Genomic DNA, 144,179 nt, shown 5'->3' on the forward strand with positions numbered 1-144,179 from the left:
ATTTTTGTGTGTTAATTTTATAACCTGAAACTTTACCAAACTCTCTTATGAGTTCCAACAGTCTTTCAGTGGAATTAGTTCTTTCAAAGTCTGGTAGAATTCGGCAGTGAAGCTATCCAGTCCTAGGCTTTTGTTTCTTGGGAGGATCTTTATTACTGATTCAGTGTCTGTCCTGGTTATTGTTCTATTTAGCTTTTGTATGTATTCACAACTTGGTTTTGGTAGATTGTATGTGTCTAGGAATCTATCCATTTTTTCTGGATTTTCTAATTTGTTGGCATATATCTGTTTGTAGCAATTTCTGATGATTCTTTTTATTTCTGTGGTATCCATGATTAAATCTTCTTTTTTCAGTTCTGATTTTATTGATTTAGGTTTTCCCCCTCTTTCTTTGTTAGTTGGGCCAATGCTTTATCAATTTTGTTTATTTTTTCAAAAAATCAGATCTTCATTTCACTAATCTTTCATATTTTTGTTTAAAGTTTGTTTATTTCTCCTCTAATTTTAGTTATTTCTTTTCCTCTACTAATTTTAAGTTTGGTTTGTTGTTGTTTTTCTAGGTCCTTGAGATGCATTGATAGGTCATTTATTTGGTGCAATTTCAATTTCTTGATGTAGGCACCAATTGCCCTAAACTTCCCTCTTAACACTGCTTTGGCTGTATCCCATAAGTTTTGATATGTTGTATTTTCACTTTCAACAGTTTCCAGGAATTGTTTGATTTCTCTTTTGATTTCTTCTATGACTCACTGTTCTTTCAGGAGGGTGTTGTTCATCTCCACGTGTTTGCATAATTCTAGAGATTCTTAAATTGTTCATCTCCATTTGTGGTCAGAAAAGATGCATGGAATGATTTCAATTTTCTCTGAATTTGCTGAGACATGCTTTATGGACTAGCATATGGTATATCCTAGAGAAAGTTCCATGTATTAATGGAAAGATTATGTGTTCTTCAACTGTGGGAAGACATGTTCTGTAGGTATCAGTTAGGTCCATTTTGTCCATAGTGTCACTTAGCTCTGTTGTTTCTCATCTTGCTCTCAGATGCAGGTGCCTCCTCGAGTACTCTGCTGTGGAAGTTGTGGGTGGTGTCCCTGCTTGCTGCTGTACATCCACACCTTCCATGCTGCTCCACAGTGTTTGTCTTCCTTCTGTAGAGTTTCCACTGCAAACTTTTCTCCAACTCTGCACTGGGAATGCACTTCCTATGCTTTTTAAAGTGGCATATCTTTTCCCTATTCAGCCATCTTGGAATCTTGTTTTATTTATTTGAAAGGCAGAGTGACACAGAGAGAGGGAGAGAGAGATGAAGAGATAGTGTTATAAATTTTGCTATAACTGTGAAACATAATTGAGAAAACTCAGAATCAGAAGGAAAGTCTTGTATTTATCCATACATTTTTTGTTTCCACTGTTCTTTCTTCCTCATGTTCTAAAATTTCCTATTATCTTTTTTTTCTATTGTGTGAAATTTCTGTTACTTTAGGATAAGTTTACTGGTGACGAATTTTCTTATTTTCCTTTACCCAGGAATGGCTTGATTTCCTCTTCACTCCTGAAGGACAGTTCCTCTGTCTGCAGAATTCTGCGTTGACAGCTCTTTTCTTTTATTCTTGGAAAATACATGGTTTCTGGTGAGTAATCCATTGTCATTCAAAATTTGTATCCCTATTAGAAAGGTGTCATTTCTCTCTTGCTGTTTCCAAGGTTTCTTTTTTTCCTTTTATTGTTAATTTTCAAAGGTTTGATTATGGTGAGGTTTTGTGGAAATTTCTTTAGGCTTGTCCTGTTTGGGGTTTCTTGAATCTAAGGTTTATTACTATCCCAAATTTGAAAACTTCAAGGTATATTTCTTCTAGTGAGTATTTGCTTTTCTTTTTTTAAAAAGGTATTTATTTATTTGAAAGGCAGAGTGCCACAGAGGGAGAGACAAAGGGGGTGCAGAGAGAGAGAGAGAGAGAGAGAGAGAGAGAGAGAGAAATACCTTCCATATGCTGGTTCATTCCCCAAATAGCCACAATGGCTGAGGCTGGGCCAGGCTGAACTCCATCCAAGAGTACTTATTCCAGGAGCCTGGAACTCCATCTGGGTCTCCCATGTGGGTGACTGGGGCCCAAGCACTCTGGCCATTTTCTGCTACTTTCCCAGGCACATTAGCAGGGAACTGCAGGGAAGTGGAACAGCCAGGACTTGAAGTGTTGCTCATACTGGATGCTGGTGTACTGCACCACAATGTTGGCTCCTGGAATAAGTATTCTCATAGGAAAGAGGATTAAAATTTGAATCTGGGGGTAAAAATGTTCAGACAGTTAAAATCAAGTGATATTTTCTTTTATTTTTAAGATTCATTTATTTTACTTGAAAGTCACAGTTACACACAGAAAGAGGAGAGAGAGAGAGAGAGTGAGTGAGTCAGTGTTCCATCCGCTGGTTCACTCCCCAGGTGGCCACAATGGCCAGAGCTGTGCCAGGAGCCAGGAGCTTCTTCTGGGTCTCCCATGCAGAGGCCCAAGGCCTTGGGCCATCCTCCACTGCTTTCCCAGGCCATAACAGAGAGCTGAATCGGAAGTGGAGCAGCCGGTTCTTGAACCAGTGTCTATATGGGATGCTGGTACTGCAGGTGGTGGCTTTACCTGCTACGTCACAGCAGTGGCCCCAAATTCAGTGATATTTTCAAATAACTCTCCCAAAGTTTATGGCAATTTTTATTCACTTCAACAATGAATAAAAGTTCCCGTTTGCCCACCTCTTCACCATCAGAAGTTATTATTACTCTATTATTAAATATTTGTCAATGTCCTAAACAAAAGTAATCCATAGCTATTTTGATATGCATTTAGTTTTTAGTGAAAAGAAACATGTTTCCATGTTTATTGACTATTTGGGTTTCTTGTTTAATGTTCATTTTCTTGTCAACTTTTGTGAGAGTAGTTCCTCTTTTTCTTATTGATCTTAAAGTTTTCATTGTACATTTAAGAAATAATTCTTTTGTCATTTGTATTGATAGTGCCTTTGCCAGTTTGTTGTTCGATATTTTTAACCTTGTTTTTTGTTTTGCTAAACAGAAATTTAGAACTTTTTTAGCTAATAAGATTTTTTTTGGTTCTGTTTAGAAAGCTTTTTTCTTCTTTATGCAAGATTATAAAAATGACCAGCATCGTGGTGCAGCAGATTAAGTCAGCACTTTCAATGCAGACATACTATATCAGAGTATCAGAGCATTAGGTCTAGTCCTGACTGCTCCACTTCTGATCTAGCTCCCTGCTAATATGCCTAGGAAAGCATTGGAAGATGCCTCAAGTTCTTAGGACCCTGCCATCCATGTAGGAGACCTGGATAGAGTTACGGGCTCCTGGATCTTGCCTGGACCAGTTCCCAGCTTTTGTGGCCATTTGGGGGAGTGAACCAACAGATGGAATATTCATTCTCTCTCTCTCTCTCTCTCTCTCACACACACACACACACACACACACACCACTCTGCTTTTCAAATCCATAAATCATTTAAGAAAAGATTATAAAATATTATTTTATATTTTGCCTAGTATTTCCATCATTTCATTCTCACATTTAAGTTTTAGAATATATTAAATATAGAATATATTTTTATGTAGAAGCTAGGAAAATGATAACTAATCTTTTCTATCAGGTTAAAAAGTTTTGTTTTATTTCTGATTGACATAATGATACATATTTATAGGATACAATATAATGTTTGGATACAAGTACACATTGAGTAATGCTACAGAGAAAATAAACAGCATTTCTGCCACCTCAGTTATTATTTCTTTGTGATGAAATCTTTAAAAATCCTCTCTTGTAGCTGTTTTGAAATATATGATACATTATCGTTAACTGTAGCTCAAGTGCTTGGGCCCCTGCCACCTATGTGGGAGACCTGCAAGAAACTCCTGGCTTTGTCCTGGCCTAGTGGAAGCCTGTCCCAGCTCCAGCCAATGCTGTTGTTTAGGGAGTGAACCAGCAGACAGATTCTCCTTCCCTCCCTCCCTCTCTACTCTTTCAAAATAAATGGATTTTTAAAAAGAAAAGAACCTATCTTTTTGAGTAATAAAAATGTTGCAGCAAGTAACCCAGAGCTAGTGCTAAGTTAATGCGTAGTGCTCATTCATAAAATAGGGAGAATAACTTCTGCCCTGCTCCCTCACGAGGCCATTTGTGAAGACTGTAGGAGTTAATGGTTGATTCTATGAGGGCTTATTAATACTAATGTTAACATTGGTGTTAAACTACACTATACAGCTGCTTCTACCCTCGCCCTCCACACTCTCTTGCCATCCTTCAGCAGGCATATTTAAATGAAAACCTGTCTTTAGAAAGACCTAGTATTCCCCTTTTGTCAGCCCAGCCTGGTCCAGGTAATTTTGCTCAAAATTACGCCCCAATGAGAAGTCCATTAGCCGCAGAGTTCACTTTAAAACTACCCAGCCCCAGCTCCTTGCTAGGCTGGCGCCCATCTCATTTCTGCACGCTGATTGGTCCCTCGCTGGCCAATCACCACTATGCTTCCTCCTGAGGCTGAAGGTTTCAAAAGCTCCTACGGGGCTAATTGGACTGAGCACTGGCCAGGTTGAGCCAGACTTAGCTCGCTCACTACGACACAGAGCTCCGTTCATTTGCCTGGTCTCTCCTGGTGTAGGGCTGCGTCTATGGTTTTTCCTGTTCTGTTCTCAGTCTCGGTGTGAGGTAGGCGCCTTTGGGCTTGTGCTGCCTGCTTGAGTGTCCAGCTGTGTTCAGTATCCCTCGAGTCCCTTGATACTTGCTGTCTTCTCTTGCAGGGATGCATGGCATCCCTGTGGCAGAAGTTCTGTCTCATTCTCCCGTCGGCGGTCCGCAGAGTGAGCTCTGTGTGAAGTGGGGCAGAGAGCGTGAATTAGGGAGTGAGAAGTCAGAGCAAACAAGACTAGGTCCCAGCTTTTAGAACAGCCAGTAAATGTGTCTGAACCAGAGGACTTGTACTGAATGTCTTTCACAAACGAAAAGTGTGCGGCATAAATTTCATTCCCAAGTGCTGTAGGACCAGATGAATTAGAGAATGCTACTTGAAGGATGTCTTCTGAACCACTGATTGAAGGTTATGGAGGATGCAAACGTGTCCTTATTCCTTTTTTTATCCCCTTTGGCTTTCCCACCGCCCTGTGTTATGGTCCGCTTAAAAGGGACCCTGGCAAAGCGCCTCTTAAAGTGCATATCTAAGGATGTTGTTAATTTGCAGATTCCAATTTGGTAGGCCTAGCTTGGGGCCGGAGTTTTTAAATTGCTCACAAGCTCCCAGGTGATGCTAATGTTGCTTGTCCTTTGGCCTCATATTGAATATTGAGAAGACTCTGTGCCCATTGCCTCATTTTATTAGGTAAAGAAACCAAGGCACAGGCTGCCCTGTGTCACCCAGCCAGCTTGTGGCAGGGCCAGAACTAGACCCCAAGGCATCATTCCCTGCCCAGTGCTGCTTTCATTGATACCATTTGGCATTCTCTCCCTGTTCCTTTTTGTCTGCAACCTGCTTTTTTATATATAAAATAGCTACTCCTTCCTAGAGGCTGTTTTGATAATCAACTCTGCTGCCCCTGTGTGGGTTTCAGCACCAGCGCTGGGATGTCCACTGGTGTCTCCAACATTTAGTGTGTGTGTAGGGGAGGTGGAGAATCTGAAAAGGCAAAGGCTTCCTAATTTTCTTGTCCAATTAAAGTTCAGGGTTCTGTAGGAGGTAGAACATGAATGTTCTGTGGAGTGTGTCCTTTTAAGGCTGCTTTTGGTGGTGTCAGTCCCCTCCCATCTCTATTCCCAGAGGCAACAGAATTAGTTTTCCTAAGTGTGGGTCCTCCAAAGCAAGTGATGAGTGTTTAGGATAATGAATGTTGTATATAACTATCATCTGCCTAATCTTACATTCTCGGAGGTTTAGTTAACCTGTAATGCTGTCAGCTAAAGTTCCTAGCCTGTTCAATGTTCTTTCCCTTTGAAACGTAAAGGTTTCAGAGCGTGAGTCTTTGGATATCTATAAGGGATTGTAGGAAGCATAAATAATAAAAGGGGAGTAAGTGGTTTTCACGTGGTGAAGTTGAGTGGGTGCACTCAATTTAGTTTTATTGCTGCTTGGCTGAGTTTTGAAGGATGAGAGAGAAAATAGGTTTGGATTTGAAGAATAAGAAGGCAAGTAAGACTTACCATTTATTGCCTACCATGCTCCAGGCTTTGTATATCCAAGTTAACATTGAGCCACCTGACTCTTGTGTAAGTCATTGTGGTTATAGCTGTTTTGCAGATGAGGAAACTGAGGCGCAGAGATGTTAAGAGAACTGGTTTAGAAGCCCAGTTGCTCATAGTCCAAAACCTGTGTTCATTTGACCTCCTTTCACTTTTTTGGAATGCTTTTCCATGTGATCTGAGAAACTTAATGGTATTTTAGGAGTCCTAGAAAAGGTGATCCGGCTGCTTGATGGTTAGTTTATCCCAGGTAGTAAGTAACTTAACTAAGCTGGTACTGTAAAATGAAGTGAATTGTACCTGCATTGCTTACCGCCTGAGTTTCATTGTAAGAATCAACTGAGATAATAAATGTGAAGGCATGTAGTTGCACTGGCCTTTCTTTACTTAAAAAAATGTTTAATACTTCTTTGTCCAAAGCAAAACCCAAATCAGCTTTGCCAGGCCATTAATAGGGAGCCAGATCAGAAGTGAGGCAGCCAGGACATACACTGGTGCCCATATGGGATGCTGGCATTGTAGGCGGTGGCTTTACCCAATATGGCAAAACACCGGCCCCAGCTCATCTCTTTTGCAAAAATCAATCAATTGATCAATCAATCAATTATAATGCAGAGTTAGAGAGATATCAATCTTCCATCTACTGATTCACTCCCCAAATGGCTGCAATGCCTGGGACTGGGCCAGACCAGAGCCAGGAACCTGGAACTCTATCTGGGTCTCCCATATGTGTGTCAGAGACACAAGTATTTGGACCATCTCCTGCTGCCTTCCCAGGTATATTAGCAGAAAGCTGGATTAGAAGTGGAGCAGACAGGACTCAAACCTGCACTCTGCTATGGGATGCCTGCATTGCAGGTGGCAGCTTAACCCACTGTGCCACAATGCTGGCCCCATGTTATCTTTTGAATTTTCTTTCCTACCAGGCATCTGGAACTGGATTACAGTCTCATCTGACTGAATGAAGCTTAAAAATGCTTACTCAGACTGTCATGTGTGCATATGTGCATGCGTGCATGCACACACGTGTGCAGGGCATGCAATAATTATATCTTTTCTGTAGGATTGTTATAATTGTTGTGGCTGGGACCTCATGTCTTTTCAAGAAAACTGACTTTACCAGCAATCCTCTGGACTATATAAGCTGCCATGTTCTTCACTGTTTACATTGCAAAACTTTCATGGAATTTATCTCCAGTATTCTGAAGTCTAAACTGGGGGCTAGGCCATAGTCCTAGTGGCTCCAGAGGATGGCAAGGCATTGTGCTGGGCTTTTTACATGGAATGTCTCATTTAATTTGAATAACACTCTGATACTGTGTGTATACTTATCTCCATTTCACATTGAAGTCACTTGCCCATGGTTGATTGTGATAGAACCAAGATTTGAACTTATATCTGCCTAACTTCAATGTCTGGTTTTCCTCTGGGATTACTATAGAGATAGTGGGTTTTCTCAAGAATCTGAAGATAATTCCGTGATGCTTTTGGTGAATGATGTTTTAAAAATGTCCCTTTCTGATTGCAGCCCTGTCTTGGATAACGCATAGCTAAATCTGTAAGAGATGTCATTGCCAAAATCACCTCCAGTCTTCAAACCTAACATTAAGAGACCTCAGTACCGTAAAATTCCATTCAGGGATCGTGGCCATCATGAAAAGGTTAGTGCAAGCTGTCTTTCCTAAGTGTCACAAGTAATCTTTTCTGTTGGCTCTGTATCTATCCTCGCTCCTGAATCGTTCAGAGTATATTCGATTTAATTTGATAAAATGAGGAGAGGTGGCAGTCCTTAAAGTTGGAGAATACCAGAAAATGAGAAGTTTCAAAGTGTGAAGTCTTCTTTCCCATAAATGCATGGGCTGATTGAAGGCCACTCTCTATAAGTTTCAAAGCCAAACGATACTGAACCCTCGTTAATGATCACATCTATATTCTTATTTTGCTTGAGAAGCTAAGAAGGCTTGCCAGAGGCTGTCTAGTGCATTCTGGGAAGAGTATGAAGATTATGCTAGCAAATGTATTATCATTGATTTTTTAAAGATTTATTTATTTGAAAGGCAAAATCTTCCATCTGCTAGTTCATTCGCTGAATCGCCGCAATGGCTGGGAGCTGTGCCAATCCAAAGCCAGGAACTTGAAGCTTCTTCCAGGTCTCCCATGCGGTTACAGGGGCCCAAGCACTTGGACCACCTTCCACTGTTTTCCCAGCCAAAGCAGAGAGCTGGATAGGAAGTGGAGCAGCCAGGACTCGAACTGCCGCCCATATGGGATGCCGGCGCTGCAGGCAACAACTTTACCCACTACACCATGGCACCGGCCCCTATACACATTTTCTAATAATTTTCCTTCTTGTTTTACTAAAATGATTTTCATGGAAGAGCCAAATTTTTCCCATGTAAATTTTTTAGGAAATATTTGATATATTGATCTGGTTTCTGTTCATATTTATTTTTTTTTTTTTTGTGACAGGCAGAGTGGACAGTGAGAGAGAGAGACAGAGAGAAAGGTCTTCCTTTGTCATTGGTTCACCCTCCAATGGCCGCCGCGGCCGGCGCGCTGCGGCCGGTGCGCTGCGGCCGGCGCACCGCGCTGATCCGATGGCAGGAGCCAGGAGCCAGGTGCTTTTCCTGGTCTCCCATGGGGTGCAGGGCCCAAGCACCTGGGCCATCCTCCACTGCACTCCCTGGCCACAGCAGAGGGCTGGCCTGGAAGAGGGGCAACCGGGACAGAATCCGGCGCCCCGACCGGGACTAGAACCCGGTGTGCCGGCGCCGCTAGGTGGAGGATTAGCCTAGTGAGCCACGGCGCCGGCCCCATATTTAATTTTCTGACTAGAGTTCTGCCCCTGCAGTTTTCTTTTGTGTCAATTATGTTTCCAAATCCAACTTTCCTGGAGCATATTTTGCAAGCCTAGGTTTTATTGAGTTCCGTTTCAGTTGCTGGTTTTACATTAGGCTGATTATTTCTACCTGTAGTATTAAATAGGAATTGGATAATAGACTACAGTTCATTTCGTGGCTACTTGATGAGAAAATAATATTTTACTTTTTGATAATTATTCATACTAGGATTATTTTTCATGAACTAGACAAGAGACTAATCGTTTACTTACTTGTTAGCTTAATCAATTAGAAAATGGAAGGAATTCTTCTCAGCCCTACCAGGTACTCTGTTGAATTGGATTGAACTATTGTTATCATGAATCCATTTTCTAAACTTCTGATTACTTACTGTGCCGTGTACCAACTGTTAATTGAGGAACTGGAAAATAAAGCAAATGGTGTGATCCCAGAGTTCTGCTTCACATTATTACAGCTCTCTGACGTTGGTAAAAAGCAAGATTTATTCTCAGAATTTTGTAAGGAAAATCAGAGACTTAGGAGACTTTCACCAAATAAAAGCTGTTGGGGATAGAGGAGCACTACAGCATCATTTTCCCTAACCTCTAACTCCTGATAACCCTACTCACTTGGGACTTGAGTAAGGCGTGCATATATCCACAGTACCTAGAAAGCAAACCTCCTCTGCATCAAAGTATTCCCCTTTCCTCCTTTCTCCCATCCTTCTTGTATATACGCTAGCAATTGAAGGTTACTCTGGATTACCAAACTCCTTTGTTAAAATACAAAATTTCCCTTGAGAGGTTTATAATCATATCAAACTACATACTTTTAAGTACTATTTCTCTCCATTTATAGTTTATGCACTTTAAAAAAGCATGCATTCTATCATTTAATCCTCAAAGGCTCTGTGAGGTAGGTGTCATTCCAGCTGAAGCTCAGAGATTAAGTGACTTGTCCAAGGTCAAGAGGTAGTAAAGGGGCTGGCGCCATGGCACAGCAGGTTAAAGCCCTGGCCTGAAGTGCTGGCATCCCATATGGGTGCCAGTTCTAGTCCCAGCTGCTCCTCTTCTGATCCAGCTCTCTGCTATGGCCTGGGAAAGCAGTAGAAGATGGCCTAAGTGATTGGGCTCCTGTACCTGTGTGGGAGCTCCTGGCTCCTGGCTTTGGATCAGTGCAGCTCCGGCCATTGTGGCCATCTGGTTAGTGAACCAGAGGATGGAAGACCTCTCTCTCTCTGTGTCTCTACCTCTCTCTGTAACTGTGTCTTTCAAATAAATAAAATAAATCTTTAAAAAAAAAGAGGTAGTAAAGAGCTGATCCTGGAAGACACTATCGAGGTATGCATGCTACTGTCCCTCTTAGAAATGTCTTAAATCTGCTACTTTAACATAAGAGATCCCTATGTTAGATATCCTATCTTAGATAGGATAACCCTAAGCATGAAAGGAGAAAGAAGAAAAATTAGCTTCACCAAAATTTTCTCATTCTGAGAGTTAAACTGAAGGTCATCTTCTCTCTTAAAAGCCTTGTCCCTGTCATCAGTGAGTACCTTCCTCAGAGACTCTCTAAGTGGCTCTGAGTGTCAAAATTTCCTTATTATAGTAAATTGGGGTTTATTATATGTATCTTAAGTTATCTGGAGATTCAATTCTGAAGTTTCCCCAGAACCCTGAATAAGACCCATAGTTCATGAAGAGAATGTTCACAATTGGATATATTCATTAACCTCTTTTTACTTTTTCAGAGAGCGGAGACATCTTGTTCTTCACTGCAGGGACTATTCACAATGAGATCAGCTTTTGAAGATCTCACCAATGTGAGTATGCCAGTCCAATCTTCTTCTGTCATTTTGCATAAGGGTTAGATAGCTTCTTCTTTGGGGAACCTTTCCAGTTTACCATACCCCCTGAGCCTCTCAGAAATACTGAGAGCAGATTTTATTTGGAATGAGTGACTCAACTTCAGAAATTCCAGGGGCTCTTCTACTGGCACACACCATCTGGGTCAATTGGTAGAGTTCTCTGGAAGTAGTAGACAGAGTGAATAACAGATATGAAATTATAGATAAGGGATATGGCATTGAGATAAAGTCCAGATGTGGCTCAGCTGGCTGCCTATGTCTTAGAAACAAGTACTTTGTAGAATCATAGTAGACTAGGGCAGTGTTTATCAGTTTAAGCACCATGGGCATTTTGGGCAGCACAATTTTTCTGTTGCGTAGGACTAATTTCAACTAGCATCAGTTCAGTCACAGTGACAATAAAAAAAAAACTTATGTGCAGAACCATTGAGAACTGTAGTTCTGTGATCCAATATTCAACTATGAAGAGCTGGATACTCAATCTTGACTAGACTTTTTGAGTTTGCCTCTAAGTCACCTCCCTTATGGTATTATTAAAGGACCAGCAAACATAAAAAGTAAGTAAAAAAAAGTAAGAGAATTTGCTAATAGAGTATAAAATCAGGCTGAAGGTAACTGCTGGTCTTAGAAAATAATAACTAAAGAATACTGAGTACTTACCATGTGTTAGGTACTATTCTAAGCACTTTTTAAGGTATAAACTCAGGTTATTTTCATGTAACCTTATTAGGCAGATACTGCAATCATCTGTATTTTACAGATGAGGACAATGTTGGTTTTGAAGTCTTATTTCATCCAGGCTGCAGAGAAACCTGGTGAACAATTCCTGCCCAATAGACTAGTGTGTTTCTGTGGCTACCAGAAAGCCTGTATCTGCTAGATAATGTTGTACTGTCTTGGGAAGAATTGGATAAGAATTGGCAAAATTCTCTCCTTTGGATTCCTGTTGTGAAAATGATGTATGATCATCCTTCTAATGCATTCACATTCTGATGCAAATTAAAATGTATGTGGTTAACTTACGGCTTTCTGCATAATGTTAGACTTACTAATAATTGGTAAAAAGAACTCCCTCCTATACACACCCCACTAAGATTAGATTTACTTCCTGATTTACTGAGCCATGGGTCTAAGAGCTTGGTTGAAATAAGGTAACCACACAAATCATGAGCTCTACAGCTAGTCTTAGTGTAACTCCATTGGCCCTCAGAGTCCCTGAGGGGAGTACAGTGACACTTTTCAAAGGTGTTTTAGTCTGTTGGGGATGCTGTAGCAAAACAGACTAGGTAAGGTTATAAATGGCAGAAATGTATTGCTGGAAATCCAAGATCAAGGTGCTGGTATCTACAGAGGGCCCATTCCTCATAAATGGTATCTTCTAGCTGTGTTTTTACATGGTGAAAGGGGAAATCAAGCTCCCTTTGACCTCTTTTATAAGTGCACTAATCCCATTTCTACAATCTCTACTCCTTATGACTTAATCACCTCCCAGCAGAACCCATCTCTTAATACAGTCACATTGAGGATTAGATTTTGACATGAATTTTGGGCAGACACAAATATTCAGACCACAGTAATAAGGCTCCACAGCATATGAGAAACTTTCTTACTATGTTTCAGTCCTTTCTTTCATGAGTGTTTTTTTTTTTCACCATTAAGAAAGAACAGACACAAATAAACTATTTCAATCCTAGGAAATCTGTGCCGGTATATATAACCTTCTTGGTTCTTCAAACAAACTATTGGCCACATCCTTATTGACAGTATGGGGCAGGGTGCAAGGCATCCCTGAGTAGTATTTCTGCCTCTAGCTTTCCAGCTGCTCAGAAAGCCCATTTCTCTTCTGCATTCAAATTCTGCAGATTGACTTTGGTTGCCTTGAATGTTCTTTGGTGTGTTCCAGGAAAGGTTACATAATTGCAATATACCTAAACCATTCCCAGGGTCTAGGTTATACAGATGTCTGAGCTCATCTGATTGAGGGTTGAGGGGCTCCTTTCGCTCTGAATTTTGGGGATTCCTTATATGATGATTTGCTTCTTCCTGTTAGTATTACTAGGTCTCTGTGTCCCCATCTTTGGCTTTTCAACATTTGTGACAGTGAGATCCTGGCTTGTTAAAAAGAGTTGATATGTTTTAATAAGCTGATCTTCTATGAATTTTTCACCCTTCCTTTTATCATTTGTGGAATGGGAAGGGCATTTGTTATGACAAAGCAGATGCTAAGATAAGGAGATAGGGCCTACATCCCTGTTTACCTACATAGTTTCATGTTCAGATTTTCACCTCTATTCTATTTTGTGGTGAAAGAATTCTGGAGAAAAATGCATAATTGTCCCTTGAGCTTAGATCTGAAAGTATCAGTGCGTTGAAACTGCATATATGGCAAGCAGAGAGGTTAACTTTGGAGGTTAGGATCTCTACCTCTCTTTTGTCCAGAAATGCACCGGTTTTCCCATTCTGAATCTTGATTGCATATACAGTGAGTTTGTAAAACTAAAATGAAAGTGGTGCCAAGCTCTTTGAAGAGTAGAGGTAGATGATTTGAGGTCCCAAGAAATAATTACCTATTAAGTTACACTTGCTTGTTATGATCTGATGATACAGAGACATACTTTTTGTTCCACATTTCATTTGGAAATCACTTCAAATTTGCAAAGCATTGCAAAAATAAAGAATGCCCTTATAACTTTTACTATATTTGCTTTATCATTTGCTTACATATACCATGGCTTTTAGTTCCCCTGAGTACTTCAGTGTGTCTTTCCAAAGAATAAGGAAATTGTCTCATATAACCACAGTACAGTTTCCAGCTATAGATTTATACTGATGAAACACTTTTATGTGATTAGCCATTTTCCAGTGTTCTCATTTGACGTCATAATACTCTTTAAATGATTTTTCCCCTCCAGTAAATGACTCTAATCTCACTCTGGCCATTTACTTGCCTTATCTTTTTAGCCTCTTAGCCTGGAACATTTCCATAGCCTTTGTATTTTTGTATTTTTTTAAAATTTATTTTGTTTAAGGAATACAACTTCATGCATTTAATATATACACAATTGGGAAGATGGTGCTTCTTCCCCCCACCTCCCTCCCTCCCATACTCCTGCCTTTCTTCCTCTTTCCTCTTTCTTTCTCATTCTTATTTTTTACAGAAATCAATTTTCAGTTAATTTTTATACTCATAAGATTAACCCTATACCAAGTAGGGAATTCACAGCATTTTTTAAAATATTTATTTATTTATTTATTTATTGAGATTTATTTATTTATTTGAAAGAGTTACACAGAGAGAAGGAGAGGCAGAGAGAGAGAAGCCTTAATCTGCTGGTTCACTCCCCCACTGGCTGCAATGGCTGGAGCTGCGGTGATCCGAAGCCAGGAGCCAGGAGCTTCCTCCAGGCCTCCCACATGGGTGCAGGGGCCCAAGGACTTGGGCCACTTTCTACTGCTGTCCCAGGCCATAGCAGAGAGCCAGATCAGAAGTGGAACAGCTGGGACTCAAACCAGTGCCCATATGGGATGCCAGCACTGCAGATGGTGGCTTTACCAGCTACACCACACTGCCAGCCCCCTAAATATTTATTCTATTTACTTGAAAGACAGAGTTACACACACACACACAGGATTGGGAGAGGGTGAAGGAGAGGGAGAGAGAGAAATATCTTCCATCTGCTGGTTCACTCCCCAGGTGGCTGCACCAGACAGGATTAGGCCAGGCTAAAGTCAGGAGTCAGGAGCTTCTTCCAGGCCTCTCACATGGGTAGCAGGGGCCCAAGGACTTGGGCCATCTTCTGCTGCTTTACCCAAGCCATTAGCAGGGAGCTGGATTGGAAGTGGAGCAGCCAGGACACAGATGTGCACCCATATGGAATGCTGGCATTGCAGATGGCAGCTTTACTTGTTATGCCACAATACTGGCCCTAACTTTGTATGTTTTTTTTTTAAATTTTCATAACATTGTTATTTTTGAGTGATGGAGTCCCACCCAAATCCCTTCAAGTATTTTAAATTATTAACTTTTTGTTTATTTGAAAGGAGGTGGGGGAGAGAGCTGGTTCACTCCCCAAATGCTGACAACAGCTGAAGCTGGGCCATGCTGAAGCTAGAGGCCCAGAACAAAATCTGGCTCTTCAATGAGGGTGGCAGGAACCCAAGTACTTGAGCCATCACCTGCTGCTTCCCAAGGTGCACATTAGCAGGAAGCTAGAATCAAAATTGGAGCTGGGACTTGAACCCAAGAACTCTCATATGGGTTGCAGGCATCCAAATGCCTTCTCCTCAACTGCCCTTTAACGGTCCTCTTTGTGTGTCTAGGTGATGTTTCCTTGTAATTGGATCAATATTATAGATTGTGAACTGGAATACTAGTATAGGTGTAGGTGATGCTCAGTCCTTCTCAATGTATCATCTCTGGGAGCACATGTTTATCTGTCCCTCACTGTTGATGTTAATTTTGATCACCTGGTCAAAATGTGACCTGGTTTCTCTACTATATAGTTCCTCTATTTTTACTCTTAAAACTCATAAGCAGTCTGTAGGACATACTCTTTATAAAAATTTATTTATTTATTTGAAAGTCAGAATTACATAGAGGAAGAGACAGAGAGTCAGGGATCTTCCATCTGTTGGTTCACTCCCCAAATGGCTGCAGTGGGCATGGCTGGGCCAGGTCAAAGCTGGGAGCTCAGAGCTTCATCTGAATCTCCCATGTGGGTGTCAGGGCCCCAAACACTTGGGCCATCCTTTGCTGCTTTTCCCAGGCCCTCATCAGGGATCTGGATCAGAAGTGGAGCAGCTAGGACACACACCGACACTCATATAGGATACAGGCGGCAGCTTTACCCACTAGTCCACAACACTGGCCACTAGGACATACTCTTAAGAGCCTGTAAATAACTTGCTGTTCATCAAAAATGTTCCCTAGATTTAGCATCCATTGATTTTTTGTCTAAATCTATCTTTATTATGATTTTTCCAACTCCAGAACTTCCCCACTTAGCAGTCTTCCCTTGGCATTCTACAAGCCTGAGCTTTTCCTTCTCCCCTGTTTGTTTATTATTGATATGGACTCATGCATTGCTATTTTTTTCAGTGGTTTATTGTTTTTATTGTACTTTATTTTGGTACTTGAAATGTCTCAGATATGGTCAGTAGGAGTCACTTCAATATGGGATGCTCTTATAATTTTTTTTGAGCATTTTCTTTCCAGCACAAAAAGATGTTCCTGTTCAATGTCATAGCTACTTTGTCCTGGCACTGGAGTCAACCATTTCTCCAAAGAGTTCTGATTCCTTTTAATGGGGAACAGTATTATATATCAAGATCTCAGTGGTAGCTGTGCTACTAGTGTCTGCCTTTTCTGCCCTTTCAGCAGAGAGAGCTAGGAAAATCTGTTTCCCACACTTGTACATATACACATAAACACATCTGTATTCACATATACAGACAAAAATACACACACACACAAACACATACTGTTTAAGAAATCATGGATTTACAAAGCTCCACTTTCCATAACAAGTTTCTTTCTTGCATTCCCCTGTCTGTCTGTCTATCTATCTCTGTATGTTCCTTTTTCTGCAATGAGAACCCTGGTTCTCAAGAACATGGACACATTTTCTCAGTACTGTAATACTTCTAAAATAGTTTCAAAGTTACTTCCAGCTGTACTATTGTAACAAATCTACTAAAAAGAGTTCCAGATTTATTTGTAGTCTCTACCTCCCACAAACCTATCCTGATCAAGAATGTATATATCAGGGCCGGTGCCGCGGCTCACTAGGCTAATCCTCCGCCTAGCGGCGCCGGCACACCGGGTTCTAGTCCCGGTCGGGGCGCCGGATTCTGTCCCGGTTGCCCCTCTTCCAGGCCAGCCCTCTGCTGTGGCCAGGGAGTGCAGTGGAGGATGGCCCAGGTGCTTGGGCCCTGCACCCCATGGGAGACCAGGAAAAGCACCTGGCTCCTGGCTCCTGCCATCGGATCAGCGCGGTGCGCCGGCCGCAGCGCGCCGGCCGCGGCGGCCATTGGAGGGTGAACCAACGGCAAAGGAAGACCTTTCTCTCTGTCTCTCTCTCTCACTGTCCACTCTGCCTGTCAAAAAAAAAAAAAAAGAATGTATATATCAGAGTATATAGTTATATATTATAAGTTATATGGATTGGTTATTTCTTGTTTTCTTTAGTTTCCCTCTTTTCCCTTTAATGTGGACATGATACTTAGTTGAAATGTAAATAGATTCATGTTTCATTTGAAAAGTATAACTTAAATTTGTTTTTACTGACATTATTCACAGTCCCGGGGTCTCTCCTACTATTTAATAAAGGCAGTCATGATTAGAGTCTGTTGTGGAACTCCCCAGAGCCCAACATTAATTAAATACCATAACTCAATGACATGGGACACTTGTATCACAGATAGCATTGTGTTAGAAATCTACTCTGAAAAACTAGTTGCTTTTAGCATGCTCAGGTGACAAAGCCAGTCATACCACCATTATCCCCTCTGTACATCTTTAAAAGGAGTGGAATGTTACGTTAAGAAAGCTAGCCAGTATGCCCAGCATGGAGATCAGAACGGCATTCTGTATTCCTTGGAAGCACTTAAGGCTGCTACTTGGCCCGTATGTACTGTGCTACTATAGGACTTGTTTGCTGCTAGCTTCTACTGTGGTTGGTTGACCCAGTGCTGTACTGGTTATGAGATATTTAGATTCTCACTCCTGTGAACACCCAAAGAAGATGGGGATGTGGGTCAGGACCTGTAAGAGCCATCTACTGGAACATTTGTTCTCTTCATTTGACTGCCTCCTTCTCCCTTATTTTCCATAGGCTTGTCAAATTCAACCTGCCCAGCCCAAGAAGGGAGATAATGAGTTTGTAAAAGATGTTTCCAAGAAGACAAAGGGGAATATAGCTCTAAGCTTGACCAAAACCAGCAAGATGAATTCTGACAGGTGAGTACGAGGATGTTGAGGTGGATTTGTTCTGAGAGGAGTGTGGTGGGGGCAAGAGGCACAGAGTCACCACACAGACCCCGGGAGCCGGATAAAAGCAGGCCAGAGGCAAGCAGCCTGCAGACTAGTTTATTTCAGTTGGTACAGCAGCTTAAATAGCCAAGGCAGCCAATCTGGTCAAGGGGCGGTCTATGCCCTAACCAATCAGAGCCTGTTGCCAGGCAGTTTCTGAAGCCATCCAATCACAGCCTGTTGCCAGGCAGGCTCTGTTGTCATGTGGTTTCCGAAGCCATCCAATCACAGCCTGTTGCCAGTGGCCATCTTGGCATGGCCTTCTCATTCCACTACAGGAGGACGCTCAGCTGACATTGTTTTAGATGATAAAGGCGAGTGTGTGTCATCCTTTTGATCCCCTTCTGTCCTTGTTGAGACTATATTTCATGAGTCACATTGGTAACTACTATATTAACCCTGAGTTCTGAAGTAGGCACAGCTGTGGATGCTGCAGAGTTACAAACTTTTTCTCTTTTTCATAGTGTGTGTGCACATATTCAAAGAGCTGTTCTCATCGAGCAATTTATCAAAAGACCTTAGCTTTCTCTCTTTTAGTAATTCAGTCACTGTTTGAGTAGGTCTGGAGACAACTTAACTTTTCTGGGACTCTCAGGAGCTGGCTGATAGCTTATCAGTCTGCTTCTCCCGTTAGAAGATTTAAGGGAGGTTTGTCCCTCATGACCATGGAGACATTACTATCTCCCTGTGATAGGTATAATAATAAAAGCCAGATCATATATGAAAGCATAATATGGATTTCAGGAGAAAACATGTAGTGACCTAGGCATAGAAACTCTATAGTATGGTAGTTACTTGATTTATCAAGGTTCCTATTCATTGATATTTTACCTTGTAATCTGTCTCTTGAAGTGAAAGCCTTTTTCCCTTACATAGCTTTGATAAATATAGCAACAAAGAAGGTATGGTAGATGAGTACCCTTGGAACTATGTTTTTCTTACCAAGGCATTATTTTCTTTAACAGATATAAGCCAAAACCAGTAGTAGCCTCTTCCACACTGGTACTAAATAAGGAGAAACTGCCCCCTGTGGAGAAATCTACCGTCTCTAAAGCACTGACTACCGAGGAGGCATCCGCCCTCAAAAAACCGCAAGTTTCAGAAGATGAAGAAAGTTGTGACCATATAACCATCGTCAGGAAATTATCATCTTTAAGGAGGCGATTTATGAGGTGTGAGATGTCCTTACCGAAGAAGACACTTGCTTTTCAGAAAGAAAATGACAGTGACAATGACTTTTTCCTAGAATCAGTGGCAGTTAAAAAGAGAAGTAAAATGGAGGAAGCCACCACCAAGAAGACATTGCCCTCCGAGCAGAAGACAAGTGCACGTAAGGAATATAAGTTCAGCTTGAAAGATTTCCTTTCCACTGACGATAGCAGTGATGATGACAATCCCTTCGGTGTGTGGTTTTTGAAGAATAAGAAGAGACTTAAAACTGAAAAGCCAACCACGAAGCCCTTAGCTTTAAATATGTGTACTCCTCAAAGGAAGAGTTCCCACATGAAGCCCCTGGCATTGCAGTGGGTCAGCTCTAAAGACAAGCCACTCACTAAGGAGCCATTGTCCTTTAATAGAAAGCCTGCCATGGAGAAGGAGTCCCTTTGCCAGGAGCCATCTGCACTGCAAGAGAAGCATGCCAGTGAGGAGAAGTCGCTTTCTAGGGAGACTTTGGCTCTTAAGAAGAAGCGTGCCATTGAAGAGGCACCCTGGTCCAGCACTATATTTCCAAAGAAGCGGGCCATTGGATGGGCCGTGTTCCCTTCTATGTCACCAGTATTGCAGAAGGGCTGCCCTGCAACTGAGGAGAAAATCCTCCCCAAGATACCATTGTTCTCAAATAAGGAGCAAGTCACTAAGAGACCGGTGACCCCCTTACAGAAGCCCCTGGTCTTGCAGAAGAACACCTTTCAAGAGGACTCAGTGAATAAGAAGCTGCTGTCCTCTAAGAAGCAGCCTATCAATGCAGGGGAGGTCCTTTTGAAGGACCCATCAGCACTGACAGAGAAGCGCACTGCTCCTCAGGAGGTGTCCTTCTCAAAGAAGAAGAGCACCATGGAAAAACGATCACCTATTAAGAGATCCCTGACCTCGAAGGCAAAGCCTACAGGTGACGAGATATTTTTCTCTCCAGAGCTCTTTTCACCTGCTGTGACACATGACATTGCTAAGTCCCCCTCCCAGGTGTCTTTGGTCTTGCTAGCAAAGCCTGATTCCAAAGAGGACTCTTTCAATGAGCTGTTGGCCTTGAAAGACAAAAGCATCACTGAAAGGGCGTCCCTTGGCAGTAAGAAGTTGCGTTTGAACCAGTCCTCCACTGAGGCAGCAACAAGCAGAGAGAGCCAATTATCTTCAGAGAAGGAACCCACTGCTCAGGGAAAGAGAGGCCTCTTGCAAAAGCAGTTGGCTCTGCGGAAGAATATCACCAAGGATGAGGAGCCTTTTACTAAGCAGCCACTGGCCTTGCAGGAGAAGTCCCACTCCAAGAAGGGGACTCTGTGCCAGCAGCGGTTTTCTTTTAAGAGGAGTCTCACATTTGATGAGGAGTGCTACTCTCAGGGGCCTGTAATATTTCAGGAGAGGGCAAGAATGAAGGGGATCATCCTGCAGAAGCAGCCCAGCCCCAGGAAAGAGGAGGCTCCATGCAAGCAGCAGCTGTCCTGTCAGAAAAAGCTGTCCCTTGAAAAGGATAGCCTCTCTGAGGTGCCCTTAATATTTCGTGAGATGGCAAGAACCAATGACACTAAGCTGAGGGAGCCCTGTGCTTCACAGGAGAAGCCCAGCCCTGAAAAGGGGACTCTGAACAAGCAGTGCTTGTCCTGTAAGAAGACTCTTACATTTGATGAGGAGTGCTACTCTCAGGGACCCGTAATATTACAGGACAGGGCAAGAGTCAGGGGGATTAACCTGAATGAGCACTGGGCCTTTCAGAAGAAATCAAGCCCTAAGAAGAAGAAGCCCATAATCAAAGAAGCATTAGCCTCAGAGGCAAAGACTGTCATCAATGGGCCATTCGTTCTCAAGGAAGTATTGATCTTGAATAATAACCCCACCACTGGGAAGGGGTTGTTCTTTGAAGAAACAATGGCTTTGGGAGAAAATTCTTTCCCCAAAGGAGCTACCTTTCTCAAGACATTCTTAATGGTCCCCCTAGTTAATACCAGCTCAGACATGTCCAGCACTGCCCTTGGATCCAGATTGGTGACCCCCAGAACTCCCACCACGTTTGGTGTGCACAAGTCCAGTTCTGACAGCAACTCCAGTATATGCGAATTTTCTTGCAACAAATTTTCCACACCTAATGGCAAGGGAGAACAGGTATAGGTATTAATCTCTTCTTAAATTAGCTGAAGTGTTTTTGTTGCCCTGGGGTTGGCTGCTAGCAAAGAGATTTTTTTTTCTGTCTTCCTAAGCAATGAACTGTGTATAAGTAGTGGGAGGTCCATGTATAAAGCAAGCAAGCATTTCTTGGATCTGCTTTGAGTTTTATTGAATGATACATGATCTTCTCACATTTTGCAGCCTAAGATTACCCCATGATATGCAATAAATTTATCAGACTTTTTGGTGTTTTTCTCTTAAGTTAAGTTGGTCTTGTAGAGTCTCTTGACTTCCTGATTGGTATAGTGATAGATCTAAGCAATCAGAAACTTTTTTTTATTCCAAGAATACATACAAGAATATGGAATATTGTGCTATATACTTGAGCTTTGCAATAGTGGTTAGACCATTTCATTCAGGAAATTATCTTATTCATTTCAGTCTACAACATAGTAGGCTTTAGTCAAAGATAAAGTTCACTGGGGCATCCCTCCTGGCAGGTGGTATTTAAGTTGTAAATTAAAAGAGTGATGGGTGAGATTTAGCAAGCAGGAGGAAAATGTCCTTTTTCAGATTTATTTTTTATTTATTTGAAATGCAGAATTATGGAGAGAGGAGAGAGAGTGAGAGTGAGAGAGATATCTTAGATCTGCTGGTTCATTCCCGAAATGGCTGCAACAGCTGGGGTTGGGCCAGACCAAATCCAGGAGCCAGGAGCTTTTGACAGGTTTCCCACGTGGGTGCAGAGGCCCAAGCACTTGGGCCATCTTTCCCTGGTTTTCCAGGTGCATTAGCAGGCAGCTGGATTGGAAGTGGAGTAGCTGGGTCTCAAACTGGTGCCCATATGGGATGCTGGCATCGCAGGCAGATACTTTGCCTGCTACGCCACAATGCTGGCCCTGAAAATGTCCTTGTCAACAAATCAACCTCAGTGAGGAATGGAGGAAGAGACTCTCAGGGGGATGAATTGGGCCAAAACCAAGAGACGAAGAAGACAAGTGATGCAGCTGAAATATAATAAGAATGTCTTATTTTTTGGAAGTTTTGAGCCTATCTGAAAAAAGGATGCTTTATTAATAGAGCATAACGGATATATACAAGGGAGACTAGACATTTATTGTCACTGGATATGGGAATTGCAGGGCCAGGGCATGGTCTGATATGGCCTAGGACATATGAGACTTGAGGAATTGTAACATATGACAATGGGGAGAAGAGATCCATGTTCAATGTGTATGTACTAAGCCCTCCTTGGATTCTTTTCCTAACATGTCTTTCTGATGATTTCCAAGGTGAATCATGAACTGGAAGATATTAACAGGTACTACAATGATCCATATGTCAACTCAGCATATGCCAAGGATATCTTCAGTTATATGAAGGAGAGAGAGGTATGTAGGTAGCTATGGGTGTGCAATGATTTCTAGTTCTCATTTCTTCATCATTCCATCTTTCACCATACAGGTCGAAATGGAATGATGAAAATAACAATAACAACAACCAGTATCCATTGGTAGCTTACTGTGGGTCATACATTGTGCTAAGAGATTTATGGACATTATTCTTGTTTAATTCTCCCAATAACTTTATGATGGTAGGTATTATTACCTCCCTTTTACAGGCAGGGAAAATGATGCAGTAAAGCTAGGCTATTAACTAAAGTCTTGTCACTCTGAAAACTGTAATCCTGCTGTCTAATTGCTGAGGAGATTGTTTCAGACACAAAAATGGTCATCTGTGTTTGAGTGACTACTCTTGTAGACTTTCCTTTTGTATGTATGTTTCTGGCACTGGATGTAAAATCACATCCCATGTTTAAGTGTTCCAATGTGGAGAAGTTTTTTTTTTTTCCTTTGAATTCTGACAGTCTCTCTCTTTTTTTTTTTTACCACTAATATTATTCAATTCCACATTTTCTTCTGTCTTTCTCAATGAAACAGGATCAAGTTTGTCTACTAACTAGAATGTTTAGCAGCCCATGTATAACAAGGCAATAATATCTCTTTCTGTGGAGAGTGATTAACTGCATGACTTTAAATTCTATGCTTTTTCTTTTAAAAATATTTTTAATTTTTATTTGAAAGACAGAAAAAGAGATATTGAGAGATAGATATCTTCTATCCACTGCTTCACTCCCTACATGCCCACAACAGCTAGGTCTGGACCAGGCTATACAGGAGCCCAAACTTAGTCTGAGTCTCTCATGTGGGTAGCAGGGACCCAAGTACTTGAGCCATCATCTGCTGCTTTACAGGGCATGTACTAGCCATGGATCGGAAGTAGAGTGGCCACTACTCAAAGCAGGCATTCTGATGTGGGATGTGAACATTCTGAGCAGTAATTTAACCTCTGTGTCAAATGCTCACCCTGGTGCCTTTTCTAATCTGTAGATATCCCTCAACTTATGATGGGGTTACATCCTGATGTGCCCATCGTAAGTCAAACATATTATAAATCAAAAATACACTAATACACTTCACCTAATTCATATCATAGCTCAGTAACACAGTACACTGCAGAGAATTGGATGTTTACCTTCATGATCACGTGGGTGACTGGGAGCTGCACTTGCTGCTGCTGCCCAGAATCACAAAAGAATATCACATCACAAATTGCTAGCCTAGTGTAAGATGAAAATTTGAGGTATAGTGTCTGCAAAATGTGCATCACTTTTGCACCATCATTAAGTCACAGAATTCCAAGTCAAATTAGGAACCTTCTGTACCTTTAAGAGACAATTTAAGTATGAGCCTTGGATTAAATAGTATTAGTTTCACTTGTGATCTTGTTAGAGGTGCAAAAGCCTCTCCCTACCCCAGGCCTTCTAAGTCAGAATCTGAAGTTTTATAAAATCCCCCATGTGGTGTATTTGCATGTTAAATATTGAAAAAAACTATTCAACATATCATATTATTGTGCTTTAAACTGAATTGCAAAGAAGGGGCTTAACCATTTTGGTATTCCCCTTTAGCCATAGGCATATTTCTGCCCACTGGACTCCTCAATATCCACTTTGACACCTGAATATCACTTGTGTCTGTTTCCCAAGGCTAACTGGAACTGGTCTGGATAAAGGATACTTTGATCTGCTTCTATCAGACAGCAAATGAAAATGATGAGAGAGAGCCATGAGGGAAAAGTTAATTGTTAAGTTACAATTTTGAACTACAAGAAGAGTTTATATGTTAATTTTTTTCTCATTGCTGCTAGAAAATGTTCATACTTACAAAATATATGAGCTGGCAGGTTGAGATCAGCAGTGATATGAGAGCCATTCTTGTGGACTGGTTGGTGGAGGTACAGGTAAGCCTGACAACTACTGCCGTAAGGTGCTGCTATTCTTTCTTGACTAGTCATTCAGCATCAATTTGGTGGGTCTATTTTCTTATTTTGTTTCATTGATCTCTGCATTTAACCCCTTGTCAATATCACCTGGTCTTTATTTCTATAGTCTTAAAACTGGGTAAAGTTATATTTCCAACTGTATTCTTTTTTTTTTTCAAAATCGTTTTAGTTACTCTAGTTCCTTTGCCTTTTTACATAAATTTTAGGATCAATTTATATCTACAAAAGATCTTGCTAGAAGTTTGATTGGAATTGAATTATGTCTTATTCATGAAAGTTAATATAATGGTCCCATTACTGCTATCCTTAAAAAAGCCTGTTTGCAAGGTTGGCCATTGGCTGATAGCTCCATACTTGGCTGGTAAATAGTTCCCGACTTTGATATAAAACTCCAGCTAAATGATCACTGTGACTCACTGTGCCTGAAATCTTTGTACAAACAAACAATGTGATTTATACTGATAACCTGCTTTCTTCCCAGGAGTCTGAGATTTGGGAACATGCTAGACAGAGTGTTTATGCGACCAGTGCCCAGTGATGTCTTGGACATTGAGTGATTAGCTTTCCTGGTAGACAATGCTTCGTATGTCTTTTCACAGAATGAGGAATTAAGTTCATTCTGAAATGATTCTATTGGGGTAGAACTCTAGGGTTTCTCTAGACTTTTTCCCATGTTCCTCCTGTTCCCTTAGCTGTTTTAGCTTTTTATTCTTTTGTTATAACAAATCAGCTGTGAATGTATGCTGAGTCCTGTGAGTCCCTCTGGAAAATCATTGTGTGTTAAGGACCTCTGACACACATCTGTAGGTGAATTTCGATAGAACTTACAATGTACTATGTTCACTTTTCCAACCCAAAAGCATGGGATATGCTTCCATTTATTTGGGTTTCCCTTGATTTATTTTTACCACCATTGCTAATCATATACATATTTTGTTAGATTTATACCAAAATATTTTCTTTTTGGAGCCATTGTAGATAATGTTTCTTTTTAAATTTTCTTTTCTGTTTGTACATTGCCAATATGAAACATGATTGATATTTGTGTGTTGACTTAACATTCTAGGACATTGGTCAAATCACTAATTAATTAAAGAGTTCCCATATATATCACATCCAACTTCCCCTATTATTAACATCTTATCTTAGTATGATATATTTGTTACAGTTGAGAAACCACACCCAGCTTCTCCTATAATTAATAGTCATACTGGTGAGAGAAAGTCATTTAGTGTTTCCAAGTCTCAACCTCACTGTGGGTAAGATGGGGAAATTAAAACTTGCACAAAACACTTCATAAGGTAAACAAATGTGATTTAATATAAGAAGGTTCATTTTCAACTGCAAAACAGCAAGTGGTATAGAGGAGGGTGTTCTGTTTAGAGACATGGTACTCATGGGGGAGAGAAAAGCTATCTGCCTAAAAGGTAAGATTTCTTAGTCTGTCTCTTTCCTTTGGCAACTCCACTTCTCCTTTGCAGACTAAAGTCAAACAAGTTGAAAAATTCTTTACCAAGCATCTGTCGGGATGTAGCAGTGAGAGTGAGGTAGGCAGAAGGTGCTAATAAAGGGGGCACTTCAGAGATGCCAATATTTGGGGCCAGTGTTGTGGTGCAGCAGGTCAAGCAGCCACGTGTGGTGCTGCATCCCCTAGCAGGGGGCTGGTTCGAGTCCTGGCTGCTCTGCTTAGAAATACAGTCTTTATTCCATCAACTCTTTGGATGGACTTGATCTGTTAATTTCCTCAGAAGTAAGATGAGATAATTTGTGTCATTTTTAACTCATTTCTTTTTTTTTGTTTGTGTTTAGTTAAAATACTCTAGGCTTTTAGATCCAAATTCTTATCTTCCCCATGAACAAATGTTTCTGAAATTTCTAGATGTGGACTTGTTGTTGTCAATGTTATCTGGTATATGGTGATGCCTTGCTTCATTTTTTTAAAAAAAGAGATTTATTTATTTTTATTTATTTAAAAGGCAGAGTTACAGAGAGAGGAGGAGAGACAGAGATATCTTCCATCTACTGGTTCATTCCCCAAATGGTCACAATGGCTGGGGCTAGGCCAGGCTGAAGTCAGGAGCCTGGAGCCTCCTCCGGGTCTCCCACATGGGTGCAGGAGCTCAAGCACTTGGGCCATCTTCTGCAGCTTTCCCAGGTGCATTAGCTGGGAGTTGGATTGGAAGTGGAGCAGCTGTGTCGAATTGTCACCCATATGGGATGCCAGTGTTGCAGGCAGAGGCTTAACTTGCTACACCAAACGCCAGCCCCATATTGTGAGTCTTTTCAGTTTAAAAGTTCAGTTTTCCTTTGGCTCAGAGAAAATTTTCTATTACTTCTGTGATATTATTACCCTTCTGCCTTTTTTTCTCTTTTTTATTGTATGTTTGTAACATCAGGATCTATTGTCTGTGTCTCTCAGGTTTTTATTCATTATCTTCATCTTCCTTTTATCTCTCAGTTCTGGGAGAATTTCTTAAAGTTGCCTTTTTTTGGCAGTATCTAATATGCTATTTGTTGCCTCGGTTATGTTTAAAAAATAATTACTTTTTCATTAGAAACCAGTCTTTATGGACCCCAGAGAGGTTCTCTGTTTATATATTCAGTGTCACCTTGGAGCTTGCTAAGAGTATACTTTAAAAATTTTCATTCCAGTTCTTTGGGCTGAAAAATTTTCTTAAGTTAGACACTTGATTTGATTCCTAATACTATTCATGTTTTTAATAATTATCCTTTTTCATATGTCTGATGTATTTTTTGTTTATTCATCTTTGTAGAAGGTAGTCTTTGAGTTTTAGAATTTGAGATGGCTTTTGTCATAATTGTTTCTTAGTTCAAGACTAAGAGTAATTGTTATATCTTCTATAGATTTGATTGATCACTTTCTTTTGGTTTCTTCTCACCTGTTTCTTTTGGGAGTTCATGGTATAGATTAGCAGCAAGTGGGAAAAGTAAGAATCTAAGTATTAGATATCAAAGGGAGAGGGTGTGTCCACTCAAGGTGCCCACAGAGAAGGCAGAACATCTCTCTCTGGTTTGGAGAGGACTGGTTGCCTCCCCAAATGTATAAGGATAGATAATGTTAGGAAAGGCACAGAGATATGCACAGGCACTTAGCTGAAGCAGTTTCTGCATTTCTAGCAGAGTTCCAACTGTGTGGATTGTGCTTGAAGCCACAGTCTTGGTAGCTAGATCTATCTGGAGGTGGCTGTGGCTCGGCCCTGTTGCTTTCTTCCAGATGGGTTTTGAGATGAGTCACGAGACCTTGTACCTGGCAGTGAAGCTGGTGGATCACTACTTGAATGAGACATTATGCAAGAAGGAAAAGCTACAGCTCCTTGGTTGTGCTGCCTTTCTGATTGCAGCAAAATTTGAGGTAAGCCAAAGTTCCAAAGGCCTGGAGAGAAATAACCAAGTTTATATCCAGACCAGTGATATATACAAATATAAGTATATATGTATGTATTTATACAAGCATAAATATATATATGCATATATGTACATATAAGCATGTAAACATATGAGTATGCATTTGTGGATGTATATTGTATGTATAAAATCACATACTTCCATACAAATATTTTTTCCTGCTAAATTGTTTTCTGTCTCCCCAAAGCAGGGAAGCTGGTGTTGGTTGGCAGAGGTGGTGTATTTGCTTCTGGCTTCATCCAAGGTTTTTCCGTTTCTTCTTTGAAGACGTATTGTATGAGCATTTGCCTAATGAAATGAATAGTTTTTTTAAAAGCTTCCTTCTACTCCATGGTTTCCTGACCCCTAGGCTTTTCTTGTTGTACCAACTCCACTCCCATCTAGTGGGATCCTGATTTTCAAATATAATAAAGCATCTGGAAACCAGAGTGCTGGAGACATTTATGAGCAAATGACTTGTGTAGATGTTAGTGAGTGTATCTAGCCCAGGTAAAAGTTATTTTTGAAGTAGCAGTGTAAAATCAAGTAGTTAGCTTTTTCTTCATGACCATAAAACAGGAAGTGGGGAACCTTTTTTTTTTTTTTCCTGCTAAGGGCCATTTGGATATCTATAGCATCATTCATGGACCATACAAAATTATCAACTTAAAAATTAGCCTGTTATAGATGTATTGAATTATTTAAGTCCCATCTGAGATTGCTTTAGCAGGCCTTATACTGCTCTGGGGCTGGATGTTCTTGACCGCTAAAACAACTAGCTAACCTCTCTGGTTCTTTCTCCCTAGATGGGAACTGATCTCTTTCAAGTCTCCCTTTTCCTTCACCTAAGCTAATTGTGTGAATCCTTAGGGCTAGGTAGTCCAGAGGTAGCAACTTTTGCTAAAGGATTCAAATAATCTTGTGGGCGTGTACATGTGCTGACTCCTTCCTTCCATCAATCTCAGGTTTACTGCCCCCCTCACTCCTTCTCTAGCCTGACTGATCCCCTCCTTCTGCCTGTTCCCTCTTTTCCTCCCTGTCTTCTTCTCTTTCCACTTCTTCCTCCATTGTTCCTGTGCTCACCTCCCCCTCCCTGCTCCTGCACTTCCCTACCCCATGCCCCACTGTGCTGCAGGGGCTCACTGTGCTTCCCTGTTCTTTCTCTGCTCTTTGGCTCTCCACACTCCTCTTCCACCCCCTTCATGATCTCCCTACTCTCTCCTTCACATTCTTCACTTTTCTGCTCTCCTCTCTTCGCATCCCCTCACCCTGCCCCATGCCAACCCCTAGCACTGACCGTCTTTGCCCTCTCCCTGCTGTTTCCCCGCTGTGTGTGCTGCTCAGCTCACCACACCTCTGCTCACACTCCATACCGGCTCCCCTCTCCCCTGCTTCCACCTGCACTGGCACTCCCAGCTCTGCAGGGCTCTCCTTGCACTCTGTACTCTCCTCCTGCACCAGCTGGGCTCCTGCTTTCTGGGTTCCTGTCCCCCCTCCCACACCCTCCCCCTTTCCTTATGCTCTCCCTCGCTCCTTGTACTGCCTGTGCTCCATGCTTACTCCACCTCTATTCATGCCATCCCCTCTTATGTGATCGTCCTCCCCCAACACAGACACACACACACACACGTACACGCCCCTGTTCCCCTGGGCATGCTCACTTCTGTTCCTCCTACTCTCCTGGTGCCATCCCTTTCTCTCCTTTTTTCTCACACCCTTTTCTCCTTTTCTCACACCCTCCTTGTGTGCATTTGCTCTTTCCCTCTCCCTGTGCTCTCTCTGCCCCCCCCCCACTCTACTCTCTGCAGGACATCTCAGAATCTTCCCCCCTTCCTGCCTTCTCTCCCAGTGTTCTCTCTGGGCTGTCCCCTGCCCTTCTCACAGGTTCCCCATCTTGTATTCTCCTGCTCTTAACTTTCCCTACTACTCAGCACTCCCCTTCTTGCTTGGTCTCACCATGCTCCTTTTCTCTCCTGATGCTCCTCAGCTCTCTCCTTGTTCCTCCTGGATCACTCCCACCCCACCCCTGTGCGCCCTGTTCCAGAACTGTTCTGTGCTCTGGCAGTCTCCCCTCCCCTTGCACTGGCACTCCCCTACTCATCCAGGTTGCCCAGCTCTCCCTCTCCTGCTCTCCCCTGCTGTAGGTCTCCTGGAGCTCCTCTGCTTTCCCTGCTCTTTCCACACTTGTGATTGCCTTGGTTCCTGTGCCCTTGCCTCCTAACACTCACATCGCTCAGCACTCTGTCCACCTCACCTCCTGGGCCCTTCTTCCATCACCTGTTCTCTCATTTCCTCCCTGCCTTGCTTCCTCCCTTCTTCCAGACTCCCTAGGAATGACTCTCCCAGTGGAATGAGAAGATACTCTAGGGCTTAGCCTCAGGGGATGTTAAGAACATAGCTGGGAGTCCCTTGCCAACCAAAAGTGGGACAGGAAGGCAGAGGAAGAAGAGAAAAGGGGGATACTTAGCAAATCTTAGAACAGAACCCCTTCTCATAGCCAGGACAGGGGGATACAATACTGTATCCCCTTACAGTATTGACAAGTACAGAAAGGCTTTGGTAAGGAGAGGTATGGGTATAGAATGAGAAGCAACAAAAGGAAGGAGGAGCTGGCAAGCAGAGTGGTGGAAGGGAGAGATTCTTGCCCTGTGGTTGCCATTAGTTTGCTGTGCAAATCTGAGCAATTCACTTTCCTTCTCTGGGCCTCCAACTCGTTGTTGCAAAACCAGATGGTTCATCCCATGTGTAATATGAAAATGGAGAGGGGAGGGGAAGAAAGAGGGCTTGGATGAGCAGTGGGCTGCAGTAAAGAGTCAGGGATCTTCTGCCTTCTCATAATCTCCCCCAAAGGCAAGGTTCAGTCTCCGGAGGACAGAGCATGGGCAGGTTCTCCCAGGACATTGGCTCTTCTTGGCCACATCTTTCCCTGCCACCTACCCCTCTCATTCACATACTGTCCCCAGCAGCAGACCTTTGTCCCCTCCAGGCTCCCTCTGTGCCTGTCTGCTTCTCCCCACTCTTTCCTTGTCTGGTGCCTTCCCCAAATATCCTTTCTTATTCCTTAAAGGAGAACACAGAGTGCAGGCTTCTCTTCTATCCAAGCTCCCCTTGCCATGGCCTCCTTCCCTTTCCCCCAAGAGCAGAACTCCCCTTAGAGTGTTCCCATTCCTGGTGCTCACTCATCAGGGAGTGAATTGAATTCTTGTGGATGTGTAACATGCAATCTAAGTAGAAAGAGTGTTCTCTAAAGAGGAAGGCCTGCAAGGCCTCCTACCCCATCCACATAATACCACATTTGATTCTTTTCTCAATTTTATGAAAAAACTGTACAGAAGCCAGTTCGAGGACTTGGAATTCTTGGTGATATGGAACATGCATTGCAAGTAGAGTGCCTTAGCAAATGCAGCTCCCCCTGCCCAACCACTCCTTAACTCGCTGCCTACAGGTTCCATGCCCTGCTATTGTATCCCATCTGGCACTGTGAAAATCCACTCCAAGAGGCCTTATCCCCTCTGTGGCAGTGGTGAAGTTTCAGGGCAGACCTCTCCTCTACTTTGCTTCCTGTTATTTTTCTAACAAGTTACTCATCAGACCAAAAGATGGCCCTCAGGGGTTTATGCCAGGCAATTTGGTTGCCTCTCATCCTTCCTTTGCTCTTTTCCCCCTCTGCTAGGGATCTCTAAGCAGAGAGGAGACAGCTCTCCAGCTCATTGTGATTGCTTTCCCTTTCTACTCATAGGAGTCCTCCCCACCTTGTGTGAGGGACTTACTGTACATCTGTGACAATATTTACTTGCGACATGAAATGCTTGCCATGGAAATGAGTATCCTGACAACCCTCAATTTTGACATCAACATTCCTAGCGCCTATCATTACCTGCGGAGATATGCTAAGGTAAGAGGGAGGAGGTGCGTCTTCATCCCCCACCTCTGACTTAGTCCACTCTTTTAGAAAGGTCTTCCTTTTCCATTGGTTCACCCCCCAGTGGCCGCTGCGGCCGGCACACTGCACCGATCCGAAGCCAGGAGCCAGGTGCTTCTCCTGGTCTCCCATGTGGGTGCAGGACCCAAAGACCTGGGCCATCCTCCACTGCACTCCCCGGCCACAGCAGAGAGCTGGACAGGAAGAGGAGCGACCGGGACAGAATCTGGCGCCCCGACTGGGACTAGAACCCGGGGTGCCGGTGCCGCAGGTGGAGGATTAGCCTATTGAACCGTGGCGACAGCCAAGGGTTGGCAATCTTTATAAAGTAGTGGGGTGCAGTGGGCAAGTTGTGGATTTCCAAGATATGCTTAATAAGGTGTTGAGGTGAGGGCAGAGTAGGGGAGTGGAAAAAGGTGCTTTGACTCAGAAAGGCCACGTGGGAAGGTTTTGGGGGATGCTGGCAATGTTCTGTTTGTCATTGCCTGAGTGTTAGTTAATGGGGAGTTCACTTTACAGTTATCCATTGTATCTTATAAGTGTGTTGTGGACCTTTTTGTATGTGTGTGTTATAGTTAATTATTTTTTTGAAGTTTAAACAAGAAAAGGTGGGTTGTTTTAGAGCATCTCCTAGGGGCCTTTGGCTCTTCAAAAGCCAGCTGCACAGAAGGGGAGGGAGCTAACATACTTGGTGATAATTTGGTTAGCAAGACTAACGGTAGTGAACCCCCTGTTGATTTTAGAATCTCACCCCCCACCGCACCCCTGCTGCACAAGAGTCTGTACTTCTACAGGGAAGGACCTTAGAGTGAATCATGGCAGCAGGAGAGCATGCTAGCTCTCTCAAACAGAGAACCATTAGGTCTGGGAGTGGGATAAATGGACAGGCAGTCTTCTGCTGGGTGCCGGTTTTCTGAATTAATTTTTGAACCAGTCTTCTTGCTGCCTTTAGTGTGTCCATGCCAGCATGACGACACTGACCTTGTCCCGCTTCATCTGTGAGATGACCCTGCAGAAGTATGACTACATCGAGGAGAAGGCTTCCAAGCTGGCAGCAGGTGCCTTCCTCCTCGCCCTCTACATGAAGAATCTCAGAGACCGGGTAAATGTGTGTGTGTGGGTGGGTGTGTGTGGGGGGGGGTGTGAGGAGGAGCAGGGTGGGTTTAAAAGCACAGGGTCAGCTCAGAAGGAAGGAGCAGGTATCAGTTATAGTTGTGGGGAGCTCTGACATGTCCACAGTTACGAATTGTTATATTTGGACACCTTAGGGGTATGGGTTTCTACAGCAATGATTTGAAATATATTATTTTGGTTTTCTTAGTCACAGGGTCCTTTGTTGCAAACAATAACAACAACAAAAACTACTTGAAAATCCAAGGTTACCAAACAGACTAATATGAAGTGATTCTGGCTGACACAGAGGTTGGGTAGCCCCACTTCTTATCCCTGGTACCCTGTGCCCTTATGCCTTGTAGACTCCTAGACAGATTGGCCCCTGAAGGAGCTCATTGCAACAGGGTTTGAACAGCTCTGACCTGGGTAATAGTGAAGCAGCTGTGTGCGTTCATCACAGAGCACTCAGGGTATGGACTATAGTGTTCTCTAAAGACAAAGGCCTGTATAGCCTTCTACCCAATACAAATAAAAGTCATATTCAATTCTTTTCTCAATTTTATGAAAATAGAAACCACTTGGAGGACTTTGAATTCTTTCTTTCTTTCTTTATTTGAAAGGCAGAGTTAGAGAGGCAGAGGAAGAGAGAGATGGAGGGAGGGAGGGAGAAAGAGGAGAGAGAGAGAGAAAGAGAAAGAGAGAAAGAGAAAGAGAGAGAAAGTGTCTTCTGTCCACTGGTTCATTCCCCAAATGGCCACAATGGCTAGCCAGAGCTTCGCTGACCTGAAGCCAGGAGCCTGGAGCTTCTTCCGGGTCTCCCATGTGAGTGCAGAGGCCCAAGAACTTGGGCCATCTTCTACTGCTTTCGCAGGCCATAGCAGAGAGCTGGATCGGAAGTGGAGCAACCAAGACTCAAACCGGTGCCCACATGGAATTCCAGTGCTGCAGGTGGCAGCTTTATCTTCTATGCCACAGTGCCAGCCCCTGAATTCTTGTTCATATGTACCATGCAATCCAAATAGAAGAAAGAAAGAACGCAGTAGCAAACACAGCTCCCTCTGCCCAACCACTCCTCAACTCCTCCTCCCTAGAAATCCTGGGGCCACTACTGCTGGGCAAACCTCTGTGTGCTGAAGGAAAAATATCACCTTGGATGAGTCATACTGAAATTTCTCGGAACAAAGGAAATGTCCCATAAATGGCAGTACTGATCATGAAAAAGAATAAAGAGCAAAGGGCTTCTATTTATCTAGTGCTTAGCAAGTGATCTGAGCATTAAATGTGTTAACTTGTTTAACCTTCACAGCAACTCCACAAAATTAAAATGATGAGGGTACCTCCAAAAGTTTGTGGAAATTGGAAGGTAAATATGTATATTTTGATACAGTACCTGTTTGAAATCCATGCATCGTGTCTTCATAACATATATTTTCCACAAACTTTTTTGAAGACTCTTATCCCAGTTATATAGATGAAATAGTTCCCATGTTTACATAGCTGATGAGAGGTGGGGTTAGGCTGTGGAAACTAGAAAGTTTTCAGAAACCTAACCTTGTTGTATAATCAGAGTGAGCGTGCCTATGGCACTGGAGCTATGGTCCTGGAGGTTCCACGCTGAGCTGAGGAAGTTCCACTCCCTGCAGAAGTCTGTAAGTCTTGTGGGTCTTAAGGGAAACAGCTGAGCTGGTCAGGGCAGCAAAGTGTGTGTCATCCAGGATAGAAATATTTCAGTATTCACACCTGGTGGTTAAGCCAGTGAGTATCAGCTAAAATGTCAGCTCTAATCTGCTCTATAGTCCTCTGTGTCATGTATCCCGCCTCTTCTAGAAGGGGGAACTTTGGAGCTGGATCTCAGAAAGACGATTAGGAACTTGAGAGAGGAGAAGCCCTAGGGAGAGGGAGCAGTAACTGCAAAGATGTGGAAGCCCTAAGGAAAGGAGCGAGATGTCTCCTGGGGCTCAAGCATGAGCCCCATGCTCATGAGCCTCATGCTCATCATGAAGTGGTAAGACATGAAGCCAGAATGGTAGGTTGTGCTCAGACTGGGAAGGCCTCATATGGCGCACCAAGAGATCCACTTTAGACTACGGTATGGATGGGCTTTTAGGCTGGGGAACTGACATACCCGGATTGTGTGTATGGGAAACAGTACTGGTTTTGCAGCAGAGCTGACACAGGCCTTCTTCAAAAAGTTCATGGAAAATGGAATGAAAAGATAAAGCTGTTTTTATGCAGAAGATTTTTGAAATCCATGCATATTTTTTATGATATGCCTTTTCCATGTGTTTTGTGGGAAAGTCTCATATCTTTGAGAGAGTATAAGGATAGTGGCATCAGTGAGCACTGAAGGCCCGAATGAATACAGTGGCAGTGGGGCCATTTGATCTTAAGCTAACACACCCAGTGGACTGTGCTAGCAACTGACTGCCCTGCCCTTTGTCCATGATGGTGGTCTCCAAACCCCATTCAGGGGAACCCTGGGTTTCCTATGGATGTGTCTCAGATACCACGTAAAAGGTAAAGGGACTCAAATTGTTAGACTTCTTAGCCCCCAGCCCCACTTCCAGGCAAGCTACTTGGGGGGAAAATGTGGTTCAGGAGAAAATAGTTTAAGGCATTTTTAGAAAGTTCCTGACTTATAGGATAAATACCCTTCTTTTTTTCTCTCCCACTTCACTTTCAACACCCAATAGCCCTTTCTCTGTGGTGAAGCGTTCTGTGACTCTCACAGATGCGTGGGTTCTGTGCTGTCTTCCTCTAGTGTCCATGCTCATTATCCATCATGCATATTTTGTAACTCTCATTTGCATGTCTGTCTCCTCCACTATGCTACAGACTCCTCCAGGGCAAGCGCTTTAGTCATCATTTGTCCCCAGCATCCTACACAGTAATATTACTCCTAGATATCATGTTAAGGGGCTATTGTTAGACTGTGTTCTATGTGTTCTATATAGACAGTTGGCCTTCTGTACCTGTGGGTTCCACATGTATGGTTTCTATCAGTCATGGATGGATAATATTTAGAAAAAAATTACATCTGTACTAAACATGTACAGATTTTTTCTTGTCATTACTCCATAAACAATACAGTATGACAACTATTTATATAACATTTACATTGTATTCAGTATTATAAGTAAGCAAGAGGTGATTTAAAGTATATAGCAGGATGGAGGTAGGTTATCGGCAAATGCTACACTATTTTATCTAAGGGGCTTGAATGTGGATTTTCGTATCCACAGGAAGTCCTGGAACCAATCCCTCATGGATGCTGGGGGATGACTGTAGATTAAGTTCTTTAATCTGATGGTGTAACTACTAAAAGGATCCCCATTTGGCAGATTGGGGAAACTGAGGCACCAGGAGGTTAAATAACTGGTTCAAGTCCATGCTGTTAGTAGAGCTGGAATTTGAACTGAAGCAGTCTGCAGAACCTCTGCTCTTAAGCATTATCCCATTGCTTCTGCTACATAATAGCATTCTGATAGTTGAGTGAGAAAATGAATGTATGGAATGATACCTGTTAGATCCTGAGAGAGAAGCAGTCTTAAGTTTCTGTTGGCTGTTGAGCTGGGACTACAGGTTTGTTCAGGGGTTTGTCTGGTTGTTGGACATGAACCTGAGCATAAGTAAATGACAGTTACTCCTGTTCTTTAGGCCGTTGGTGGATATTAGCTTACAGGAATACCTGTACCCAGGGATAATATCTAATTGGTACATATGAATATAGCCATCCCAGTGGTTTGGCTGGAATCCACTCTTCTACATAGTACTCTATAATCATTGATCACTGTACTGTTATGATTCTGAAATGTTTAGAATATTATCCTTGCCTAAGCCATGGATAGGAAGTTTAGACTTGGGAGAGCAGAGCTGGAGAAAAGGGTCTGCTTCCTATAGAAGTCACTGTTGATATTGCTTATTCCAGGTTCCTTCCTTAGAATTTTACAGTGGCTACACTATCTCTGAGCTGTACCCTTTGGTCAAGCAACTGAATGGCACTCTGACTCTCCATTTTCGCGACAAGCTCCGGACTGTGTATTCCAAGTATTCTCAGAGGTAAGTACCAAGGCTCGGTTTGGAGGTTGAGTTCATGTTCATCCATGAGAGAGCTTTCAAACACTAGGCCCAGGCTAGCCTCACTTAAGAGAGAAGGAGTCAGGGAATTTTCACCTTTCTTTCTATTCCATGGTAAAAGGGAGATAGGGAACCAAGGGTTCCATCTCCCACTTGTCCCCTGGAGCCGGTTTGGCTTTGGCCTGCTTTACACTGAGTGGACCTCTCTCCTTCCTTTTGCAGTGACTTCTTCAAAGTCTCCACAATCCCTCCCTTGGAAATATCGAAGCTGGAGGAGATTTTTAAAGGCTAATTGTGAGGTGGAGGGCCTGGTTTTCTGGCAGTAGCCACCAGGGCTGGACAGACACGTAACCAGGCTATATTTATTCTATCTGAATTTGTTTCTTAATCAGTTTTCCTTGTTTTCCCTCTATGTTTGTCTTCTCCTGAAGTTAAAAAAAAGTTATAAATATTTTATTAAATAGAAGAAATTATTGTTATATTTTATGAGCATAAAAAATAATAAAAAAAGAATGGTTACTGTTAACATGGCTCATTCCCTTTCTTGTGGCTCAGGAGCTCCACTCACAATCCAAGAAACTTCCTCCTGCCTTAGGAAAGGCTGTACCTTGGGGTCTAGCTTATCTAACTTTCTCCCATGTCCCGAGACCTCCTCCTCAAGGGGAGAAGAATTGAGATGAGTGGGAACTGATGGGTGCATCTGTAGGAGGTCCCTGAGAGTGGAAAAAAAAAAAACAAGGCAAAAAACCCCTACCTCTGAGGCAGGCCTCAGTGCTTAGGGCTGGTACAACTGGTAGTGTAGGCTAATACCCTTGGGTCCCAATCTCAGGTTGTTTGCTTCTTCCCAGGTGATGGTAAGGTAGGAATCAGGACTTTAACCCAAACACAGCTCTACTTTCATAGTTAGGTAGCGTTGTGGAGTCTAAATATTGTTAAAAATTGCTTGGAGTGATGTGCTGGCACTCTTTGTCTACCAAGAGAAGACCCTGCTGCCCAGGAAATCAGCAAGATGTCCCATGAATACAAGTACCAACCACTTGACCAATTTTAATTCCTAAAGCCTTAGGAGGTTCTGGCGTGATGTGCCTGGGACAGTTAGTGCAGATGCTAGTAGAGGAGTTGAACATCCTCTGTGCAAGTTGTTCAAGAGCTACTGCCTCAATCCTACCTCCACAGCCTACCCACAATTCAGCAAGTAATGTCTGCTACAGCAGAAAACACCCATTACTTTATTCTTTTTAAGATTTATTTATTTATTTGAGAGGCAGGGTTACGGACAGAAAGAGAGACAGAGAGGTCTTCCACCTGCTGGTTCACTCCCTAAATGGCTGCAATGACCGGAGCTGAGCTGATCCAAAGCCAGGAGCCAGGAGCTTCTTCTGGGTCTCCCCCATGGGTGCAGGGGCCCAAGCACTTGGGCCATCTTCTACTGCTTTCCCAGGCCATAAGCAGAGAGCTGGATCAGAAGTGGAGCAGCTGGACTCAAACCAGCACTCTGATATGGGATGCCCACATCATAGACCTCAGCTTCCTTAACCTGTTGTACCACAGCATTGGCCATCAATCTTCAGCCAAAACCTGTGGCTCTGGGCTCAGGCATTTGTCTACTTTCTGTTGACCATAGCTACCTGGATGTCACACAATTACCTCAAACTAAACATGTCCAAAGCTAAAATTTTCCTCCTGGTAGCCTAGTTTTATATTTTATATTTGTTATCTTGATCACCATCCACCTAGTTACCAAAACCAGACATTAGGGAGATTGTCTGGGCTCCCTTTACCCTCTACAACAACTGATCAGTCAGTCATATGACTTTTTTTAACCTCCCATCCCTAACTTTAAGCTTGACCACTCATATACTAGACTTAAATTTTCAATTATGGCCTTAGAGTGACTTCATTAAATTTTCCCTCCCAAATACTTGTTGAATTGATTTGTCATCATATCCTCTCCTACCACTGCCCAGGTTTGCTATCTAATCTATTGCCTGGGTTACTACAGTAGTTTCCTAAGTGATCTCCCTGTCGTTAATCTTGTTCCCTTCAAATTCCCCTTCCACATAACTACCAGATTGACTTATTTGTAATTCAACTTTAGGATTACAGTTCTGGGTAAGACAGTTAAGCATCTGTCACCATTTGTTTCCTATTAAACACTATCATTAAAATGATAGAATGCCTGGCGCAGCTATTTGAGAATTCTAAAAAGTAAATAACCAAGCAGATGGGATAAGATTACCAGAAGCTGAAGAAGTAACAAACGATGGTGGGTTTTCCACAGTTTTCCCCCTCTCTGAGGTTCACCAGGTTGAACTTAATCCAGTCATAAATCTCAAAGTAAACATTCTGGTATGATGGAAAGCTCCAGGAGATGCCCTCTAGGTACGGCTCGATCGAGATGTGGGAGGGAATTCCTAAAGCTCAGAGAAAGTAGGAGAATCTCTATTTTTTAACTTTCTTCTTTCACACCTCATCCTCCAGGAAGTCATGCAATAATGAAAGTGTTGGGAACCTTCAGGAACCAGGATTCTCAGGGCAGGGCTCCATAATGTCTGTTTGATAGAACTGTGACTGTGAGAGAGCAGAGAGCAAAGAACTGCACTGTTTTTTTTTTAATCTCTCTTTTGTCCTAACATTTGTCTGGAGATGTGGTGTAATTGCAGACGTGAACATTTCTGACTAGAGGACTGGAAGGGAAGCATCACGAACCAAGCAGTCCCAGGGAGGATGTACAAAGGTGAAAGCTCAGACAAATGGCCACATAGTGTCGTCATCTTTTTTTTTTAAGACTTATTTATTTATTTGAAAGTCAGAAATACACATAGAGAGAGGAGAGGCAGAGAGAGAGAGGTCTTCCATCCGCTGGTTCATTCCCCAATTGGCTGCAACGGCCGGAGCTGCACTGATCCAAAGCCAGGAGCCAGGAACTTCCTCCGGGTCTCCCACGGGGGTGCAGGGGCCCAAAGACTTGAGCCATCTTCTACTTCTCTCCCAGGCCACAGCAGAGAGCTGTATTGGAATAGGAGCAGCTGGAACTTGAACCGGCACCCATATGTGATGCCAACGCTTCAGGCCAGGACGTTAACCCACTGTGCCACAACACCGGCCCCCATTGTGTCTTCTTTAAAAAAAAAAAAAGTACTCCTGGGTACACATCCCCAACTGGTTTGTGTGTTGATCAGATAATAGATTAGCTTATCTAAAAATTGGAGAACTGAAATAACAGACATCCATCTAGGTTCCAGGCTGACAGCTTAGTGACACACATATACTCAACAGATCTAAATAATAAGGAAAAGACATTTTTTTTTTGGCAAAGACTTTAAAAACTGATCTGATGTTGAACCTCCAGGCCAGAGAAAGCATGTGGGAATTTTTGGCTTGAATGTAGTCAGATTGACTACTAAAATGAAACTATCAACATTTTAAATAAAATTTTAAGTAGGCTTAGGATCTTACAATGTCATATTGAAAACATCAATGATATACTCCAGAATTAATAGACATATGAAGAACTACAAGCATCTCAAACTTGTATTGTAAAAGACAATGAATAGGGGCCAGCACTGTGACACAGAGGGTTAACGCCCTGGCCTAAAGCGCTGGCATCCCATATGGGCACTGGTTTGAGACCCGGCTACTCCACTTCCAATCCAGCTCTCTGCTATGGCCTGGGAAAGAAGTGGAAGATGGCCCAAGTACTTGGGCCTCTGTACCCATGTGGGAGACCTAGAAGAAGCTCCTGGCTCCTGGCTTCAGATCGGTACAGCTCTGGCCATTGTGGCCAATTGGGGAGTGAACCAGCGGATGGAAGACCTCTCTCTCTCTGCCTCTCCCCTCTCTAACTCTGACTTTCAAATAAATAAATCTTAAAAATAGAAAAAAGACAATGAACAGGGGTGGGGATTTGGCCTAGCAGTTGAGCCATTGGTTGGGACAACTACAACCCATGTTTGGAGTGCCTGAGTTCAAGTTCCAGCTCTGCTCCTGATTCCAGCTTCCTGCTAATGCAGACACTGGGAGAGGGCAGATGATAGATCAAGTGGTTGGGTCTCTGAAACACACTTGGAGGTCTGTATTGAATTCTGGCTCCTGACTTTGGCTTGGCACATCCCCAGCCATTGTGGACATTTGGGGCATAAACCAGCATATGGGAGTTTTCTGTCTGTCTCTCAAATATATACACATATTTTTAAGGCAATTAACAGATATTAGGAGCAAGAGAACACAGGTTTTGGAATTATCCGACAAAGACATTAAATACACCTACCATAAAAACTCAGATGAATAAGGGCAGACACGCTTGGAACAAAAGTTAAAATATGAAGTCCCACTAAATGAATAGAAGATATTCAGAACCAAAAGGAAATTTTGGAATTGAAAACTACATAACTGAAATTAGAAACTCATTGGATGGACTCAATAGCAGAAGGGGATGACGGAGGAAAGGTTCAGTCAACTTGAAGGGACATAAATAGAAATTATGCAACATGAAAGAGGAAAAACTGGCAAAAATAAACAGTGCTTCATCAATTCATCTGATAATAACAAAACGTCTGTCAGTTGTTCTATTGGAGTTCTAGAAGCAGAGGAGGAAAAGAACAACTGAAAAAAATCTGAAGAAATGTATAAGTTTGATGAGAGATGTCATCCTATAGTTTAAAGAAAATGGGTGAACTTAGGATAAACTAAAATAAACCCACAGACAGATAAATCATAGTCAACTTGCTGCAAAAGAAGGAAAAAAATACCTTAAAAGCATGGGGTGGGCAATGCATTAAATAAAGGTGAATCACGACTTGAATGACTAGAGATTTCTTATCAGAAAATCTGATGAAGAAATAAAAGAACAAGGCCAGCGCCGTGGCTCACTTGGCTACCCGGGTTCTAGTCCTGGTTTGGGCGCCGATTCTGTCCAGGTTGCTCCTCTTCCAGTCCAGCTCTCTGCTGTGGCCTGGGAAGGCAGTGGAGGATGGCCCAAGTGCTTGGGCCCTGCACCCGCATGGGAGACCAGGAAGAAGCACCTGGCTCCTGGCTTCAGAGCAGCACAGTGTGCTGGCTGTGGCAGCCATTTTGGGGGGTGAACCAACGGAAGGAAGACCTTTCTCTCTGTCTCTCTCTCACTGTCTAACTCTGCCTGTCAAAAAAAAAAAAAATTGATTCTAAGTAGACTGTGGAAAGATTGTATTTTGTAATTTCTAAGGCAACTATTAAAAATTTTACAAAGGTATGTCAAAACCACAATGTGTAAATTATAATAGGAAAATAAAAAAATGTTCAAATAATTCAAAAGAAGACAAAGAAAAGGGACACAGAGGAATAAAAAAAGACCAACTTGAAAAAAATCATAAAATGGCAAACCTAAATCCATTCATATCAATAATTATATGAAATGGTATAAATATACCAATGAGAAGATAGATATTATCAGAACGGACTTTTATTTTTTTGACAGGCAGAGTTAGAGACAGAGAGGAAGGTCTTCCTTCCATTGGTTCACCCCCCAAATGGCCGCTATGGCTGGCGCTGTGCAGATCTGAAGCCAGGAGCTGGGTGCTTCCTCCTGGTCTCCCATGCGGGTGCAGGGCCCAGGCATTTGGGCCATCCTCCACTGCCTTCCCGGGCCACAGCAGAGAGCTGGACTGGAAGAGGAGCAACCAGGACAGAATCCGGCGCCCCAACCGGGACTAGAACCCCGTTGTGCGAGAGCCGCAGGCGAAGGATTAGCCAAGTGAGCCATGGCGCCAGCCCACACAACAGACTTTTAAAAAATGACCTAGCCATATGTTGTCTATAGAATTGCACTTTAAGTGTGATGATGAAGGTAGATTAAAAGTAAAAGACTGGGGCCAGTGTCGTGACGTAGTGGGTTAAGCTGCCGCCTGTGACACCTGCATCTCATTGTGGGCACAGATTGGAAACTCGGATGATCTACTTCTGATCCAGCTTCCTGCTAACAGCCCTGGAAAAACAGTTGAAGATGACTCAAATACGTGGGTGCTCGCACTCACATGGGAGACTGGAAAGAAAATCCTGGCTCCTGGCTTCAGCCTGGTCTAGCCTTGGCCTTTGCAGCCATTTGGGGAGTGAAGCAGTAGATGCAAGTTCTCTCCCTTTCTCTCTGTCTCTTGCTCTCTCTCTAACTCTGCCTTTCAAATAAATAAAAGAATCTTTTTTTAAAAAAATAGGACAACATATTTACTCAGTGTGCGTGGTCTGTGTCAGAATAAAAATGCCCTTGAAAACTTTTCAGTGCTTTAGAAAAGCAAAAGGCACTGGGTTGCCCTTAAAAAATAAAATCAAAGACTGAAAACATTGATTCAAAAAATGAATCAAAAGAAAGCTGGAGTGGCTAAATTAACATAAGACAACGTGCACTTTAAAGCAAAGAAACTGCCAAGGATAGAGATACATTGTTGTGGATAAAAGTTTCAATTCACCAAGAAGACATAAAATCCTAGATGTTGTTTGTTCCTAATAATAAAGGTTTCAAAATACAAGCAAAAACTGATATTATTCAAGGAAGAAATTAATGCAGCCACACTTAGAGTTTTGGTAATTGGTGCAGAAGCTAGCAGGCAGGAAATCAGAAAGGACATTGAAGAAATAAACACCACCATCAAACAATTGAATCCAACAGGCATTTCTAGACTATCCTACAAAACAATAGCAGAATCCACCTTCTCAAGTACACATGGGACATCCACCAAGACAGACCCTAATCTAGGTCATGAACAAGCCTTAATCAATTTAAAAGAATTGAACTAATATAAAATGCATTCTTTTTAAAAGAAATTTTTTTTAACAGGCAGAGTTAGTGAGAGAGAGAGAGGAAGGTCTTCCTTTTTCTGTTGGTTCACCCCCAAGTGGCTGCTACAGCCGGCGCTGAGAGGCAGAAATACAGACACACACACACACACACACACACACACACGCACACAGGTACTCCATCCATTGGTTCATTCCCCAAATGGCTTCAACAGCTGGGGCTGGGTCAGGCCAAAGCCAGGAGCCAGGAACTCCATCCAGGTCTCCCATGTGTGTGGCAGGGTCCAAGCACCTGGACCATCTTATGTTACTTTCCCAGGTGCCTTAGCAGAGCTAGATGGGAAAGCTGAGCAGCTGGGACTTGAACCAGCACTCATATGAGACACTGGTGTTGCAGGCTACAGCTTAACCTCCTACACCACGGCACCTAGAATGTGTTCTTTGACCACAGTGGGAAAACTAGAAATCAGTAACAGAAAAATAGTGAAATCTTCAAACACTTGAAAATGAAATAACACATTTTGAAATAATTCATGAATCAAAGAACCTGGAAATGACCTAAAGATCCTTCCATGGGTGAATGGAGGAACAAACTGATGGACGCATGTAATAGAATACCATTAGAAAAAGCAATACATTTAATTCACATAACAACTTATAAGATGCTGAAAGGCATTATTCTGGCTAATGATGCCTGTTTTAGGGACTGGCACCAGGCCTTGCAGGTAAAGCCATCACCTACAATGCTAACATCCCATATGGGTGCCGGTTCAAGTCTCAGCTGCTTTACTTTTAATCCTGCTCTCTGCTAACGGCCTGAGCAAAGCAGCTGAAGATGGCCCAAGTGTTTGGCTGCTGCCATACACGTGGGAGACCCAGATGAAGCTCCTGGCTCCTGGCTTTGGTTTGGCCCAGCCCTGACCATTGCGGCCATCTGGGGAGTGAATGAATGGATGGAAGATCTCTCTCTCTCTCTTTCTCCCTGTCTCTTTGTAACTCTGACTTTCAAACAAATAATAAAAAATAAATAAATCTTTAAAAAAGGAAGGCTGTTTCAAAAGGTTACATAGTATGTGACATTCTTGAAAGGACAAAACTGCCGTGGTAAGGGGGAAAGGTTAAGGAATGATTTACAGGAACAGTATGTGTGGGGAGCAACTGGGAGCAACTCGGACTAGACTAAGTTACTGGAATTAAGACTTATTCTATGCATCTGCTCTCCCACAATATGGCGCTGGGAGAGGAGGAAACAGCTTCTACACAGCTGCCTCCAGTTCAACCAATAAACTGTAGGACCTGCTCCTGATTGGAGGAGAGCAGCGTACTCGGCGTGTGGGTAGCAGAGTTGGGATTGGTGGAAGAGGACTATAAAGGAGGAGAGAGACAACATGCACCAGGAACATCTATCTGAAGGAACACCTGTGCAGCCCCTGAGAGAGCCGGCCGGCGGTGTGCCGCTCCCCCGCGGAAGTGGGGAAAGTGGCAGGGGGAACCGCCCTTCCACGGAGGTGGAAGGGACGGTAGCCAACCCGGGAAGAACCAGCAGCAAACCCGGGGAGGGCCGAGCAGACAAAAGAACAACACAGGGTCCTGTGTCGTTCCTCCACGAAGAGGGGGAGCGACATAATGGTGCCATGACTCGGATAGGAAACCTAGGCAGGGTCCTGTGTTGTTCCTCCACGAAGAGGGGGAGCGACATAATGGTGCCGTGACTCGGATATGAAGCCTAGGCAGGGTTTAGTGTTGTTCCTCCATGAAGAGGGGGAGCGACATAATGGTGCTGTGACTCGGATAGGAAACCTAGGAGGGAAGAAGCGGGAAGAAGTGGGAAAATACCGGAGAGAGAGACTAGCAAAGAGCCTAGGGGAAAGCCGGACGGAAAAGGTGCCGGAAGAAGCTATCGAAAGCCTAGGCATAGACTCGGATACAGACTGTGGGAAAGAAGTTAGGATTGGACGTTAGGGTTGAAAGCGAAAGTGAAACCTAGAAGAAACTTAGACTTGGATACGGACTGTGGGGAGAAGCCAGGAGAAATGAGGGAGGAATATTGTTGGAAGAAAAGTTAGGAAACATTCCGGGTAGAGAAAAATGTTAGGGAAATTGAAGCCGCGGGGGCAGGCTGAGGCGGAGACGTAAGCTATATTGGGATTCGTCAAGTCAGCCTGGGGAACAAGGGGCGAAAATCTGGAACCAGAGGCGGAGACATGGGCCAGGTTGGAATCCGTCAGATTAGCCCGGGGAGCAAAAGACGGGAAGCCAAACCGAAAGGCGCAGACGTGAGCTAGGTTGAATTCACCAGGTTAGCCCGGGGAACTTAGACTGAATAGCGGTGGCAGAAACGTGAGCTAGGCTGTGTGATTCGCGGAAGCCGCCGCGTGCAGAGAGAGCGCACGGGGCGCAAGCAAATAGGGAACGTGGGGCTGGCGCTAAGGCCGTGGTGTGGGCTCAAAGGGCGCGGAGACTGCGGAGCGCACAAAGCCGGGAAGCCGCCGCGGGGCGAGGCGCCGAGAAAGGCGGGAAGCCGCGGGGATAAGAGAAACAGAAGTTTAGAAGTAAAATGAGAGAAATAGGAATGCTGGCAGATAGAAGTAAAATAGGAGAGATAGGAATGCCCGGAGGTAGAGAAATAGAAAAATAAGGCCTCCCCACAACATGGCAATGAGAGAGCTTGGATTCGGTCTGCCTGATTAGTAAGATGATAAGCACCTGTGGGCGGCTGCAGGTCACCGAAGACAGGCACGTTATCAACACCAATAAGTCTCCCCACAAGACGGCAATGAGAAGGCTTGGATTCGGTTTGCCTGATTGATAGGGCTTGTAAGCACCTGCAGGCAGTTCTAGCAGAGCAGAGCATGCGCTGCAGGGCACCGAACACAGGCACGCATCAGCGCCTAAAAACCTCCACAACATGGCGAAGAGAGGACCCAGATTCGGTTTGCCTGATTGATAGGACTTGTAAGCACCTGTGGGCAACTCTAGCAAGCAGAGCAGAGTGTGTGCCGTGGGGCACCGAAGACAGGCGCGTATCAACGCCAAAAATAAAAAGAAAGGGGGATCTGTGGGGAGCAACTCAGACTAGACTAAGTTACTGGAATTAAGACTTATTCTATGCATCTGCTCTCCCACAATATGGCGCTGGGAGAGGAGGAAACAGCTTCTACACAGCTGCCTCCAGTTCAACCAATAAACTGTAGGACCTGCTCCTGATTGGAGGAGAGCAGCATACTCGGCGTGTGGGTAGCAGAGTTGGGATTGGTGGAAGAGGACTATAAAGGAGGAGAGAGACAACATGCACCAGGAACATCTATCTGAAGGAACACCTGTGCAGCCCCCGAGAGAGCCGGCCGGCGGTGTGCCGCTCCCCCGCGGAAGTGGGGAAAGTGGCAGGGGGAACCGCCCTTCCACGGAGGTGGAAGGGACGGTAGCCAACCCGGGAAGAACCAGCAGCAAACCCGGGGAGGGCCGAGCAGACAAAAGAACAACGCAGGATCCTGTGTCGTTCCTCCACGAAGAGGGGGAGCGACAAGTATGAAGGAGATTTATGGGGCCAGTGGCAATTGTTCAGGATCCTGACAGTAGTGGTAGTTACTAAGTCTTCACACATGAATGCTACACCAAGAAGAACAAGGGTACTGTTATTGTATGATAATTGTGAAAGCAGCTTTGAAAGTTGAATGTGGAAGTTTCTTCCCTAGCCTCCAGGATGTAGTATGGACTTGTTAGTGGGGTCACAAGGAGGGCCCAGCCTGGTGGTTGCTCCTTGGCCATAGGGCTATTTCTCCACATAAAGTGTAAGGATGTCATTTCGTTGCAGTAGACTAAAATGTGTTCCTGGGCCAGCGCTGTGGCTCACTTGGCTAATCCTCTGCCTGCGGCACCAGCACCCCAGGTTCTAGTCCCAGTTGGGGTGCCGGGTACTAGTCCCAGTTGCTCCTCTTCCAGTCCAGCTCTCTGCTGTGGCCTGGGAGGGCAGCAGAGGATAGCCCAAGTGCTTGGGTCCCTGCACCCACATGGGAGACTGGGAGGAGGCACCCAGCACCTTGCTTCGCATTGGCACAGCGCCGGCCGTGGTGGCCATTAGGGGAGTGACCAATGGAAGGAAGACCTTTCTCTCTGTCTCTCTCTCACTGTCTATAACTCTGTCAAATAAAATAAAATGTGCTCCTGAAAGTCACAAGGATTTTTGTCTCTAAAGAAGAGACACTTTTGAGTCCTGGAAAGTCAAGGATTTAGAAGGGCTGAGTCCTTACCCTGGCATAGTGTGTTGTGAAATCCTGCCCTGGTACAGCCTCAGTTGCCCACCTATTCAATGTAGCTAATATCTGGCTTGCCTGGGGTCACTGCTCATAAGGCAGGAATTCAAACATTTCGGTTGTCAGGCCTACTCAGTTTTGCATGGAAACGGAAGGCTTCTCCCACAAGCCCTTCTGGAGGGGAGGACTGTTATGTGAGGTATGTGTTGGAGAAACCAGATTGTGCTGACCAAGTTTTTCAAGGTGCCTCACACGCGTATTTAGTAGTAGTCTGGGCTCTACTCCATCATCCCATTTCATCTTCCCAGTAACCAAATCACTTCCTTGAGATCTGTATCCTGCAGACACCTGGCTTCTAAACCAATTACAGTGGCAGTAATTTCCCCATGGGGTTGTGGGGAGTTGCAGCTAGCCATCGGAATTCTTGGTGGCAGCACTTTTAGTATTACGGTCAACCCTAGTGGATATTCTTGGCATGTGCTGCTGCCACCAGCCCTATGTGCATGTGGCTTACTGAGAGAGTCTGGGTGACCACCCAAGCCTCCCCCTCCCATTTCTGCCACCATCCATTGCCCTCCCCCCACCATTCTGAGGTAAATAATGCAGCACTGGTGTTAACTATATTTATCCATTTATTAAAATACTTTAAGAAGCAATACTTTATTAACTTTGAGGACTGGTGATCCATTTGGGGGGGGGAGAGGAATAGGCACACTTTGTGGACCTTTTCTTTCTTTCTTTTTTTTCTGTTAACCTTTCACTACCCCACTTCCTGTCCTCACCAGCCCCTGGCCCTGCTGCTTATTTGCAGTGGCCTCTGAGGGAACAAAAACCGCACAACAGAAAACAACAGAGGATTACAGATTAGCCATCAAACAGACAAAAGCAATTCCCTTAATCCACACAGCCAGTCAAGGTCCCTTACAGGATGGAATGGTGTGAATTGGTTTGGTTGCTTTGGTATTAGTTTCTACCTCTTGTAAAAAACATTTTTTCCCACTTGTATCCCCAGGGAAGGGGATGCTGACCCTGTTGATTTTTCTGGTTAATATTTATTAAGTTGACATTTTTTTCTGTACTCTTCCCCTGTTGTATTCAACATAGCACAGGGCCTTTAGGATAAGGGGACTAATCTCTTATAGTGTTGACACCAAAGGACTTGATGCCAGTTTAAAGCTAGCTGGCTTTTTTCTTCTCCACTATTCTTCGGGCCTGGAATTGCCCACTCTATCAATTCCTCAGAAACTTCTACCAAAGATGCAACCAAACCCCAGAGCTTTGGCTGTTAATGGTGTCTGTGAACAAAATTGAGATGGATATTTGGTGTCTGGTCCCACCACCATAGCAATTGGATCTCTGCAGGTAGTTAGCAGTGAAGTCCTGAAAAGAGTTTATGCTCCCAGGGGCTAAGGCAACTCCCTTGAGAGAGGAATCATTTCTTGCTTCATTTCTAAGCGAGTATGTGCACGAACAGATGCTCAGGAGGTTGTCTTCCTTTTCAGGATACAACTGCCATTTTGCAGGTAACTGAGCGATTTAACAAGCCACACCTGCTCCCGGGCCTTGTCATCTGTCAACTCTGCTCCATATTGGACTCAAGCCCCAAATCTTAGTGGTTCTGAACATTCAATATTGTTCTGACTCAGGGTGGGAAGATAGGGTGAGTGGAAGGGAATCCACATGGTATTAACAGAGCAACAGCAGCATTACAATGTACCAAGACCTATAGTACTTCAGCCAAGCAAGCACAAGATATGAAGTCCTATTACAGTTTACTATCATCACTGGCAAAAAATAATTACAAGACATAGCCCCACTTGGAATACAGTCAAGATAAGGCTATCCTTTCTCAAGACTTCCTTCTGTTCCCTTAGCTTTTCTCATGTGAAAATTTTCCCTTTTGGAAAAGTTTCTTCTGAGAAAAATGCAACTTGGTTTCCAATCTATGAGTGTGTGTGCAGGCATTAAGGCGTGCTGCCATGGAGGACCCAAGTTGAGCTGTGATGGTGACCTTGCTGATGTGATCCAATACCTCCTCTTGGAAAGAAAGAGCTATCCAGAGAAAGCCAAAAACACAGCAACAGCACACTCCCCACTCAGATATACACAATAAGTTAACACATCCTGGTGCTTTGTAAATGTTTCCTCTTGGCATTTTCCTTCGACTTTCTTCTCTTCTTGTAGCGCCAGGACTTTTGTTTGGCAGAGCAGTCAGACATTTGGGGATTATCCCCTTGTTAGTAGTTTTCTCCTCACCCCTGCAGAGGTGGAATACAGGAGGCTGGTTTAAGTGGATTAGGCTGGTGGAGTTCCAGAGTTGAGAACCAGTGCTTAGAGTCTGGATTGTGCACCTCGATGAACCAGCCATTGGACTGAGTCAGGAAATTGAGCACACTGAGTTTGAAGAGTGGGGAGAGGTCAGGTTTTTGGCTTTCTCTTGATAAAGGGGAAGGGAAGCTTACCCAAAGGTTCTGAGTTGAGCATAGGGTGAGGATGCAAGGCAGACCAGAGAGAAACTCCCTGGGCATAGGTGTTTGATTAGATTTGCCTGACTGGGAGTAGAAATTCAAAAACACAAATTGGGATTCGGAGCAGTTTAGGCCTGTTTGTAGTCCTTAGAAATTTGGAAGAAAAAAACTGTGGGGAAGCAGGGGCTTTTAGCCTCCGTTTCCCCAAATCCAAGTTCTCTTCTGGTCATGTAGAATGCCTCTCTGCACTCCAGGGAAAAAGGCAAGATGGAAGATCTGAAGGTGATTTCGGGACTGTCCTAATAGCCTGTGACTCAAGGCCTGGTTGCTCCGTAATGGTTGTTTTATTGGGGAAGGGGCCAGCACAGGTCAGGGTAGTTGCTGATGTAGAGTCCAGGACAAATTGAACAAAAAAGGGCAGCATGCCAGCATAGCCCCCTTCTCAGAGGCATTGGTATTTTTTGTTCTCAATTCTACGGCCTGGCTCAGAATTTTCAAGGGGTGTCAGAATTGACTGGACTAAAGGTAGAGCCCAGCCATTTCTAAGACGCTGAAAATGCACCAAAAGATTAGAAGCTCCACCAAGATCTAGGGCAGTTGGTAGAGGTGTATATGTGTGTAGGGCAATGGAGATAGGGAGGGAGTCCTGGGTTAGCACAATAAATTATACGGTCACTTAGAGGTTGAGTTGTATTTTCAGTTCTTTAAAAATATCTCTATATATTTACATCTTTATGTCTCTGCATATAATCTATACTGCAGCACAGTGGCAAAACGTTTACTTAAAAAACCCAGCAAGAATGCAGGCAAACACTCCATGGAGGCATGCAGGCTAGGATTAAGGCAGTAGGAGGGGGCCTTAATGGTTGCTATGAGGGGTGAGCGCCAACCAATGGACCCACCCAGCCACCAGAGCACCACCTGGACATGTGCAAAGACATTACAAGCACACATGGAGAAACACAAAGGCTTTGCAGAAAAGGAGGGTTTCCCATATCTCCAAGAAATGATTTCACATGGTCATATAAACAGGCAAGTGGACAAGCCTCCAGCTCCCAGGATCTAGAACTCAGCTTAGTGAGCCAACCAGCAGAGATCTCAAGAAACTGTGAATTGTGTTTGGCAGGAATTGAGGGGAGACACAACCAAACCTGGCTGTCCTGCCCCCTCTCTTCATCTCCCTGAAAGTCTTTCTTGCATTCATTCATTTCCTTAGCATCAGCAGTCTTGCTGCAAGAGTTGAATTCCATTGAATCTTTTGTAGATCCCAGGCTGTTCATAAAGCACTCATCCCAGGAAATACTACGATTGCTCAATATGTACAAAGAGAAGGAGAACTGAACAAGACAACTCAGAACAAGAATCTTTGGCCAATGAGAAAATGTAAACCTCTAAGGAGACCTGATTCAGTCCAGGAAGAGTGTGTTAGTGTAAAGAATTGGAGGGTCTTCCTTGGTGGTGCACATGCTTGTTCTGAAACAATGTGGTGTAGGCTCGATTGAGGTTTCAAGAGTTTTTTTTTTAAAGAAGAATTTGTATATGAGTTCACCCTCCAGCTTTTAAGGGCTACAACAGAGATCTTGATGGTGCTGGAGGCTCATCATCAGTTGCTTGATCTTCGCGATTTCGGCGATGCCATAAACTGCCTTCAGAGAAAAAATAAGTGCAGAAATCATAAGGTTAGTACATTGCAAGATGGCCAAATACATGAACTCTAAAGATGGCAAACAGTCTGTTCGTAGAGACTGGATTGTACCCACTACAACAACCATCTCTGAATCACCAGAGAAAACCAGCTGATATCATGGGAGCCAAACACAAATGGGATGGATCCTCAGCACCTGATAATTTATAGAATTGCTACTGACTCCATCAACATCTTTAGAAATACTCTCAAACACCATGCATGGTCTCCCAGTTGGCAGATTAGTAGGGGCTCAAACCAGGTGAAGTATAGTTGAGAAAATCCAGATCTCTTGGTTCAAGAGATTCTCTCTTGGGGCCAGCGCTGTGGCATAGAAGATCAAGCCTCTGTCTGCAGTGCTGTCATCCCATATGGGCATTGGTTTGAGTCCTGACTGCTCCACTTTCTATCAAGCACTCTGCTAATGTGCCTGAGAAGGCAGTGGAAGATGGCCCAAGTCCTTGGCCCCTGCAGCTATGTGGGAGACCCAGAAGAAGCTCCCAGCTCCTGGCTTCGGATCATCCCAGTTCTGGCTGATGCAGCCATTTGGGGAGTGAACCAGTGGATGGAAGACCTCTTTTTCTCTCTCTGTCTCTCCCTCCCTCTCTCTCTGTAATTGTGCCCTTCAAATAGATAAAAAAGAAAGGGATTCTCTCTTGACATCTATGCAAACTTTATTACTCCCCCGAACCCAGGAAAAAAAAACTCCCTTTTTTCCCATGTCCTCTACTGCTATATGGGTCAAACTTCCAGGTTGTCTTGGCCCCGGATATAAGATAACCTATCGACATCAGAACTGGAATAATGGATGACTCTAAGAAAACCTTCTTTTGAGTCCTACTGACATACAAGTAGTGCTTAGGAGCAATTCTGAAGAAGGAAGGAATGGGTGCCAAATTCAAGTGATGAAATGTATAGACATTTCGTATCTTCAGGGACTTCTTATGACAGATGGGGAAAAATGTTTAGATAGGCTGTGGAACTTGTTCCTGACTTTCAGGAATGGGTCAAGCAGAAAAATAACTGCTGGCTTCTGACTGTGTTTCCAGCTGTACACATCATTAAGGCCACACAGCGATATTCCTTTTCTGGTTCCACCCCAACCCCACCGCCTGCCCTGATCACAGTGTCCCAATCACTTTTGAATTCACATCTTTTCCAAGCGATTGCTTGGCATTACCAAGCTGTTGGCTCTCAGCTGGCTTCCCTTTTCATCGCCATCATGCCTATGAGCATTTCTGCTTGGAGCTACGTGTCCCTGTGGTGGAGACTTACCGAAAAATCCCTGGATTCCTCGGCCTGACTTATGCCTGTCTTCCTCTTCTAGTTTTTTCTTCCCCAATTTGGGGAACTGACCTTTCAACCTCAGGCTCCTACTGTCCATGTCTGAAGACTTTTCCTGGGAAACCAGAGCAAGAGGAAGGTAAAAATGTTAGTTACTTAGCATTCATAAGTAATTTCTGGATGCCTGGCAAGGATGGCTGCAGGAAGCAGGCAGATCTCTCTGTGCAGGCATGAGAGACGGTTCTATTCACTGCTCACTAGGAAAACAACTGATTTTTTTTTTTACCAAGATGCTAGGGAGAATAGATACCCTCATAGTAAATGCACTCACAGAAGTCTCATGATAACCTTGTAAAATGACTATTATCAATCGCATATTAAAGATAAAAATGCAGGGGTAGCTGTTGTAATACAGGGGGTTAAGCTGCTGCTCAAGATACCGATATCCCATATTGGAGTTCTTGCAATCAAGTCTCACAATCATTTTTTTAAAAAGATTTATTTATTTGAAAGTTTTCTCCTCAAATGGCTGCAATGACTAGCACTAGATCAATACGAAGCCAGGAACCTAGAGTTCCATCAGAGTCTCCACTGTGGGTGGCAGAGGCCCAAGTACTTGGGCCATCTTCTGCTTCTTTTCTAGGTGCATTAGCAAGGAGCTGGTTTAGAAACAGAGTGGCTAGCCCTCATATGGGATGCTGGTGGCAACTTAACTTGCTGTGCCACAATGCCACCATACTCCACTTCCAATTTCAATGCAGCTTCCTATGCTCAACTCAGAACCTTTGGGTAAACATTCTACATGACCAAAAGAGAACCTGGGGAGGATTACAAACAGGCCTAAACTGCTCCAGATCCTTATTTTTGAATGCTACTCCCAGTCAGGAAAATCTAATCAAACACCTATGCCCAGAGTTTCTCTCTGGTCTGCCTTGCTAATGCACCTGGGAAGATGATGGCTCAAGTACTTGGGTCCCTGCCACCCATGTGAGAGACCTGAATGGATTTCCTGGCTCCTGGCTTTTGCCTAGCCCAGCCTTGCTTCTCTCATTCTGACTTTCAAATAAATGAGAAGAACTTTTTTAAAAATTTATTTGACAGACTTAGACAGTGAGAGAGAGACAGAGAGAGAGGTCTTCCTTCTGTTGGTTCACTTCCCAAATGGCCATCATGGCCGGCGCTGCGCCGATCCAAAGCCAGGAGCCAAGTGCTTCCTCCTGGTCTCTCACACGGGGTGCAGGCGCCCAAGCACTTGGGCCATCCTCCACTGCCTTCCCGGGCCACAGCAGAGAGTTGGACTGGAAGAGGAGCAGCCAGTACTAGAACCCGGCACCCATATGGGATGCCAACACCGCAGGCGAGGATTAACCAAGTGAGCCACGGTGCCGGCCCAGAGAAGAACTTTTTAAAAATGAGAAAGCAGAGGCTCAGAGAGGTCAAACAAGGCCCCTACTGTCTCATCTGGCAGCTCTTCATGAACTAGGGGGAAAAAAAGCACTCCTTCCTTCAGACACGGGCTCCAGTATTATGAATATCAGTTCTCTGCTGTGCATGATTTTGTGAGCCCTTACTTACCGCTTTGGCTAAATACCTTCCTATGGAAAGAGATTCTGTCCTAGGCCAGGCATACTTACAGACAAATTGGGACCTCAAGGAATGGACTGTGTTTGCTTCATTTCTCTCAAGATCTAGCTCATTTACGTAGCTGGAAAGGTTGGTGAGGGAGAACTGAACTGGGTAATAATGGAAGCAACATGAATTTCTTTCTTTCTCTGCTTAACAATGTCTTCCTTGAGTGCTACTGATTAAGAGTCCTGGAAAGTACTCAGGTCGTCAACAAAGGCATGCAAGAAAGCTGGGGACTCCTCGAAAACCTGAATTTGTATATAGCTTTTTCTCAGAAATTGTAACCTGGTTGTTGGATTCATCCAAACATACCTGTTTGGCAGGCTCACTTGCATGTAAGTGGTCTATTGAATCAGAACTTGGGTAGAATGAGTGGAGGGACTAGGGATTTCAACAGGTTGACAGGAATGGTTTTATGGTAGGGAATTTTCAAGAAAAACCCTTTCAGACCACAAAGAGAGTAATTTCTTAGTGATAGGTAGACTTCTTTGGGTTATTTGATTTATGAAGTGGGACTGTTTTTCAATGTTAGGAAAGCACTTATGGTTATCCATAACAGACAACATCCCTACAGCTATCTTGTAGCAACTTCTCCCTTGCTTGCTTTTCTTTTCAACCGTGCACTTGCTAGGAGGAACAACTGAAAAAAAAACTCGTTAAGCTCCATCAAGAAGCAGGGAAAGGCGATATTTGGAAGATTTAACCACCAGTATGGCTTGGGCACCAACCATTTAGAACAGATGTGTGTGTTTCAGATGAAGTTCAGTCCTGGCAGCAGGTCCTGAGCAGAGATGGGGAATTTGAAGCCAGGAAAACACAGGAAAAAGAAACCAATCTTGCTTACTATTCCTTGATTATCTTTGGCTACAAAATGGGTCTTATTTCCCTATGATCCCCTAAGTTTTCAATGTGTTTTGTTACTTTCCCTGTCCACTTATGATGAAGAGATGGATGTGGACTCTCCATTAAGCTGAAAGCCACCTCTAGGCTCCCTCTGCTACATGAATCATTATGTTCTGGAACATATTGGAAGGTAAGACACCACATAAGAATCCACCTCCACCTTTACTTCCCAATCTCTGGGTTAAGTACCTCTGGAGCAAGAATTGGACACATCCAGTCGATCTCAGAAAGCTTTTCAAACTGTTCATTCATGGCATCCAGGGCGGCTTGTAATGTGGCCTTGTCTTCAGCATTTCTCAGCTGGTACAGACAGAAAAAAAATGAGTGTCTAATGCTTAACACCTTACCTCTACAGTCTATTTCCTTCTCCCCCACTGTCAGCACTCCTAGTAGCTAAGAGACTGCAGGGTGCCTGCTTGCATCTTCATTGGTTGTAGCCAGCTCTCTTCTTTCTCAACAGGGAGATCCAGGAAATGACCAAATGGTAGGGTCCCCAGGGGGCTGGCCACACTCACACACAGTTTGGCAAGTGGAGAGGTCTTTTGACCAGTATCAATTAACATTGAGTTTTACCCCTATAGCTTAGGGTCCAGGACAAGGGTCCTACTCTTTAACCTCAAGTCCTTGGAGATATCACCTTAAATAATAGCTATTAAGTTTTGAGCACACAATGTATGTCAGGTAGGCAGTATGCATACGTAATTTCATTCCAAGGCATATTGTTCTCATTTCATAGGTCAGAAAAAGGACTTGAAGAAGTTTAGTGCTCAAAATCACATGACTAGACAGAACGTAGATCTGTTTAACTCTATGGTTTATCCTCAACACAATACTGTTCCAGAAAGGACATGTGGAGTGACAAGATGCTGGGAGAATCTTTGTTACACACTTATTGTAATGTAAAGGTCACTTTATGAAGCAAGGAGAGAGGGCTAGAGAAAGACTGGCTCCAATTTTCACTTCATAGTAAAGAGGGTTTGCCCTGCCAGGCTAAGTTTTAGCTCCCAGCTGTTCATTCTTAGTAAAGAAGAAACTAATTCCAGGTGCTTGTCCCACAGGCTTGGGAAACAAAGCTTAAGTGCTCCCTGATAACACCCTGCACACTCTGAACTCTGTAAGTTCATGGGAAACCTATTATGGATTCTTTTGGGACTAATCCTAACTCAGAAGAACTGAGTTCTAGACCAGTAACATAGGTGAGATAGTTCATGTTCCATTAAGTAAGGAGTTGGGAGCTCACATGCACATTGATATCAATTCTGTCATGCTTGCAGCTTGCCTAATCTGGCCTCCTTTTCTCTCCACCATGAATTCTAATTTCTATATGGCACTTAATTGGCTTCTTGCTGTGCATGGATCACTCGCTGCTCCAGGCTGATGTTAGAGCCTCACCAGCTGGCATAAAAGGGTGGCAGTGACTGTGTGGAGGAAAGGATGGGAAGTAATGGCCAGTTAGGATGAGAGATGATGGAGAAGCAAGTCAAGAGTGACAATAAGCTTTTTTTGTTTTACAACAAATGACTTAGGACAATATAGACTGGCCCAGCTGCATGACCCATGTGTATGGCAGATAAAGGCAATGGGAGTTGCTGGGTGAGATCCACTTCATCCCATTGCTGACACTGAGCTTGTCACAGCTCTCCTTCCTCAAGGGGATAAACAACACCCAACAGAAACAAATCTTATCTATATCCCATCTCTATGACAGCCCTTCTGGAGATGCAATGCCATTCTTATATTGCTACTGTCTGCCTCCTGGCCTCATTATGGATTGTGTGCGTGTGTGTGTGTGTGTGTGTGTCAGGGGGTCCTCACCAGGTCTCATAGCGGGAGCCTTCTCAAGTGTGGCATAAGCTCAAGTTAGGTTGTTAGCTGGCACAAACCCATTTTCAGCCAACAGGCCCTAAGAAAGCATGAGTGGCAACAAGAGGCTAAACTCTCATATTTCCCGCTGCCCCAAACTGGCAAGAACATTGTGTTATGCCTATATATAGAAGGTACTTCTGATGCTGTTGTCTAAGGCTGAAAGACTCTAGCTTGGGGCTCAGATACTGGGACAGCCTGGCCTGATTGTCTTAGCCACTCTGCCTCTTGTGCAATGTTGCAATTAGATGAGCAAATGAAAAGGGGAAGTGGATACACTTCTTTCAATATCGACTCAGAATCCTCTCTTCAAATAAACTTTAATTAAATGAGAGGCAAAGCACAGCACCTGCCTCGGGGCCTCAGCAGCCAACCCCAACGTGGAGTGGTCATGATCAGTTGCCTCATCAGAACACACTTACCAAGTGTGCCATGGGCTTTGCATTGTGAGAAACATGCTAGTCTTAGCCTGAAAATGAAGACTCCGTCCATTCTCTTTAGCACTAATAAAAGCTACCATCTATCAAGCTGCTACTACGTGCCAGACAGTGTTAGGCATTTACTACACAATAGTTCATTTTAACGTCCCACAATAACCTTGAGAGATAGGGATTTCAACTCCTATTTTATAGATATGGAAACCAAGACCCAGGAGGTGAAGTTACTTCACACAGCTAGTGTTAAGGGGTTCTTTATCCCCAGTGCCTCAGAATGGGATCTTATTTGGAAACAGGGTCATGGCAGACATAATGAATTGTAAAGCTGGGGTCATGCCATGACTGTAATAAAGATAGAGACACACAGGTGAAGATGGAGGCAGAGACTGGAGTGATGCATACTAGCCAAGGAGCACCTAAGACGATTAGCAAACCACCAGCAGCCAGATCGATTCCCCTGTGGGCTTCAGAGGGAAACCCTGTCTATACCTTGAGTTTGGACTTCTAGCATCTGGAACTGTTGTGCTTTGAAGTCACCCAGTTCTTGGCACTTTGATATGGCAGACTTTGGAAACAAACACAGCAAGTAAGTGGCAGATTTGGGATTTGAACCCCAAGTTCCCCCAGTTTTCCCACTGTATCTATTGCCTTCCCATATGGTGAGAAAGCTATGTAGAAACTTGGAAAATATGAGCAATTCAGAAGAGTTCACTGGGCATGATGAGAACACTCTGCTTTGGATTGGTGTAGTCTGGACCCAGGAGCCATTTCCCAAAGGCAAAGGAGACATTTCTTTCCAGGGTATAGTAGTCTCTATGGATTAAAATAACCTATGAACTGAGACGGTCAATGACAGTCCTGAGTGACACAACAGAGACAGCTGGGCAAGCCGTTGATCAAAATGTTCCCACGTCTCCAGTGCCCTGGAACCAAGCACAGACCAACTTCAGATGGGATACTCAGCCTGTCCATGCTCCCATCCCCTGCACTCACCAAATTTTCATCCAGGAAAGCTTTGGTGTCATTGTAGAGCCCTTTAAGACTAAATGTAACATCTACCGCGTCGTTTCTGCTTAGAGTCTGAGAGGAGAAGAAGGGAAGGGAAAGGACAAAGAGGAGTTGTTGGTTAGTAAGCATGCATCTGGCTTCTCTGTGAGAAGGTGGAAGCAGACTGATAGGACATGACTGTAGGTGACAAAGTACTATTCGATATATAGGACAACTAGTACAGCACAGGCTCCAACTAGTCGAAACTGATGCCAGCTGTCAAATACTGGTACAGTTGCTCTGGTGTGCCCTAAGAAGTGACACAGCACAGTCTGGCTTTTGGCATCATTCCTTGGGTACAGTGGGTACACAAAAACAGGAAATATGCAAACCAGAGAGTAAATCAAGGCCACTTGTTAGCCCTAGGCAAAAAAAACACTTTTCCCATGGCAGGTGGAGTTGAGCCCAGGTGTCTCTCTTCTCAAAACCCCAGGCCCTGAGCTGCAAGTCTCCTCAAACTAAGATTTGACCTGAAGTAGTTAATCCACATCTTAGCAGACCATAACCCTACTGTATCTTTAGCCTAGCATTTAAGTTACTTTTAAAAAAGAATCACATCTTCTGGCAGTGGGTAAAGCCATGGGATTGCATATCTAACATTAAGTGTCCTGATTTAGACCTTGTCCTCAAAAGGGAAACCAAGGCACCCTGGGACTTTGGTTCTGATAGTGTCTACTTGGGATGAGGAAGGGCCAGGCTAAGGACAAATTTTTCTCCATCCGTGGGCCATTTCTCCCCTGAGCCTGGTGTTGTGGATAGCTACTGGGGAGGAGGGCTAGATCTCAGGACGATGAAATCTGTTGTGGGATTCCCCCCAGTAGCCACTCTGGATCTGTAATGAGGAGTGACTGCCTTCCTTTTTGCTTTGTCAGTTTTCTACCATATCATTTGCCCAGTTTCTCCATCCAGCCTATGGATCCCCTTCATTCCTTTTCATCCCCTTTCCTGTCTGCTTCAACTTCTTTCCTTCAGTTACCCCTCCCCCACTGCACCTTACCTCAATGGGAGTACAGGAAGCTGCACCTGCCTCATTGCTACTGTCTTGGCCATAAAATACATCATTCAAGATGTTGGCACTGGCATGCACAGAATCCATGAGGACAGATACATGCTGGTGGACCTTGCTCAGGTCATTAAGTCTGTAATAAAACAAGGACAGACAGGTGAGTCAGGAGATCTGAAGGATTTCTGACCTGGGTTTCTGGTAAGGGTTGGAATAAGAGTAAAAAGGAAAGTCCTGCATACCTGACTTGGACTCTTTATTCCCTCCTGTTTTTTCTCTTTTTTTTTTTCTCAGTAGCCACTGATATCAAAAACTGTTTCTAGGGGCTGGTGTGGTGGTGCAGCAGGTTAAGCTGCTGCTGCAAGACTCACATCCCATATCAGGGTGCTGCCGGTTCAAGACCTGCCTGCTGTGTTTCCAATCCAGCTCCCTGATAATGTGCCTGGGAGAGCAGCGGAAGATGGCCCAAGTGCTTGTACCCCTGCCACCTGGATGGAGTGCTAGGATCTTGGCTTTGACCTGGCCCAGCCCTTTGGAGAGCCATTGGAGTGGGGGATGAACCAGTGGATGGAAGATCTCTTTATCTCTTTTGTCTCTCCCCATCCTCTCTCTGTCACCCTGCCTTTCAAATAAATAAAATAAATCTTTATTTAAAAAAAAAGAAAAGATAAACTGTTTCTATTCTTCCCTAGGTATTCACCTTTGTCCATCCTGTCTCACCTTATTTAAATTCCTGGGAACTTGGGTAGGATGTGAGACTGGAATAGAGGTGGGTAGGATAAACACTGTTAGTCCTGTTGGGTCTGGGACAGCAGGAGGAGACAAAGATACATCTCTGAGCCCAATAGGAAAGGTCCAAGCTGGATTATTGCTGAGCACAAAGAATATTTTCTGCCTGGATCATCCAGGCCCCAGTCAATCTTCAAAGCTCTAAGTGAGAGTCCTGTCTGAGGCCTGACCTCCAGGTAGCCATTAGACAGAAATTGGCTGCTTCTCCTTAACCCTTCTTAAGATGCTTGACCCTTTCTCTAGGCCATCCCACTTACCTGCTGATGAGATTTTCTGCAAGCTGAGCTAAGTGCTGCATCTGGGCATGTTCCTCATCAGAGAGGCTATCTTGCGATTGCTGGGAACCCAGCTGGGGTTGCAGGGCAGCCTTAATTTCCGTATGCTTGCACTCCCATGTCTTCATTGAATTTTCAAAGTCCTGAAAATGAACACAGTGGTGGATTCTAATGGTTGCTATAGTTAAGAGTTCATGTGACCAATCTATCTATGAGTCTGATATTTGTGGGTAATTTGCAGGTATAGTGGGTATATTGTGGGCATAGTTAATCTCCACAAACATCCATCTATACACCTCTGCCTCCATCCCTCACTTTATTCAATGTCCTTTTTGCACTTGGCATTTTTGGTTCTGATGTTGTTTAATATGCTAGGTCTTAGAACACCAGGCTTGGATCACATAGCTGTCCATCATACCAAAACTCCTTTATGAGGAGACAGTGAAACATTTTTCATGCTCCTTTCTTTGCCAAACCAGGGCAGTAGGTTGTGATGGAGTTTTGAGCTAGATAGAGCTAATTTAATTTTGAATCATGCTTCTGGCATTTACTAGCTGTGTGACCATTAGGAAACTATTTAACCTCTTTGGTCTTTTTCTTTTCCCTCAAAGAAACCTTTTATTTAAGGAATACAAACTTAATGCATTTCATAAGTACAACTTTGGGAATACAGTGATTCTTCCCACCATACCTCTCCCCCCACTCCCTCCCCCATTCCCAGTCCCATTCTCCACTAAGATCCATTTTTGATTAACCTTATACACAGAAGATCAACTCTATATTAAGTAAAATGTTTTCCTCATCTGTAAAATGAGTATAAGTGCAGTCACATCACAGGCTTGTTGGCAGAAAGACCTATATGAGAATACATGTATAATGCCCAGTTTGTCAAGTGGATTTCCCTCCCCACTCTACTGCTGTTTCTATGCACTGTTCACAGGTCAGAGAGGAAGACAGCCTGTATGCACTAAACATCCAGAATGGTTTCTTTCTAGCTCTAGAAGGTTTGACTGAAGCACATGACATTTGCAAATGCAATGCTTTAAGAAACATTATGCAGGGGTGGGAAACCATTGTTCTGCCAAGGGTCATTTGGATATTTATTACATTATTTGCAGTCCATACAAACTTATCAACTTAAAGATGAACCTACTGTCGATGTATTGAATTTTTTTAAAATTTTTAAAATTTATTTGACAGGTAGAGTTATAGACAGTGAGAGAGACAGAAAGGTCTTGCTTCCATTGGTTCACTCCCCAAATGCCCACTACAGGCGGCGCTGGGCCAATCCAAAGCCAGGATCCAGGTGCTTCTTCCTGGTCTCCTATGTGGGTGCAGGGGCCCAAGCACTTGGGCCATCCTCCACTGCCTTCCCAGGCCACAGCAGAGAGCTGGACTGGAAGAGGGGCAACCAGGACTAGAACCGGCGCCCATATGGGATGCTGGAGCTGCAGGCGGAGGATTAACCAAGTGAGCCATGGCGCCAACCCCTTATTTATTTATTTATTTTTAAAGATGTATTGAATTTTTTTAAGTTATATTTAATGAATATAAATTTCCAAAGTACAGCTTATGGATTACAATGGCTCCCCCCCCCCCCCATAACTTCTTTGAGTCCCACCTGCAGTTGCCTTGGCAGGGCCCAGACCAGATAATTTTAAGGCCATGGTCAGGGCGTTCCCCACCCCTGCTTATAGGAACCTAAAAAGAGTAAATTCAGTGCAGAATTTCTTGTTGAAGGAGATTTCTCCATCACCATCTGAGGCCTTTAGTTCTGCGTGCAGCAGAGAGACAGGGTTGCCCAAAGCCACAGGAGAGAGTGCCTTGTCTTACTCGCTTGCAAACAGCAGTATATATCAGAATGTTCTAAGGAGCATGTTTACCAATTTAATGGATCTGATGTGGGACCCAGGAGTGTGCATTTATAATCAGCACCCCAGGTGACTCTCATGCAAGGGGTATGCAGAACTCCCTATGAGGGATTTTGCTTGACAGGAAGTATTCATACGTAAGTGGCAGCCGTGGATGAGGCAATGTAAGAGCCCAAGGCAAGCCTTTCCCCACTTACCCGATCTCTCATCAGCATTTGGGCAGCATTCTTGTATTTAATTTTGATAAGGCCTGGCCTCTGAACCCAGGCTTCCCCATCCACCTGCACTGGGATACCTTCTTCTCCCTCAATGGTTATCATCACCTCGTGGCACTGCCAGGGAAGAAGAGTGGAATGGAGGAGATAAATGAGGCAACTGTCAGAGACCAATCATAAAATCTCATAGTCACAGCTTGAATGCGTGTCTGAGGCAGTGCTGGCAAGGAACCAAGTCAGATAATTCCTAGGAGAATCACCTGTTTCCTACAAACTTTTTCTCCTTTAGTCTGCACCACATTTGTCTCCAACCTCAGTCAGCACCTTTGATGCCCACCAGATAACCTACTCCCCCTATGCTGGAACTCTTATGCCTTGTTAATTCTTGATCCTACCCCACATCCTGGCAGACAGCCAGAAAACTCAACCTCTTCCTGGTGCCCAGCTGGGCCCCACCTACCTGGGCGATGCGATGATGATGCAGGTTGATGATTCGGGACATCGCCATCTGCACAGAACCAAAGATTGCCACTACTTCCAGCTTCCCATCATCTATTGCAGGAGCCTCATATTCCTGAGAAGGAAGAACTGTGTCACATCTCCCACCCTTGAGAAACCAAACTTTGTGCATAATGACTAGGTGTGTTGTGAAGGCTCCTGGTAAGAATTTTTCAAGCCTATGAATATGGATCCAGGAAACCAGTTTGGAAAAAGGGCACTGAGATCACAGCTCTTAACTGGTTCCTTCCCTGTCCAATACAGCATCATAAGCCTCCAAGACCAGTCTTACTGGCTTCATGGCCTTCTTAGGCGAGCTCAGAGAAAAGAGTTCAGGGGCAGTGTTCCAAGGGATTTTACTGACAGATCTCCTTGGTGAAAAGAAAATGGCCTAGGTAGACTTTCAAGGATATATCTGACCTAAGAAGTGTAAGAAATCAAAGCCCAGGACACATTTAAGGTCTTTGGTTGATTCATGTTCTCAGGGATGGTAATTGCTTATAAAACTAAGCATACAGCTTCTTGCTAATACAAATCCCATCCCACCTGCACTTCCTCTGTTGTCCACTTTCTCACTCTAGTTAGTCCAGCTCTCCTTTCTGAGACACTTTCTCAGGGTCATGTCTTTCACCCCCTCCCCTCCTTGTTCCAATACTCACTGTGGTTGCTGTGTTGCTTCCCCAGAAATTGATACCTCCGGCATAGCTGGTAATGTTGAGCACTACGATGCCTTGCAGGTTTGGCAATGAGATGACTTCTCCATCACACTAAAAAGAAGAGTAGTATCTCTCATTGTCTGGCTCTTCTCATACCCGCATGAAGAGTCATTTACAGAGATGGGAAAGGGCTCTGTCTTCTCTTCCTTTTATTTCTTTTTTTTTTAACTTTTATTTAATGAATATAAATTTCCAAAGTACAGAATATGGATTACAATGGCTTCCCCCCCCATAACGTCCCTCCAACCCGCAACCCTCCCCTTATCCACTCCCTCTCCCCTTCCATTCACATCAAGATTAATTTTCGATTCTCTTTATATACAGAAGATCAGTTTAGCATACATTAAGTAAAGATTTCAACAGTTTGCTCCCACACAGAAACATAAAGTGAAAAATACTGTTTGAGTACTAGTTTTAGCATTAAATCTCAATGTACAGCACACTAAAGACAGAGATCCTACATGAGGAGTAAGTGCACAGTGACTCCTGTTGTTGACTTAACAAATTGACACTCTTGTTTATGGCATCAGTAATCACCCGAGGCTCTTGTCATGAGCTTCCAAGGCTATGGAAGCCCCCTGAGTTCACTGACTCTGATCATATTTATTTTTTATTTTTTATTTTTATTTTTTTTTTTTTTGACAGGCAGAGTGGACAGTGAGAGAGAGACAGAGAGAGAAAGGTCTTCCTTTGCCGCTGGTTCACCCTCCAATGGCCGCCGCTGCAGCCGGCGCACCGCGCTGATCCTGGCAGGAGCCAGGAGCCAGGTGCTTTTTTTCCTGGTCTCCCATGGGGTGCAGGGCCCAAGCACCTGGGCCATCTTCCACTGCACTCCCTGGCCATAGCAGAGAGCTGGCCTGGAAGAGGGGCAACCGGGACAGAATCCGGCGCCCCAACCGGGACTAGAACCCGGTGTGCCGGCGCCGCAAGGTGGAGGATTAGCCTATTGAGCCACGGCGCCGGCTTCTGATCATATTTAGACAAGGCCATGGTCAAAGTGGAAGTTCTCTCCTCCCTTCAGAGAAAGGTACCTCCTTCTTTGATGACCCGTTCTTTCCACTGGGATCTCACTCGCAGAGATCTTTCATTTAGGTTTTTTTTTTTTTTTTTTTTTTTTTTGCTTGAGTGTCTTGGTTTTCCATGCCTGAAATACTCTCATGGGCATTTCAGCCGGATCTGCATGCCTTAAAGGCTGATTATGAGGCCAGAGTGCTGTTAGGACATTTGCCATTCTATGGGTCTGCTGTGTATCTCACTTCCCATGTTGGATCATTCTCTCCCTTTTTGATTCTATCAGCTAGTATTTGCAGACACTATTCTTGTTTACAGAGATGGGAAAGGGCTCTGTCTTCTCTTCCTTTTATTTCTTTTTAAAAAGATTTAAAAAATTATTTGAGAGGCAGAAATATAGAGATGGAGATTTTCTATCTGCCGGATTACTGCCCAGATGCCTGCAATGACTGGTGCTGAGCCAGAGCCAGGAACTAAATTAGTTGGAGTCAGGAACCAGAGCTGGATATCAAACCCTGGTACTCTGCCATGGAATAGAGACATATTAGCCAGTAGGCTAAATGTCCACCCCAATGGTATCATTTGTTTATCTATAAGATGGAAATCTATCTGCCTGCCTTCTTCCCATGACTGTGAGGATCACAGAGTTCAAGCTTGGGAAGAACCAAGGATAGAGGGTGACTTGACTTCTGATGGCATGAGATTTTCTTTCTCCATGACTAGGAAGGACCACCCTTCTTCCACTAACCTCCAAGCGCACTCGTTCTTCCAGGTTCCTGTAAGAGCGCTGCAGAAGTTCCTTGCTTCCCAGAAGGCCGTACCATATTTTGTTCTTAAGGCGGCTACTACAGACAAAGACAGCGAGAGGGTGAATAATATAAAGATAAATGGATGTGGAAAGACCGGAAAGGAAACCTTTTTACACAGTTGTGCCTGCTGGGTTAGTGTAACTGATATGCCCATTTAAACTCTTGCAGAAATGGATTCATGGGCCCCTTTGATGTCTTAGCATTCTATCAATAAATAAAATTTCCACTTTTGGTTGTTATGTTGGTCCAGACTTGGACGAAGCTGCCCGTATTCAGAAAGTAATGCTCACAAAAAGCTGTGACATGACAGTTCCCCTGGCAGTGCTACTCCAGGAGCACAAGAATTCAGCTACTTGGAATCAATTTCATTTAAAATATGACTCTTAGACTGCAGTTTCTTTGCAACAATGACTTTTCTGGCAAAGTGGAAGACTGTTTCAAACACTAGACCTGTACACTACACACTTAATTCACTGCCATAGAACAGAACTAAACTTAGTAGAGAGATTTTAGAGGATAAGACCATGGAGAAAATATGAGACAAGCAAAGCTATCAGGAGACTTGGGATGGGAGCGGCATGGCCAGGGTCCTGCTGGCTGTTGTCTCTGATTTTAAGAAAAATGAAAGAAAGAAAAGCAGGCAGAGAGATTACACAAAGCTTGGATGTGATTTACTATGAGCGTTTAAAGCAGAGCCATAGAAATGAGCCACCACAGGGAATGACTTTTGAAACGTAAGAAGGTGGGAAGGCACCAGCATTCTGGTGCACCCAGAGCCAGGAGGCTTCACAGGGCAGAGAGCAGACCCTTCTGCAGCCTGCAGGGCTACTGTGCACAAATTGCAGAGCCATGCTCACTCTGAGCAATCTAGGGTAGTTCCTCTCTGCTTCTTGGGGCTGCTTCTTTGGCAGGAACAGCCCATGTGAAAACTCCAGAAGACCAGAACTGAGGAATTTCCTTTCTGCATCTCTTAGCACAGGGTGCTGGCTGGCCAGGGCACAAGCCCCAGCATCATACTCACATACCCTGTGGGAACTGGGGACAGTCCCTTCTGCATCCTGTAGTCATTAAAAATATTCCATCGAAGAAAATTAAAGGCCTGATGGTTTTGCATCTGAATTCTATGAAACATTTAAAGAGGAACTAACTCTAGTCCTTCTCAAACTATTCTAAATGTTGAGAAGAATGGAACTCTGGTAAACTTTCTGAGGCCAACATTACTCTGATACTAAAACCAAGCAAAGACACAACATAAAAAGAAAATTACAGAGTAAGGAGCTTGATGAACATAGATGAAAAAATTCTCACCAAAACATTAGCAAATATAATCCAGCACTGCATCAAAAAGATCACACATCATGATCGAGTAGAATTAATTTCAGAGAGGCAAGGATAGTTCAACATTGGCAAATCAATAAATATCATAAACCACATCAACCTAATGAAAACAGAAACCATATGATCATCTCAATAGATGCTAGAAAAAGCATCTTAGATTCAACATCCCTTCATGATAAAAACTCAGAAAATCAGGTATACAAGAAACATATCTCAAAATTATAAAATATATATATATAATATATAATGACAAATTCACAGCCAATATGATATTGAATAGGGAAAGCATTTCCCATCTGATTTGTAACAAGGCAAGGATGTCTAATTTTACCACTTTTATTCAATATAGAATTGGAATTATTAGCTAGAAGAGTTAAGGGGCCAGCATTGTGGGAAAAGGGTTTGTTAGTGGAAATAACTAAATATCTCACCAAAGCCTGTTAGATCTGATAAACCAATTCAATAAAATAGCAGGAATCAAAATCAACATACAAAATGGTCTAGCTAAAAGAAAAACCAAGAAAGATATCTCACTCATAATAGCTACAAAATTTAAATATTTAGGAATAACTTTAACCAAAGAAGTTAAAGGACTCTACAATGAAAATGATAAAAATACTTGTGGAAGAAATAATCAAGAACAAACAAAAAGGAAAAATAATCCTTGCTCATTGATTGGCAGAATTAATAATGTTAAAATATCCACACTACCAAAAGCGATCTACAGATTCCTTGCAATCTGTATCAAAATACCTATGAAATTATTTAGAAATTTAGAAGAAACCAATCCTATAATTCATATGGAACCACAAAACATCCAGAATAGTCAAAGCTATCCGGAAGAGAACACAAAGGGAAAGAATGAGAGAAAGAAAGAAAAGAGGGAAAGAAGAGGAGAGGAGAGGAGAGGAGAGGAGAGGAGAGGAGAGGAGAGGAGAGGAGAGGAGAGGAGAGGAGAGGAAGCTGGTAGTTTCACAATACCTGATTTCAAAGAATACTACAAAGCTGTCGTAAGTGAAATAGCATGGTAGTGGCATAAAACTGACACACAGATCAATGAAGCAGAATAGAGAATCTAGAAATAGTCCCATGTTCATACAACTAATTGGTTTGTTTTCATTCATGCAGGCTAAGCTGTCTTCTGCCACAGGGCCTTTGCACATGTAGTGTCCTTAAAACAGAACACTCTCTCAGCCCTCTTTTTTAATTTATATTTTTATATATTTGAAAGAATTACAGAGAGAAGAGAAGGAGGAAGAAGAGAAGGGAGGAGAGGAGAGGAGAGGAGAGGAGAGATCTCTCATCTGCTGGTTCACCCCCCAAATAACCACAGCAGCTGGGGCTGTGCCAGGCTGAAACCAACAGTACAGAGCTTCTTCTGGGTCTTTTATGTGGGTGTGGGGGCCCAAGCACTTGGGCCATCTTCTGCTAATTCCCAGGTGTATTAGCAAGGACCTAGATTGGAAGTGGAGCAGCCAAGACATGAACCAGTGCCTGTATGGGATGCTAGCATTGCAGGTGGAGTCTTAACCTGCTATACCACAATGCTAACCGCAAACAAATTGATTTTTTGTGGAAGGTGTCAAGAACACTCATTGGAGAAAGAATAGTCTTTTCAATAAAAAGTGCTGGCAAACTTCATATACATATGTAGAACAATGAAGATAGATTCTTGCCTATCGCTGTATACAAAACTCAATCAAGATGGATCCAAGACCTGAAAGTAAGACTTGAAACTATGAAATTACTAGAAGAAAACATAAGGGAAACATTTCAAGACATTTGTGTAGGCAATGGTTTTTTTTGTTTTGTTTTGTTTTGTTTTGTTTTGGATAAGACATCAAAGGCACAGGCAATGAAAGCATAACTAGACAAATGGGATTATATCAAACCCAAAGCTTCTGCATGGCAAAGGAAACAATCAATAGACTGAAGAGGCATCTGCCAGAATGGGAGAAAATATTTTACAACTGCTTCTCTGACAAAAGATTAATATCCAGAATATCCCAGGAACTCAAAAGAACTCAACAGCAACAACAAAACAACCATTCTACTTAAGAAATGGGCAAAGGATTTGAACAGACAGTTCTCAAAAGAAGAAATGGAAATGGCCTGTAAATATATGAAAAACATGCTCAGTATCCCTAGTCATCAGGGAAATGCCAATCAAAACCACAACAAGATATCACCTCACCCCTGTCAGAATGGCTATTATCAAAAAGAGAGAAAATAGGAAATACTTGCCATGATGGAGAGGAAAGGGAATTTCTATATCCTGTTTGTGGGAATGTAAATTAATACAGCAACTATGCAAAACAGTATGGAGATTTCTTTAAAAACTAGAAATACTACTTCCATATACCACTATAAGGAATACATCCAAAAGACATGAATTCAGTGTATCAGAGAGACACCTGCTCCATCATATTTACTACAATATGGATCACGAATATCAAGATATGGAATCAGCCAAGGCATCCATCATCAGATGCATGGATAAAGAGAATGTGGCGCGCACACACACACACACACACACACACATATACACAATAGAATACTATTCAGCCACAAAAAAAGAATGAAATCCAGTTATTTGCAGCAAAATAGATGTAACTGGAGGACATCAGGTAAAGTGAAATATGCCTGACACAGAAAGACAAATATTGCATGTTCTCCTTTCTATGTGGGAGCTAAAACATAAAAACTCAATCTGAACATAGAATGGTGATTTTTGGAGGCTGAGAGGGATGGGAGGAACTCTGGATAATGGGTATCAAATCATAGTCAGAGCAAAGGAAGAAGTTCCAAGTGTTGCACAGCATAGTGGGAAGACTAGTTCACAGAAACCTAGTGCATATTGTTTGAACAGATAGAAAAAAGAAGTGCCAAGTCTCCAATCTTAAAATAATGTCAAAGAAGGGGAAATGGTCAGCATTCTGTTTTGAGCAGTAGACATTGTTTACTTATATTGAAATATCACAATGAAGGCTATGAATATGTGCAATTATGATTAAGAATTAAAAATGCAAACGCCAAAAAAAGATACTGACACAGAATAGATTGAGAGAAACTACTTGCAAATTACATATCTGATAGTATATTTGTGCTGAGAAAGAGGTTCTAGTGGCAGTAGCAGAGATGGGATAGAGAGTGGTATGCTTTATGTGTTTTTTTAACTTACAGTTTTCAATTACCCACAAAAACCCTGAGTATGTTTACAGTACAAAATAACAGAAAGTGTCAAAAGAACCAACACTGGGGTAAAGTTAATGGGTACCGGGGAAATAGGTTAGGAAGATGGTGAATCAGAAGAGAGGCATCTATGATACATAGCTGCATTGCCAAGCAAAACAGGTCTGGAACCACTACTAAGATGTGGTGAAACTAACACAGACAGAACAAATATAGGTAGTTTGCTGAATTGAAGCAATGTAATCTGTTCTTTGTAATAGTTACACAAATAACTGTGTCTACACAGTGATCCATAGATCTAGATTCTGAAGGGATCTCCAAGTTCAAGGTTGCCAGACAACATCAACATCTGGAAGAAGCTATCTCACTAGACTAGTCTTGGAACCAATTCATTTCACTTCCAAATTATCTCTTTTTGTTGCTTGTCTGAGATGTAGGGAATGTGGGAATACATATGTTGCTTTGGTATAAAAATCCTTTGAGTGTGGGGTCCAAGGATTCACATGTTGGAGGCTTGGTCATTAGTGTGGGGATGTTAGGAGATAGTGTGGACTTTTAAGAAGTGAGGTCTAGTGGAATGTCTTTAGACCACTGAAGGTGCTGCCCTCAGAAGGGAAGGGATTAAGATTGTTGTCACAGAGCAAGTTATAAGCGCAAGTCTTATCCTTGAATCTCTTTCTGCCACAAAGTCCTCACGACAGCTGAGCTGATGCATCACACCTGTGAATCTCCAGAACTGTGAGCTAAGTAAACCTCTTTTCTTCATAAAGTTAGCCTGCTTCAGGTATTCTGGGAGAGTAAAAATAGTTGATTACTTCATGTGTGTATTCTGATTGTGTGTCACCATGGAGAGAGTGGTGTTTATTTTCCTTACTTATATTGTCCTGGGTGTTCATCTCTTCTGGTATTGAACTCCAGAGAAATTTTAGCATCCAGTCCAATCCCAAAGTAGTTGTTCATGACACACTTTTCTTTGAAGCGTCTGAAATTAGCCAAAGAAGATGACAATCATTGGTTCAAGAAAGAAGTACCATTGTCATTACACTGAAGCAACGCCTCCTCCACATGGGGCACAAACCAGAATGCTTGTGACAGGTACAAGCAGATGTCCAATAGTGTTAACAATGAGCTTGGTAGCTATAGGAGAGGGTGCTCAGCCAGGTGGGAAGTTTCAGTGGGAATTGTACTCAGACTAAAAAGGCAACATTCATGACCTGAGTCATCTTGGGAGGCCTCAGATATGAGTGGACCACATACAAGGGATCTTCAAAAAGTTCATGAAAAAAATTCACATTATCTTTCATTCTATTTCTCACAAATTTTTGAAGCTCCTTCATATAATAAAGGGAAATTGAGGGATGGGCTTATTCCATAAAGAACTCTTGAAAGTTACAAACACAAATGTATCCTGAGAGTTTAGCCTGTTTTACTGCTCTTGGCAATATATGACTTCGTTGTGGTATTTCACACCAAAGGACAGTGACCACATATTTGAGGGGGAAAGACTGATAAAAAGGGTGTGTGTGTATATACGGTCTTTTTGAGTCTCCTGTTTTTATCTAGGATGTCATCATCAAAATCAGTGGTGTGCTAGAGATGGTTCAATCAGCTTGTAGAAAGTGATTAGGCATAGCTCTCACCAGCTTTGCATTCAATGGCATCATATCAATAGCTTGAAATGGGCCATAGTAGGAGAGCTTATACCAGGAATAAGTCAGGGACCCCCTCTCCCTAAAAGAGAGCTGGTTGTGAAACAATTGCCAAAACACTCTTGATCAAAACTGATTAGGTAGATCCATGAGATCACAGACATCAGTCTAAGCCGATGGGACATGAAGGGGAGTGGAGTTGGCAAGTAGGTGCAAGAACTGTTTCCCTAAGTAAATTATTTAGGGCAATGTAAATAATTGCTAGCTGTGTTCTTGTTTTGAGAAACTGAAAATGGGTATAGCTTAGCTATTTTAATCATAGACAAGCTTTTTGTTTGTTCTTTTGTATGAAATTTGCCTCTCTTAATTACAGTCCAGAAATTGGAGTTTTGCTAACCGATGTCCAAACTGATCTTCTTAATGGAACAGAAAATGAGTGAGTGTGGCAGAACTTGAGTGCTGGGGATTTTCTAAAGATGTAGGACTGACATCCTTAGCTTTGCTCCCTTGTCTCCTAATGACCATTTATTCTTTGGTATCTGAAGTCATTTACTGGTAAGGGCAACAAGGAAAACAAGTCCTCTGAATTAATAACTAACACTTACTAAGTAGTTAATAACAGCATATAGTTGCCAAGAAACCTATGTGGTAAGTTCTACAATTACCTTCATTTTACAAGTGAGGACACTGAGGCTCAGACTGGTTAAGACACTTGTGTAGGTCATACAACTAGTAAGTAGAGTCAAGATTTGACTCTGGATACCCTGAGATTGTGCAGTTTCTCAGACAGAGGAAGAAGCTGTTGAAAGATGATAAGATTAAATACTTACAGAGTTTCCGGTGTAAAATGTAAGTGTTCTAAGTTAAGGTTGTCTAGGTCCTCACTTTGGAGAGACGATATAGAAGACAAAGTACCATGACACCGAGAACCTAGACACAGAAGATATCACTGTGCTGTCAGGTGCAAACAAAAATACCCTTTCCCCCTATTTTACCTGTGGGGGCAAGGTCAAGCCAAATAACTTTCCCCTAGATAACATTCAGGATTCTCATTTCAAAGAGGGATCCTTCTGGATGGATAAGCGACTCCCACTGAGAGAATGGTAAGGTTGGATTGTTTGCTGGCTGGCACTGAAAACAGCTTCGAATCTTGTATTTCATTAGGCCGGCCTTTTCAAAGTGACTAATGGGCTCATTATTCTGGACTCTGGCATGAAACTTCATGGGAGAGAGGGAGGGCTACCCCTACTGCTGAATAGGACTGAGGCTAAAAGAATGCGTGAAAAACACGTTTTTGTTTTTATTCATTTATATATTTTTTAGGAACTAGATAGTAGTGATGAAGGTGAGAAGAACAAGAAAAGAAAGATCCTTACGGTGCCGTGGGCTTGTCTGGGTAATACTCTCTGAGTCTTCTTCCAGGAGGAAAGTTGAAGTGGAAGTAAAGTTCTTGACTGATAAGGTCTGTCTGCTTTCTTCATCCAGAGCTATAGGGAAAAGGTATGGAGGGACGGAGGGAAGAAGGGAAAGAGGGAGAATTGGTCACATTTCTTGAATATCTATTTTGTTCAGTTACTGCCAGTTAGTGTGCGGGTCACACAATCATCACCTCTCCTCCACAATGTTGTTTGTTGTCTCAGATGCCCTACAATAGCCATGTCCTTCCATATCCGTGATGAGCTTTCCGTTTTCCTGGTCACTCTTTAATCTGTCACCTAATGCTGGTGGGGGTGGGGACCCCTGTGCTCCTCTACTTCCATTCTATTAGTATATTTGTTTATAAGACTTTTGTTCAGACTTGAGCCACTATGACCATGTACTCTTGCTTGCACTCAAGTGTCTCACTCATACCTAGGACATTTCAGAAATCTTCCTTTTATCAAAGGATATGGTGCAGGTGCTCAGCCAGGACCAAAGCTCACAGGTTAAATTCCTACCCTAACCAGGGCTGGGGGGGCATTTCTCTATTCTGTGTCCATAATCACACATTCTAAATATAATATGTGTTGATGGATAAGACTAAGGGTCAGTTGTAACAGAGTTTTGGCTACATCAGGTTAATATAATCCCTGCTATTTGGAAATGAACCCTAGAAATAGAGATAAGCTAACTGTTTAATTCTATCATAGTACAGAAGGGAGATTTCCTTCCTGTCTTTAAAACTTGACTGAGATTTCATCTAAAGGTTCCAAGGCAGGAGATGGTGCCAAAGCCAAAAGCCAAAGGGCAGCCAAAGGGACTTTCTCGCTGCATGGGACTTCTGCTCAATTCTAAATAGCTCAATTCTAAATAGTTAGAGCACACTTGGCCTTATAGCACCTTCTGTTTTTTTGTTTTGTTTTGTTTTGTATTTTGTCAAGTAGACCATGGGGAAGAACTGGTCACTGAAATGTTAAATGAAGGGGTTGGGGGAGTTGAAACAATTTTCATACTGAGTCAGAAGCTTGAAGACTGTCATGAGTTTGGGGCAATGGCAATCAACTCCAGAGTGACCAGGGCCACTCTCAGGGCCCTTGTGCCTGATTAATACTGTATAGGACACTCAGGGATGAATACCCCTTTCTTTCTAAAATAGTCACAGGCTTGCTTGTTGGGAGGAAACAGTAGTGGGTGGAAAACTTCCATGGCTTGTGGTGGAAGCTGACAGAGCTTTGCACAGTCCATTTAGCACTTGTAAATATATGGTATGAATGTTTTTGTTCCAAAAATCAGTGAGTAGCAAGAGTTAAACACCGAGAGATAGGAGGAGTCAAAGTGGCAGCTTATCAGAACTGACACTTTTCAAATCAGCAGAATCTGAGAACTGACTTTAGATACGATCTAAATGCAGAATCCGGTCAATATGAATGCAGAATTTGGGTAGTGGAGTCCTATAGCAAGCCCAGAGTGAGGGAGATCAGTAAACTATTCACTTGGGACTTCCCTTTCTCTTACATCACTCACCACAACCCTAGGCACCTTACCTTGTTCAACCTGGAATATGATGAGTTTCAAAGATGTCTGGAGATTCTGGGCCTTTGTGGCCAACTCCAACTTGGATTTGGCTATGTGATCCATTTGAGGGATGAAGGGCTTTCCGTCTGCCTTTCCACTGACTGTATATACTGTAGTTCCTTTCTTAACAGAGGTAGCTGATGCATCCTCAGACAGGATATCAATCAGGACACTCAGCTTATCAAACATTAAGTCACTCTATATAGGGAGGAGGGAGACGAGACACTGTTATGAAGGGCCAGTGTTTGAGAAGATAGAATGAGGAGCAGAGGTGGTGTAGTGGGGAGGTGGAAAGGGATAATGGTTGGGTAGGAACACTGGGCATAGAAAGTCTCATGTGGTAGGCTGAAAAGAAGGTGCAGTGAAATAATCCAATCACAGATAATTTGTTGCTGAACAGCCCCACCTCTGCCCCAACCAGGCATCAATGTATACTGCTAAGTCTTTCTCAGAATGGTTTTCAAAATTATTTATTAACATGGAACACTTGAGGAAATAAACCTTTCTGGAATGGTGTTTTAGTGGGTATGCTCCTGTGGATGTGGATGTACCTCTCAAGGGTATATGGTGTCTGCCTTTATATGTGTATGTATGGGGCAATGCATCTACTGCATGGTTTCTGCCTTTGATTCCCACTGGACAGTTGGTGATAAGAGGCAAGTTACTTAACTTTTTTGTATTTCTATATTCTAGGGCACTTGTGAGGATGAAATACATTAACACATTAAAAGCACTTAGGACAGTCCCTGGCAGAGTAAGTACTAGGTAAGTGATAGTCCTTGTTGTTAGAGAGGTGAATTTTGGCATATTCCTAGTGTGTATATGTGTGTACGTATTTGAAAACAAACACTTTTGATATAGACTCATATGCATACCTGCTTGGTGCACACTTTTGTCTGGTTTTGGACAGATGCTTGGCACATGCTTAGCTACATGGTATGTGTCTGCATGCTTAATGGCATTCTTCATTTGGCAAAAGATGGAAGCTTGATGGACCTTCCCTGTTCCCCTCCTTGCTTTTCATTTATAATTTCCAGTGAGAAACACATTTCCCTTCATTAAAAAAAGAGCTCCTGGCTCTACAAAGAGTATAAGGCAAGAGAAATGGAAACTTACTTTCAAAATCACAGACTCTATTGCTGTATTGTTCTGTTTAATTCGACTCCAGGCCTTTACAATATCAGCCACAAAATCTTCCACTGCTGAGCACAAGAATCTGTAAAAATCAGATAGATAACATAATGTGACACAGACCATGAGTGAGGTTCACAGTTTTTTTCTCTTATAGCATTATTAGTCTCCATCTTCCTCCTTTGTCTCTCTTTTTCCCTCCCTTATTCCCTATTCTTCTCTCCCCAGTCATCTCTCCTCTTTCTTATTTTTTTCTATACATATAATGAAATTTGCTCCAGTCCCACTTCAGTCCAGTTTCATTCCACTTCCCAGCTCAAAGAGAATTTGACTAGCATTTCTTAGACCTCATTCTGACTTTCCAGAAAAGAGAATTCACATGGTACCATGGGTCAATCCATTGTGATTCAGGGGGCATAACTAACTTAGTACAAAGATAATGCCATTTGAAAGGTTTCTTTTTTTGGGAAGTGCTTTCATAGTAGAATGTGATAGACTGAACAGAACTCCCTGCCCCTCACCAGGGAATTCCAGGAGAACCAAATGACAAGTATTTAGAGAGAGAAGTTATAGGCAGGTACTAAAGAGCCTTGCCTCAGTTTCAAAGATGGAAAGCAAGGTGTGCATACTGCAAGGAGCTGTGCTATGCCCTTGAATGGTCTGGAATGCTGAGTTTCCCTTCTGTAATCCTCCTTCCAAATCTCTGGCTTGCAGTTTTATCTTTCTGAAGCAGCAGGGGCCCTCACTTCAATCTCATCTTTCTTTTCTAAACTTCCATGTAGGAAGTTTGAGATCAGAAAAACCCAATTTGAAATGATGCCCATATACCTTCATTGGCCAAAACACCCCAAGTTATCAAGACCAGCCCCATATCTGACTTTGGAATAACCCATGAGGGACAAAGTATGAGAGCCAGAGAAAGACTGACCTGGTTGCAATGATCATCTCTGTGGGGTACTTGGCCTTCAGGATTTTGTTCAACTCGGTGCTTGCAGATTCTAAGTGTTGGATGGCAGCAGCCTGAGAGGGTGGGAAGGGTACTCAGTCCTGGAATCACTGCACTGTGACATAATGTGTTGCCTATTCTCATCCCAAACAGCCTCATTACTTATTGACTTGACCAGCAACTCAACTGCCTCTCTGGAAATAATCACAAAGGATTCTTGTAGAAGACTCCCTAGTCAAAGAATGTTTGAGATAATCTTAGGTCTGTGGCTATTCTTTAAAGAAAGGATATATTCAATCTCCTCTTACTTAAATGAGTAGTCATATGAAGAGATTAAAACTCATCGCCGGCGCCGCGGCTCACTAGGCTAATCCTCCGCCTAGCGGCGCCGGCACACCGGGTTCTAGTCCTGATCGGGGCTCCGGCTTCTGTCCCGGTTGCCCCTCTTCCAGGCCAGCTCTCTGCTGTGGCCCGGGAGTGCAGTGGAGGATGGCCCAAGTACTTGGGCCCTGCACCCCATGGGAGACCAGGAGAAGTACCTGGCTCCTGCCATCGGATCAGCGTGGTGCGCTGGCCACAGCGCGGCGGCCATTGGAGGGTGAACCAAGGGCAAAGGAAGACCTTTCTGTCTCTCTCTCTCTCACTGTCCACTCTGCCTGTCAAAAAATAAATAAATAAATAAATAAATAAATAAATAAAAAGAAAGGTCAAAACTCATACGAAGGGAGGTACTTTTGCCCCATGTTTCCAATGACCGAACGGTCTCATATTGCAGAGCTAATAAATAAGAGAACTGGGATTCAAATTTACATCTTTCTGATGCCAGAGTGTCACCTATTAAATAATATTACTACTAATAATAGCATCCACTTATATAGTACTGACTATCTGCCAGGCTCTGTTCTAAGCTATATGTGTAGTATTTTTTATGTAATCCTCACAACAACTCTATAAGGACTATTTATTATCCATTTCTATTTCTCAAGTGTCAGAGCCTGAATTCAATTCCAGGTAATATGATTCTTGAGTCTGTACTCTTCATTACAAATTCTGTTCCTCCTTCTATGACTCCCCTATGTCCAAACATCTGCCAGGTCTGGATAAATCTATTTCTTCTGAATGTCTCAAATGTGACAGCTGCCCTCACCCCTGTAACCTCTTCACCAGTTCAAATCACCACCCTCTCTTGTCTGGATACAGTGAGCATTTATTAGCTTTTCTCCCTGCCTCTAATCTTTATTCTATCAATTGTTTCTCCATGCACTATAAAACCCCACTGTTTAAAACAGTGGATATATATATATATATGATAAAGCAAGCATACTAAAAGTTTAATGGTAGAATAGCCATTTCAGCTTTCTTGTATGTTTGGAAATCTTCATAATCGAATTCAAAAAGACCCTTCTTTAACTCTCAAGGCTTTTAGGATAAACGTCCAGACCTCCTACCAGTTTACTATACCCTTCCTGGCTTGACACCTGATTTCTTCTCCAGCCTCATCTTAGTCACTCTCCGCATGGCTCCTACCTGGCACCGATGCCATAGCCATTATGAATGTATTTCAGTGCTGTGAATATTCCATGCTTTCCTTTGCCTTTGGAACAACACATACTGTTTTATCTATCTGAAACAGACTTTCTCTTTATCATCCTGGTTAACTCCCTCTGATCTTCAGGCCTCTTTTGAAATGCAACTTCTTCTGAGAAGCTTTCCCTGATTCCCACCCCCTCCCAGACAGATATAAAACTACTGCTGTGTATTTCCAGCTCTTTCTACTTTCTATACTAACACTCATACTACTTTCTTAAAAATATTTATTTTTCTATATATCTTGAGTAGATTATGAGCTCCATGATAAGCAGGGAATATGTTATTCTTCGTTACCCACTGGCATAAAAGAACAGCTCCTAGAATAGTAAGAGCTCACTTGAAGCAGTTACTCCATAAATATTTTCAATGAATGAACAGTGAATGACTGAATGAATTATGTCCCCATTGCCTCACATAGTTCTTGGTAAACAGTTGCTGACTGACATGCCCCTGGTCCTCAATGATCTCATCCTCACCAAGCCTGTGGAAAATAGAAAAGCTTCTCTTTTGGCTTTGTCTATTATTTAACTATACTAAAGATGTTGGCCTGAGTGACAGCTGGGTAGAACTTACCTCAAATTGTGGGATGTCCATTTCAACCTGTCCTTTTGGCAACGGGCTTTGCCTGGGAGTCTCACGGATCATCACACTCCATCTGAAATGAAGTGAAAAGAGATAGATACTCAGGGTTCCATTTCCTCACAAGTGAAAAATCCATGCTTCACAGGCCAAGAAAGAGATCATGATGTTTATGTGGTAGAGGGTGCCCAAGCTATCTCAGCTCACCTGATATCAAGGTATACCACAAGAGGGGTCTCTGCCTTAGGAACTTTCCTCCCAGGGCTCTCAGAGAAAGTGCTTCTCAACCACAAGTCATCATCAAGATCATCTGAGGTACTTTGGTAAAACACACATACCAGCATCCTGCCCAAGACCTACTGCATAAGATTATTTAAGATTATTTTTGGTAGGGCTTAGTGTGATATCCTGAAAAGCTCCCCCAGGAGATCCTTATGGGCAGCCATCAATCAAATGTTCATATATGCCCCAGCACAGATACTCATTTTTTTTCCCTCGGGAGATAGGATGGCACTGCTCTCTCTTCTGTAGAGCAGAGATAGTCTAAGCCAGTCATTTCTGAACTGGCCCTCTCCCTTTAGTTTACCTGAGATGCTGATAGCAGTATAGTTACACTACGGTGATGACACTATAGACTCTTTCCCAAGAAACCCTGCTTACACAGACACTTGGTCATACAATTTGAAAGAGGTCCACAGAATCCTTGAAAGGTATCCATGGGGCCCTTGCTCTAGGGTCCTTTAGATTTTGAGAGATGCTTCAGTGATGTTTGAAGGATAAATGGTAGACCTTAGTTCCCTAAGAGACAAGCCCTGCACTCTCCAACTGCTCTACTTTTGAGGCAGAAGGGAAATGAGGCCCTCTGAGAGAGGCTAGAGTATTGCTGCTTGACATGATGTAACTGGGAACAAGCCATGTGGGACTGGAAGAGGCGCAAGGACCTGGTCCTTTGGCCACTCACCTGTCTAGTATCCTCACACTGGCCTGCTCCACTCTGTTGAGAATGTCCAAAGGGGACTCGTTTTTGCTCCAGAATGCACCCCAGCCAAGGACACGTGCCAGATCATTACCAGTTCCAAGTGGGATGACAGCCAGCTGACACTGCAGGAACAAAAGGAAGCACCCATTTCAGACAGTCTTGCTACCAAGGTTTCATCCGCGCAAGAACCCAGATGGTGCTATTTGGGAAGCATTCTAGTCTTAAAGCCAGTGGTTTTAAGGGACTTCACATTCTAGGAAGTGTGATGGGAGGAGGCTGGAAGTGGTGGAATGTTTCCCTAAGAAGTTGGGCCCTATTCTTAGCAGTACAGAACTTATATCAGTAAAGGGAAAGTTACCGAAACATGCCAATATTCACAGCCATGCTTACAAAAGAGAAACATGGCTACAAATTTCTGTGTGGCTTGAGTCAAGGTGGAGGAAGAAGAGGAATAGCAAGGGACTTCCCAGAAAGAGGCAAGTTTCTGCCACTTTTGAGATTCAGGAAATAAAACCAACAATGTTAGCAGAAGGAGGAAATTGCGGCCTGAATGCTGTCTGTGGCCACTTTTTGGCTTGCTCTCCTCTTTAACTTTTCACTTTAAAGCTTGGAGAATAAAGCACTGCTCATTCCTTCTGCCAACTCCTTTCTGCCTCCCTTCATATAGAGGACAAGAAAATGGTGTAAGTGGGAATTGACCAGTCAGGTTGACTGTGCAGACTATGGGAAACTCATATTTTGCAAACAGGGAGACTTGGGACTTCTTGGGATTGGCAACTCTGGACCTCTACCGTCTCTAGCAATGGCTAAACTGGGGCGACCAGGGACTCACCCTATCATGCAACCCAAAGGTATCCATCAAGGATAGGACCCAGCTCACGCTGCCATCTCCACCACAAACCAGAACACGAAAGCGAGCAAAGTTCTTGAACATGCACAGCCTGCAAGGAAGAAGGAGAAAGAAACTTACTTCATGAACAACTGGGTTTTACAGTTTTCTTACAACATGTCCTGGACTCAAGGACTGCTTTGGCACCTTGCTGACAGACTACCTGCCTTCTTCCCTTTAGTTCCTTACACTTCCACATACCTAGGACCACAGGCAATTATCCACAGACAGTCTCAGAGAGCAGGCCTTGCCTCAACTCACACTCTTTAGTGACAAAACTTGTTCTGGAAGCCACTAGTAACCTAATCAAAACCATTTGCCAGAGCCTAAGGACAACGCCTTGCATGGTGGCCAGTGGGCTCAGAGGAACCAGGACTGAATAGAGATACAGTCGCCAAACAAAACAAGCCTGTAGTGAAGATTATATATAATTATTAATATATATTTATATGAAAATATATAATCATTATATAATTATTATATATAATTATATATTTATAATATGTTATTATGTTATGTATTATTAATTATAATATTATACTATTAATATATAATGGGTTTGAAGCAATTAGTGGGGAGAGTTCTCCAATCAGTCAACTGAAACCCATTAGGATTATGTGTTTGTGTCCCACTGACAAATCAGATATTTCCTACCCAGGTACGAGCACCAATGCCAGAAATTCTATCTTAGTCTATACTGTATATAGAGAGGAGTTCCTACTACATACCCAACTATATCCCTTACCCCCACTTACCCTGCTTCAGGTCCACCCTTCGATAGATCAAATACTTGAGACGGGTTTAGATATTGCTTGAATTTTCGGAGGAAAACGATCCCTTGATGATCACCGCTTTTGGAGTTGATGAAGATGAGAAGAGGGCATGAACAGGCAGATGACCAATCAAGATTCCAGAAGTCTGGAGATACTACTAATTGTCCTGATATACACATGCAACAAAAAGAAGGGAAAAAGGAGGAAAGGACCATTGAGATGGAAGCTAATCATTTCAAATCATCACATTTTACAAGGACTTCTGGGGTCCCAGTCCTAGTCTCCTGAGACTGAAGAGCAGATAGAAAAGTCAGAACACCACCCAAAGTGACTTAGAAGTCTCTGTCCTTTTGCCAGGCAAACAACGTTTGCTGAGTGACTACCGTGTGCTATGCATCATGTCAGATATTGATAAGGGTACAGCCTCTGCCTTGAGCTGAGTGGAAAGACGCATACACAAGAAACTCAGGAAATTGGTACCAAAATGAAGGACTAGTAAAACTCTGTAGGGGAAACTGAGGAAGGAAGGGATTAAGAGCTCAGGAGGAGAGCCAGCACACCAACTGATTGTCTTTCTGTTTGAGTTAGCTCAGTTCTCACAGTGAGAAGATGCCAGGTCAGGAGAGATGGAAAGGATAGGCACCCCAAGTATCAATGTGGGGTGAAACAAAGAGCTCTAATCACTTCTCTAAGGCTATGGCAGAGCAATCTGTGTAATCACACCAACTTCCAGGGAAAACAGGATGATAGGGAAATTGTCTGCATGGGAGGAGAAAGCTCTTAATAATCACCCAACACTGACATTACCCGTGGAGAAGTGGGGTTTACAATACTCTAAATAGCCAAAGCCTGCCAGCTCGTGCTGAGACTTATAGCCTTTTGGCAGGGAAACAGGCAATGTGCAATGGCCCCCACAGAGAGAGACACTAGACCTCGGAGCAAATCCCCGCACCTCAGAGTGCATGGCTTGCAATGAATGCCCTAGCAAAAATAAACATGTAGGGTGAGAAGCACAAGACTTACTCCTAAATGGGGGTGGAGCGAGGGAGGTTGAGATTCCCATTTGTTGTAACCTGAAGGAAATCTGTTTGAGCAGATGTAAGGGTTGTTTTGTCTCAAAAAAAAAAAATCTAAAGGAGTTTCTTCTACGGGTCAATTTGAACACATTGGCCCCTAAGGATGGAAGGCATCCTCATCCTGCCAGTGAGTTATGCAGCAAATTTTCAGGGCGTCTTGGACGCACAACTACAAGGGGAGCCTGCTGTGTCCCTTCAGTAGCATAGCTCAGAAGTAGTTACTTTCCCTGAATACATTATCCAAAAGTAATGGTCCTCTCAACAATTTTTTAATAACAGGCAACATTGTGTGTGTTAATAACATTATTAACATATTAAGGTACTATGTGCCCTGGGGAGGGCAATTTAACAAAACTATGAAAATTGCAAAGGCTTATGCATTTTACTTAGTCATCCCACTTCTGGGAATTTTTCCTATATCTGTAAAACAACCTGCCTGAGGATGTTCATTGCGGTATTGTTTATAATAGTGAAAGATTGAGAACTATCAAATTCACCATCAGTAGGGGGCTGGTTAAATAAGTTATGGTATTTCTAGATAATGGGATATTCTGTAGCTGTCAAAAAGAGTGGGGAATGCAGCTGGCATTGTGGCATGATGGGTTAAGCTGCCACAGTGGGTTAAGCTGCTACCTGCAATGCCAGATTCCTCATTGCAGTGGCAATTTGAGTTCTGGCTTCTCTGATCCCAATTTAGCTCACTGCTAATGTACCTGGTAAAGCAATGGAAGATGGTCCAAGTGCTTGAGACCCTGCACCCATGTTGGAGACCCGGACTGAAGCTCTTGATTTCTGGCTTTGGCCTGGCTCAGCACTGGCTATGGCAGTCATTTGGAGAGTGAACCAGTGGATGGAAGATACCTTTTTCTCCTTGTCTCCCTGTCTTTCTGTAACTCTGCCTTTCAGATAAATAAAAATAAATCTAATAAAAAAAGATGAGAAAGAAATTGTCTGTTGATAGGGAAGGGTCGCCAAAAGACACTGTAAAAGAGAAAATAGGAAGATACAGAACAGTGTGTGTGGTATTGAAGTTGGGGGAGGGGTGAGGCACTGTGGCGTAGCAGGTAAAGCTGCCGCATGCAGTGCTGGCATCCCACATGGGCGCCAGTTTGAGTCCCGGCTGCTCCAATTCCAATCCATCTCTCTACTATGGCCTGGGAGGGCAGTAGAGGATGGCCCAAGTCCTTGGGCCCCTGCACCCACATGGGAGACCCGGAAGAAGCTCCTGGCTCTTGGCTTCAGATCGGCACAGCTCCCATCATTGTGGCCAATTGGGGAGTGAGCCAGCAGGTGGAAGACCTCTCTCTTCTTCTCCCTCTTTTTGTCCATAACCCTGCCTCTCAACTAAATAAATAAATCTTTTAAAACGTGGGGGGAGAACAAGAAGGTATTCAGAGAACTAATGATGGTAGTCAACTGCTAGTAGGAACAGGGAGGCTGCAGGAGACCGAGAAGATTTGAAAAAGGATGGCAATAAGTAAGACTTTTCACTATTTAGTGTATGTGTATGTATTTCTTTTGTTTTTAAATGGAACTATCTGAATATGTTAGTCAAAAAATCATTTAAGAAACAGGAAAAAAAGAATTATGCTAACGCTATCTACAAGTTAAATAGCCATGAGGGTGTAGCTGAAATCCTTTTTACATCTATTTGGCAGCTTGGAGCCTGGGCTGCCTCCTGCCCTGTGCTTCTATGAGAGAATGCACCTGTGTGCTACAGCTGCTTGCCCTCCAGTTGATTCACTAACCTAGAGCAAGCATCTTATCTTCTGCAGGTGTTCATTTCTCCATATGTATGATAATAGCATGTTGCAATTATTCATAAAATAATCCCGAGTAAGGGTGAGAAACTACTCAATAAATAGAAAATTCTGTAATTAAGGCAACTTGAACTTCAGTGTCAAGCCTCATTTGGCCACAGACGTGAAGGAAACAAGAAGCAGAGCTTGCAGTAAGCCAATCCCAGGGGAATACAGGAGCCTCTGGCTCCCCACCCCCCCAGAGGCTGAGAACATATGAACTTGAGCAAGGCTGGGTTGTCAAGAGAACCTTGTGAACCAGGTGACTTGGGTGCCATTGTGGGCTGGAATGCAGCAATGTTAGATTCGAACCAGGTCAACAACACTGCCAATGAGCTTGCTTTCGAACAGGCTGGTGTTACTGATGAAGGCATGTCCTATGCTATTTCACGATCTTTATCGACAACTCACATGGAAGCCTAGAAGGCTGGCTTGTCAACTGTGAAGTACTCAAAGTTGAAGGAAAAACGACTGGATGATAGAATCAGGTTTGGAACATGCCTTCCACAGACTGATGGGTGAGAGTCCACAGATGAAATGTACAGGGAATAAATGTGAGTCTTGGCCTTTCGGCTGGAGGACATAAATTGCACTGGAACAGGTCAATAGGGACTTGGCTTGGCAGCATCAAGTGTGAAAAGGGCTTAGGGGATTTAGTTGATTTTAAGCCCCAGATGAGTTAACAGCCTGAAAGAACCTTTCAAAAAAAAAAAAAAAAAGAGCTCATGCTTCTTTGAGCTGCATTAATATAATCACAGTGCCCCAAACCTAGGAGCCAGAAGCCCCTCTCAAATTTGTTCTTTTCACTCCACAGAAGTATACTAAATCGGTATAAAGTTGCCTTACTTTTCCCTTTCTTGCACTTTTAAAATCCTCTTTTACAAACGTTAACTCAAACCTTTATAACACATATGAGTATAATTCTCACCCCTACTGGCAGAAAACAAGTGATAGATGAGTTAGAGAGAGGTTGAGTAATTTGTCTAGGATCACACAGTACATGATGGAGTATGATCCCAGAACTACTAGCATCAGCAGCAGCATCTGGGGGTGTGTTAGAAAGGCAACTTCTTGAGCCCTACCCAGATCTGCTGAATCTAAAACTCTGCAGGCATTATCCCTATCCCTTGTATCTACCCCTTCCCATCCAATATGTTTTTAGGGTTAAGGTTTGGCTACTCACCATTGCCTTTGGGGTCGCTGAGAGCAGTGGGCGGAATGACCGATGATCGATGGCTTCCGCAGCAACATTCCTTGGAAAACCGTCTCCGACAGCTGTCATGCACCTGAAACGATAAGAACAGAGCAGAGAAAAAAAAAAGGAGGGGGGAGAGAAAAGGGATAACATTGATCAGTATTGAGCTCCAAGTCCAAGATTTAGATACCTAGTATACAAATTTTCCTTTCTGAGATGTGGTTCCATACCCCTACCTCATCTGGCCACTCCCACTCCACTCCACTCCATCCTGAGGTTGCTCTGACCCTGAGAGTGGCCTCAGAACTCTGGTCCTTTCAGAAGTGGCTTTCAGAAGATACTCATATGCAGGCACTGAGCAATCACTAGTCCTAGAGCACAATCATATAACCTACACAATGGAGTACTTACGTGCGATGTAAGAATGCTAATATTAATAATTTATTACACTTCAATCCTCACAACTGTGTGTAGTATGGAAGATGTCATTAGGTCCATTTTAAAAACAAGCATGCCAAAGTTCAGAGAGGTAAAAGATCTTGCCCAAGGTCAATGATTCCACTGCCTTCCCCACAAGTGACCTTTCTGACATCTTTAAGCACCAGTCCTGGACAATTACATGAGTTTTAGAGGACATGAGTCTGGCCTGTTTATTCAAATGTAATTTGAAGAGATCCAAAGGACAAGGAGTGTCTTCTAAGAAGAGGTTCAAACTTCAGTTTCTTATTGTCTAGAAAACTCAGTTTGAGAGAAGCATCTAAAGGGTTATAAAGTCTGGATCAGAGTCTCTTTTTAAATTTTAGTTAAGTTATACAATTTTCATGTATTTCATATATACAGATTTAAGAACATAGTGACGCTTCCCCCTCTACCCTCATAGTCTCTTAACCTCAGCATTATTGATATTTCGGGCTAGATGGGAGGCTGTCCTGTGCATTATAAGAGAATCTAGACCTCTGTCTACTAAACGCAACTAACACTGGCCCCTGAGTTGTAATAATCAGAAGTGTCTCCAGACATGGGTAAGTGTCTCCTGGGTGGGGCAAAATATCCCTGGTTGAGGACCACTGGTTTAGAGGCATGATATTGTTATAGTTAGGAGCATGATCTTTGTTGAATTGTGTAAGGCTGTAACCTTGGGCAAATCACTTCACCATTCTGAACCTCACTTTTCTCATCTGTAAAATGGGGACACTGTAGCCTGGTTTAGAGTTGTTGTAAGGAGAAAGTGATACCATGCATATAAAACACTCAATGCATAGAGGCAATAATAATGTGTTAATAACACTCATCATTATCAACCAACAATGGTTACAAGTTCCTAAGACATAGTGAATGAGGAAAGGAAAGAGTTTGTTAAGGGTAGACTTAGAACTTCTTTTTTTAGTTGTCCACACTACCATTAGACAGTTCAGCCTTTCATATTTTCTAGGAGACCTTACTGCTTAAGAAATATCAAAGATGAGTCTTAAATATTTCTCCCAAAATCTATAGCCAGATCTGGATGAACAGGATACTGAGCTTTGGGTCTCTGAGGTTTCTATCAGACTTTAACACACCCTTTCTCTAGAAACCGAGTTCTCTAAGTATCAAGGAGATGAGGTGAGTCTTACCGTAGAATTGCACCAGAGACAGCGGAAGTCTTGAAGTCGTTGGTAACTGCCACAGCTCTCATGACATACTGCGCATTCAGAGCTGAGAGGCATGTTTCCTTCTACCCATTGATGAGGCATGGTCTGCTGAAAGTTAAAAAGAACCAAAAAGTAGAAGTTAGAGATAAAGGAAAGGAAGGGCCAGTTGGAATAATTGTATCACCCCATGGAGGACAATCAGGTCAAAGCCCTAAGTTCTGCATGGCCCTGTCCTCCTGTTCCTATGCTAGTGGTCAATGATACGTGGGAGTGGGGGCTTACTTTCTTTGAGATTTCTTGGATTGTGAATCTGAGAGAGAGGCCTCTTTTGCCTGTCTGGAGATAGGAAGAAGTATTCTTTTCCTGTAGGTCTTGGCTGAAGGGGACATGGGACAGGATGACCATGGGAGGGCATGGTTGGTTACTTACCACCTCATCTACAGGCAGAAGAAGGTCGTCAGTGACGGATAAGGTGTTCCATTTGCAGTCTTTGCTTGCTCTCAAAGCACATAATCTGTGAGATGTCACTTTGCACACTGTGAGAAGAGGAAGAGAAAAGAATGGGTGTGAATATGGCTCTAATGAAGATTTTAATTCCCTTCCCTAAGCTGCACGGTGAGAACCTAGGTGCATTTTACATAGTTTGGATCCACCTCCAAGCCTTATTTCCAATATGATACAGCTTCTTCTTGTTAATTAACAGCTAAACTTTCTACTGTCTGATTTAAATGGATATTGATGGTAAGAATGACATTTTCTATGATATGTATATGTACATATATATATATATATAGGCCCATTCCCTCATATCTAACCCACCATTTTAATTCATGAGAATGCTCCCTCATGCTAGTTTCCTCTCTTCTCTTGTCCTCAAATAGGGTTAATCCCACACCAGAGTCAGTGACCTAGAAGGGATCAATGATGCTAAAGACAAATGAGCTCTCTTTACTACCCCTCTACTCTCCCCCCCCCATTTCCACACACTGAGCCACAAGGAATCAGAAAGTTACCTTCACAGATAATGGCATCTCGAGATAAGGCAGGAATGCTCTCTCGGCAAATATTGCAATGCTGTGTCCTGGAACTGTAGCTGGAATACCAATAGTGCATTCCAACAAGGAAAGGGTTGTTTTCTGCTACAGGTATCTGAAATAAATCAAAGGAAAGTAAAAAATGGAGGGTTAATCACAGAGACAGATTAGGAAAGGCCATAAAATCTTCTGCCAAGTCTAAAACAGTGTGTGAAGTGGAAGGCTGTTAGTTGGAGCTTATATTTGTATTTTTTCCAATGGTTTTAGTAAGGAAAAAAAATAGAGAGAATGATTTTGAAATTGGAGCTGAAGGCAGGAACAATGCCCTTTATACTTCTTGGTCAACTATTGTCTTGGTTTAATCCAAGCAAAATATGTTGTGTTAGTCTTGGCTTCGATACTGTTCAAGTATTAAACAATTGGAAATTTAGTGTTATACACATTCTCTGGCCAGGGAAAAAAGGGATGAGGCAGGGCTCCAACATTAAACTAAGGAATACTTATCGGGCTTTGACTACCTCCTGGAGATATATACTACCCTTCCTAGCACTCCTGATGCCAGGTGAGCAGAGCATTGGTTTCCCCAGACAACAGTTGTATCTCAGGCTTCTTGCTCAGATATTCTTTTCTGAATACCACATTCTGCCTATGGTAGTTTCCTGGTTAATCAATTTAATGCATTCAATAATTCATTAAACAGAGATTTACCAAACAACTACAATATACTTGGCACATGTCAAGGCATTTGGGATATAGCAATGAGCAAGACAAAGTCCCTGTCCTCATGGAGTGACATTCTGTCTGTTATCTTTCATGATATTGAATTTGACATTTATTCTTAATCTTCCTGCAGATGCTGCATTTTTATGTCACAGCCTGACTTTTTATGACTGTGAGGAAGGCATAGGTTATATTGGCTTTGAGTTTGGGGGTTCAAAGGAGAAGGGAGGAATGGACACTGAGAACCCTCAAGTTCTTTCTGGGTTGCACGTTTCATAGGACTTTGGTGGCAGCTCTCTAATTTCTATTGGTACCAATGTGTGAGAGTACTGCTGAAAAAAATGCCTAAAACTGTGGAAACATCTTTGGGATTAGATAATGCTAGATAATGGGCAAATGCTGGAAGACCCTCCAGATACATGGTACAAAACTTCTAGATTGACATGAATGGAATTTTAAAGCCAATTCTGGGGAAAGAAGAGCTGTAGAGAAAAATTGCTATTTTCTTTGAGAGTACATAAGTAATCACAAACACAATCTTGGTGGAAATATGGACAGAAAATGCCATTCTATTGAGATTTCAAACAGGATAGAGGACCGTGTTATTGGACAATGGAGAAAAGGTGATCTTTTGTTTTCAAGTGGCAAATATCTTGGTTTAATTGTGTTTGTGTTCTAGTGTTTTGTGGTAGGTAGAACTTGGGTGTGATAGTAATGGATATTTAGCTGAAGACATTTGGATCCTCTTGACTGCTTATAGTAAAATATGGGAAGAGTTGTGATATAAGAAAGATGGAGGAATAGGAGTTCTCTGGATTCATGGCTCCTCCAACAGAAATTCATCTAAGAGTTATCTACAGAAAAGAATACCATTATGATTGTTTCAAAACTTGGAATTGAGGGTGAAACACTCCTTTGGGCCACAGAATTGAGAAAAGAGAAAACCCAAGATCAAATGGCAAGAGGAAGGCTTTTCTTTGATCACACTGTGCTTCCTTCGTCCAAACCATCAGAGCACCACTTAAGAAGAATTCCCCTAGAATCGAAGTTTCTACAGTGGGAAATGTGAGTTGGAGACAGACAGCCAGTTTCCCAATCATTCTGGTCTTCTTCAGAAGCTTACTCCTGCCTTGTCCCATGGGAAACACTGAACACACTGGCAGGGCTAGACTACCTGGAATCAGAAACAAAGAATGAGGGTGGAGCTCACAGTAATTAGGATGTGGATCATGATCACTGCGGCCAGTGGGGACACCACACCAGAGAAACTAGCAATAGCATCGCACTACAGGAAACATCTCCACAAACCTTCCATGCTTAAATTCCTAGCCAGTTTCCCCTAGACAACCAAGTACTCTTTAAGATGTCTGTAGGCCAAGAGACAACTGTGGATTAGCAGTTAATCCACAGGGTGAGCACCTGGGCCTGCCCAACCCTAGCAATGTAGCGTGATAAAACTAAGTTCTGGTGTTTGCAATTAGTTTCCCCAGCCTAAAAAGCAATTTCAGGTCAGCTATTATCCATAGAGAAAACACCTCTCTGTGATCAACCATAGTGACAGAACAGAGATCCAACAAAGTTCCTGTGCTCCTGTTAGGTTTTCCTCAGATCAGGGGCTGGCATTGTGGTGTAGGAAGTTAAGTGCCTCCTGCAACACTGGCATCCCATATGGGTAAGTGTTCAAGTCCCGTCTACTCTACTTCCCATCCAGCTCCCTGATAATGATCTGAGAAAAGCGGCAGAAGATGGCCCAAGTGTTTGGGCCCCTGCCATCCAAATGGGAGACCCAGAAGAAGCTCCTGGCTTCAACCTGGTCCAAAACTAGTAAGAGAAAAGAAATAATTAAAATTAGAGAAGAAACCAACAAAATTGAAACAAAAACACAATGCAAAAGATCAGCAAAATGAAAAGCTGTTTTTTTGAAAAAGTAAACAAAATTGATGCACCATTGACCCAACTAACCAAAAAAAGAAGAGAGAAGACACAAATTAATAAGCTTAGAGGTGAAAAAGGGAATGAAACAACAGACACAACATAAATAAATATAATGATCAGAAACCACTACAAAGAGCTGTATGCCAACAAACTCGGAAACATAGAAGAAATGGATAGATTCCTGGACACATACAACCTACCTAAATTGATCCATGAAGACAGAGAAAACCTAAACACACCCATAGCCAAGACAAAAATTGAATCCGTAATAAAGACCCTCCCAACAAAGAAAAGTCCAGGACAAGATGGCTTTACTGCTGAATTCTGCCAGACATTTAAAGTGGAACTAACTCCAATTCTTCTCAAGCTATTCAAAACAATTGAAAGGGAGGGAATCCTCCCAAATTCTTTCTTCAAAGTCAACATCACCTTAATTTCTAAGCCTGAAAAAGACAACAGAGAAAGAGAACTACAGACCAATTTCCTTGATGAACATAAATATAAAAATCCTCAACAAAATTCTAGCCAATCAAATCCAACAACACATCAGAAAGATCATTCACACAGACCAAGTGGGATTTATCCCAGGGATGGTTCAACGTTTGCAAATCAATGCGATACATCACATTAACAAACTGAAGAACAAAAAATCATATGATTATCTCAATAGATGCAGAGAAAGCATTTGATAAAATACAACACCCTTTCATGATGAAAACTCTAAGCAAATTGGGTATAGAAGGAACATTCCTCAACACCATCAAGGCAATTTATGACAAACCCATGGCCAGTGTCCTATTGAATGGGGAAAAGATGGAAACATTCCCATTGAGATCCAGAACCAGACAAGGAAGACTACTCTCACCATTGTTATTCAATATAGTCCTGAAAGTTTTAGCCAGAGCTGCACTGATCCGAATCCAGGAGACAGATGTATGGTGTGTAGTGTGTAAAGCCACCACCTAAAGTGCCAGCATCCAGTATGGATGCCAGTTTGAGTACCAGCTGTTCTACTTCTCATCTAGCTCTCTGCTATGGATTGGGAAAGGGGTAGAAGATGCCCCAAGTGCTTGGGCCCCTGCACTCATGTGGGAGACTTGGAAGAAGCTCCTGGCTCTTGTTTTTGGACTGGGCCAAGCCTGGCCATTGTGGCCACTTGGAGAATGAACCAGTAGTTGGAAGATATCTTTCTCTCTCTCAAAAAAAAAAAGCTGTCTCTGTCTCTCCCCTTCTCTCTGTCATTTTGCTTTTCAAATAAAAACAAAGTATTAACATAAATGTATACAATTGTGATTTGTCAATCAAGAATAATATTAACAATTCTTTTTAAATAAAACAACTAAAATAGATCATTAAACATTTTTATTTTGATGACACTTGAAATTATGCATTTATTTAGTTAATAAAGTATGTTACTAAAAGTTAAGATGTGAGAGGACATTAACGAATTGAGGATGGACTTGTTAAGTAAAAAGGAACTAAAATGTGATGATTTTAAAAATTCTCTGTCAATAAGAGGGTACTTCAAAAATTTCATAGAAAAACAAAATTTAAAGTATGAGTTTATTCTGCTATAAGTTTTTTTTCATAATATGTGAAAAATGCATAGTGTGGGGGCTAGCACAGTGGCATAGTAGGTTAAGCTTCCACCTGGAGCACCAACATCCCATATGGGCACTACTTCAATTCCCAGCTGCTCCAATTCCAATCCAGCTTCCTGCTAATATGCTTGGGAAAGCAGTGGAAGATGACCCAAGTCCTTGGGCCCTTCCCACTGGTATGGGACACCCAGAGGAAGCTCATGGTTACTGGTTTGGGTCTGGCCCAGCCCTTGCCATGATTAACATGTCAACAAAAGCTAGGAATAGAGATGTGATTATGCTACTAGAAACACTGCCAGCTGGAACTAAAGGAAAAAAGGAGAAACTGGAACTGAATGAGGAAAAACTATCAGATTTCTTAGATTCTACAGGACCAGACTGGACTAGAGTACTATTGTACTATAAATACACACTAGTCTTCAAGACAAGGAAAGAAAGGCCACAAAGATGATATAGATATCCCCAGAGCTGCCACTCCTACCATAGACCCAGAGTACACAGCCATGGGAGGCAGGGCTGCAGTTCCCATTATTTGAGTGGATGAGATCAATACACAGCAGAGCTGGGAAGGTGGAGTCATTCAGTAGAGCCCTGGAGGCATAACACCTGTCCCAACAGAGAACCATGGCATTGATGGTGCCACTCCGAGAACCACAGTATTTGCCATGTCCTGCTGGTCTGTGAGGGCTGGGGGTCACTGCCACCTTAGAGGATCAAGAAAATGGGAACTTTACTCCAGTGAGTTTGGAAGGACCGACTGCCACTCCATTGGGGTTGGAAGTCAGCATCGAGGAAAACAGGATTATTCTCAAGCCTTAAGAACTCATGAAACTTGCCTTGCTAGGGTTTGGATTTGCTTGGGATCCATCATCCCTTCCTTCTTTCCTATTTCTTCCTTTCAGAATGGTCTAGCCTGTGCCTGTCCATCCCACCATTGTGTTTTGGAAGTGCACAACTTGTTTGACTTCACAGATTCATAGCTGGAAAGGAATTTTGCTTCAGGATATCTCAGTCATATCCGATGTGCATGGTATCCTTTGGGCTCTAGAGTTATTGCTGGAATGAGCTAAGACTTCCGCAGTTGTTTGGATGGAATGAATACACTGTGCATGTGAAGACCCAAATTTTAGGACAGAGGTGAATTACAGTGGGCTGGCTGTGTCCCCCTCAGATTCACATGTTGGTAGTCCAACCCTCAATATGAGAGACATAGGAGGTGGCAGAGTCTTCATGAGGGATTAGTGCCCTTTAAATGAAAGGGAACCCAGAGAGCCCTCTCTTGCTCCCTTTTCTGCCATATGAAGACATAATGAGGAGATGACCATCTGTGAAGCAGGTCTGCACTAGACACCTCTGTCATTACCATGACCTTTAACTCTCTAGCCCCCAGAACTGTGAACAATAAATGCTTTTTAAGCCACTCAGTCTATGGTATTTTTTTATTATAGCAATCCCAACTAAGACTTTGCTGTTCTAGGACAGCTAAGGCTAATTTCCCCATCTCCTGAATCTCTTTCATCACACCCAGAACTCAGATTTATACATTCATGATTTGTCTGTATGTTAAATGAGATCTTGTTAGTCTAGGAGTTTTGGAAACATCTAAGGCATTATCAAAATGTAAGAAATTAATAACATTAAATGTCTGCAAAGTGCACAAAGATCTCAGCTGAAACATCCCATAAAGTAGAAAAGTCTTACTTTTAATCTTTTTAAGCTTTTTAATTAGTTTTTAACAGATTCAATGTGCTTTGTAGATACAATTCTAAGAACATAATGATCTTCTAAAGAGATAATAAGGAATAAGAGATAATAAGATATTAAGGAAGATTGTTGGGATGGCTTATATGATGAAAAGTTAAATCAATAGTTTGTGCTGTAACATGAACTCAACTGCTCACTTTTATTAAAATTTCAATAACTATAGAAGAAAGTTAAGATCTGTCAGGTTGGCCATTGTTAGGGTAAACATATTGTCTAAATCAGGACACTTTTAACAGTGAAATGGCAAGCTATTAATAAATAATTGTGCTGGGTCAAATTTAAGCTGGATTAATCCTGGGCAAACCACTAGCCATAGAGACATTATGCATGAGCTAGAGAGTCATTTAGTAGCTTTAATTCTATTTTTTAATTTCTATAATTTGCTTGTCTAGCTTAGTATGCTTTTTAAAGGTTTATGTATTTATTTGAAAGGCAGAGATACAGAGAGAGAGGAGGAGAGAGAGATCTTCCATCTGCTGGTTCACTCCCCAAATGGCCTCAATGACTGGGGCTGGGGAAGGCAAAAGCCAGGATCCAGGAGCTTCTTCCGGGTTTCCCACATGGGTCTCAGGGGCCCAAGCACTTACACCATCTTTTACTGCTTTCCAAAGCCCACTAGCAGGGAGCTGAATTGGAAGTGGAGCAGCTGGACTGAAACTGGCGCCTATATGGGATGCCAGCACTGCGGGCGGTGGCTTAACCTTTTAAGCCACAGTTCCAGCCCTTAGCTTAGTATTCTTACTCCTAATTGCAAAGGATGGGGCTTAGGGGAGTAAGAGAATAAATTAGGCAGGATTTAAGGTGTCCTTCTAAGAGCATCAATTAAGAAAAGCTAGGATCTCAATTCTGCCAAATTGAACTGATTTCAGAAAATTCAACCAGATCTCTCTTATCTGCTTAATGGAATGTTAAAATCATAAACTTTTCACATTAAATACTTTCAAGTTGAAACTAGGTGCTGGAGTTCATCTAGTTTGCCCACCTGAAAAATTAAATTTCTGTACAACATCCTGACAAGTGCACTTTCAAATATTTTTCTTATAATATTTCCAATGACAGGAAGCTTTTTATCTCAAGAGGCAGCTGATGCTACTCCTGCATTGCATGTTAGTAAGTTCTTTCTTCTGCTGGATCAAAGTCTAAGAAAAACTTCCTGGGACTTAGAGTTTTAGAAACATTGAATTAACCTTTTTTCTTTACAAGAAACTTGGTTCCCTCTCTTTGGATAAGCTTAAATAAAGGCTACCTGATTTATGATCTCCAAATGTCCTAGAATCTAGAATCTGAAATCTAGATGACTTTTAAAGTCCCTTTCTATTCTCATAGTCAGTGGGTCCATGACAATCCATTAGAAAGAGCTACCCTTTTAATGTAGTCTTCCAAGTAGCAACGTACTGCCAATTGCCTCTTTATTATTATTATTATTTTAAAAAATCCTCCAAGCCCAAATCTTTCACCTGACTGTGACTCCTCTCTCTTCCTTGTGTTCCTTATATTTCTCACTTGGCCCCAACTCAGTGTCTTACTATCTGTCCTCCCTTCCTATCCTCATTCTAGGGGCTTAACTATGTTTGCTTGACTTAATCTATAGTCTCCTCTCTGGACTGCTGGCCTCTGGTCTCCCCTTTGTCTAATGCATCTTATATTTATTTCCAAAGTTTCTCTTTCCCATCCTCCTTAAACTGAACTTTGATAGTATTGCAGGCCTTCCTCATTCTTTACCTTGGCATTGTGAACCCTCCACAATCAGGTCCAATCTACCTCTCCAGACATACTTGTTGGACTCACTTTCCCAAACTCTTCGAGTGAAAGATTCCTCCTTTCACACTATATTGCAAAAAAAGGTTCTGTTTTCTTGTTACTCGGCTTTTGCTTATAACAGTTCTCCTACTCAGGACTTCCCCTTGTCCCCACCCATTACCACCAATACAATTTTAACCATCTTTCAAGGTGAAACTCAAATGTCACCTGTGTTCACTCTTCCCCAGGGGACTCCAGCCTATACTTATCTCTATTCTTCGCCTGAATTCTCATACCACTTCACTGTTGGTTTCATTCATTTGGCAATCAATCAAGAATTGCCTTGTAATATCTCGGAATACTATTTATCTTGAATATTGTCATTTAACTGTTTCTTTTGTCTATATCTTGTTTCCTCAACCACCTAGAATGCTCACTGAAGCCAGGAGCCAGGGATTCACTTTCTTTTTAAACCTCTATGAAACAGAACTAGGCACCTAGTAGGGTTCATTAATATGTACTGACTGATTTTTAATGGGTTATCCAATTACTTTGTCACTACTTTAATAGACCATCAAGTCCGTGATTAATCTTTCCTCACCCCATTTATCAAGGATTGGTGGTGACAGAGGATAGAAAGGACTGTTAGAGGTAAGGCACATGTAAGAGAAAGCATATTTGACTGTTGAAGCCTCAAGCATGACAAATTGCTAAGATGCTGGCAGAGACATTTCACTATCAGCAAAAAGTGTTTCTTAATAGATTTAGGCAACTGGAGCAGCTCCACAGAGATTGTGATTACAACCTGATACTCAATTCTTCCAAGAGAGTAAAGAGGCACATTTTTTTTTGCCTTTCTACTTTGTGCTGGGTAGCCAATACCTAGCTGTTTAATTCAATGGATTCAAGAATGGTGCATCAACTCTCTGATGACATTCACTAGTAGTTTTTGTTTTCCTGGGCAATTATTAAAATTCATATTATCATATGTGACACTTTATGCCAAAATGAAAATGTTATGATTCATGAGAAGCACTTAGGTTTGAATAGAAGTAATGGATTGGTTCATAGGGGTGAGGATGGGGAAAGAGCAAGGAATTCACAACTTTGTGTCTACCTCTACTGCTGTGCCGTAGTGACCTCATTGTAGGGGAAGGAATGTGTTTCTCCATTAGAAAATGAAAAAGGAAATAACAAAGAATGGAATACTATTGCTAACTCATATAAAGACCTTCATCAGATACTAAGCAAAGGATCCTTCAACTAAGTATATACATTGTGGGTCTGAAAGAGGCCTTAATTTTACATGGAGAGGCCCCAGGCCAGCCACATTGTCATTTCCCCACCATAATCATAGGTAGTAGAATGTATAGTTATGAGACTAAGTGTCAAAAGCCTGAGAAGTTATAGGAGAGTGAGGATAAATGGCTCTCCTCAATGACATTATCTTTATTCTTCAACCCCACCGTTGCCAAGCCACAGTGCACATTGCACACTGCTACATCCCAAATGCTTGGAACAATCCTTTGAACAAACTCTTTGCTTCTATTTCAGACATCAGGTTCTTTTAAAGGTTGGATTCTTAGTCCTCTTTATCTCTAAGACCTTCACAGCAGAACTTTGCTCAAAACTCTTTAGCATTGCCCTGGGATTCAACAACTATTACTAATTCAACAACTATTACTAATTCAACAAATATTTATTGAGTCTCTACTATGTGTTAGACACTGTTCTAGGTGAGTAAATGACATAACTCCTATCCCTCCTGGAACTTAAATAACTTCTAACTGGTAAATATACAAGTGAGTGGACTGAAAACATGGCCAGAGATTTGGTACTTCCAGGGAGAATAGGAATCCTGCTAAGCTTTGAAGTGGGGTGGGGGGGCTGCTCCTTGCTCTTCCCCCTACATTTTTTTTGTAGTGGACAGAAAATAGGCAGGATGGCATAGAAGTTAAGGACATAAGGTTTGAAGTCACAAAGCTTAGGTCCAAATCCTGGCTTTCCTACTGAGTGGTTATTTTTCCTTGTTCTGGTTACTTCTTCTTCCTCAGTCTCAGTTTCCTTATTTGTTACTATAGTCATTCACAGACTTAAGACTGCTAATTGCAACTTTCCTAACATAAGGACATCTACATTAGTTTCCCACATACCCCTTGAATGCCTCCTCCACTGGGTGTAGAGTGGCATCTACACAGTAAGTACATATATACAGAGGTATCTAAATGACATACTTAGCAAAGTCTAAGTGAATTATACTTATTAATGAAATAGTTCTAAATAGGTTTCTTAATGACCTCTATCTACATTTCTGTGCCAGATGGTTTCTGCTTCCATTCTATCATTTCCTTGTTTGGAAGGTGACTTTTTTTTTTTAACACATGAAAAGCTGTGTGATTCTCTACTATTTCCCTTACCTTACGAATTTCTCCTTGTTGGACAGTCTTAATGACATTGATCCATTCTTCCATGTCTTTTCGGTTTGGTGCTGCCAGGGTGACTTTTCGTTGTGGTGTGATAACCTAGACAAAAAGCCACATTATTAGCTGATTCCCACTCCATACTTTTCCCCCCAGAGTCTGTGAACTCTCTTAGGAAGCAGACAGATAGATCTACTAACCACAAACAAAGCCTCTTCTTGAAAATAAGGTACTAGCTCCCAGGGTCACTTTCAGTCTTTACCCACCCAAAATAATAGCAATGATAATAGCAATAACGTGTGGGGAGCAACTCGGACTATACTGTTACTGGAATTAAGACTTATTCTATGCATCTGCTCTCCCACAATGTGGCGCTGGGAGAGAAGAAAACAGCTTCTGCACAGCTGCCTCCAGTTCAGCCAATAAACTGTAGGATTTGCTCCTGATTGGAGGAGAGCAGCGTACTCGGCGTGTGGGCAGCCGAGTTGGGATTGGCGGAGGAGGACTATAAAGGAGGAGAGAGAGACCATGCACCAGGAACATCTAAAGGGAACATCTAAGGGGAACACCTGTGCAGCCCCCGAGAGAGCCGGCCAGCGGTGTGCCGCTCCCCTGCGGAAGTGGGGAATGTGGCAGGGGGAACTGCCCTTCCACGGAGGTGGAAGGGACAGTAGCCAACCCGGGAAGAACCAGCAGCAAACCCGGGAAGGGCCGAGCAGACGAAAGAACAGCGCAGGGTCCTGTGTCGTTCCTCCACGAAGACGGGGAGCGACATAATGGTGCCGTGACTCGGATATGAAGCCTAGGCAGGGCTTAGTGTCGTTCCTCCACGAAGAGGGGGAGCGACAATAACGGACACTTTAATGATGCTGTTTATGCTCCAGGAATTAGTCTAAAACACTTTATAAATGCTACTTCTTTCAATCTTCATTTCAACCCCATGAGATGGGCATTGTTATTTTTCCCATTTCATAGTCAGGAAAACCAAGGCAGAGAGAATTAAATGACTTGCTCAGCATCACCCAGCAGGAAAAAAGCTAAGCCTGAATTGAAATTCATATGCATTGGTTCCAGAACTCAGGCTCTTAAATACAAAGCCATGCACCATCTATTACTCAAGTGAGGTTGCCAGAAAATCCTTCTTGCTTACTGTGACTCTGTCTAATTGAAGTGGTAAAAGTGTATATGCTTCACTAAGGTGTGACTCTTTCTGTTTGGAGGGAGAGTGATATGTTTAACAATCAAGTTTCTTTCTTTATTATGGGAAAGGACAGCCTGAAGAAGGGACAGCTGTCTCTCTTGGTCCTGCTTAGGGCAAGGACCCAGGAATGAACAAGAAAACCATGCTGAGAGGCTAGCAGACATCAATCCTCGGTAGGACTTGGTCATTTCCTAGAGGGCAGAAGAGAGCATAGAATGCTATAGCATCAGACATTGTTGTAATGGCCTGATTTGCTTCTATTACCAGCCCTCAAACTCTTGGAACTAGAGCTAACCACACCAATAAATAATTGGTTTCTCCTTTTGCCTGTAGCACACAGCATGAGTCTGTGGTAGATGAGAGTAAGATAATGTTGAAATTATGGTAACTGCCACGTCTTTTTAAGATTTATTTATTTATTTGAAAGTCAAAGTTAGAGAGAGAGAGAATATCTTCCATTTGCTGGTTCACTCTCCAAATGGTTACAAAAGACACGGCTGGGCCAAGACAAAATCAGGAACCAGCAGCTTCATCTGGGTCTCCCTCGTGGGTGGCAGGGGCCCAAGTACCTGGGCCATCCTCCGCTGCTTTTCCCAGGCCATTAGCAGGGAGTGGATCGAAAGTGGAGCAGGCAGGAAATGAGCTGGCACCTATTGGGATGCCAGCATCACAGGCAGAGGTTTTACCTGCTATGCCACAACACCAGCCACCTCTTTGGTCTAAACCCAATGTTGGGTGCAGTGTCTCTGCAATTTAATTAGGTAAGGAGATAGTCTAGCTGTGGGGAGCAACTGGGAGCAACTCGGACTAGACTAAGTTACTGGAATTAAGACTTATTCTATGCATCTGCTCTCCCACAATATGGCACTGGGAGAGGAGGAAACAGCTTCTACACAGCTGCCTCCAGTTCAACCAATAAACTGTAGGACCTGCTCCTGATTGGAGGAGAGCAGCGTACTCGGCGTGTGGGTAGCAGAGTTGGGATTGGTGGAAAAGGACTATAAAGGAGGAGAGAGACAACATGCACCAGGAACATCTATCTGAAGGAACACCTGTGCAGCCCCTGAGAGAGCCGGCCGGCGGTGTGCCGCTCCCCCGCGGAAGTGGGGAAAGTGGCCAGGGGGAACCGCCCTTCCACGGAGGTGGAAGGGACGGTAGCCAACCCGGGAAGAACCAGCAGCAAACCCGGGGAGGGCCGAGCAGACAAAAGAACAGCGCAGGGTCCTGTGTTGTTCCTCCACGAAGACGGGGAGCGACATCTAGCCATTTGGATTTTTTTGTAGAATAGAGACCAGAAATATTAGCCTATAGGTTCATCACTCAAAGGTTCAATTTTTAGGGATCTGTCAACAGAATGCTCTGTTTTGCCCTGGGTCAGTATAATTTAATGAAAAAGAAATGAAAGAAAGCTAGATCTCCTCCTTAGATCCAGCTGCTCTACTTTCAAAGGAGAATGAGACATGAACCAGCCACAAAAGTAAGGTATTTGGCCTGTAGCTCTTTAGTCTGCTAAATACAATCCTCTACTTCTCTGAAGAGAAACCCAAATCTCCACCACTGAGACTGAGACAAATCTGGGTGGAGGTAGGTCAGAGAATTCCTGATAATTTTCTAGTCTTGATGCACTGGAATGACCAAATTCATATGACATTTCAGCTACAACAAGGATCTGAATACTACTCTAGATAATCTTCTGCTTTTTTGAGGTACTCTCACTAGTAATCACAGCATGGGGTTAGATTTCACTTGAATTTAGATACTTATCTATTTCATCAAATTATCCTGATATTTTCTATAACATATTGGCAGTCTCTAGAAAGCCCCCCAGGTATATTCTTCTGAATAACTTTCACCAGCAGGACTGGTTTTCTAATAGTCACATACCCTTGCCCCTGGAATCAGCTTAGCTTTGTACCAGGCTGTATCACTTTCTCCCACAATAATAGGCTAGTAGAAAATGTTTTCACAAATAGTCATATTTTAAGATCAAAGAAGACTTGGAAAACCTGAACACCAAAGAGTCAACAAGTGCACATGGCAACCCTTCTTCCCAGCTAGCCTCCACCCTTGCCCAGTCAGTCATTCCAAATATTACTTACACAAAAGCTGTGGCAAAGGTTTCTACAACTGCTTTCGGCTAAGGTTACTTGAGACAGATCAATTGTTTCAAAGTGCGCAAACTGGAAAGATATAAGAGGGAGGCGGACATGGAACCATCTAGTTAATGAGGCAAAAAGACTTTAAAAGACAAATACAGAGACACATACACAAATACCTCGACAGGCATTCATGATTTTTGTTGATATGCCATGTGACAAATCAAAAAAACTAAACCAAAACACAACTTCTTCCAAAACTATTATGTAGATTTAAAGGAAGGTTTGGGTTGGTCAGTTCAGAAGGATTAAAATATAAAGATTTATGCAGGAGATGATAAGAGGATGTGGGCTAGGGCCCTAGTGGAGCAAATAGTTACCCCTGTTGGGTGGTCAGTTTTGACCATGTTGCTAGTTGCATGTAGTTTAAGGCATGCATCTCCTTACACATTGGCTGTCGTAGACACTACTCACCCAGCAGCAGGAAATCGGTACTACAGATACTGACAGGAATACTTTCATCAGGATGCAACTTGTGCAGTTAAAACAGGGCTCCATGTTCATAAGGGCCCCGACTTTGGTCTAATAACCTGCTGTTGCCATCTTGAAATTGTTAATAATTTTATCTTTGAGCTTGTGTTTTATAAGTGAAATATAATGGGATAATGAATCATGCATACGAGCAGAGGAAATACATGCAATACACATGTTCACCCTGTGTCTTGTTGCATGATGCCCCTGAGTATAGATTCCAGTGGACCTATGATACATGGGTGTTCAGCAAGACTCATAAGAAGTACAAGGTAAGTGTGTTACATACATGGTTGAATAAGTGGGGAAACTGGCAGCCCCCAAAAGCTATGTTTTCTGTTGGAACCAGAAGGTGCTTCAAACACAGAATAAAAGTAAATTATGTAGTTAGTTCTGAGAGCAGATGCTAACTGGGTAATCTGTGAGAGAGGAGGAAAACAGGAAGTGAAAAGAGAGAAACGGGTCTCTCATTTGGGCCAAAAGGACACAATGAAGCAAGAGTTGAAGATTTCAATTTATACTCGATGTTTGCCAACATGTCTTTACCTATTGACCCATCTCCCCATGCAGACATTTCCTGACACTCACCAGCTGACACAATTGACAAGACTGAGTTGATACATTACCGCTGGATGGTGTGCAAAGTAGAGCTTTTGTCCTTGAATCAGAAAATATCTAAGTTTCCATCTCTTGAGGGAGTTACAATTCTTCAGCAAAGGTCCTTCCTTCAGTATTTTCTAAAAGACAAAAGTATAGTATTGATTAATTATGTCAACTTGCAAAATCATATCACTTGTTCCGTCAGATGGGAAGATTATATATCTAAAAGACTGAATCTCAGTTACATACCTGAGAGCGACCTGAAGACCAGACATAGATAACAGAGATGAAGGCCTGAAGACCAGGCTCTCAGATAACATAATCAGAATGATGCCTGTTTCAAGTTCTACCAAGACAATGCCCATTGATCCATATACCCTGCCATTGCGTATACAAGCCAAATCCCAATAATCTTCTCTCTGTCTCATAATATTAAACTGGTCACTTTTCATGCACAAGTTTTAAGTACAGGGCTGTCTATTCAATGCTCATAGAAGGATAATTGTTAACTATAAAATCATAAGACCTAGTAGAGAGTGTAGAGAAATGGAGAGCCCAAGCCTAGCTGGTACTTAGTTCTAGGCAGCCATGTATGAATTCTGACTAGTGTGCAGCTTGTTCCATTTTTCAAGACAGGCTGAAAATCTAGGTGTCTTTATGTGTATATAAACTTTTATAATTTTGAAATTATAATTAGTTAACAACTAATTAAAAATTAAAAACTTACTAGTGCCTAAAAATATGCATGCAGACCAAGGCTGACTTACAGGCAACCAGTTTGTAACTTCTGAATTATAGCTACTGCCATGTCAGAGGAGATGGTAGTGTGTGACTTCAGAGTTTGTGTGTTAGGAGTCTGGACATGTGAGATATATCACCACATTGAGAATGGACAAAATGTTGATGTGATTTCTGTATAGCAGGGAGAAAGGTTAGAATCTATAATAAGATTTCTTACATTGTAAACACAGGCTACTTGTCATCAACTATGAACTTGGACAAATAACCAAATCTGGGTCTCACAGAAGGTGAAGGGACTGTAGTCTTTTTTGTTCTCAACCCTATTCCCCTTCATAACAACGTACCTACTAACCCAATTCCTACTAAATAAATTATTGTTTCTTTAAAAACCCAATAAACAGCCCCCTAAAGTCAGCATGAAGAAACAGAAGCTTAAGAAATTAATCAATGGGTTACATCCTGTCAATAAAATATGTGCATGCAAAATAACATTTACTTGCTTGGGGCTTCTAGATGGAACAAGGACTAAGAAGAACATTGGAAGAAACAAGCAAACACATTCTGTAAAAGAGACATTGGAGGCAGAGCCGTTGTCTATCACCAAGAGAGCTTGCACAGTGATTTCCAGTTTCTGGTCTTTTGTAGATAACATCCCATGGTCCCATCAGCACAACCAGACTGAGTGTCACCTCTAATGCTCAAAAGGCAAATCTGAGGTTTGAGCATTTTCTGCTACTTTGTTCAAGGAGCCATAATTACAAAATGCTGGTGGACTCGGTGCTTCCTCTCGCTGTGACAAGGAAACTAGGAGTGCCTGCTTAATTAGTTTGTATGTGAATGCATACCCCACCCCAGCTAGACCTTTGTCTGAAAGGCAAGACCACAGATAGCTAGGAATAAAAGGGTGTTCTATGAACAGTTCTGAATGCTCAGCTCAATTCTCGAACTGTTAATGAGCTTCTCTCCAAGAGGCAAATGGTAATCCTTATTTTTCTAAAGATCTAACAATCTATGATGGACAAGAGGGGAGTTCTCTGTGTTTTTTTTTTTAAGTGACTGTCCAAGATTGACTAGAAGAGAAAATAGACTTCAAAAGCATACAACACTTTGCAATACAGTGCTTTTACATTTATTATTGAATCATTCCTGTGGTCCTCTGAAATAGGTAGTGAAGCCATCTTCTAACTCAATTATTTCACATGAAAGACATTCTTTTTTTTCTTTACTTTTATTTAGTAAATATAAATTTCCAAAGTACAGTTTATGGATTACATTGGCTCCCCCTCCCCATAATTTCCCTCCCACTCGCACCCCTCCCATCTCCTGCTCCCTCTCCCATTCCATTCACATCAAGATTCATTTTCTATTATCTTTATATACAGAAGATCGATTCAGTATATATTAAGTAAAGATTTCATCAGTTTGCACCCACACAGAAACACAAAGTGTAAAAATACTGTTTCAGTACTAGTTATAGCATTACTTCACATTGGACAACACATTAAGGACAGATCCCACATGAAAAGTACATAGTGACTCCTGTTGTTCACGTAACAATTTGACACTCTTGTTTATGGTGTCAGTAATCTCCCTAGGCTCTAGTCATGAGTTGCCAAGGCTATGGAAGCCTTTTGTGTTCGCCGACTTCGATCTTATTCCGAGAGGGTCATAGTCAAAGTGGAAGTTCTCTCCTCCCTTCAGAGAAAGGTACCTCCTTCTTTGATGGCCCCATTCTATGAAAGACATTCTGAACTTAGTTTAAGGGGCTTGACCCCCGCCACGACATTATCAAGGAACTTGAAAATTTCTCTCTCAAATAAGACTCTCCATGTTTTTTCTGTACTTCCAAAAATATTGCATTATCTTGGAGCTAAAATATTTCTCAAAGAAGGTACCTTTGATGTCATTCTGAAAGGCAATGGAGAATGAGACTCCATCTAGGGTATCTTGTTATGTGGCCATTTTTACAGGCTCATGGCTGTTTCATAAAATGGTACACACCTGCAATCGTCTTGGGGCAATCTTTCACATTCCTGTGGGAATGTCTGTGATGCTGCAGATAGTGTGAAGTTATGAAAGGTTGTAGAATCCTAGTACGTACTGAAATACCGTGTTTCTCCTGATGCTTCTTAAATCAGAACACATGCAGGCAGGTCTCCTAGTCCTTCCTGCCAGATCTATCCAACACTAAAACCCAAACAACACTGTGGTCTCTATGCACTGTTACTCCCAAGGATGGCTGTATTGTAGTGACAATGAGTTATGGTTCTAGGGAGTCTATTGTCTTGAGTTCAATCACTGCAAAGGTCATTTAACTTCATTCAAATCCAAGAATGTGTGATTGTAAAGCACACGTATTTCAAGTCCTATGTAAAATATTCACACGGAATATCTGCCCAAACTATGGCAGACCCTGGAGAGAAGCCCAGAGCTTTGGAAAACCCCCATTTGGTTTCATTTTGGATTCTTTTTGATAAGCCAGTCCCCAATTCCATTACTCCTAGAAACTCCTACACCTTGGCACAGGCAGCCTCTCACCCTGATGCTCTACAATTCAGGGTGCATAAATTAATTACATAGAGTGAGAGTCAGCATTTCCTTTATTTCATACTTATAAAATACATTCTATAAGATATCTCAAAAAGTTCTCAACTCAACTTCCTATATATAATTATAACTATATACATAATTATATATATATATATATATAAAATACTCTACCTGTAGCTTAATTGGGAAAAGGCAAGCACGACTGCTTCTGTGACATTTCCATGTTCCTCCCAGGTCCCCAAAGCTTCTACTATCTGCTGTGTGTGTTTTCCTGTGACTTAGTGGATGTTTTGATGCACGTGGCTTTGGGGAATCCTTTATCCTCTCTTGGCAATAGGATCCCCAGTTGACAAGCCAAACTGAAATCCAACCCCCATCCAATCGAAGAGTAGGCAAGCAGCATGATGTGCATCACTACCTGTTTTCAGCTGGGTACTCTTCTGCTTTAACTTCTCATGCTGCTCTTGAGGGAGGCTGGATCAAGTTGGGGGATGATCACTCCCTAAGTGAGAACTGGACTCCCATTATGCACACAGCTGGGGATTTCTGTTTGGGGCTCTTTCAGTCCCCAAACCTGGAACATCTATTCTCTTTGCTTTGGAGGTGGGAGTGATGGAAGAAAGCCGTTTCCTAACACAGGCCTGCCAAAGTTGATTCAGAGTAACAATGTTTGATTTGGTTACAGTACAACTCTGGGTGCTTTAGACTTTAAGAAAGGCCAAATCCACGGCTTCACTACAAATTTTATATTCCCCAAGGTCCTCTGGACATGGCAGGAGGCAGACAGACTGGCTCTGAAACTTACTTGCTGTGTGACCTTGGGCCAATCACTTAACCTCTCTGAGCCTCAATTTCCTTGTCTCATAAGAAGAGGGTACCCCAGATGCCTGCCACTCTGTGACTTCCTTGATCTTTGTTGTGGAGGTAGGAGCTCATGCCATAGCTAGGATCCTCCCTATATAGCTGACTAAGGGCTAACCCAAAAGGAAGAGTAATAGAGTGACCAACTGTTCTTGTTTTCCCTGGAGTCTCAGCACTAAAACCTGGAGAGTCATAGGGTAACCAAGACTGCTGGTTAGCCTATCAGTGAGAATCCAGATCTTTCTACTGCCTTATCTCCTTTAGTGCCCAGAGCTATGGTCCTGTGAAGGCAGTGGAGAAGTTGAGGCTTGGAGAGGCTAAGTAACTATTTCCAAGTCAGAATGAGGAGTAGAGCTGAGGTTTGAACCTTGATCTCTTGGACTTCACTGCTTTCCCCACCCCCAGCACCAAACATCTACATTGTGATATGACTTGGGTGTCAGATCTAACTAACGGGTGATTTTGGTTCACATCTTTTGCTCCCCTTAGAGGCTGCCATTTTGCCCAGCAGGAAAAGCCATGGGCTGCAAGTGTCTGCAGATTTCCTTCTGGTTTAGCTGAATTTCTTTCTATATGCTTTTTTCTTTTTATAAAATAGACACATAATTGCAGAAATGTGTAGGGTACAATGTGAAATTTTGAGAGGTGTATACATTGTGTAATGATTGGATGGAGGTAATTAGCACATTTATCACCTCAAACATCATTCTTTTGTGGTGAAACATTAAAAATCCTCTCCTAGCTATTTTGAAATATGCAATGCATTAGAGTTAACCGTAGTCAGTCACCCTTCTGTGCTACAGAAAGCACTTATTCCTTCTTTCCGACTATAGTCTTAGACCCATTGACCAACCTCTTTCCATCCCCACTTCTCTACCCTCCCTAGCTTCAAGTAACCACTATTACATGTTCTATGTGTATGCATCTCTGTACTTTTTATTCTCTGTGTGTGATTTCCTTATAATAAGCCATCCAGATTTCAAAGCCTAATTACTCCTTCCCTGCCATGCTGCAATATAACTGTACCATCATTGCTGGTAAAGAAGCACGACATAGTCACTTGTGCATGTGCCATTGGCAGGCATCCTCTTGCCTTAATGCAGCTACTCCTACGCTGGACCCAAAGGGAAATTCTTCTTTGACCTGGATGGCTTCTAGTAATGAAATAAAATAATAATAACCTGGCCATAGAACTAGTACACAAAAGTATCCCACAAGGTTCTTACTGGGAAAGACTGAGAGCACTGCTCTTACTGTTGCTTCCCCATCCCAGGGACCACTTTCCACAGCTTGCTCAGTTGCTTTACCTTAAGACCCACTGCTGCCCTTTTCACAGTTTTGTACTTTCATTTATTTCTCTGTTGAAACACCATCCAGTTCTGCAGCCTTTTTCTGCTTCTCCCTGCAGGAAAACATCTGGTAAAATTACAACCTCTTCCACTCATCTCTAGCCAGGCTGTGTTTAAGGGATTAAGGCTGCTCGACTTTTAAATGTCTCCTAACTACAGTAATCAAACTCGAAAACCCACTGGCCAGGGCTTACAGAAAGGCTGTTATCATCTAGATCTTGCGCTGCTTGCTCATCTTTTGATTGCCTATGCTGAAGAGGGGATCAGAAAAATACAAATGCACTAAGGGAGAGGAAAGAGAGAGGGGAAGGAAAAGATCAGTGATATTACAACTTAATATGACAGCCCAGGAAGGGGGAGGAGGAAGAGGAGTAGAAAATAAATATGAATAGGATGTGCCTGTTACCTGGAGGGGTTGCTGGGGTGTGGCGTTAAACATTAATAGACTTGTAGATGACAAGAGATGCCCAGAATTCCCACTAGTCCTGTAACCTCTGAGCTACCACTTCCTCAGCTGTAATATTGGGCCCTCATCAATGTGTGCAGCGTCCTCATTGGAGTTGCTGGGGAGAAGGCATCAGTGACTACAATGGGAAGAGAAAGTTGATCAGCTATGATCTGGGAGAGAGCTAGTTTTGAATCCCACAAGATATAAACAATGGAAAAATTGTTCTGGGTTGGGGGAAGGACTGCCTTTGTAATGGAAGCAAGGCCTCAAAAACAGGGCGTACAAGGCAGACATTTAGTGCAGTAGCTAAGATGCCACTTGGGGACACCCAAACCCCATATGATGTGCAGCCTGGGAGGCAGCAGTGATGGCCGAAGTACTTGGGTCCCTGCCACTCACATGGGAGACCCAGATAGAGTTCCCAGATCTTTACTTCTGCCTGTCCAGCCTCAGCTGTTGGGGGCATTTAGAGAGGGAATCAGTAGATGAAAGATCTCTCTCTAAAGAAATAAATAAATGTAAAAGTAAGGCGTCAGGAAGGGAAAGAACAGGAAAGAGTCCAGGATGAGACAAACTCATCAATACTAATATGCTCACACCAAAACTGAAGCACAGGGAAATAGCAAGACACAGCTATATTCTGTCTGCCATTTCGTACATATGATAAAAAGTAGGGGCCAGTGCTGTGGCGTAGCAGGTAAAGCTGCCGCCTTCTGTGCCGGCATCCCATGTGGCCGCTGGTTTGAGTTCCAGCTGCTCCACTTCAAATCCAGCTCTGTGCTATGGCCTGAGAAAGCAGTAGAAGATGGCCCAAGTCCTTGGGCCCCTGCACCTACATGGGACACCTGGGAGAGGCTCCTGGCTCCTGGCTTGGGATCAGCCCAGCTCTGGCTGTTGCAGCCACCTGGGGAGTGAACCAGAGCGTGGAAGACCTCTCTCTCTCTCTGCCTCTGCCTCTCTGTAACTCTGCCTTTCAAATAAATAAATAAATCTTTAAAAATAAAGTAATGTTCTCATCAGGCTGACATCAATCTACACACCTTTTCTAAAATAGCCTGCAATGCACATTGTACACATTAGTGCTAATACTCAAAATACTGGGCAGGCGCTGTGCCACAGTGGATTAACGCTCTGGCCTGAAGTGCCAGCATCCCACATGGCGCCGGTTCGAGACCCGGCTGCTCCACTTCCAATCCAGCTCTCTGCTATGGCCTGGGAAAGCAGTAGAAGATGGTCCAGCTCCTTGGGCCCCTGCACCCACATGGGAGATGTGGAAGAAGCTCCTGGCTCCTGGCTTCAGATAGGCACAGCACCGGCCGTTGCGGCCGATTGGGGAGTGAACCATCAAAAGGAAGACTTCTCTCTCTCTCTCTCTGTCTCTCTCTCTCTGCCTCTCCTCTCTCTGTGTAACTCTGACTTTCAAATAAATAAATAAATCTTTAAAAAAAAACAATACTGCGAGGTAGTTATTCTCACCCTCATACTAAAGATAATGTACGGAAGCCGAGGACAGACAACCGGCTTCTTCAAGATCAAACACAATTACAAAAAAGGATGACTTTGGGTTCAAGTCTGATTCTAAAGCATAGACACATTCCTACCCATTTTCCCATACACAGGGTCTTTCTCTCTTAGAAAATGAGGGTTGGTGGGGGCTGGTACTGTGGTGTAGTGGATAAAGCTGCCACCTGCAGTGCCGGCATCACGTATGGATGCCAGTTCCAGTCCTGGCTGCTACTCTTCCGATCCAGCTCTCTGCTATGATCTGGGAAAGCAGTGGGAGATAGCTCAAGTCCTTGGGCCCCTGCATCCACGTGGGAGACCTGGAAGAAGCTCCTGGCTCCTGGCTTCAGATCAGCGCAGCTCTGGCCGTTGCAGCCAATTGGGGAGTGAACCAGCAGATGGAAGACCCCCCACCCTTGTCTCTGTGTGTAACTCTGACTTTCAAATAAATGAATAAATCTTAAAAAAAAGAAAATGAGGGTTGGTTTGAGGTGAGATAGGGTGGATAGTTTGCAATACCAAAGGAGGTTGGAATGATCTCATTTGTGAGTTTTCATAGATGTATTTGTAGGTGGGCAGCAATATCGCCCCTAGAACAGACTTAATGGACTCTGAAGTTTGGATATTAGCAGTCACCTGCTGTGTGAGCAAATCATATCACTTCCCCAAACCGCCATCCCCTAGCTAAGAACTGTGGGTAAACACACATTTAGTACTTGATTCATCAAGGGAAATTGAGACATAACAGAAAATACAACTATTAATATCACTCGGTCTGTTACCATAAAGTTGCCTCTTATCAAATTTGAGACTGCATTCATAGCCTCTAGGCTCAGGAATAGAATTATTTCAAAACTGAGCAGGTCAAGGAGGCAAACCTTAGCATAAAACTCTCTTGGTAAATAACAAATATGTGTCATAGCTGAATTATGTCTGACAGGTACAGTGCTCCCAGCATCACAACTTATCCATGGTAGGCACCGGATGAATATTTATAAAGTGAAATTGAATGAAGAAAAACACACCAGTGGAGGACAATGAGAAAAGGTGTTCTCAAATGTTTGGAAATCCACTGCCTATGAACTGGTTCCTAAAAGCCAGTTGCTATTGTAGGAAACACATTAAAATTCTTATATACCCAACAGGCAAAAACCCATTTCATGCCATAAAAAATGGTATAGATTTTGGACTCAGATAAACCTGGATTTGAAAGTCTGTTACTATACTAAGTGTGTGTCCTTGGGCAAGTCATTTAACTTACAAACCTCAGCATTTTTATCTGTAAAAACATATATAATGAGATTCCACTCTCAATAAAGATGGAAATAATACACAAAAGTGCCTAATGTAAGGTGGAAATGCAATCCATATCTCTTCTTGCCTTTTGTGGATGTGGTAGTCAGGTTTTTGGAATCCTAAATTGAAAACCAGGGCTTGTTGAGTGTGAGTGTATATGTGGTTGCTAAAAGGTATTGGGGACTCAGTTTAAAATCTGTGTTGTGTCCCAAATTCTAGAGCACGATTTATATGTTAATAAAGTAAACTTAGCCAGTCTTTACTACTGGAGTTACAGCACTTTTGATTTTTGTGAATAAGTCCATGTAAGCAGAGACTCTCTCCCCATAAGCAGCACATCGAGGACCACAGGGAAAGGAAGCAGACTATAACTACAAAACAACTTTAAGTCTGTCAAAGAATTTATGTCTGCTGTCCGTATAAAGATACTCATAGTGCTGTGACTTATGAGCTCCCCAGAAAACAAAAACAACAGCAGAAGAACTTCAGAAGAATTTCTGATTATAGGTATGAAGATTTAAGGTAAGTTGAAAGAAATGTTCTATTTAAGCATGGAATAAAAGCGAGTATTACAAGTGTTGATTATGATAGTTGGGATTAGTGAATGTAAGCATTTGTATCTGTAAATGTAGAACACAAACATTTCAAATGTAATGCTCTCTAATGCTTGTCTTAAAAGAGTGAGGCAATTTTTGAAGGCCCAAAAGCATGATTGAGTCAAAAACATCCTTTTCTAATGTATTCTATTAGCTACTACGGTGGGCAACATAGCTTCAAGAGCTGATATAACCTGCCATAACTAAGGCACCACCATCTATGTATTGTACTCATAGTGTATCATAATTCCTGCCCATTTACCTAGGAGAAAGTCACTAACTTTTTCCCCTTGCCCATGGCTATATTGGATGACTATATACTTATCCACTTCCAAATAGCTCTTCTTCCTTTATTAAAAGTTCCTCCTAATCATTTTACCTTTGGTGTAGAAGAAGGAAATAGTCATTCCACTCAGTTCTCAATTTTGTCAGAAGCTAAAGACCTGCTATACCAACATGAGACCAGTGGAAAACCAAGAGCACTTTTAAGGCAAAGAATTGAGTATAGAGTAAGCGAACATAGCCCATGCCAATGAACTTTCTCTGCTTATTGTAGAGATACTACCTATAAGGGAACTCCCTCTCTCTCTTCAGTCCCCACGGGCAGAAGTTCTACCCCGCTGTTCCTGAAGACCTGATGAGGCTCTTTTCAAGGCCCACAATTCACTGAACTATTTTGATCTAGTGAAATGTGAGCGGAAAACCTGACAAATCTTAACTAAATGTGAAAGGTCTTTCTGACCTCGAAATGTGGGAAGTGCACAGACTTCAAAAAATTTCATGGAAAGCATATTTCATGGGAAAAAATTGTACATGGACTGCAAATTCTTTTGCACCGAAATAAAATTATCTTTTAATTTTTTCCATGAGCTTTTCGAAGTATCCTCATACTACATCCTCATGCAAGGGCTCAGAGGTGGAATCAATTCAGTCTACGTCAGTTTCCTAATTGAGTCCCACATATACATGTCTTTCAAATAGCATGTACAGAGGCAAGAGAACATGTTGCCTGATGACTTGAAATTATGGTGGGTACACGGATATTTGGATGGGAGACAGTGGTTCTGCAGTGGGTGGATAGCACAATGAGCGAAGGGGCAGAGGCAAAACTGTCGGTGAAAGGACTTCGGGAAGGCAATGCTCAGTGTGTAAGACCTTGTACTGCACGGACAAAAGTTCCAAGCACACATTTTCTATGACGCTTAATATGTTTTATGCACTCTTCCAGATTTTTCACTTCCACATCCCACAGAGGCAATTGAGGAAACAGGTTATCATTTTCATAACTCATTGCCTCAATAGATGCACTTAGAGTGCTTTTCCTTTCCCAAATTGGAAGTGCAATAATGTGTCATATTTTCTTAGCAGTATCTATTTCTACGAATGCCACAATGTGTTACAGACCATGTTCATTTTGTATTATCACCACTTACATGGTTTTTTCAAAATGTGTGGGTAGATATATATTAGCCTAGGTGTGAACTTTTTGGTAAATTGATATAAATAAATAAAAATGATCAAAATGATGCCATTTTCCTGGGCCAAAATGCTTTCAGGGTTTCACTGATACCATGCAATAAAAGACCTTGAGAAAGTCCATAGATACATTATTTATTCCACTGTTGAGTTCTGTATTTTAGTGCAACCCACAGCCCTAAAAGACGCTTTTGAATCAGAATGCCTAATTACTTGCCTCAAAGTAACTGTCACAAGGCTATTTCTTCACATAACAGACAACCTAGAGTTGCTAAGAGCGAAGAAACATGTGAAGTGTACATTTTTCAAGTCTCAAGAAGGGTATTCTGCTGAAATTGGGTTCTTTGCCTGAGTCTACAACCTAATGTCATCTATTTTCTGAATGAAATTCGAAGTCACTCGGGCATATATAACCATATTTAAGTGAAACCATAAGACACGTTCTAAAAGCCAAACACAAATATGTTTTGATTAGTTATGCCACAACTGGGATCTGATTATTACAAAATCCTCAACAAACAGCCCTATGAAACTTGTTGATTATAGTTTAACAATAGTGCTGTAAAACTCTGTGCTTAGCTTAATGTAGGTTCCCCAGTTACCGAGAGAAAGAAAAATTTCAGGACAAAAACACCCAGGGAAAGTTACGCTTCTAAGCTCCCTCAGGTTGTTGGCAGAGTTCAGTTCCCAGCAGTGGCAAGACTGAGATTTCAGTTTCCTGCTTGAGGCCATGTTTAGCACCTGCCGGTTACCCACAGTTCCCTGCTACCATGGGCTTCTCTAACACAGCCATTTATTTCATGTCTTTATTTATTTATTTATTTATTTATTTATTGACAGGCAGAGTGGACAGTGAGAGAGAGAGACACAAAGAAAGGTCTTCCTTTTTGCCGTTGGTTCACCCTCCAATGGCTGCTGCGGCCGGCGCATCTCGCTGATCCAAAGGCAGGAGCCAGGTGCTTCTCCTGGTCTCCCATGGGGTGCAGGGCCCAAGTACTTGGGCCATCCTCCACTGCACTCCCTGGCCACAGCAGAGAGCTGGCCTGGAAGAGGGGCAACCGGGACAGAATCTGGCACCCTGACCGGGACTAGAACTCGGTGTGCCGACGCTGCAAGGTGGAGGATTAGCCTAGTGAGCCACAGCGCCTGGCCTCATGTCTTCTTATTCATACAAAGACCAGTGAATGGGACTTTGTCTAGCTCATATGCTAGCAACACAGTGTTATATAGCTATACATGGGGTCTTCAAAAGTTCATGAAAAATGTGTATTATGAAAAAGCTATGTATGGGTGTCAAAATCATTGCACCAAGATGAACTTATCTTTTAAAGGCACTTTCCATTAACTTTTTGAAGTGCCCTTGTACAGTAACATTATCACAGGAGTGATATTCCATAACCTTTGGTGTAGTCTGTTGGGTGCAAGTTTAAATCCTCCATTTCCACCGTGACATCCCTACAGCAGAAAATTAAAACCTTTTTACATAAGAGGCTATTTTAAGTATAGATTGTATATATGTTGTTTAGGTACAGACAGACACAGAGCGAACCAAGACATTATTTTAATACACAAAATAGAGAAATTATGCCCTACATATAAAATAAAATACATCAGTCATACGATAAAATAAAATATGCAAAAGTGTGCGTTATGGTGCGGTGAGTTAAGCCGCTGTGTGGGAGGCCCACATCCCATATCACAGTGCTGGTTCCAGTCCCAGCTACTCTGCATTTATGATCCAGCTCCTTGCTAATGCACCTAGGAGGCAGCAAATGATGGTCCTAGTACATGGATTTCTGCCAATTGCGTGGGATACCCAGCTGGAGTTCTGGGGGCCTGGATTAGCTCTACCAGTGGTGGCCATTTGGGAAGATACTCTCTCTCTCTCTCTCTCTCTCTCTCTCTCTCATCACTTTTGCTTTCGAATAAGTAAATAAATCTTTTAAAAAATAAAATCTACAAAGATGCTATTATTCTGCTTAATTTTTTAAATTTTAAAATAATTATAGACTCGCAGGAAAGAAGTGCACAGAGAAGTCTCATGCAACTCTTCTCTCAATTCTCCCAACATTAATATCTAGAATAACTAGAGTATGATATCAAAAGCAGGAGGTCAACACTGGTCCAATCCACAGAGCTTATTCAGGTTTTACAAGTGAAATGTGTACTCACTGTGTGCACATGTGGTTGTGTGTGGATGCATGCACATGGGTGAAGCACAACGAAATTTTATCACATGTGTATCTTTGATTAGCCATCACCCACAATCAAGATATGGCGTTGTATCATGACAAGGGTCCCTCATGCTACCCTGTTATAGTTACACTCATTCCTTTTGCTCCCTCCCATCCCTAACCTCTGGCAACCTCAAATCTGTTCTTCATCTCCATAATTTACTATTTCACAATTGTTACAGAAATGGAATCAATCCATATGAATCTTTCTGAGCCTGACATTTTGCACTCAGTATAATTCCCTTGGGGGTTTATCAACGTCGTTGTGTTGCTAAGCAGTACTGCACAGTCTGTATACAAAATTGTTAGTTTAACCATTCACCCATTGAAGGACGTTTGAGTGGTTTCTAGGGTTTGTCCATAATGAATCAAGCTGCTAGTTATATTTGTGTACATATTTCTATATTAAAATAAGTTCTCATTTCCCTGAAATACATGCTCCAAAGTGCAATTGCTGGCTGGTGTTATAAATCCATTTTTAATATTTAAAATAAACTGCCAAGCTATTTTTCAGAGTGACTGGATCATTTTATGCTCCATCCGCAATAGATGAATGATACAGTTTCCCTACATCTTCTCCAGCATTTGGTGCTCTCACTACTTTTATATTTTAGTCAGTCTAATAGGTGTCTAGTGATGGCTTGTTACCATCTTAATTTGCACTTCCCTAATGGATAATGATGTTAAATGTCTCTTCATGTGCTATTTGCCATCTGTATATCTCCTTTGGATGAAATGTCTGTGTGTGTCTTTTGCCCATTTTGTCACTGAATTTTTAAAAATGCTTTATTTATCTACTTTTATATACTTGATAGGCAGAGACACTGACAGACAGAGATAGAACTAGACAGACAGAGGTCTTCCACGTGCACCTGGCCTGCAACAGCCAAGCCAAAATCAGAAACCTGGAGCTCCATCTGAGTCTCCCAGATGGGTGGCAGGGGCCCAATTATCTGGGCCATCACCTGCTGCTCCAGAGGATGCACATTAGCAGGAAGCTAGAACTGGAATCAGAGCCAGGACTCAAATGTAGGCATTCACATATAGGATTCAAGCATCCCGAGCACTACCTCAACCACTGTGCTGAACATCCACCCCATATTTCTTGTTTTTTAAATGCTGAGTTTTTAGAATTCTTTATAGATTTTACATACAACTTCTTTGTTGGATGTATGCTTTGAAAACATTTTCTCCCAAACTCTAATTTGTCCTTTCATCCTTTCAACAGGGTCCTTTCCAGAGCAACACTTCAATTTTGATAAGGTCCAATTGGACAATTTTTACTTTTATGAGTCATGCTTTCAGGAACATATCATGATGTACTGGTACATAACACTTTTGGAGAAATGTTCCATATGAAGTTCTTTCTGCTGCCTTTCATGCTTTTGGAAGCTTTTATGTACATGTGCGCATGTATGTGTGTAAGTGTACCTAGACATTTGTTTGTGTGTATACTGCTTGGCCTAACTAGAAGGACTCGAGCATCTTGCCTGTGCCTATTTACTAAGGCATATGTACTACAATGGTTTACAGAGCCATAGCTCCTAGGGCTGAATATAATAATATAGAATATATTATCTAGCAGCAGTTTATTTGTTGTCCCTGATGTGAGCAAGGGAGAAATCATTCAAAAAAATTACAATTCTTCTTCAAATTATATTGCCCTCTGAAAATGGATATGCAAGTATACACAATGTTCTATAAGTCTGTGAAAGTTGTACCTTGAAAAGTGCAAGAGATCTTCAGAAATTTTACAGATAATGCATGTTATCAAAAAACTATGGAGGCTGGTGCTGTGGCACAGCAGGTTAAAGCCCTGGCCTGGCTCCTGGCTTCGGATCGGCGCAGCTCCGGCCATTGCATCCATCTGGGGAGTGAACCAGTGGATGGAAGACCTCTCTCTCTGTCTCTACGTCTCTCTGTAACTCTGTCTTTCAAATAAATAAAATAAATCTCAAAAAAAACTATGCATGAATTCCAAGAATTTTTTGCACCAAAGTAAACTTATCTTTTCATTCCATTTTCCCATGAACTTTTTGGTCTTCACATATGTGATCATATACAAGCAAAAAATTCTAAAATCAAAAATTGTTTATTAAAAAACTAGAAATAGACTTGCCATATGATCCAGTAATCCCATTTCTGAGTACATACACAAAAGACATGAACATGTTGTAGCAAAGAGATCCTTGCACCATCATGTTTATAGCAGCATTGTTCACAATAGCCAAAATATGTAATCAACCCAAGTGTCCACCATCAGATGAATGAATAAAGAAAAATATGGAATATTATTCAACCATAAAAAAAGTTCTATCATTCACATCAAAATGCCTGGTACTGGAGAACATCATGCTAAGTGGAATAAATGAGACACAGAAAGACAAATACTGCATGTTCTTCTTTATGTTTGGGAACTACAAGAAAAAAATCTAAGATCTAAAACAAAAAAAAAAAGAGAGAAAGAAATGCCTGTGTGTGTCAGTTTGGCTACAAATACAGCATTTTCTCAAAGTGTTTTGAGTGTTTCTCAAAAAAAATTGTTAACAAGTATATAGTACTATAGTTTTACTCATTTTGTGACTAAAAAATTTACTTCATATGAGTGAAGTTGAATGTCTTTTTATTTGATTATTATTTAAAGCTCTTGCATAATTTCCTGCCAGACTGTAGTCTTATTACCTTTTTATTTGTTGAACTCTCTATTAAGTGGAGCATTATGCCTTTGACAATAATGTAAATTAAGACATGTTATCTCAAAAATAAACAAAATTTTAAAAATTTAAAAGTATTCTTTAACCTCTAGAAGAAGCAATATATACTTTCATAGCAATTGAGACCCAAGGCCATTGTACAACAAATGCTTGGCACACCCACTTTTGTAAGACACTGAAATTAATCAAAATTCAGTAAACTGGAATTCACAGAAGAATACTGGTTTAGGCATTCCATGCCAGGGCAGATTCTGAGTTTACATTGCTAAGCACTGAATAGTTGTCCTTATCAGCCAAGTCTTTTTTTTTAAGCACTTATTTATTTATTTATTTGAAAAGCAGAGTGAAAAGAGAGAGAGGGAAGAGACACAGAGAGAACAAGATGTTTCACTCACTAGTTTATTCCCCAAATGGCTTCAACAGCCAGGGCTGGGCCAGGATGAAGTCAGGAGTTAGGAACTCTATCCGAGTCTCTCAGATGGGTGGTAGAGGATAAAGAACGTGGGCCAGCTTCCGCTGTTTTCCCAGGAGCATTAGAAGGGAGCTCAATAGGAAGTTGAGTAGCTGGGACTCAGAACGGTGCTCTGATACTGGACACCTGCAGTGCCTTAACCTTCAGCACTGCAATGCCCACCCCATCAGCCAACTCTTAGAACCCAAGTTGACTTAAAGTCAGCCTAGATTTCTGGCATCTTATCGTGGTTTGTACCTCTGTTTGACCAATTCTTATTATTTGCACAATAATCCTTTGTGTTCACGGCAGGTAGAGAGCTCAAGTGACTTGCTTGGATTTCCAGTGGGAAATTCTTTCAGGAATCAGAAGGCTGGGGGCAGTAACCCAGCTTCACTCTTTCTCCCCCATATATATATATATATATATATAATATTTATTCATGTATGTATGTATATATGATGTATATATAATGTATATATCTTATATATATGAGATAATATACATATATAATATTTATATTTATATAATATTTTTCCCAGAAATCCTTCTGGATAAAAATAATGCTTTCTACCAAAGCAGTGACTTAAAGGTGATCTGAAAATAGCTTAAGTACTGAACAAACTATCTCCACACCAATCCAGCTCCAGATAAATATGTTGCAAAGTTTATTTGGGATCCTTGAGCAAAAACATCAGCAAACAGCCTTTGACCCTTTGTTAAATGAAAAATAAATAGATCTCCAGCCACCTGGACAACTCAAATTCAAGAACCGTTTTTGTGATATTTCCAAACACTGGAAGAGAAATTAGGCATCTGGCCCAGGCTATATACTTTTGAGGGGGTGTGGGGCAGGGGAGCTTCTTAACCATTTACCAAACCTCCTTTCTCTCTTTATGTTTTTCCAACCCATCCCTGATACCTCCATCTTTCAGGCACTGGCCCCAATACCTTTTCCTAGATCCCAAATGGCTGATCTGAAATTGAACTTTTTAATCTTCTGGGAGTTCCTCCAAAGAATTCTAGTTTGAACTGCTTCTTTCTGTAGTCAGCACAGTCTGCTTAGGGACATCTGGGGGTGGCAAGTACTTTCTAAACAAATTACTCCAGTAATCCTTCTGAGAATGGCCCTCACAACACTTAAAAAATACAATGCTAGACTCCTACACGGAAACACTAACTTACACTGGTAGGAAGAGAAACATATACATCAGCAGGGGCAAATCTATATGTATGTGCATAAGTATGCAGAGTGCCATAAATGAACTCACTAGTGCCCAGAGGGGGTGAGATAGGGAGTGGTGAGCTTCAAAATAGAGCCTTTTGTTCTTCTGAGACTCTGTAAAATTGGCATAGGTACCAAGAGTTCAAAATGAGTGTTGGATGACCAGCATCCCTTAATAGTTGTGATTCAGAAGATCAGACACCTACTATGAACCACAATCAAAGGTATCCCAACAGCGAACCAACACACATTTCACAAAAGCTGATGTCTGTGGAGCACTGGAACTATTACTTCTACCTAATTGTGTTTTGGTATCCTTTATCCAACCTTTCTCTCCTCACCTACTTTCCCCCTTGGTTCTAGTGTTCCACAGCACAGTGGGGTGACTATAAATCACAATGATGTATTACATCCTGTATGAAGAGCTAGAGGAAAGGAGCAGGCAGGCTCCCAACAGGGTTAAGTAATGGTGAGGAGTCGGGGATGCTGATTTGCAAATTTGCTCAGTTCACACTATATGCATGTGTTGAAATAGTGCACTGTGACCTCATAAGTGGCATAATATTAATATAATACATTATATCATATTAATATAATATATTAACATAAGTATATTAAGCATATTAATCAAAAAATTTAAAAAATATGTATAAAACAAGGTGCGGGTTCCTCCCTGCTCCCTGACCTGGAGCTCTCCCTGTAGGATTCCCTAGGAACATTGGTCATCACTGAGCTGGAGAGATTGTAGGGACCTGTGAAGTGGGGAGAGATGGAGATACGCCTATGCATTCACTCTAAGAAAATAATTGTTGGGATATTAGGATGAACTGAGTGGTCTTTTTAGACCTAGTGAGTCTCGGGGTCTTTTCTGCTAGAGTAGAGGTAGGGTAAGGCTGAGGTCATCGCTGTTAGCCCACAGCCTCAACAGTCCACCACAGTGGTTTAATTTCTCACAAAGAATGCCAGTTCCCTGCTTTTTTGAGGTCAACACTACACAGCCACTTCCGGGTAGGAAGTCAAAGCTCAGGAGTGAGAGTTACATGCTAATCTACACGTTGAACGAAAAACCTAAAGAACTATGTGGCAAGCAAGCGAGTGACCAGAGGGAGGTGCTAGTAACAGCATCTGAAATACTACCCACTGGAAGCTTCATTTCTTCTCCTACGCCTTCCAAGTTTCCAATCCTCAGGCAGAAGCTGGGAAAGGCCTACACAAAGGTGATAAAATAATCAAAGGCCCCATTAATAGCCATCTCACAAAGGAATGGTCTGCTGTGGTGGAAGCCTGGACCAAAGTGGCTAAGACAGAGTCCAAGACTGATACTTAGGAGAGAAAAGGCCAATGATTTTGTTTTTTCCTCCCTGTGTTCAGAATTGGAAAGAAGCCACATGCCAGAGGATGGAAATCCTATGCTGCCTCTGAATAAAGAGCATAGTGGGTCATGCATAGACCCCAGTTCCCAGGATCCCTAGAGAGAAAAGTACTCTTGCCTCAAGAGCTTAGAAAAGCAATGGCTTTTCTCTAGTCCTCCATCTAACAGGAAAAATTCTGCATAGATACAGAATTAGCTCCTATCCTACCTGCTTATAAAATCTCCCTAGGATGGCCTCCACCTGAAAATAGCCCTTTAAAGGACTTAGGTTCATGTTCCCCCTATTTCTTCAAAAGTTGGAATAAAGTTAACACTAGGCTTTGTAAGCTCTCATTCCTTGATCATGGAAGTTCACCACCATCTTTGCTGAAGAAAGTTCATAATCAACCATAACGGTGAAAGTTCATTGTCATCCCTGATGATGGAAGGAAAACCACTCAACTGTTATATTTTTGCTGAAGATCCGTATAAATGAAATTGTTGCCAGTGCTATGTACACTGAGCAGTACACACACACACACACACACACACACAAGTATACTTCAGAAAGTTTGTGGGGGCCGGCTGATGTTGTAGCACAGCAGGTTAACCAGCAACACCAGTATCCCATATCAGAGGGTTCGTTTGAGTCCTGGCTGCTCCATTTCTGACCCAGCTCCCTGCTAATGCACCTGAGAAGGCAGCAGAAGATGGCTCAAGTACGTGGGCCCTTGCACCCATGATGGAGTTCCTGACTGCTGACTTCAGTTTGGCCTCGCCCTGGCTGTTGTGAGTATTTGGGGAGTAAAACCACTAGATGAAATATTTCCCTCTCTCTCTCCCTCTCTCTCCCTCTCAAACACACACACACACACACTCCTTTTCAAAATAAATATTTCTAAAGAGTTTGTGGAAAATAGAATTAAAACTTAAGTTTATTTTGGTACAAAAAAACTTGAAATCCATGCGTTATTTCATGATACATGCTTTCCATGAATTATGAAAAAATTACACCAAAATAAACTCATATTTTTAATTCATTTTACATAAGCTTTTTTTGAAGTACTCTTGTGAGTGTGTGTGTTCATAATAGCTATTAAAGATATTGGTAGCTCAGATGTCAAGAAAGATTGAAATAATTGTCCACTAAAAACTTAGGAAACTCTACAGTTTTTAATATCATGGGAATATCTGCCCCTCGTAATAAAGTGTGGCAAGAGAATTTAGTACAAGAGAAGTCAGAGGCACGTACTAAGTGTTCAAAAATACTTCTTTAATTGAATTCATATCAGTTAGTAAAGGGGATGCATGACTCTGATGTGAAGATACTTATTAAACTTGTATAACTTAAATAAAATTTAAGTAAATTAAGTAAAAATAAAATTAAAAAAACTTAAAGGGATACATTATTAAGAAGTAATGTCAGTCATGCTTATTTCCCCAACTTTTTATTTCTTAAAGTTTTTTTATTTAACTTATTAAGCTACAGTCAGTAACAGGAGGCAAGTATGGGACCCAGGCATTGTGATATGGGAACCTAGTGTTCTAACCAGCATCTTAACTCATAGGGAAATCTGCGTGGGGCACTTGGCCCTTTCTAAAAGGAAGTTGAGGAATAGCAAATGTAGCATTGCTCCAAAACAAAATTAGTGTCTTCCATATTGCAGCAGTGACATGTTTTTTAAAGAAAAGGCACTGAACTAAGCACTTGATGTGTCATTTAAAAATTTTATTTATTTTCGTTTTTTTAAATGTTAGAGACAGAGAGGGAGAAATACAGAGACAGAGATAGAGACAGAGACAGAGAGAGACAGAGAGAAAGAGAGAGAGAGATCAATATTCCATATGCTGGTTTACTCCTCAAATGCCTGCAACAGCCAGGACTGGGCCAGACCAAAGCCAGGAGCCCAGAACCCAAACAGGGACTCCCAAAGAGGGTGGCAGGGACTCAAGTACTTGAAACCTTATGGCAGAGGCCTTTGTCTTTTAATTAAACTGTTTCTAACTGACACTATTAAAGTCGTGGTAGAAGTCTTCCCAAGGTCAAAAGAAGAAAAAGGGAGGCATCTGTCCTGGGAATGAAATGTGGCTGTTATCTGCTTGCCTATGACTGCTTCCACTGTAGTTACTATCTGCTTATATGTAACCACTTCAGGTTCTGTTTGCTAGTACAGAGCAATGGTATAACCCTTGCCAGACAGTATGGCTCAGCATGTGGGTGGGGAAAAAATCACCAGTAACTACCTATGCATGTGCAATATTGAATTAATTTCTATGGCCACCATGTAGCATTAGAATATCCAATCATATGCATGCATGTAGCCATATAATGGAGAGATAGAAGCTGATAACCACTTATAAGAAAGACCCCTCTTTGTTTGGGGCTCAGGCTTTTGAATAAGAAATTCCTTCTGGACCTTATGCCAGCATAAATAATAAAACACTACTTCCTGTTAAAAGGCCTTGGTGTTTTGTCTCTGTACATGAATCCTGCTATACCATCACCTGCTGCCTCCCACTATATGCATTAGCTAGATTCTGGGTGGGAAGCAGAGCCAGGACTCAAATCCATGCACTCTTAAATGGGATGTGGGTGTCCCAAGTAATGTTTAAATCAGCATGCCAAAGGCTGCCCCTTGATACATCATTTAATCCTTAGAACAACTCTACATTGTAGAACATACTAGTCCCATAAAATACACATGGAAAATGGGACTCAGAGCTGGGATTGCAATCTAAATGTGTCTGGCTCTGGAGCCCTCTATGTTACACTGCAACTCCCAATTTTCCTCACACTGGCCTCTCTGTGGACAGAAGAAGACATTAGCATCGCCATTTCATAGATAAAGACATCAAGGCACAGGACAAATGTATTCTGCCAAGGAGTCCAAAACTTGTTTTTCCTTTCCAGCTTTCAGAAAGGAGAAATGGCATACAAAATTAGTCTTCTTCACTTGGTTTTTGTCTTAGAAAAATTCCCATTTCTGAGCTATAAGTCTTAGTAAGATACTATCCAAAAAAAAGGTAGTACATGAGATGATCCAATTTACTCTGAATCATAGTCCTGAGCTGTATCTATTAAAAACATTGGTAGGCTGGCAAAAATCTGTGCTCTCACCTTGTCTCCATACACTTTGCTTGTCTGTAATGAATGATTTCCATCTTGCATTGACGTTGCATTCATTTTAAAGTTATGCAAAGCACTTGACAGAATTTGTAAGCCTTGCAAGTCCCTGTGAGCCTAGAATTTTAAAGTGCTTCCCAGATAGTCCATACTAGAAATATATTTCCTTTCAATTGGATAAAAAAGGCAGTGAGAAGTTAAAGATTTACCTAAAACCACAAAGGCACAGCTAGGAATATAATCAGCCTTATACATCTCAATTCTGGCCCCAAACAACTAGACTGGTATGTTCTTAATCTCCTGAGAATTATAGAGGTGGGACTGTCATTGTGACATAGCAGGTTAAGCCACTGCATGAGATACCCACATCCCATAGCACAATGCCAGTTGGAGTCCTGGATGCTCCGTTTCCCATCCAGCTTCCTGCTAATGAATCCTGGGAGGCAGTACTCAAGTGCTGGGGTCCAGGCCAGTATTGTGTGAGATCAGGATGAATCTCCTGGCTACTGGATTCCAGGGCCTGGCTCAGGCCTGGCTGTTAAAGGCATTTGAGGAGTAAGTCAGCAGGTAGAAGATCTCTCTCTCTCTCTCTCTCTCTCTCTCTCTCTCTCTCTCAAGTAAATAAAAATAAAATAAATCAACTTTAGAAAATAATTGTAGAGGGGCCGGCACCGTAGCTCACTTGGTTAATCCTCTGTAACAGCCAGGGCAAGTGACTCCATTATCCCACTTTATTTTAGAAGAAACTAGGCAATTTCTTAACTCAAAGAGGCTGCTTTGAAGAGTTTATACTGACTAGCCTGAGATGGATTAGGGATTTATTTTGTAGTCAGGAGCTTTGGGCTTGATTTATTTTTATTTGAAAGGCAGATTGACAGAAAGGAATAAACATACAGAGAAAGAGATCTTCCATCCGCTGATTTACTCTCCAAATGGCTGCAACAGCTGGGGCTGGGCCAGGCTGAAGCCAGGAGCCAGGAGCTTCATCGAGATCCCTCATGTGGGTGGCAGGGTACCAAGTGCTTAGCCTAGATTCCATTGCCCTCCAAGATGCATTAGCAGGGAGCTGGATTGAAAGTAGAGCAGCTGGACTCAAATCGCTGCATGGATAGAGGAGAATGGAGTTGCAAGCAGCAACTTAATCTGCTGCGCTGAAACAGTAGCCACTTGGGCTTGAATCTTGATACTGGTCCCTAGTAGTTAGGTGTCCGTTTTTCTTAGCTTCCTCATCTGCACAGTGGAGATGAAACTAACATGGTTGATCACATAGGGTTTGGGCATGAATACTAGCACATAGGACATAAGAAATGTGGAAACATTTTCTAAGGCCCTAGATAGAATGTGATAGAAAAATCAAGTGGTAGTACAGACCACTACATTTTACAGCTGTATCTGTTATGCTTGGGAAGGGACTCTGAAGGCTCAATCTGCAACTTCATGATAATAAGCATACAGAGAAAGCCAATTAGGAGTAGTGCTTCTTACATGCATGACAAAGCCTTCAAAGGGTATGTCAAATAGTCCTGCACAACAGCAAAACTGACACTGAAAGAGTCTCATGAATATCAAAGATTGAATATGGATGTTACTTCCTATAGAAACTGGTCCTGTGTGAAATGCAGGTGGCATTCAGTTCTCTTCCCAGACCAGGGCATCTCTGAAAGTCAATCAGGATCTGATGCTTTCATATTAGAGGAAGATGGTGCCTAGAGATGGATAGTCCAGAAGTGAAACAAAAGAATCCCAGATGCTCTGATGGTATCAAGAAAGAATCCAGACAGAGTCTGAGAAAAGGGGGAGTTGTGAAGTGTGAGAAATTCTCAGTATGCTATGCTCTCTCTCTGATCCTTGCTCTTCTCCTTACTCCCCCCATTCACTTGTCCTCTCCCCACCCCCTTGTCCTAGTTCTTTATTTCTACCCATATCCTCAAAGCTCCAAATCTCCTGGTCTCTCCCAAACCCTATGTTTTCTCATCTTGGATTCTTTGCTCTGTTTTACATGCCTAGAATTCCCTTCTCATCATTTCCCTTCCCCAGGCTTTCCTCCTCAAACAAGAAAAATTCTGGAATGTCCTTTTACTCACCTCTGAGCCAAAGTCTACCCAGTCCTGCTAAAACCCCCCATTCAGTTCTTATATCCTTTGAACTCAGAATTTCTCTTGTGGCCATTTTCATTTCCTAGTAGAGATTTTAGTTATTTGTAACTTGGTTTGATTTCCTTTGTGTTGCTATAATTTAAGTAAGTTGAGTTATTGGTATAGTACTTCTCAGGGTATTTAGTAAATTAGGTTTTTTAAAATATTTATTTATTTTTCAAAGTCAAGCTGGCACCGCGGCTCACTAGGCTAATCCTCCACCTTGCGGCGCCGGCACCCCAGGTTCTAGTCCCGGTCAGGGAGCCCGATTCTGTCCCAGTTGCCCCTCTTCCAGGCCAGCTCTCTGCTATGGCCAGGGAGTGCATTGGAGGATGGCCCAAGTGCTTGGGCCCTGCACCACATGGGAGACCAGGAGAAGTACCTGGCTCCTGCCTTCGGATCAGCGTGATGCGCAGGCCGCAGCGCGCCGGCGCGGCGGCCATTGGAGGGTGAACCAATGGCAAAGGAAGACCTTTCTCTCTGTTTCTCTCTCTCTCTCACTGTCCACTCTGCTTGTCAAAAAAAAAAAAGAAGAAGAAGAAGAAAGTCAGAGTTACACACAGAGAGAAGTAGAGACACAGAGAGAGGTCTTCCATCTGCTGGTTCACTCCCAAGTTGGCTGCAATGGTCAGAATGGCATCAATCCAAAGCCAGGAGCCAAGAGCTTCTTCCAAGTATCCCATGCAGGTGCAACGGCCCAAGGACTTGGGCCATCTTCCACTGCTTTTGCAGGCCATAGCAGAGAGCTGGATCAGAAGTGGAGCAGATGGGACTCGAACTGGCACCCATATAGGATGCCAGCACTGCAGGCAGTGGCTCTACTCGATATATCACAGTGCTGGCCCCAGTAAATGAGTTTAGATCATCATTGTTTAAAAGAAGCAGCCCATCATCCATTCATCTCCTGGATTTCTTTTTTAAAGATTTTTAAATTTTTAAAATTTAAAATGCAGAGTGACAGAAAGAGTCCAATCTTCAATCTTTCACTCCCCAAATGGCCAGGGCTAGACCAGGTTGAAGCCAGGAGCTCCACCCAGATCTCCCACATGGATGGCAGGGACCCAAGCACTCAGCCAACCATCCACTGCTTTCCCAGGTGTATTAGTAGGGTAACCAGCACTCCAACATGGGACACCAGCATTGCAGGCAGCAACCTAATCCATTGCACCACAATGCTGGCTGTTGTAATATCCCTGACTCCTATTTTATTTCTTTTTTTTATTTTTATTTTTTTGATAGGCAGAGTGGACAGTGAGAGAAAGAGACAGAGAGAAAGGTCTTCCTTTGCCGTTGGTTCACCCTCCAATGGCTGCCACGGCCAGCGCGCTGCGGCCGGCGCACCGCGCTGATCCGATGGCAGGAGCCAGGTACTTCTCCTGGTCTCCCATGGGGTGCAGGGCCCAAGTACTTGGGCCATCCTCCACTGCACTCCCTGGCCACAGCAGAGAGCTGGCCTGGAAGAGGGGCAACCGGGACAGAATCGGGCTCCCCGACCAGGACTAGAACCTGGGGTGCTGGCACCGTAAGGTGGAGGATTAGCCTAGTGAGCCGCGGCGCCGGCTCCTATTTTATTTCTATCCCTTTCAGTCTATTCCTTTCACTGTCACAACATGTATCTTATAAATGATGTTTTCGGTATGTTACTCTCCTACTCAAGAACTTTAAGTAATGACCTGGGGTACAGAATAAGGTCCAAATTTCTTTGCCTTTCTCTAAAAGCTCTTCCATATCAGTTGAGTAGTGTTTTTTCTGCTTCCAAGTCTGTATCTGTGTTTCTCCTCTCCACAGATCAAAATTCGATTGCTCTCACCTAGATTGGGAAGCTTTCCCTAACTACTCCACTCTTTATTGGTTCTAATTCCACAGCATTATACTTTGTAGTATACATCTGTATTCAAATATTCTCTCTCTGTGTATTGTTTGTACTTGTCTTCAGTATATATGCTTTGTCTTCAAAATGACAGGGACACACAAACATTTTTCACCCCGCCTACCTTTCTTGGGAAAGCATGCACACTTTGGTCCTTTAATCCTTAAGTTCTGGCCTTTCTCATCACTGTCTTGATCTCCGGCCTCACCAACACCTCAAACTCAAACTCATAATCTTCCCGTAGTTACTATCTATACCTACTCTTGCTCCTGTGTTTTCTATAATTTTCTGAACTCACGGGCCAGAAAGTTCAGAGTCATATTCTGCTTGTCTCTCTCCCTCATCATCCACATAAAAATCAGCTGCAAGGGGCTGGTGCTGTGGCATAGCGGGTAAAGCCACCACCTGCAGTGCCGGCATCCCATAGGGGTGCCAGTTTAAGTCCTGACTGTTCCACTTCCTATCCAGCTCTCTGCTATGTTCTGGGAAAGCAGAAGATGGCACAAGACCTTGGGCCCCTGCATCCATGTGTGAGACCCAGAAGAAGCTCCTGGCTCCTGGCTTCCAATCAGCCCAACTCTGACCATTGCAGCCAACTGGGGGAGTGAACCAGTGGATGGAAGATCTCTCTCTCTCTCTCTCCCTGCCTCTGCTCCTCTGTATCTCTGCCTTTCAAATAAATAAAAAATCTTAAAAAGGAAAAAATAGAACACACATCCCTTACTTGGCATTCAAGGCCCCCTGCAGTTTAGCTCCCATATAACTCTTTCAGCCTTTCTTTGTAAGGCAAAAATCGTTCTGATAATATCAGTCTTTGTGGGATTCTCAGAGCATCACCTTTCTACCTCTTCTATATGTATGCTTAAAATATTCCACCTGTCTTGTGTGTCTCTTCACACGTCTGGCCATCAAAATCCTACCTAATTTTCAGACACAGTTCTGATCTTGTCAAACAACTTTGCAAGACTGAAGGGTTTCCATCTCTCCATAGTACTATTTTTGTCACTAGTAAGTGCTTAACAAAAGTTTGTTGAATTGGACCCACATAAGATCATGTACCTTTTAGGTAACTCATTGCCTGTAGCAGGATTAAAGCAGGTTGAACAGGACAGTTGGGAAACAGATTGGCACCATAACAAACAGCCAGAGCCTCCTCTGTTGCTTGATTCACTGTCCAGTTAAATGTTTATCTATCAAGATGCATGTGTACACCTACCTACAAGGCTATTCAACAGTCAAAGTTTATTTACTTGAGTGTGTTCCTGAGAGTGAATATACTACTGTGTACCCATGGCTGTATGCCTGCCTATGTCTGAGTCCCTTTAAATTCTTGTTTCAAATCCTTGTCTCATGTTTCTGTTTTAAAATGCTCAGATAAATTTGTGATATGGGATTGAATAGGTACTTCTAGAAATAAGTTCTATGCATATGGCTTATAGGCTTCAAGGAGTTGCTAACGGAGCCATTTTATTAAATGTAAGGAATTAGTATCAGAGTCAGCCCATAAGATACCTTAGGGCACATCAGGGAAAGATATCCTGTAATGATACTTTACATCTATTCATCAGAAAATTGTCATAATATACTAATTTTATTCATTTTGTTAGAGCGCAGAACTTGACTGTCTCCTGCCAGAAATTATGGAGATCAATATATGCTTCTATGCATATGTTGTCTAGGATGTGAAAAACTGTTCCCTAAGTCATTGCACTCTCACCTAGTGTATAGTCTGTGCTACTTTATGTGGTGATCCTGTCCAGCAGCTATTCTAGAAAAGGGAGACACTCTTTTGATCTCATTCAAGGAAAAAGTTGCTCCTTCTGAGTGCCAGCAGATGGCTGTTAGGGGTTCCCTGCTGTCTAAGTAGAGACCTCATCAGGCCATTTTCAAGTTCAGGGCATTAATCTGATCAGAAGCATTGGTGAAACAAGTTTAGGAGTTTCCTGCAATTAGTCAACAGCTATTTTGGACAAAACTTGAACTGCCAAAGGAACATCAATCACAAAGAAAGGAAAGTTTTAGAATTGTTCTAGTGACACTTTGCTCCAAATTCAAGTTCTAGCTACTGGAGAAATTTGACACCAAGGTAATGAGTCAGGAGCTTTCCAATTAAAATGAAAAGAATATCATACATGGGTTAGATTTGGATTAACAATTAAGATTAATGAAAAAAGTTCCCAGTGGTATCTAGCTATTTGTTTAACTTTATTCTCTAAGTGATGCGCTTAGATATAATACTGTTTAGTGCTGCTATGCTTGAATATTTGCATACATTTGCATTTTTAAGAACTGACTAGGTAACTCATAATTCTTATTTTAATCCAAATTAACTATGTTTTTGAGGGAAGACTAGTGACTCAAGGCCACATGATCAACACAGGGTTACTCCCAGTACACAGAATGCCTCTGTGTGAGTTAGAAAACTACAACCCTCTGGGAAGATGTGAGGCAGCACTGCCTACCATCATCTACAAGGTATGTATCTGAATCCCTCAGTCCATTTTTTTTAAAGGGGCAAATAGATCAAAATGTATCTACATACATAAACATAGACTGTGATGACAGCAAATATCATGGTAAATGTACAAATGACACTAAAGTGTTTGTTAAATATGTGTTTGCATTCAAATTTCTCATCCAGCACTTACAGTACTCTTTTGAGGTTGTTCAGCCATTATTTATTGAGTGGCCAGCAGTATGCTAGGCACTAAAGGCCTTGTTTTTACAGACTAATGGGATACACAAACTGATGATCTCAGTGTGTGGTCAAGTGAGAAGTGAATGTCTGTGTCATGTGCTCTGGGAGCTCAGAGAAAGGGCATATAGAGTAGATAGGATACTAGCAGAAGCTTACTGGAGGGGTCTGCTGAACTGAATCTGTGGCATATTATTGGTGTCATTTAAGAGACAAAAGCTAAACTATGGAATGATTAAGCAAGTAACCCCATATTGCATGACAGGAACCAAAGTGAAGCCATAGCCTAAACTCTTTAACTTCTGGCTACAAGGTACCCTGGGGTAAAGATTTATGTGAGAATGTTCCATCTTCATGTGCCTTGCAGACACATGCATTAGAATATTAGAAAAATGCAGGCACACCAAAATAACCTAAGTCTGAAGCCTTTAGGATAGCTAATTAACACCTCTACCACAATCCTGCCAACCTTTAGTTCTTAATTTTGTGGTTGCTGCAGCTTGTTACAGGAAGATGTATTGCATAAAAATGAGGCATCAGCTCAAACTTCCTCAGAAACCAACTTTAAGAGGTCTGAGTCATTCAAATCATTCCCCAAAGTCCTTCAACTACCAAAGGCAGCCAAACAAAAGTACTTGCTAATTAAATGTGTAATTAGGGTTTATTATAACTAGCACATATTAATTTTGGGTTTCATTCAACATTGCTTTGAATTAGCTTTGTCCCATTTTTATTTGTGTTTAATTGTCCTATTTTATATGAGTTTTATTTTATAAGACCCTTCATATCCTTTCTGCATGCAAGCAGAGTATAAATTATAAATAAATAATAAAACAATAGATTAAATACATATAGAATTGGCTCTTTTATTTGCCTCCTGGTCAGTTTACAATACACAGAGGTTCCTTACAAAATCAATGTGTATGGTACACCCATGCCCCATTTGTAGAACTTGGACCAATTTTGCTGCTTTAAGTGATTGCAGCGGTTTACAGTTGTATACTAGCTTTTCTTTCATATTTTGGGTGTGGTGTCCTTGGTCAGGAACACAATCCTCAATAACAATAATGTTCCTACAAGTAAAGACAGTGCCATTACAACCTACTCTACCAGATAGCTGTAATACCTACTGAGGTGGTGAGGGGGGGTGGCGAGGGGAGAGAGGCACCCTCAAGAATGGCCATGTTTCCAAGAGAAGATTATTAACTTTTTGGAATTATTAGAGGCCACATTCGAAACTCTGACTTGCTTTTTTTTCTTGTCGAATGTGCTCCTGCATCACTAGCCTCCTTGCTACGGACCCCGTTAATAAACAGGGAGTACAAACACTTTCCTATTAGGCTACACTAAATAATTGGGAAGGTAAGTCAGTTGCAAACTCATTGTACCATAGAAAGAGACAAATGAGATACAAAATATTTTGTTAAATATTATGTTTTCACTTATTTTATTCAAAAAATGAAATATTCTACTGCTTAAATGTTTTAAAAACCATGGACTGCATGATCTCCAAAGACACTTTCCAGGACATTCTAAGATTCTATAATACTGAAAATAAAAGGTATCACTGGGTTCCCATCATGATTTCTTACTTTCACTGTAGAAAACCATGCTATATGAAGTAGAAGAAAAAATATTTCAAGGTTTCATAGCCTAAATTGGAATTTGGCACACAAAGAATTAAAATGTAGTTTTTAAATACATGCTCCATCACCCCACCACCACCACTGCCATCAGCCATGTTATACTAGTCATCATGCATGTCATCAATCAGATGATACGCTAGGTTTTGTCACCTACCTTCAAAGTTTCACTAAAACTTGTCCCACCTCCTCAATCTTCAACAAAATTTCAATCTATACCTTCTTCTCCCATATACCAGGGCCTCATTCTTGTGTCTGTAGGTTCTGGTCTTACCTTGCCCAATTCAAGCATAGTGTCTGGTCTACTGATACTTTTCACTGCCACTATTTAATTTAATATTGGTTTTCTCTCTAGGTTTGAGGAGAATACAGCTTCCCCAACTATTTCAAATAACTTCTTCCTTTTCTCCTCTAAACTTTGTATATCAAAGATAAGCGTTTTGCTATCAGGCAATCCCTCATATCAGAACTGAATCTATTCCTGCAAACTTGTTAGATAGTGAATTTTGGATAGTAGAAATCTTAATTCCCATAATCTAAGTTGGAAAGGCAATAATGCATTCCTATTTCATCTTAAAACTCCAACCAATTTCTTCAACCATCAATAAAACACTCTTAAATACACATGTAGCAATTCTTCAAGTATCTATCACATTATATAACATTCATGTGTACTCCTGAGGAACACTCATTTTTCTTCTTGCTGCTTGTTTTTTTTTTATGTCTCTTTTTTTTTTATCTTTTATTTAATGAATATAAATTTCCAAAGTACGACTCATGGGTTACAATGGCTTTCCCCCCCATACCGTCCCTCCCACCCACAACCCTCCCCTTTCCCACTCCCTCTCCCCTTCCATTCACATCAAGATTCATTTTCGATTATCTTAATATACAGAAGATCAGCTTAGTATACCTTAAGTAAGGATTTCAACAGTTTGTTCCCAAACAGAAACATAAAGTGAAAAATAATAGATGATTTTTTTTAAATGATGATGAAATCAGATCAGACCTATTGTCATGTTTAATCCCAGTGAGAGTCAAGTTGGGAATTGATAATTTCTTTCTTTCTTTTTTTTTTTTTTACAGAAGATCAGTTTAGTGTACATTAAGTAAAGATTTCAATCGTTTGCACCCCCATAGAAACACAAAGTGAAATATACTGTTTGAGTACTCGTTATAGCATTAAGCCTCAGTGTACAGCACATTAAGGACAGAGATCCTACATGAGGAGTAAGTGCACAGTGACTCCTGTTGTTGACTTTACAAATTGACACTCCTGTTTATGGCATCAATAATCTCCCTATGCACCAGTCATGAGTTTCCAAGGCTATGGAAGCCCCTTGAGTTCTCCGACATGGTTCAACATTCGCAAATCAATCAATGTGATTCACCACATTAACAGACTGCAGAAGAAAAACCATATGGTTATCTCAATTGATGCACAGAAAGCATTTGATAAAATTCAACACCCTTTCATGATGAAAACTCTAAGCAAATTGGGTATAGAAGGAACATTCCTCAATATAATCAAAGCAATTTATAAAAAACCCACAGCCAGCATCCTATTGAATGGGGAAAAGTTGGAAGCATTTCCACTGAAATCTGGCACCAGGCAGGGATGCCCACTCTCACCACTGCTATTTAACATAGTTCTGGAAGTTTTAGCCAGAGCCATCAGACAAGAAAAAGAAATCAAAGGAATACAAATCAAGAAGGAAGAAGTCAAACTATCCCTCTTTGCAGACGATATGATTCTGTACTTAGAGGATCCAAAGAACTCTACTAAGAGACTATTGGAACTCATAGAGGAGTTTGGCAAAGTGGCAGGATATAAAATCAATGCACAAAAATCAACAGCCTTTGTATACACAAGTAATGCCATGACTGAGAAAGAACTGCTAAGATCAATCCCATTCACAATAGCTACAAAAACAATCAAATACCTTGGAATAAACTTAACCAAGGACGTTAAAGATCTCTACGATGAAAATTACAAAACCTTAAAGAAAGAAATAGAAGAGGATACCAAAAAATGGAAAAATCTTCCTTGCTGCTTGTTGAATTCTTCATGTGGTAGAGGGTTAAGCTTGTGATTATAAAGTAAATTGAAAGTATGCCAGGGTAAAAATCAAAAGAAAAAATTTTCCCTTTATATAAATAAAAATTTTAAAAATAATAAAAGCATCACTTATCCAATTATTGAACACTTCATGAACCAATTAGCAAATATGTATGCATGTAGTTCACAGTGATACCATACTACACTGGACTACACTGGACACCAAGAAGTAAACAAAAAGCAACTTTTCAAGTTGCCTAGAAATTTCTGTTTTTGTTTTGCATTTATTAGAAGACGAGATGGAAAACTCTTAAAAACTTTAGCACAGGGCAGAGGTTATGGAGTAGCAGGTTAAGCCACCACCTATGACACCTGCATCCCATATTTGAGTGCCAGTTCAAGACCCAACTGCTCCACTTCTGGTCCAGCTTCCTGCTTATGCTTCTGGAAAGGGAACAGGTGATGACCATAGTCACTGCTGTCCATGTGGGAGACCTGGATGGAGTTCCTGGCTCTTGGCTTTTGGCCAGACCCAGCCCTGACTGTTGTGGCCATTTGAGGAGTGAATCAGTGAATGGAAATGCGTGCTCTCTCTCTCTCTCTCCCCCTCCCTCTCTCTCCCTCTTCCTCTCAAACAAACAAATGTTTTTAAAAAGTTTCATGCTGATGAAGGATGATATTATGACAAATATGCCTTTTTTTCTGAGATTTTTTCTTTTTTTTAACTTTTAATTAATGAATATAAATTTCCAAAGTACAGAATATTGATTACAATGGCTTCCCCCCCATAACGTCCCTCCAACCCGCAACCCTCCCCTTATCCACTCCCTCTCCCCTTCCATTCATATCAAGTTTCACTTTCGATTCTCTTTATATGCAGAAGATCAGTTTAGCATACATTAAGTAAAGATTTCAACAGTTTGCTCCCACACAGAAACATAAAGTGAAAAATACTGTTTGAGTACTAGTTATAGCATTAAATCTCAATGTACAGCACACTAAGGCCAAAGATCCTACATGAGGAGTAAGTGCACAGTGACTCCTGTTGTTGACTTAACAAATTGACACTCTTGTTTATGGCATCAGTAATCACCCTAGGCTCTTGTCATGAGCTGCAAAGGCTATGGAAGCCCCCTGAGTTCACTGACTCTGATCATATTTAGACAAGGCCATGGTCAAAGTGGAAGTTCTCTCCTCCCTTCAGAGAAAGGTACCTCCTTCTTTGATGACCCATTCTTTCCACTGGGATCTGCCTTTTACCAAGAATATTTAGAAAGAGGACTCATTAGTGAGAAACAATATGATTTAAAAAGAGAAAAACATTAAGAAAGCCACTAAATGGATGCTTTGATTCCATGTAAAGCCAAAAAAAAAGTCCTGAAGATCTTGTCACCAGTTTGAATAAATTAAAGCAGAGGAGACGATAACAATGTCCAAATTCTCATTTTAATTACTCTCAATAGGCAAGCAGAGTAAGTAGTGTGTTGTTAGAGGTGAGGGAGAAAAGGAAGGGAGAGCAATATCCAAATTCTGGCTAAGAGAAAAGTTAGGCTTTACTCAAGTATGGCAAGAAGGAAATTATCACAGTAAATGTTAAGGTTACTGAAAAGGGTACCAACTTGCTAATTTTCTAAAATCAAGACTTGTTCTATAATTTCACTTACTTGTATTTTTATTGTTTACGCTTAGTTGTTTTAATAATGCTACATTGCATTTTCCTTTGTCCTGCAAGGGACAAGCACAGTGAGGTAAATAAACCAAGAAATAATACGGTGGACTGCACTGTGGCGTAGTTGGTAAAGCTGCTGCCTGCAGTGCCAGCATCCTATAGGGGCACCGGTTCAATTCCTGGCTGCTCCACTTCTGATACAGCTCTCTCCTAATGCACCTGGGAAAACAGTGGAAGATGGTCCAAGTCTTTGAGCTCTTGCACTCATGAGAGACTCAGAAGAAGGCCCTGGTTCCTGGCTTTGGATCTGCTCAACTTCAGTCATTGTGGCCATCTGGGGAATGAACCAGCAGATGGAAGACCTACATCTCTCTCTCTCTCTCCCCACTCCTCTCTCTCTCCACCTCTGCCTCTCTGTAACTCTGCCTTTCAAATAAATAAATCTTTTAAAAAAAGAAATAACATGAGGGGACTTCAAAAAGTTCACAAGAAAATGGAATTAAAAATGTTTTATTTTGGTGCCAAAAACATTGAAATCTATGTATGATTTTTCATAATACGCATTTTTCATTAGCTTTTTGGAGACCACTTCTATGCTAAAATTGCATAAAAATATAAATAACACTTATCAAAGGAAAATTAACAATCAAAGTCATTATTAAATCGGATCTAGAGATAACTGTTAATTTGGGATTCAGGGGATGATGCTGTGGTACTTGAATCAGCTTCAGGAGAGTGAGGTCTCAATTGACAGAGCCCAGGATTAATGAAAATTTTCCTGTTTTCAAGACTATCTACTCACAGCCAAGAAGCTTAACAATTTTTCTTAGAAGATACCTTTCATTTCCTGCCTCATGATGCAAAATCCCAAAAGAGAACAGGTAAAGGCATTAGTTGCAGAAGTTAAATCAATGAGTGCCCAGGATTGTGAATCCCCAGTGCACTCTGTGAGGATATTTCCATCCCCCTTCTAATCCTGGAGACAGGGGCCATGCTCAGTCCCCAGGCATATTGCCTCTTGATTCAGAGGAATCCTGAAAATCCCTGGGTGGGAAAGCATCAAGCTTATCTCTCACAATTCCACAGTATTGATTAGTTGTTTCATGTCCCTAGTTTTGTGCTTGAGGGAAATAGGGGTGGGAATTCCTCTCCTTGGGGACCAATATTTGTTTTACAGGCTCTTTAAAGCAAGAGGCTTAAACAGTAAATGTCTATAATGCTCTGGAAGATGAGCATCTTTAAGTGCTACAGACAAGACTGAAGATTCTTGTCCTAATAATGTGTTACACTTACCTTTTAAATTACTGATTGAACCTTGGCTGGATTGAATTGTTTATTAACCTTCAATTTTCTACCACACTTGCTTAAGGAAAGGTGGACAAACTGAACATTCTGTCTCCTCAAAATTGTTGATAATGTCCTGGCACATACGTATTTCCCTTCTAGGTAGGAAATACTCAGGTGGGCATTTTACCACACCTTTGTGTTAAGGGACAAATTCATTAGTTATTTGCACATGGTCAAAAGTCATCCAATAAGTTTCAAATTTCGAGTTTCCTGTGGGGACTTTAATGGGGGGAGAGGTGAATTTGTTTGAAACATATATTTATTTGAAAGGGAGAATAACAGAGGGAGAGGGTGGGGAGAGAATGAATCTTTATTCTACTGGTTCTCTTCCCCAAATTGGCACAACAGCTGAGGCTGGGGCCAGGCTGAAGCCAGGAGCCCAAAACTCCATCCAGGTCTCCCACATAGGTGGCAGGGACCCAGTACCTGGGCCATCTTCCACTGCCTTCCCAGGTGCATTAGCAGGGAACTGGATTGGAAGCAGAGCAGCCAGGACTCTAGCTGGTGCTCCCATATGGGATGCTGGCATTGCAAGTGGGGGCTTAACCCACTGCTCCACAACATCAGCATCAAAAGGTGGATTTTTTTTCCAGATCCCTTTATCTAAGAGGACACAAAAGTTATTTGTACAAAAGAAATCTGGATTTCCAAGAAAGTTTAGTAAGTAAACATACAGACTAATTGCTTTATACAGTAAACATATGCCTGAATAGTTATTGTTTCAAGCACATGTTTGTTACTCAGATCATATAGGAATTTGAATAGATAATTTTTTAAAAATTTTATTTATTTCAAAGGCAGAGTTAGAGATAGAAGAGAGGGAGAGAGAGAGAGAGAGAAAGGGGGAAAGGGAGAGAGAGATAGAGAGAGAGAGAGAGAGATGAATCTTCCATCCTCTAGATCACTCCCCAAATGCCTATATCACACAGGGCTGGGCCAGGCTGGAGCCAGGAGCTTTGGGATTCCATCTGAGTCTTGTATGTTGGTAGCAGGGACCCAAGGACTTAGATCACTTTCTGATGCCTTCCCAGGCTCAATAGCAGGGAGCTGGATTGGAAGTGGAGCAGACAGGACTTGAACAGGTGCCCATATGGGATGTTAGCATCTCAGGTCGCAGCTTAACTTGCTGTGCCCCTGGACTAGATACATTTTAAGCCAACATTAATAAGTGTTTCCTAGAAATTAATATGAATTACACTGAATTTTTGGTTAGGAAGAACTGTGCTTAGGTGGACATTTGGCCCAGTGGTTAGAATGTTGCTTGGGTTGCCCATAACCCTTATAGGAGTACCTAGTTCCACTCCTGGCTCAACTTCTGATTCCAGCTTCCTGCTAATGTGCATACTAGGAAGGCAGCAAGTGATGGCTCAAGTACTTGGGCCTCTGCCACCCACATTAGAGATCTGGATGGAATTCTAGACTCTTGGCTTCAACTTGTCCCAGCCCTGGCTGCTGTGTGTATTTAGACAGTGAATTAGCAGACTCTGTCTCTCTGTTTGCCAAATAAGATAAAAATAAATAATAAGGAGCTGGCAATGTGGCATAGCAGATAAAGCTTCTGCCTGTGATACTGGTATCCCATGTGGGCACCGGTTCCATTCCCAGCTGCTCCATTTCCAATTTAGCTCCCTCATAATGTGCCTTGGAAAGCAGCAGAAGATGGCCCAAGTCCTTGGGCCTCTGCACCCAGGTGGGAGAACTGGAAGAAGCTCCTGGCTCCTGGCTTCAGATCAGGCCAGCTCTGGCTGTTGAGGCCATTTGGGGAGTGAACCAGTGGATGGAAGATCTCTCTCTCTCTCTCTCTCTGCATTTCAAATAAATATAAATAAATCTTTAAAACAAATAAAAAACAAAAACAGGAGAACTATTAATAAAGAAAAAGAAGAAGTTATACTGAGAGAATTGGCTATTAATAGTAAATACCTCAGCAACATGTCTAGTAGATAGTCACCACCTGTGTATCTGTTTTGGTAACTGGGTCTCTTGTTTACTAGTTTTGGCTAAGGGAAGTTTTATCTGTGTGATTTTGTTCAAATCCTTGGTGCTAAGGACAATGTGAATGAAGCACGTAACACGCAGGGCAGCTCCTCAATTTAACTTTCAAATAGATAAACAAATTAAAAACCTAGAAAACATTTGTTGAGCTTATTTCTCTGCCTACAAGCATGGCTTGCAAATGTCATGGATATGTGAAAATCAAGCCCTTTATTACCCTCAGGAGAAGAGACATTGAAGCTAGCACAAGAGGAAACAACCCACTGCAGGATGGACTTAGGCTAAGGGCAGGTATTGTTATTTTAGTTTATTGTAAGTTCTTGATTCTCTAGAGTATTAGAGAGAAACATTTCTTCAGCTAATCTCCAAATCATTTCTGTTTGGCTTGGAAAGTGGTATATGATTTTTTTTTTTTTTTTGTCTCCAGCAGAGTTGCCTTCCTAAATCTTTTTTTTTCTTCTTTTTTTCTCTTGGACAGTGCTTGCCTTCCTGAGTGCACAGCCTACGTGGCTGATGGGAAAGGTAATCAGAAATGGGCTGGGCAGAGGGAAGCCAGCCTGGGGTTAAACAGGCACCACTCTCCAGCCATGGGTTCTAAATTTCAGATTTTCTAGCGCTGTTCAGGAGGGATATTACGTTTTCTTTGTATAATACTTTGAATCTGTGGAGGGATGAGATGGAGAGGGTACTTTTTGTTAGAAACAGACTTTTTTTCTCTCTTAATTGCTATTTCTTTTTAAAATCTCTTTAAAGCAAAGAAGTTCAATGCTGTTGGTGAGATTATGGCCACTTAGCTTTAGGTTAGGAGGACCTCACCTCCTGTCCTCAAAAAACTGTTTTCTCTCATGTTGGGTGTGGAGAGGAATAATACATGATTTTAGAGAAGTTGAGGTTATCTCCTCTTCTGATGGAAGGATTTTTTTCTAAGATTTTATTAATTTGAAAGAGTTGCAGGGAGAGGGAGAGGGGGAGGGAGAAGGAGAGGGAAAGGGGTGTCTTCCATGCACTGGTTCACTCTTCAGACACATGCAACAGCCAGGACTGGGTTGGTCAGAGGCTGGAAGCCAGAAGCTTCATCCAGGTCTCCCACATGGGTGCAGGGGCCCAAGGACTTGGGTCAACTTCCTTTGCCTTCCCAGGCCACCAGTAGGGAACCGGATTGGAAGTGGAGCATCTAGGGCTTGAACTGGCACCCAGATGGGATGCCAGTGCTTCAGACAGCACTTAATCTGTTATGCCACAACAGCAGGCCTGGATTTTTCTTACATTATTTTTTCTGAGGAAAAAGATTCCTTGCTTTGAGTGCAGTTTTAGGTTTGGAGGATTTTTAAAAAGTAGGTTTGGGAGAGAGAAGCTACAGGGGCCACTGGTTTTAGGTAAGGGAGCCCTCCCTAGTAAGAGTTTTTTTTTTTTCTTTAAAAGATATAATTTATTTGCCAGCGCCGCGGCTCACTAGGCTAATCCTCCGCCTGTGGTGCCGGCACACTGGGTTCTAGTCCCGGTCGGGGCGCCAGATTCTGTCCCGGTTGCCCCTCTTCCAGGACAGCTCTCTGCTGTGGCCAGGGAGTGCAGTGGAGGATGGCCCAAGTACTTGGGCCCTGCACCCCATGGGAGACCAGGAGAAGTACCTGGTTCCTGCCATCAGATCAGCGCGGTGCGCTGGCCGCAGTGCGCCGGCCGCGGCGGCCATTGGAGGGTGAACCAACGGCAAAAGGAAGACCTTTCTCTCTGTCTCTCTCTCTCACTGTCCACTCTGCCTGTCAAAAAAAAAGATATCATTTATTTGGAAGAAATTATTATCTCTCTTTGAAACCGTTTGCTTTTCCTTCTGGAAGGAAGGAAGGAAGGACGGGAGGAAAGAAGAGAAGAGAAGAGAAGAGAAGAGAAGAGAAGAGAAGAGAAGAGAAGAGAAGAGAAGAGAAGAGAAGAGAAGAGAAGAGAAGAGAAGAGGAGGGGAGGGGAGGGGAGGGGAGGGGAGGGGAGGGGAGGGGAGGGGAGGGGAGGGGAGGGGAGGGGGGAGGGGAGGGGGGAGGGGAGGGGAGGGGGGAGGGGAGGGGGGAGGGGAGGGGGGAGGGGAGGGGGAGGGGAGGGGAGGGGAGGGGAGGGGGGAGGGGAGGGGGGAGGGGAGGGGGGAGGGGAGGGGAGGGGAGGGGAAGCCTGGAAGAGAAATAAGGCCCTGGGACTGGGTGAGATTGAGCATATCCTCGCCTTAAAGAAGCTATAGAAGATTTTGTGGGAGTTTCTCCTTACTGTGGGGGATGCAGTGGGCTGATCAGGAATAATAGATGTGCATTGTCTTCAAGAAGGTGTTGGGCATCTTTCCTGAAAAATATTTCTTCCTCTTAGCCTTTAAAAAGTATCCCTCATTTTTTTCCTCAGTTTCCCTCCATCCTTCACATGCTCTCTTCACCTTCTTCCTTTCTACTCCCTCTACTCCCTGCTCCCCCCTTCTGCTTCTTTCCCTGTCTCCTGTTCTCTCTTGTCTCAACCCCTCTCTCCCTCTACCTCTCTTCACTCCTCCTTCTCCCACTCTACCTCCCCTCCTCTTGCTCCCCCCTGCTTCACTTTCCCTCCCTTCCTCCCTCTCATCATTTTCCCTTTCTCCCCATCTCCTCTTTCCCTCTCTCTCCCTCTTTCATTTTCCTCCCTTCCTTCTCTATTTCCCTCTCTCCCTCCCTTTCTCTTCCTTTCTCTTCTCACAGTATTTCCCTTCCCCTCCCCTCTCTTTCCTACCTCTCTCTTCCCCTAGTCTTGTCTTCCCCCTCCTTCCCCTCTCCCCCTCT

The 144,179-nt window shown here is 42.4% G+C and overlaps 2 protein-coding genes across 2 annotated transcripts; one reads left to right on the plus strand and one right to left on the minus strand.

Moving 5' to 3' along the window:
• The first annotated feature begins 4,563 nt into the window (after positions 1-4,563).
• On the plus strand, positions 4,564-37,667 carry CCNB3 (cyclin B3). The gene is given in 13 exon segments (XM_089324154.1): positions 4,564-4,703; positions 7,753-7,885; positions 10,812-10,883; positions 17,762-17,886; positions 18,924-21,276; positions 22,572-22,670; positions 24,490-24,582; positions 27,860-27,997; positions 31,769-31,924; positions 32,904-33,053; positions 36,993-37,123; positions 37,364-37,421; positions 37,423-37,667. Coding segments are annotated over 12 exon segments (3,516 nt in total). The 5' UTR covers positions 4,564-4,703; positions 7,753-7,789; the 3' UTR covers positions 37,468-37,667.
• A 13,858-nt stretch (positions 37,668-51,525) lies between these two features.
• DGKK (diacylglycerol kinase kappa) lies at positions 51,526-104,429 on the minus strand. The gene is made up of 27 exons (XM_089323934.1): positions 104,314-104,429; positions 102,937-103,054; positions 99,634-99,738; positions 89,436-89,571; positions 88,852-88,958; positions 88,405-88,530; positions 86,780-86,882; positions 82,704-82,887; positions 81,892-82,000; positions 81,042-81,181; positions 80,075-80,156; positions 77,894-77,985; positions 76,951-77,050; positions 75,804-76,032; positions 74,217-74,327; positions 73,671-73,770; positions 72,066-72,173; positions 66,601-66,697; positions 64,785-64,892; positions 64,088-64,201; positions 63,610-63,744; positions 61,524-61,684; positions 60,472-60,613; positions 59,421-59,507; positions 56,317-56,427; positions 53,590-53,713; positions 51,526-52,276 (listed from the first exon to the last, which is right to left on the minus strand). Exons 1-27 carry the CDS (start codon positions 104,427-104,429, stop codon positions 52,197-52,199), a joined length of 3,225 nt encoding a protein of 1,074 aa, XP_089180060.1. The 3' UTR covers positions 51,526-52,196.
• Positions 104,430-144,179: the final 39,750 nt, after the last annotated feature.

The sequence above is a fragment of the Oryctolagus cuniculus genome, chromosome X (genome assembly GCF_051225735.1).
Source record: "Oryctolagus cuniculus isolate XC-2025 breed Fujian yellow rabbit chromosome X, ASM5122573v1, whole genome shotgun sequence".
NCBI lineage: Eukaryota > Metazoa > Chordata > Mammalia > Lagomorpha > Leporidae > Oryctolagus > Oryctolagus cuniculus.

What these genes read in the sequence shown, in the direction of transcription:
- DGKK (XM_089323934.1), bottom strand. Translation starts at nt 104,429, where the DNA reads ATGGGCATTGTCTTGGTAGAACTTGAAACAGGCATCATTCTGATTATG. An exon ending in GGTCTTCAGGTCGCTCTCAG is followed by an intron (nt 103,055 to 104,313) that starts GTATGTAACTGA and finishes CTCATTAACTAG; the next exon opens with ATGGTTCCATGTCCGCCTCC. An exon ending in AGGAATCCAGGGATTTTTCG is followed by an intron (nt 52,277 to 53,589) that starts GTAAGTCTCCAC and finishes TTTTCTCTGAAG; the next exon opens with GCAGTTTATGGCATCGCCGA.